This window comes from Daphnia pulicaria, chromosome 1 (assembly GCF_021234035.1).
Source record: "Daphnia pulicaria isolate SC F1-1A chromosome 1, SC_F0-13Bv2, whole genome shotgun sequence".
NCBI lineage: Eukaryota > Metazoa > Arthropoda > Branchiopoda > Diplostraca > Daphniidae > Daphnia > Daphnia pulicaria.
Window position 1 is genome coordinate 22,586,358 of NC_060913.1, and position 141,525 is coordinate 22,727,882.

At 46.4% G+C, this 141,525-nt stretch overlaps 1 long non-coding RNA gene and 38 other non-coding genes across 39 annotated transcripts; 19 read left to right on the forward strand and 20 right to left on the reverse strand.

Annotated features, from left to right (window-relative positions):
* Positions 1–32,418: 32,418 nt before the first annotated feature.
* On the reverse strand, positions 32,419–32,500 carry Trnal-uag. Its single transcript has one exon. It is a non-coding gene; the product is annotated as a tRNA-Leu (tRNA).
* Positions 32,501–34,328: 1,828 nt separating this feature from the next.
* Positions 34,329–34,410, reverse strand: Trnal-uag. Its single transcript has one exon. It is a non-coding gene; the product is annotated as a tRNA-Leu (tRNA).
* A 300-nt stretch (positions 34,411–34,710) lies between these two features.
* On the reverse strand, positions 34,711–34,792 carry Trnal-uag. The gene has a single exon. It is a non-coding gene; the product is annotated as a tRNA-Leu (tRNA).
* A 1,828-nt stretch (positions 34,793–36,620) lies between these two features.
* Trnal-uag lies at positions 36,621–36,702 on the reverse strand. Its single transcript has one exon. It is a non-coding gene; the product is annotated as a tRNA-Leu (tRNA).
* Positions 36,703–38,391: 1,689 nt separating this feature from the next.
* Trnai-uau lies at positions 38,392–38,465 on the reverse strand. The gene has a single exon. It is a non-coding gene; the product is annotated as a tRNA-Ile (tRNA).
* Positions 38,466–38,528: 63 nt separating this feature from the next.
* On the reverse strand, positions 38,529–38,610 carry Trnal-uag. The gene has a single exon. It is a non-coding gene; the product is annotated as a tRNA-Leu (tRNA).
* Positions 38,611–39,291: 681 nt separating this feature from the next.
* Positions 39,292–39,373, reverse strand: Trnal-uag. Its single transcript has one exon. It is a non-coding gene; the product is annotated as a tRNA-Leu (tRNA).
* Positions 39,374–39,673: 300 nt separating this feature from the next.
* Positions 39,674–39,755, reverse strand: Trnal-uag. The gene has a single exon. It is a non-coding gene; the product is annotated as a tRNA-Leu (tRNA).
* Positions 39,756–47,086: 7,331 nt separating this feature from the next.
* On the reverse strand, positions 47,087–47,168 carry Trnal-uag. Its single transcript has one exon. It is a non-coding gene; the product is annotated as a tRNA-Leu (tRNA).
* A 663-nt stretch (positions 47,169–47,831) lies between these two features.
* Positions 47,832–47,913, reverse strand: Trnal-uag. The gene has a single exon. It is a non-coding gene; the product is annotated as a tRNA-Leu (tRNA).
* A 920-nt stretch (positions 47,914–48,833) lies between these two features.
* Trnal-aag lies at positions 48,834–48,915 on the reverse strand. Its single transcript has one exon. It is a non-coding gene; the product is annotated as a tRNA-Leu (tRNA).
* Positions 48,916–49,596: 681 nt separating this feature from the next.
* Trnal-uag lies at positions 49,597–49,678 on the reverse strand. The gene has a single exon. It is a non-coding gene; the product is annotated as a tRNA-Leu (tRNA).
* A 3,190-nt stretch (positions 49,679–52,868) lies between these two features.
* LOC124338636 lies at positions 52,869–53,267 on the reverse strand. The gene is made up of 3 exons (XR_006917917.1): positions 53,219–53,267; positions 53,087–53,156; positions 52,869–53,026 (listed from the first exon to the last, which is right to left on the reverse strand). It is a non-coding gene; the product is annotated as an uncharacterized LOC124338636 (long non-coding RNA).
* Positions 53,268–54,595: 1,328 nt separating this feature from the next.
* Positions 54,596–54,677, reverse strand: Trnal-aag. Its single transcript has one exon. It is a non-coding gene; the product is annotated as a tRNA-Leu (tRNA).
* A 684-nt stretch (positions 54,678–55,361) lies between these two features.
* On the reverse strand, positions 55,362–55,443 carry Trnal-uag. The gene has a single exon. It is a non-coding gene; the product is annotated as a tRNA-Leu (tRNA).
* Positions 55,444–56,507: 1,064 nt separating this feature from the next.
* Positions 56,508–56,589, reverse strand: Trnal-uag. The gene has a single exon. It is a non-coding gene; the product is annotated as a tRNA-Leu (tRNA).
* A 1,030-nt stretch (positions 56,590–57,619) lies between these two features.
* Trnal-aag lies at positions 57,620–57,701 on the reverse strand. The gene has a single exon. It is a non-coding gene; the product is annotated as a tRNA-Leu (tRNA).
* Positions 57,702–58,383: 682 nt separating this feature from the next.
* Positions 58,384–58,465, reverse strand: Trnal-uag. Its single transcript has one exon. It is a non-coding gene; the product is annotated as a tRNA-Leu (tRNA).
* A 1,030-nt stretch (positions 58,466–59,495) lies between these two features.
* Positions 59,496–59,577, reverse strand: Trnal-aag. Its single transcript has one exon. It is a non-coding gene; the product is annotated as a tRNA-Leu (tRNA).
* A 1,448-nt stretch (positions 59,578–61,025) lies between these two features.
* Positions 61,026–61,107, reverse strand: Trnal-uag. The gene has a single exon. It is a non-coding gene; the product is annotated as a tRNA-Leu (tRNA).
* A 2,533-nt stretch (positions 61,108–63,640) lies between these two features.
* On the forward strand, positions 63,641–63,712 carry Trnaa-ugc. The gene has a single exon. It is a non-coding gene; the product is annotated as a tRNA-Ala (tRNA).
* Positions 63,713–65,351: 1,639 nt separating this feature from the next.
* Positions 65,352–65,423, forward strand: Trnaa-ugc. The gene has a single exon. It is a non-coding gene; the product is annotated as a tRNA-Ala (tRNA).
* Positions 65,424–65,816: 393 nt separating this feature from the next.
* Positions 65,817–65,959, forward strand: Trnal-uaa. Its single transcript has 2 exons — positions 65,817–65,853; positions 65,915–65,959. It is a non-coding gene; the product is annotated as a tRNA-Leu (tRNA).
* Positions 65,960–66,209: 250 nt separating this feature from the next.
* On the forward strand, positions 66,210–66,281 carry Trnaa-ugc. Its single transcript has one exon. It is a non-coding gene; the product is annotated as a tRNA-Ala (tRNA).
* A 395-nt stretch (positions 66,282–66,676) lies between these two features.
* On the forward strand, positions 66,677–66,819 carry Trnal-uaa. Its single transcript has 2 exons — positions 66,677–66,713; positions 66,775–66,819. It is a non-coding gene; the product is annotated as a tRNA-Leu (tRNA).
* A 715-nt stretch (positions 66,820–67,534) lies between these two features.
* Positions 67,535–67,677, forward strand: Trnal-uaa. The gene is made up of 2 exons: positions 67,535–67,571; positions 67,633–67,677. It is a non-coding gene; the product is annotated as a tRNA-Leu (tRNA).
* Positions 67,678–67,927: 250 nt separating this feature from the next.
* On the forward strand, positions 67,928–67,999 carry Trnaa-ugc. Its single transcript has one exon. It is a non-coding gene; the product is annotated as a tRNA-Ala (tRNA).
* A 394-nt stretch (positions 68,000–68,393) lies between these two features.
* Positions 68,394–68,536, forward strand: Trnal-uaa. Its single transcript has 2 exons — positions 68,394–68,430; positions 68,492–68,536. It is a non-coding gene; the product is annotated as a tRNA-Leu (tRNA).
* A 250-nt stretch (positions 68,537–68,786) lies between these two features.
* Trnaa-cgc lies at positions 68,787–68,858 on the forward strand. Its single transcript has one exon. It is a non-coding gene; the product is annotated as a tRNA-Ala (tRNA).
* Positions 68,859–69,251: 393 nt separating this feature from the next.
* On the forward strand, positions 69,252–69,394 carry Trnal-uaa. The gene is made up of 2 exons: positions 69,252–69,288; positions 69,350–69,394. It is a non-coding gene; the product is annotated as a tRNA-Leu (tRNA).
* A 250-nt stretch (positions 69,395–69,644) lies between these two features.
* On the forward strand, positions 69,645–69,716 carry Trnaa-ugc. Its single transcript has one exon. It is a non-coding gene; the product is annotated as a tRNA-Ala (tRNA).
* Positions 69,717–82,991: 13,275 nt separating this feature from the next.
* On the forward strand, positions 82,992–83,134 carry Trnal-uaa. The gene is made up of 2 exons: positions 82,992–83,028; positions 83,090–83,134. It is a non-coding gene; the product is annotated as a tRNA-Leu (tRNA).
* A 250-nt stretch (positions 83,135–83,384) lies between these two features.
* Trnaa-ugc lies at positions 83,385–83,456 on the forward strand. Its single transcript has one exon. It is a non-coding gene; the product is annotated as a tRNA-Ala (tRNA).
* A 392-nt stretch (positions 83,457–83,848) lies between these two features.
* On the forward strand, positions 83,849–83,991 carry Trnal-uaa. The gene is made up of 2 exons: positions 83,849–83,885; positions 83,947–83,991. It is a non-coding gene; the product is annotated as a tRNA-Leu (tRNA).
* Positions 83,992–84,241: 250 nt separating this feature from the next.
* On the forward strand, positions 84,242–84,313 carry Trnaa-ugc. The gene has a single exon. It is a non-coding gene; the product is annotated as a tRNA-Ala (tRNA).
* A 393-nt stretch (positions 84,314–84,706) lies between these two features.
* On the forward strand, positions 84,707–84,849 carry Trnal-uaa. The gene is made up of 2 exons: positions 84,707–84,743; positions 84,805–84,849. It is a non-coding gene; the product is annotated as a tRNA-Leu (tRNA).
* A 250-nt stretch (positions 84,850–85,099) lies between these two features.
* Positions 85,100–85,171, forward strand: Trnaa-ugc. The gene has a single exon. It is a non-coding gene; the product is annotated as a tRNA-Ala (tRNA).
* Positions 85,172–85,564: 393 nt separating this feature from the next.
* Trnal-uaa lies at positions 85,565–85,707 on the forward strand. The gene is made up of 2 exons: positions 85,565–85,601; positions 85,663–85,707. It is a non-coding gene; the product is annotated as a tRNA-Leu (tRNA).
* A 250-nt stretch (positions 85,708–85,957) lies between these two features.
* On the forward strand, positions 85,958–86,029 carry Trnaa-ugc. Its single transcript has one exon. It is a non-coding gene; the product is annotated as a tRNA-Ala (tRNA).
* Positions 86,030–141,525: the final 55,496 nt, after the last annotated feature.

Consider the following 141,525-nt stretch of genomic DNA (forward strand, 5'->3'; position numbering starts at 1 on the left):
AGAACAGCTCAGAACTTGAAGTTATAATATTTTTTTCACTTGTTAAAATCATTTTTTAATTACAGGATGTGTTAATCAATGCCCAATACACCATTTCAAGTCTATTTAATCAATAAATTTATAGAGCAAATCATGAACAAAAAGTTTGAGAAAAACGCACATCACAGCACTTGAATTTATAAAAATTATTCAAGTTATTAGAGTTCTATTGTCGGGTAGTAGATTTCTATTGTCAAGCACTTGAGTTCTGCATAGCAGAGCACGCCAGAGCACGACAGAGCACGCCAGTGCTCGCAAGAGCATGTCAATGCACGCCAGAGCAAGCCAGTGCACGCACGAGCAGGTCAATGCACGCCAGAGCACGCAAGTGCACGCCAGAGCACGCCAGAGCACGCCAGAGCACGCAAGTGCACGCCAGTGCACGCCAGTGCACGCCAGTGCACGCCAGTGCACGCCAGTGCACGCCAGTGCACGCCAGTGCACGCCAGTGCACGCCAGTGCACGCCAGTGCACGCCAGAGCACGCCAGAGCACGCCAGAGCACGCCAGAGCACGCCAGAGCACGCCAGAGCACGCCAGAGCACGCCAGTGCACGCACGAGTACGTCAATGCACGCCAGAGCACGCCAGAGCACGCCAGAGCACGCCAGTGCACGCCAGAGCACGCCAATTCACACCAGAGCACGTCAATGCACGCCAGAGCACGCCAGTGCACGCCAGAGCACGCCAATTCACACCAGAGCATGCCAGAGCACGCCAGTGCACGCCAGAGAACGTCAATGCACGCCAGATTACGCCAGAGCACGCCAGTGCACGCCAGAGCACGCCAATTCACACCAGAACACGCCAGAGCACGCCAGTGCACGCCAGAGCACGTCAATGCACGCCAGAGCACGCCAGTGCACGCCAGAGCACGCCAGAGCACGCCAGAGCACGCCAGTGCACGCCAGAGCACGGTAGAGCACAGCAGAGCTCAGCTCTTGAAGTTGCTATAATATTTTTTGTCACTTGTTAAAACCATTCTTTAATTACAGTATGTGTAAATCAATGTCCAATACACCATTTCAAGTCTATTTATTCAATAAATTTATAGAAAAAATCATGAACAAAAAGTTTGAGAAAAACGCACAGCACAGCACTTGAATTTTTAAAAATTATTCAAGTTATTTGAGTTCTATTGTCGGGAAGTGGATTTCTATTGTCAAGCACTTGAGTTCTGCATAGCAGAGCACGCCAGAGCACGACAGAGCACGCCAGAGCACGCCAGAGCACGCCAGAGCACGCCAGTGCACGCACGAGTACGTCAATGCACGCCAGAGCACGCCAGAGCACGCCAGAGCACGCGAGTGCAAGCCAGAGCACGCCAATTCACACCAGAGCACGTCAATGCACGCCAGAGCACGCCAGTGCACGCCAGAGCACGCCAATTCACACCAGAGCATGCCAGAGCACGCCAGTGCACGCCAGAGAACGTCAATGCACGCCAGAGCACGCCAGAGCACGCCAGTGCACGCCAGAGCACGCCAATTCACACCAGAACACGCCAGAGCACGCCAGTGCACGCCAGAGCACGTCAATGCACGCCAGAGCACGCCAGTGCACGCCAGAGCACGCCAGAGCACGCCAGAGCACGCCAGTGCACGCCAGAGCACGGTAGAGCACAGCAGAGCTCAGCTCTTGAAGTTGCTATAATATTTTTTTCACTTGTTAAAACCATTCTTTAATTACAGTATGTGTAAATCAATGTCCAATACACCATTTCAAGTCTATTTATTCAATAAATTTATAGAAAAAATCATGAACAAAAAGTTTGAGAAAAACGCACAGCACAGCACTTGAATTTTTAAAAATTATTCAAGTTATTTGAGTTCTATTGTCGGGAAGTGGATTTCTATTGTCAAGCACTTGAGTTCTGCATAGCAGAGCACGCCAGAGCACGACAGAGCACGCCAGTGCACGCAAGAGCACGCCAGTGCACGCCAGAGCACGCCAGTGCACGCCAGAGCACGCCAGAGCACGCCAGTGCACGCCAGTGCACGCCAGTGCACGCCAGAGCAATTCAATGCACGCCAGAGCACGCCAGTGCACACCAGAGCACGCCAGTGCACGCCAGAGCACGTCAATGCACGCCAGAGCACGACAGTGCACGCAAGAGCACGCTAGTGCACGCCAGAGCACGTCAATGCACGCCAATTCACACCAGAGCACGCAAGTGCACGCCAGAGCACGCCAGTGCACGCCAGAGCAATTCAATGCACGCCAGAGCACGCCAATTTACACCAGAGCACGCCAATTTACACCAGAGCACGCCAGTGCACGCCAGAGCACGCCAGTGCACGCCAGAGCACGCCAGTGCACGCCAGAGCACTCCAGTGCACGCCAAAGCAAGTCAATGCACGCCAGGGCACGCCAGAGCACGTCAATGCACGCCAGAGCACGCCAATTCACACCAGAGCACGCCAGAGCAATTCAATGCACGCAAGAGCACGTCAATGCACGCCAGAGCACGCCAGTGCACGCCAGAGCACTCCAGTGCACGCCAAAGCACGCCAGTGAACGCCAGGGCACGCCAGTGCACGCCAGTGCACGCCAAAGCAATTCAATGCACGCCAGAGCACGCCAGTGCACGCCAGAGCACGCCAGTGCACGCCAGTGCACGCCAAAGCACGTCAATGCACGCCAGAGCACGCCAGTGCACGCCAGAGCACGCCAGAGCACGCCATTGCACGCCAGAGCACGCCAGTGCACGCCAGTGCACGCCAGAGCACACCAGTGCACGCCAGAGCACGCCAGTGCACGCCAGAGCACGCCAGTGCACGCCAGAGCAATTCAATGAACGCAAGAGCACGCCAATTCACACCAGAGCAATTCAATGCACGCCAGAGAACGCCAGAGAACGCCAGTGCACGCCAGTGCACGCCAGAGCAATTCAATGCACGCCAGAGCACGCCAATTCACACCAGAGCACGCCAGTGCACGCCAGAGCACGCCAATTCACACCAGAGCACGCCAGTGCACGCCAGAGCACGCCAATTCACACCAGAGCACGCCAGTGCACGCAAGAGCACTTTAATGCACGCCAGAGCACGCCAGTGCACGCCAGTGCACGCCAGAGCACGGTAGAGCACAGCAGAGCTCAGCTCTTGAAGTTGCTATAATATTTTTTTCACTTGTTAAAACCATTCTTTAATTACAGTATGTGTAAATCAATGTCCAATACACCATTTCAAGTCTATTTAATCAATAAATTTATAGAAAAAATCATGAACAAAATTTTGAGAAAAACGCACATCACAGCACTTGAATTTTTAAAAATTATTCAAGTTATTTGAGTTCTATTGTCGGGTAGTGGATTTCTATTGTCAAGCACTTGAGTTCTGCATAGCAGAGCACGCCAGAGCACGCCAGTGCACGCAAGAGCACGTCAATGCACGCCAGAGCACGCCAGTGCACGCCAGAGCACGCAAGTGCACGCCAGAGAACGCCAGTGCACGCCATTGCACGCAAGAGCACGCCAGTGCACTCCAGTGCACGCCAAAGCACGCCAGTGAACGCCAGAGCACGCCAGTGCACGCCAAAGCAATTCAATGCACGCCAGAGCACGCCAGTGCACGCCAGAGCACGCCAGTGCACGCCAGTGCACGCCAAAGCACGTCAATGCACGCCAGAGCACGCCAATGCACGCCAGAGCACGCAAGAGCACGCCATTGCACGCCAGAGCACGCCAGTGCACGCCAGTGCACGCCAGAGCACGCCAGTGCACGCCAGAGCACGCCAGTGCACGCCAGAGCAATTCAATGCACGCAAGAGCACGCCAATTCACACCAGAGCACGCCAGAGCACGCCAGAGAACGCCAGAGAACGCCAGTGCACGCCAGTGCACGCCAGAGCAATTCAATGCACGCCAGAGCACGCCAATTCACACCAGAGCACGCCAGTGCACGCCAGAGCACGCCAATTCACACCAGAGCACGCCAGTGCACGCCAGAGCACGCCAATTCACACCAGAGCACGCCAGTGCACGCAAGAGCACGTCAATGCACGCCAGAGCACGCCAGTGCACGCCAGAGCACGCCAGAGCACGGTAGAGCACAGCAGAGCTCAGCTCTTGAAGTTGCTATAATATTTTTTTCACTTGTTAAAACCATTCTTTAATTACTTTATGTGTAAATCAATGTCCAATACACCATTTCAAGTCTATTTAATCAATAAATTTATAGAAAAAATCATGAACAAAAAGTTTGAGAAAAACGCACATCACAGCACTTGAATTTTTAAAAATTATTCAAGTTATTTGAGTTCTATTGTCGGGTAGTGGATTTCTATTGTCAAGCACTTGAGTTCTGCATAGCAGAGCACGCCAGAGCACGCCAGTGCACGCAAGAGCACGTCAATGCACGCCAGAGCACGCCAGTGCACGCCAGATCACGCAAGTGCACGCCAGAGAACGCCAGTGCACGCCAAAGCACGCCAGTGCACGCAGAGAGCACGTCAATGCACGCCAGAGAACGCAAGTGCACGCCAGAGCACGCCAGTGCACGCCAGAGCACGCCAGTGCACGCCAGAGCACGCCAGTGCACGCCAGAGCACGCCAATTCACACCAGAGCACGTCAATGCACGCCAGAGCACGCCAGTGCACGCCAGTGCACACCAATTCACACCAGAACACACCAGAGCACGCCAGTGCACGCCAGAGCACGTCAATATACGCCAGAGCACGCCAGTGCACGCCAGAGCACGCCAGTGCACGCCAGAGCACGCCAGTGCACGCCAGAGCACGCCAGTGCACGCCAGTGCACGCCAGAGCAATTCAATGCACGCCAGAGCACGCCAGTGCACGCCAGTGCACGCTAGAGCACGCCAGTTCACACCAGTGCACGCCAGTGCACGCCACAGCACGCCAGTGCACGCAAAAGCACGTCAATGCAAGCCAGAGCACAACATTGCACGCCAGAGTACTCCAGTGCACGCCAGAGCAAGTCAATGCACGCCAGTGCACGCCAGAGCACGTCAATGCACGCCAGTGTACGCCAGAGCACGCCAATTCACACCAAAGCACGCCAGTGCACGCTAGAGCACGCCAGTTCACACCAGTGCACGCCAGTGCACGCCACAGCACGCCAGTGCACGCAAAAGCACGTCAATGCAAGCCAGAGCACGCCAGTGCACGCCAGAGCACGCCAGTGCACGCCAGAGCACGCCAGTGCACGCCAGAGCACGCCAGTGCACGCCAGAGCACGCCAATTTACACCAGAGCACGCCAGTGCACGCCAGAGCACGCCAATTCACACCAGAGCACGCCAGTGCACGCCAGAGCACGCCAGTGCACGCCAGAGCACGTCAATGCACGCCAGAGCACGCCAGTGCACGCCAGAGCACTCCAGTGCACGCCAAAGCACGCCAGTGAACGCCAGAGCACGCCAGTGCACGCCAGTGCACGCCAGTGCACGCCAGTGCACGCCAGTGCACGCCAGTGCACGCCAGAGCAATTCAATGCACGCCAGAGCACGCCAGAGCACGCCAGAGCACGCCAGTGCACGTCAGAGCACGGTAGAGCACAGCAGAGAACAGCTCAGAACTTGAAGTTGCTATAATATTTTTTCACTTGTTAAAATCATTTTTTAATTACAGGATGTGTTAATCAATGCCCAATACACCATTTCAAGTCTATTTAATCAATAAATTTATAGAGCAAATCATGAACAAAAAGTTTGAGAAAAACGCACATCACAGCACTTGAATTTATAAAAATTATTCAAGTTATTTGAGTTCTATTGTCGGGTAGTAGATTTCTATTGTCAAGCACTTGAGTTCTGCATAGCAGAGCACGCCAGAGCACGACAGAGCACGCCAGTGCACGCAAGAGCACGTCAATGCACGCCAGAGCAAGCCAGTGCACGCACGAGCAGGTCAATGCACGCCAGAGCAAGCAAGTGCACGCCAGAGCACGCAAGTGCACGCCAGAGAACGCCAGTGCACGCCAAAGCACGCCAGTGCACGCAGGAGCACGTCAATGCACGCCAGAGAACACAAGTGCACGCCAGAGCACGCCAGAGCACGCCAGAGCACGCCAGAGCACGCCAATTCAAACCAGAGCACGTCAATGCACGCCAGAGCACGCCAATTCACACCAGAACACGCCAGAGCACGCCAGTGCACGCCAGAGCACGTCAATGCACGCCATAGCACGCCAGTGCAAGCCAGAGCACGCCAGTGCACGCCAGAGCACGCCAGTGCACGCCAGAGCACGCCAGTGCACGCAGGAGCACGCCAGTGCACGCCAGAGAAATTCAATGCACGCAAGAGCACGCCAATTTACACCAGAGCACGCCAGTGCACGCCAGAGCACGCCAATTCACACCAGAGCACGCCAGTGCACGCCAGAGTACGCCAGTGCACGCAAGAGCACGTCAATTCACGCCAGAGCACGCCAGTGCATGCCAGAGCACTCCAGTGCACGCCAAACCACGCCAGTGCGCGCTCCGCGCACTCCAGTGCACGCCAGAGCAACTCAATATACGCCAGTGCACGCCAGAGCACGTCAATGCACGCCAGTGTACGCCAGAGCACGCCAATTCAAACCAGAGCACGTCAATGCACGCCAGAGCACGCCAGTGCAAGCCACAGCACGCCAGTGCACGCAAGAGCACGTCAATGCAAGCCAGAGCACGCCAGTGCACGCTAGAGCACTCCAGTGCACGCCAGAGCAACTCAATATACGCCAGTGCACGCCAGAGCACGCCAGAGCACGCCAGAGCACGCCAATTCAAACCAGAGCACGTCAATGCACGCCAGAGCACGCCAGTGCAAGCCAGAGCACGCCAATTCACACCAGAACACGCCAGAGCACGCCAGTGCACGCCAGAGCACGTCAATGCACGCCATAGCACGCCAGTGCAAGCCAGAGCACGCCAGTGCACGCCAGAGCACGCCAGTGCACGCCAGAGCACGCCAGTGCACGCAGGAGCACGCCAGTGCACGCCAGAGCAATTCAATGCACGCCAGAGCACGCCAATTTACACCAGAGCACGCCAGTGCACGCCAGAGGACGCCAATTCACACCAGAGCACGCCAGTGCACGCCAGAGTACGCCAGTGCACGCAAGAGCACGTCAATGCACGCCAGAGCACGCCAGTGCATGCCAGAGCACTCCAGTGCACGCCAAACCACGCCAGTGCACGCCAGTGTACGCCAATTCACACCAAAGCACGCCAGTGCACGCCAGAGCACGCCAGTGCACGCCAGAGCACGCCAGTGCACGCCAGAGCACGCCAGTGCACGCCAGAGCACGTCAATGCACGCCAGAGCACGCCAGTGCACGCCAGAGCACTCCAGTGCACGCCAAAGCACGCCAGTGAACGCCAGAGCACGCCAGTGCACGCCAGTGCACGCCACAGCAATTCAATGCACGCCAAAGAACGCCAGAGCACGCCAGAGCACGCCAGTGCACGCCAGAGCACGCCAGTGCACGCCAGAGCAATTCAATGCACGCCAGAGCACGCCAATCCACACCAAAGCACGCCAGTGCACGCCAGAGCACGCCAGTTCACACCAGTGCACGCTAGTGCACGCCACAGCACGCCAGTGCACGCAAGAGCACGTCAATGCAAGCCAGAGCACGCCAGTGCACGCTAGAGCACTCCAGTGCACGCCAGAGCAACTCAATATACGCCAGTGCACGCCAGAGCACGTCAATGCACGCCAGTGTACGCCAGAGCACGGCAATTCACACCAGAGCACGCCAGTGCACGCCATAGCACGCCAGAGCAATTCAATGCACGCCAGAGCACGCCAATTTACACCAGAGCACGCCAGTGCACGCCAGAGCACGCCAATTCACACCAGAGCACGCCAGTGCACGCCAGAGCACGCCAGTGCACGCAAGAGCACGTCAATGCACGCCAGTGTACGCCAGAGCACGCCAATTCACACCAGAGCACGCCAGTGTACGCCAGAGCACGCCAGTGCACGCCAGAGCAATTCAATGCACGCCAGAGCACGCCAATTTACACCAGAGCACGCCAGTGCACGCCAGAGCACGCCAATTCACACCAGAGCACGCCAGTGCACGCCAGAGCACGCCAGTGCACGCAAGAGCACGTCAATGCACGCCAGAGCACGCCAGTGCACGCCAGAGCACTCCAGTGCACGCCAAAGCACGCCAGTGAACGCCAGAGCACGCCAGTGCACGTCAGAGCAATTCAATGCACGCCAGAGCACGATAGTGCACGCCAGAGCACGCCAGTGCACGCCAGAGCACGCCAGTGCACGCCAGAGCACGTCAATGCACGCCAGAGCACGCCAGTGCACGCCAGAGCACGTCAATGCACGCCAGAGCACGCCAGTGCACGCCAGAGCACGTCAATGCACGCCAGAGCACGCCAGTGCACGCCAGAGCACGTCAATGCACGCCAGAGCACGCCAGTGAACGCCAGAGCACCTCAGTGCACGCCAAAGCACGCCAGTGAACGCCAGAGCACGCCAGTGCACGCCAGAGCAATTCAATGCACGCCAGAGCACGCCAGTGCACGCCAGAGCACGCCAGTGCACGCCAGAGCACGTCCATGCACGCCAGAGCACGTCAATGCACGCCAGTGTACGCCAATTCACACCAGAGCACGCCAGTGCACGCCAGAGCACGCCAGTGCACGCCAGAGCACGCCAGTGCACGCCAGAGCAATTCAATGCACGCCAGAGCACGCCAATTTACACCAGAGCACGCCAGTGCACGCCAGAGCACGCCAATTCACACCAGAGCACGCCAGTGCACGCCAGAGTACGCCAGTGCACGCAAGAGCACGTCAATGCACGCCAGAGCACGCCAGTGCATGCCAGAGCACTCCAGTGCACGCCAAACCACGCCAGTGCACGCCAGTGTACGCCAATTCACACCAAAGCACGCCAGTGCACGCCAGAGCACGCCAGTGTACGCCAGAGCACGCCAATTCACACCAGAGCACGCCAGTGCACGCCAAAGCACGCCAGTGCACGCAAGAGCACGTCAATGCACGCCAGAGCACGCCAGTGCACGCCAGAGCACTCCAGTGCACGCCAAAGCACGCCAGTGAACGCCAGAGCACGCCAGTGCACGCCAGAGCAATTCAATGCACGCCAGAGAACGCCAGAGCACGCCAGAGCACGCCAGTGCACGCCAGAGCACGCCAGTGCACGCCAGAGCAATTCAATGCACGCCAGAGCACGCCAATTCACACCAAAGCACGCCAGTGCACGCCAGAGCACGCCAGTTCACACCCGTGCACGCTAGTGCACGCCACAGCACGCCATTGCACGCAAGAGCACGTCAATGCAAGCCAGAGCACGCCAGTGCACGCTAGAGCACTCCAGTGCACGCCAGAGCAACTCAATATACGCCAGTGCACGCCAGAGCACGTCAATGCACGCCAGTGTACGCCAGAGCACGGCAATTCACACCAGAGCACGCCAGTGCACGCCAGAGCACGCCAGTGCACGCCAGAGCAATTCAATGCACGCCAGAGCACGCCAATTTACACCAGAGCACGCCAGTGCACGCCAGAGCACGCTAATTCACACCAGAGCACGCCAGTGCACGCCAGAGCACGCCAGTGCACGCAAGAGCACGTCAATGCACGCCAGTGTACGCCAGAGCACGCCAATTCACACCAGAGCACGCCAGTGCACGCCAGAGCACGCCAGTGCACGCCAGAGCAATTCAATGCACGCCAGTGTACGCCAGAGCACGCCAATTCACACCAGAGCACGCCAGTGCACGCCAGAGCACGCCAGTGCACGCCAGAGCAATTCAATGCACGCCAGAGCACGCCAATTCACACCAGAGCACGCCAGTGCACGCCAGAGCACGCCAGTGCACGCAAGAGCACGTCAATGCACGCCAGAGCACGCCAGAGCAATTCAATGCACGCCAGAGCACGCCAGTGCACGCCAGAGCACGCCAGTGCACGCCAGAGCACGTCAATGCACGCCAGAGCACGCCAGTGCACGCCAGAGCACCTCAGTGCACGCCAAAGCACGCCAGTGAACGCCAGAGCACGCCAGTGCACGCCAGTGCACGCCAGAGCAATTCAATGCACGCCAGAGCACGCCAGTGCACGCCAGAGCACGCCAGTGCACGCCAGAGCACGTCAATGCACGCCAGAGCACGCCAGTGCACGCCAGAGCACGCCAGAGCACGCCAGAGCACGCCAGTGCACGCACGAGTACGTCAATGCACGCCAGTGCACGCCAGAGCACGCCAGAGCACGCCAGAGCACGCCAGAGCACGCCAGTGCACGCCAGAGCACGCCAGAGCACGCCAGAGCACGCCAGTGCACGCCAGAGCACGCCAATTCACACCAGAGCACGTCAATGCACGCCAGAGCACGCCAGTGCACGCCAGAGCACGCCAATTCACACCAGAGCACGCCAGAGCACGCCAGTGCACGCCAGAGAACGTCAATGCACGCCAGAGCACGCCAGTGCACGCCAGAGCACGCCAATTCACACCAGAACACGCCAGAGCACGCCAGTGCACGCCAGAGCACGTCAATGCACGCCAGAGCACGCCAGTGCACGCCAGAGCACGTCAGAGCACGCCAGAGCACGCCAGTGCACGCCAGAGCACGGTAGAGCACAGCAGAGCTCAGCTCTTGAAGTTGCTATAATATTTTTTTTACTTGTTAAAACCATTCTTTAATTACAGTATGTGTAAATCAATGTCCAATACACCATTTCAAGTCTATTTATTCAATAAATTTATAGAAAAAATCATGAACAAAAAGTTTGAGAAAAACGTACATCACAGCACTTGAATTTTTAAAAATTATTCAAGTTATTTGAGTTCTATTGTCGGGTAGTGGATTTCTATTGTCAAGCACTTGAGTTCTGAATAGCAGAGCACGCCAGAGCACGACAGAGCACGCCAGTGCACGCAAGAGCACGTCAATGCACGCCAGAGCACGCCAGTGCACGCAAGAGCACGCAAGTGCACGCCAGAGAACGCCAGTTCACGCCAAAGCACGCCAGTGCACGCAGGAGCACGTCAATGCACGCCAGAGAACGCAAGTGCACGCCAGAGCACGCCAGTTCACGCCAGAGCACGCCAGTGCACGCCAGAGCACGCCAGTGCACGCCAGTGCACGCCAGTGCACGCCAGAGCACGCCAATTCAAACCAGAGCACGTCAATGCACGCCAGAGCACGCCAGTGCACGCCAGAGCACGCCAATTCACACCAGAACACGCCAGAGCACGCCAGTGCACGCCAGAGCACGTCAATGCACGCCATAGCACGCCAGTGCAAGCCAGAGCACGCAAGAGCACGCCAGTGCACGCCAGTGCACGCCAGTGCACGCCAGTGCACGCCAGAGCAATTCAATGCACGCCAGAGCACGCTAATTTACACCACAGCACGCCAGTGCACGCCAGAGCACGTCAATGCACGCCATAGCACGCCATAGCACGCCAGTGCACGCAAGAGCACGCCAGTGCACGCCAGTGCACGCCAGTGCACGCCAGAGCAATTCAATGCACGCCAGAGCACGCCAATTTACACCACAGCACGCCAGAGCACGCCAGTGCACGCAAGAGCACGTCAATGCACGCCAGAGCACGCCAGTGCATGCCAGAGCACTCCAGTGCACGCCAAAGCACGCCAGTGCACGCCAGTGTACGCCAATTCACACCAGAGCACGCCAGTGCACGCCAGAGCACGCCAGTGTACGCCAGAGCACGCCAATTCACACCAGAGCACGCCAGTGCACGCCAGAGCACGCCAGTGCACGCCAGAGCAATTCAATGCACGCCAGAGCACGCCAATTTACACCAGAGCACGCCAGCGCACGCCAGAGCACGCCAATTCACACCAGAGCACGCCAGTGCACGCCAGAGCACACCAGTGCACGCAAGAGCACGTCAATGCACGCCAGAGCACGCCAGTGCACGCCAAAGCACGCCAGTGAACGCCAGAGCACGCCAGTGCACGCCAGTGCACGCCAGAGCAATTCAATGCACGCCAGAGCACGCCAGTGCACGCCAGAGCACGCCAGTGCACGCCAGAGCACGCCAGTGCACGCCAGAGCAATTCAATGCACGCCAGAGCACGCCAATTCCCACCAAAGCACGCCAGTGCACGCCAGAGCACGCCAGTTCACACCAGTGCACGCTAGTGCACGCCACAGCACGCCAGTGCACGCAAGAGCACGTCAATGCAAGCCAGAGCACGCCAGTGCACGCCAGAGCACTCCAGTGCAAGCCAGAGCAAGTCAATGCACGCCAGTGCACGCCAGAGCACGTCAATGCACGCCAGTGTACGCCAGAGCACGCCAGTGCACGCCAGTGCACGCCAGAGCAATTCAATGCACGCCAGAGCACGCCAGTGCACGTCAGAGCACGCCAGTGCACGCCAGAGGACGCCAGTGCACGCCAGAGGACGCCAGTGCACGCCAGAGCACGCCAGTGCACGCCAGTGCACGCCAGTGCACGCCAGTGAACGCAAGAGCACGCCAGTGCACGCCAGTGCACGCCAGAGCAATTCCATGCACGCCAGAGCACGCCAGTGCACGCCAGAGCACGCCAGTGCACGCCAGAGCACGCCAGTGCACGCCAGAGCACGCCAGTGCACGCCAGAGTACGCCAGTGCACGCCAGAGCACGCCAGTGCACGCCAGTGCACGCCAGAGCACGCCAGTGCACGCCAGAGCAATTCAATGCACGCCAGAGCACGCCAATTCCCACCAAAGCACGCCAGTGCACGCCAGAGCACGCCAGTTCACACCAGTGCACGCTAGTGCACGCAACAGCACGCCAGTGCACTCAAGAGCACGTCAATGCAAGCCAGAGCACGCCAGTGCACGCCAGAGCACTCCAGTTCACGCCAGACCAAGTCAATGCACGCCAGTGCACGCCAGAGCACGTCAATGCACGCCAGAGCACGCCAGTGCACGCCAGAGCACGTCAATGCACGCCAGTGTACGCCAGAGCACGCCAGTGCACGCCAGTGCACGCAAGAGCACGTCAATGTTAGCCAGAGCACGCCAGTGCACGCCAGAGCACTCCAGTGCACGCCAGAGCAAGTCAATGCACGCCAGAGCACGCCAGAGCACGTCAATGCAAGCCAGTGTACGCCAGAGCACGCCAATTCACACCAGAGCACGCCAGTGCACGCCAGAGCACGCCAGTGCACGCCAGAGCAATTCAATGCACGCCAGAGCACGCCAATTTACACCAGAGCACGCCAGTGCACGCCAGAGCACGCCAATTCACACCAGAGCACGCCAGTGCACGCCAGAGCACGCCAGTGCACGCAAGAGCACGTCAATGCACGCCAGTGTACGCCAGAGCACGCCAATTCACACCAGAGCACGCCAGTGCACGCCAGAGCACGCCAGTGCACGCCAGAGCAATTCAATGCACGCCAGAGCACGCCAATTTACACCAGAGCACGCCAGTGCACGCCAGAGCACGCCAATTCACACCAGAGCACGCCAATGCACGCCAGAGCACGCCAGTGCACGCAAGAGCACGTCAATGCACGCCAGAGCACGCCAGTGCACGCCAGAGCACGTCAATGCACGCCAGAGCACGCCAGAGCACGCAAGTGCACGCCAAAGCACGCCAGAGCACGCCAGAGCACGCCAGAGCACGCCAGTGTACGCCAATTCACACCAGTGCACGCCAGAGCACGTCAATGCACGCCAGAGCAAGCCAGAGCACGCCAGAGCACGGTAGAGCACGTCAATGCACGCCAGAGCACGCCAAAGCACGCCAGTGCACGCCAGTGCACGCCAGTGCACGCCAGAGCACGTCAATGCACGCCAGAGCAAGCCAGAGCACGCCAGAGCACGCCAGAGCACGCCAGTGCACGCCAGAGCACGGTAGAGCACAGCAGAGAACAGCTCAGCACTTGAAGTTGCTATAATATTTTTTTCACTTGTTAAAATCATTTTTTAATTATAGGATGTGTAAATCAATGTCCAATACACCATTTCAAGTCTATTTAATCAATAAATTTAAAAAGAAAATCATGAACAAAAAGTTTGAGAAACATGCACATCACAGCACTTGAATTTTTAAAAATTATTCAAGTTATTTGAGTTCTATTGTCGGGTAGTGGATTTCTATTCTCAAGCACTTGAGTTCTGCATAGCAGAGCACGCCAGAGCACGACAGAGCACGCAAGTGCACGCAAGAGCACGTCAATGCACGCCAATTCACGCCAGTGCACGCCAGAGCACGCCAGTTCACGCACGAGCACGTCAATGCACGCTAGAGCACGCAAGTGCACGCCAGAGCACGCCAGTGCACGCCAGTGCTCGCCAGTGCACGCCAGAGCACGCCAATTCACACCAGAGCACGTCAATGCACGCCAGAGCACGCCAGTGCACGCCAGAGCACGCCAATTCACACCAGAACACGCCAGAGCACGCCAGTGCACGCCAGAGCACGTCAATGCACGCCAGAGCACGCCAGTGCACGCCAGAGCACGCCAGTGCACGCCAGTGCAATTCAATGCACGCCAGAGCACGCCAATTCACACCAAAGCACGCCAGTGCACGCCAGTGCACGCCAGTTCACACCAGTGCACGCCAGTGCACGCCACAGCACGCCAGTGCACGCAAGAGCACGTCAATGCAAGCCAGAGCACGCCAGTGCACGCCAGAGCACCCCAGTGCACGCCAGAGCACGCCAGTGCACGCCAGAGCACGCCAATTCACACCAGAGCACGCCAGAGCACGCCAGAGAACGCCACAGAACGCCAGTGCCGGCCAGTGCACGCCAGAGCAATTCAATGCACGCCAGAGCACTCCAATTCACACCAGAGCACGCCAGTGCACGCCAGAGCACGCCAATTCACACCAGAGCACGCCAGTGCACGCAAGAGCACGTCAATGCACGCCAGAGCACGCCGGTGCACGCCAGAGCACGCAAGTGCACGCCAAAGCACGCCAGTGCACGCCAGAGCACGCCAGTGCATGCCAGTGTACGCCAATTCACACCAGAGCACGCCAGTGCACGCCAGAGCAAGTCAATGCACGCCAGAGCACGCCAGAGCACGCAAGTGCACGCCAGAGCACGCAAGTGCACGCCAGTGCACGCCAGAGCACGTCAATGCACGCCAGAGCAAGCCAGAGCACGCCAGAGCACGCCAGTGCACGCCAGTGCACGCCAGAGCACGGTAGAGCACGGTAGAGCACAGCAGAGAACAGCTCAGCACTTGAAGTTGCTATAATATTTTTTTCACTTGTTAAAATCATTTTTTAATTACAGGATGTGTAATTAAATGTCCAATACACCATTTCAAGTCTATTTAATCAATAAATTTAAAGAGAAAATCATGAACAAAAAGTTTGAGAAAAAGGCACATCACAGCACTTGAATTTTTAAAAATTATTCAAGTTATTTGAGTTCTATTGTCGGGTAGTGGATTTCTATTGTCAAGCACTTGAGTTCTGCATAGCAGAGCACGCCAGAGAACGACAGAGCACACCAGTGCACGAAAGAGCACGTCAATGCACGCCAGAGCACGCCAGTGCACGCCAGTGCACGCCAGTGCACGCCAGAGCACGCCAGTGCACGCCAGAGCACGCCAGTGCACGCCAGAGCACGCCAGTGCACGCCAGAGCACGCCAGTGCACGCCAGAGCAAGTTGTATGCCGCTTCATCCGCTGCCGCTGCCGCCGCTCCTGATGCTGCAGCTGCCTCGATCTGCTCGTTTTCTGAAAGTGTTGGTTGTTCGTCTACTTCCATTTTGATTTCTTCTGCTTGTGCTTGTTTGAGTGCCAGATTGGTACTGAAAGTTCTTCTGAATTTTGTAGGCCTTCGTTCTCCTTTATATACCCGTTTCTTTGTTGATATGATATTGTATCCGTGAACATCTGTTAGGCCTACTAATATTACTTGAGTGTAATATTGGATTGCTGAGGTTGATTTTTCTGACTTTGCATGTATTTCAATGAAGAGATTTATACTTTGTTTCTTCTCAAGTATTTTCCTGGGTATTGTGTACATGTTGCGTGAATTTTGTATGCACTGTATAACGTGTGATTTATGGCTGACCATCTGTTAGGTGGCAGTTTTCCCCTTGAGCTTGAAGAAATATTACTGTTTACTGGTATAGGAGGGTGGGAGGAGCTGTAGTCCTCCGTTAGATGGCCACACCCATCGGAAAAAGGGGCTGGCCTCCGCGACCCTAGTTCTGCATAATTTGAGGATCCTCCTCTTTCGCGATGGCCGCCCTGCCTTTTCTATTGGCTAAGGCTGGTAAATAGTCGTCGATATTTTGTTATTGGTTGAAATCTTTTCCCATGCTATTTTCTTCTCTCTTCCGTTGTTTGACACGTGAATTTATGCTTGTTTTCCCCGAAATTAAACTCCTTCCACTGCTCTATTAGTCTGCAGCTGTAGAGCAAATTCTGTTAGCTCTTTTTGATGCTTTATTTGTTTCAGCCTGAAATAACATAGTGCTAGGCAGGCAAATGTGACTATGGGTAGGATAACTGTGGCTGAAATCAAGCTTGTTTTCAAAGAAGTGTTCCAGTTACTTAGGCTCCAAAATCGAGACTCAGCGTGTTTGTTTAGCGTGAGCTCTGAAACTGAGTCGCCCCCTTCTTCATGTATTCTTGTTATGAGCTCGTTCAATACATTTTGCTGCTCAAATTCACTTGTTTCGTAGGCCTTATGTTGAAGAAACTGATATTCCAACTCGTTATCGTCAATATTTGGGAACTTTTCTTGTAAATTTATAGTCGCCAGATGGTAAGTTGGGTGCACAAGTGTAAAGTTTTCTGTTGTTTCATTCCATGAATATGACTGACCATTAAGATTTATTATTTGATCTTTCCAAAAACATTCTTGAAATGGGTGGAGAGAACAGCCGTCCCGGCTGATAGTATAAGAGTCGAACCGAGGCTCATAACCGCATTTCGTTTTCTCTCCCTGAACTGTAACGTTCATTTCTTTACACTGCTGCACAATCAGATGCACTCCATTGGGCTTCAATCGACTGCATCGAGGTAAGTTATTAGCTATAGCCGCTTGTATCCCATTATTTTCTGCTAGCAATTGTGTAGTGTATTTCCTGTGTTGTAGATTTCCGCAGTAGATTTCTTTTATTTCACTGAGTAAGGCATTTTCTCTTTCAAGATTTTTATCCTCTATATATTTAAGATGCTGGGCCAATAGTGGGCCGATTTCTTCTCTTAAGCCAATCATTTGGCTTCTGTCTGGCTCAAACATCCATTACTGATTTGTTTTTGAGTCAGAGCAGTTGACTTCTTCTACCCTAAGGTCTTTATAAGCTTCTAGGCAGTGCATTCCATTTGTTATTTGCTTTGTTTTGGGGTTCCAAATCAGTGGGATGGGCCATGGTTTGTAGTATGGGTATCTTTCCATGATACATTGCTTGCTGGTATGTTGTAATTTATAGTCAATGAATCCCATGCAAGAAGATGGATCTTTGAATGATAGTATTACCATCGTTTGAGAAAGTTTGTACCATTGCTCTTCAACAGGCTGGCACTGAACTAATTTGAGTGTTTTATAGCTCAAACACATTCCGTGTTGACGATTGAACAAGAGCATAGCTTGTTGGTCAGCTATTTTGGGTAGCTCAATGTATGCATTTCTCAAATTTGATAGTTTGAAAAACGTGTGATTGCAAAAATCATACGGTCTTTCTTCATAGTGAAATTCCAGTTGATTTAGTTCGTCTATCATTTTGAATGATCCGTCATCTTGTTTCGTTTTTACTCCAGCTGCACTGATCACTTTCTTTAATTTGCATTTTTCGTCTTTTTGTAGGATTGGGTCCTCCCACGTGATGGTTACGTCGCGTGTTATCACTGTTGTCACTTCCGTTTTGTTCGTTAACACACCAAATGGGGACATCACTGGGCAGGTAAGGCAATCTCTATGCAAAATAACTTTCTTTGTCGCACAGTTCTTTTTCGTTTCTGTAATCTTCTGCATCCAAGTGCCTTTTTCTTTAGGATTCCCTCTATATTCGTATGAATTCTTACTGACTTCTTTCATTTTGTTGCCGTCGCACATGTGACTGTTGACGAGTTGCTTGCATTCTTCTTTCGTAGTTACCGTTGTGCTTATTGAGTCGATGGTATCGAATGCTCCAAAGAAATATCCCGTAGTTGTTCTTTCTTTTCGCCAGGTCATACACAGATCTGCATTCCATATTGTGTGAGGTTCCTCCGTTACATAGAAATTATAGGCTTCCAACACCGATTGGTTTGAAGCTATAGCTTTGTCGCAGTATGAGGGTAGTTCAATGTCCATTAATCCGATCACTTCTGCGCGTCCGCAGTCGCATACGGTAATGTTGTTTCCCCATGTCGCTTGAAAACTTGCTCCAATGATGAGTAGCTCGAAAATCATCTGTAATTGAAGGTGATGCAGATTTGTAGCGTCTAGTTGCACACTTGGCCAAATACGAAAAGACAGAGAGGAAGAGGTGTGATAAAATATTTTAATACGCATCTTATCACAATACACCTTACTCATCTGCTCTTCTAGTTTTTTCCAGTATGAATGACGAAATCTTTGTATTTCCTTGGAAAAGTAACTTTTCTCGTAAGTATTCTTCTTTATGTTTCGACCTTAGTGATGGCATTTGTCACAGCTGTTGTTGAGGCTGTGACTTTTGCCTTTGCTTTGGTCGTAACTGTACGATCTTCCTGATTAATTTCTTTTTGTGCTCGACTCGTTGCTTGTGTTTGTAATCTTTCCGGTGCCGCGATATTTGCGCCAGCATTAGTCACAGCTTTAGTTAAGTCTGTGGCTTTTGCCGTTGCTGATGTCGCGGCCTTCTGTCGTACGTCTTTACTCGTTCTATCAATCGCTGGAATATTGACGGCCGATGATTGAGTTTGTGCTTCTGTCACAGTAGTTGTTGCATCTGTGACAGTTTCATCTACTCGTTTTTCGGTCGCCGTAAAATCTTCTGGATTGGGTTGACTGTTGGTGACTGTGACTAGAGCATCTGATTCTGCTGCTCTAGTTGTTGAAGTTGTTGCAGCGTCATTTGCTTTTGTCACGGCCGCTGTTTGTTCTGCTAGATTTGTGGTCCTTGATTGTTTTTCACTATTACACTTTTTCATTCTATCAACATGTGTGACGTATTCTTTTCCTTTTGGAGTCAGTAATTTATAATTTACGCCCGATTTCTGTTCCAGTACTGTGTATGGTCCTTTTCATCTCATATTGAATTTTCCTGGAATATCGTCATCTACTTTTATCAGTACTTTTTCGCCTTTCTTGTATGTTTTTGATGGATTGACTTTGTTGTCATAGTATACTTTTTGTATTTCTTGTGCTTCCATGATGCGATCTCTTGCGGTTTCTTTTGCTAGGTGCCACATTTTCGCGAAAATCATATTTCGATCCGTTATTAATTCGTTCCTTACTGGTGGTTGAACATCTCCTGGTTCCATTGCGTCTCGCCCAAACATTAAGTAATGCGGTGTGTATCCCGTACTGGCGTGTACCGACGTATTGTATGCAAACGTTGTGATAAGTAGTCGTCCCACTTGTTTGTACTAGTTGATAGATAGCTGGCCATCATGTCTACCAAGGTACGATTAAATCGTTCGACCAGCCCATCACAGCAAGGTCTGTACGCCGTCGTTTTCTTCCGTTTCACGCCTAGTTGGCTGTAGAAATCGTCCATAGTTTTTGATAAGAAGTTTTTCCTTGATCCGTTAATACTTCTTCTGGAACTCCATGCGTTAGGATAATTTTCTCTCTGAATGCGTTGTGTACGCTATCCGCCGTCTGGTCCTTCATGGGTGCAGCTATCATGTACCTGGTTGAGTACTCGCCCATGACGAGTATGTACGTATTTCCATCTTCTGTTACATCTAATAGACCTACAATGTCCATTGCCATTAGCTGCCAAGGCTTGTCCGGCGGTGTGATGGGTACTAGTGGTGCTTTAGTAGACCTTAAAGCCTTGCGTTTTTCACATATAGCACATTGTTTTACGTATGCTTTAATGTCTTTGACCATTCCAGGCCAGTAGTATCGGCAACGTATTCTGCCTACCGTTTTCTTTGTTCCCAAATGTCCCGCCGGTATCTGAATAGAATTTTCTCTCTTAAATATTCTGGGGCTAGGATTTTTCCGTAACTGGTTGCCAATAACCCATTATATTCAGCACTGTAAATTCCTCGTCTTCTGAATCAGACTCTTCTGCGGGTAGAGGCAGTGACCAGTTGTAATTCCGTGGGTTGAGGGTATTTCTTTTGCTTGACTTCCTTTGTCTTTCTTGAATTTTTCTCACTTCCTCCTTTACTGCAGTTTTCTTTAATTGCTTTACATATTTCTCCCGGGCTGTCTTCCAGTAAGAATCTTTTCCTTAGTTGTTAGGTCCTCCAAGATGAGACAGATTGGCGCCGTTGTCACATCTGAAGGTAGATATTTTCTTGCTGGAACTGGTATTCGACTCAAGAAGTCTGCGTTTCCGTTTGACTTGCCGGGTCGATACTTAACTTCCATGTTATACAACTGTGTTTGCAGGACCCACCTTGTCACCTTTGCTGTTTCAATTCCTAAAAGTTTCTTTAATAGGTCTACTAGCGCTTTGTGATCCGTATATACCGTAAACTTTGGACCGTATAGATATGGATGGAAGATTTTCAGAGCGTAAATAATGGCGTAAAGTTCTTTTTCCAAAGTACACCAGATAGTCTGAGCTTTTGCTAGGTGCTTTGATCCATACGCGATTACTACCTCTCTTCTTTTTCCTTTCACCCATTGCGTTTGCCCCAAGACTACTTCAACGCCATAACCAGATGCGTCAGTTTGCACTATGAACTCTTCTGTAAAGTCTGGGTGTGCTATGATGGATGCTGTAGTCAACTTAATTTTTAATGTTTGGAAAGCTGCTTCCTGTTCTGGACCCCAAATGAATTCAACTTCATTTTTGGTTAGTTCCGTAAGTGGATGAGCGATTGCGGCAAAATTTTCTATGTACTTTCTGTAATACCCAAAGAAACCGTTGATGCTTTTTACTTCCTTCTTATCTTCCGGTCTTGGATAGTTCGTTACTACTTCGATTTTCTTTGGATCTGTAGCAGAGCCTTCCTCTGACATTATGTGTCCGAGATACAATACACTCAATTGGAAGAAACAGCATTTTATTAGCTTTAATTTCATCCCTGATTTTCGAATGAGTGCAAATGTCTCGTCAATATGCCTGAGTTGGTCTTCTTCTGTTTTCGAAAATATGATCACGTCGTCTATGTATACCAATACAAATTTTCCAATCACTTTCCTTAGGATGTTAGTCATGATTCGTTGGAAAGATGGAGGTGCATTAGTTAATCCAAACGCCATTCGTTTGAATTGATAATGACCATTATGTGTTGTAAATGCCGTTTTGTGTCTGTCTTTCTTCCTTATTGGTATTTGCCAATATCCGCGGATGAAGTCGAGAGTTGAGAAGTATTTTGCTCCTCTCAAATAATCTTTTATCGCTTCGATACTAGGAATTGGGAATTTATCTTTTATTGTGATATCGTTCAAGAATCTGAAGTCTATGCAGAATCGTATCGTTCCATCTTTCTTCTTCACTAATAAAATTGCTGAACTGTACGGACTCGTACTTTCTTCGATTACGTCGTTTTCCAACATCATTTCTATATGATCGTCAATTACTGGTAACATAACTCGTGGCTGACGCCTTGGTGGCATAAAAATTGGTGGTCCACCTCTCTCTATGCAGTGCTCTACTCAAATTGCTTTGCCAAAATCTGCGTCTGAAGTGGCGAATATGTTTTTATTTCCTTCCAAAACTTTTCGTAGATCCTCTGCTCGTATTTCCGTCTTCTTGATTACTTTCTTGATTTCTTCTTCGACCTTCTGATGTATTATGGCACATACTTGACACGGTTGTAATTCTGATATGTTGGCTATTAGGTGATATTGTCTACCGTCATTCTTGTAAGAAATTCGCCTACTAGCAGTGTTCAATCTAAATTCGAGATTTGTTATAAAATCCATTCCTAAAATGCAGCTAACTGCTAAGTTAGGTACTACATGGAAGCTATTTTTAACTAGATTGTCGTCCACGGAGTGTAATTTTGCTTTCAGCTCTACTGTTTTTAATTTTGCCATAGGATCTCCACATGCTGTTATTAAGTTGAGGTTGTCTATTGTTTGCTCTTTCTTTGCTGATGACGGTATTTGTTTTTCGAATTCCGCTGAAATTACGCTTGTAGTTGATCCCGTGTCGATCAATGCTGCTACCCGTTTGGTACCTACTGTGACTTCTATAGTAAATGGTTTGTATTGTACTTTACACGGCGGCGGCATACATGTTTTTGTTGATGTATGTCCGTATGCGATTATTTCCGTGCGTTTCTGTATCTGTTGAACGTGTTCCTCGAATGTTCTCTTAGGGTTTGGGTTTCCCTTGCACTTTCGGTACGCCATCTTTGGTATTTTCGGCATGCTCTTTTGATATGGCCTCTATTTTTACAAAAGTAACATGTTCTGTCGTCCCTTTCAGCTGAGAGATTTTTTCGTTTCTTGGATTATCCCAAGCGTTCGAGTCACTATTTTGTTGATTATTTCTTTGTGTCTGGGTTCCTTGGTTTCTTTGTTGGCGATCCTCTCCAGTTGTAATCTCGTTGCTGCGATTGTCCCTGCGAATATGCGCGAGTGCGACCGTTTGTTTCTTCAATGTTTGGTCCGTCTCTATTTCTGGGACTATAACTTCTGTTCCTTTCTGCAAAACACACTTGTTTTTGTTCTTCTTGCTTCTGCTCGGCTATGTGTGCTACGGTTCCTGCTCCTGTCACTGCGGACCCTGCAGACAAATTGATGTTAGCTATTGCTTTCATTATTTGCTGCAGTTCCGACTGTTGCTCCTTCTTTTCTTGTTCAACTTTCTTGTGTGACTCAGCTTCTTCTGTGAGTCGACGCAGGTCTACTATTTGCTCACATTCTTGTGCTTTATTAACTACTTCGTCATAGGTGTCTGTTGCTTTCAATTAAACTATTCCATAGACTTGTCCTTATAGTCAAGCGCATGCCTTTCAACAAAGCTTCCTTCTTTAGAGCATTTCTCAGTTGAATGACCTCTGGGTCCTGGCTTGCTGCGGCGTTTCTACCGTAAGCCGATTTGTATAGTTCGTCGATACGATTTTTGTATTCTCGAATGCGCTCGTTGAATTTGTGTTCTATCTTGCTTAGCTGTGCCTTTCTCATATCCTGAATGGTTGCGTCATTAAATCCAGCTTCCATAGCTGTTGTCCATACATTTAGGTTTGCTTTATTATTTTGACCCAGCGATATGACGCTGCAGCTCTTATAAGCTTCGATTGAAACAATTTCAATTTCTGATCATCTGTACAACCAGCTTCTGTTCCTACTCGGTTAGCTTTCTTCAACCATTCTTCAAATGTAGTATTATCATCAAGGTCACCGCTGAATTCGGGAATATCTTTTCTGTAATCTACTGCCGCAAGATTTAGCATTCCAGCTGTTATAGCTGCTGAAAAAGTGCGAAAATCTGCCGGATCAATTCCTCCTGGCCCTGGCTGTGGTCCTAGAGGTCCTGGTGGTCCTTGGTTGCCTAGTGGTCCTTGCTGACCATCTTGCCCTGGAACACCTGGTGGTCCTGGTTGTCCATCTTGCCCCGGTTGGCCATTTTGCCCCGGTTGGCCATCCTGCCCCGGTTGGCCCGGTGGTCCTTGTTGGCCAGGTGGTCCTTGTTGACCTGTTGGGCCTTGTTGGCCTGGTGGGCCTTGTTGGCCAGGTGGTCCTTGTTGACCCAGTGGTCCTAGGGGTATCGCCCTACCTCCATCCATTTTTTCGTCTGTTTCTGTCTGTTTCAATGGGTCTTCTTTCTCGACGTTTTTCAGTTTTTTGTCGAATACACTGTCTGGGATTGCACTTTTGTCAAATGTATCAAAGAACTCCTTATCGGTTGCAATTAACTCGCTTTCTAGATTTGCGATTTTAGCTAGTCTCCTATCAGTTCGTTGTTTTTTACTTATTTTTTCGATTTTTTGTTTTATTTCCAAGGTTTTTGTGCTCAATTGTTTTAGTCGATTTTTTATTGCGGTTGTTCTTTGGGATCTTCGAACCCTACCGCCTGATGATTCTTCTACGCTCTCTTGTGTTGAAGGAGATGGTTCAGATTTTGTATTTACCTCCAATTTTGATGGATATTTGTCGGTCATGTAGGTCTTTGAAGCTCTTGTCTCCGTGCTTAGTTTCCCACGTTGTTAGAGTCCACGGCTGATATCCGTCGTCTTGAAGAGTCCACGGTTGATATCCGTCGTCTTGAAGAGTCCACGGTTGATATCCGTCGTCTTGAAGAGTCACTTTGATGGCTCCTTCCAGAATTCTCGATGGCTCCGCTTCTGGTATGGGTAGATCAACAGAGTGCCTTTGTTACTCTGTTGACGGAGAATTCGTTTGAAAGAGTCCCTTCGACAACTCTTTCTCGTAATTCTCGTTTGCATCTCGTACTATGGCCGTGTTGATCAACAGAGTGCCTTTGCTACTCTGTTGACGGAGAATTCGTTTGAAAGAGTCCCTTCGACAACTCTTTCTCGTAATTCTCGTTTGCATCTCGTACTATGGCCGTGTTGATCAACAGAGTGCCTTTGTTACTCTGTTGACGGAGAATTTTGTAAGAAAGAGTCACTTCGACAGCTCTTTCTGAAAATTCTCGTTTGCCTCTGGTCTGCGGACGTGGTCTGCGTGCGAGGTAATGTGTAGATGCGTGTGTAGAAACACTTCAATACTTTCGCCCAAATTTCAGAGTTCAAACACTTTCTCAAATGGCAGAGTTCATAAACTCACTCAAATGGTAGAGTTCATAAATCCACGCAAATGGCGTTGATTTATGGAAGTCCAAAAACTCGATCAAATGGCAAAGTTCGAAATGGCACGTTCACCAATTGTAAGGGTCGTTCGAGACCTTACTTTTACTTATACTAAATAACACACAAGTGATCATCAGAGGATGACGCTTATGTATTACACTTTAACACTACACATACAGTACAAGCATACAGTTCACAAGAGACCACAAGAGATAGTTAAGGCTTATATTACAAGAGGCGAGTCCGGAGCAGACTGCCTTCTGGAGGTAAACACGGGGCCTTTTATACTGCCCAAGACGCGGGAGTCATCGTGAGTAATCGTCTGGGTATTTAGGTCACGCCGGTGTCGCCGTTGAACTGCACACGGTGGTGGACGGAGTTACTGGTAAAGGTCGTGAGTGCATCCGCACTTGAGCTGCACGCGTGCACCCGCACTTGAACTGCGCGCGTCCCTGGTGCGCGTGCGCGTGCAATGCGTATGAGCGCGGGTTGCGCATGCGCGCGCAACTGTAGATGCGCCGGTATACTTGGCTGGCTGCTTGTACGCTCCCGTGGCTGGTTCCGGACACCGTACATGACAGATACATATAGTTCAGCCGATCCTTACAGAACGGCGCTCTAACCAACTGAGCTAACAGGCCTCACATCGATAGTCGGCCAAGAAGATTGAAAATCGTTAATACACTATCAAATGTAGAGATTATGACAGTGAAGGGATTCGAATCCTTGCCTACAAAGAGACTGGTGCCTAACACCATCCCCATAGACCACTCGGCCACACTATCATTGTTGGTGTTGTGCCCTAAGTATTCGACATACCAGATTCATCATGAGACTCTTCTAGTTGGGATTTCGTGTTTCGTTTTTTTAAATGTTGGTTACGAAATCCTGTACAACTAAATCTTGTTCCTCCATCTGTTGCACTCATCGAATTTTCCTCCATTACACTGGCCAGTAAGAGGATCGAACTTATGACATCCTCGTAATTAGCACGGCGCTCTAACCAACTGAGCTAACAGGCCTCACATCGATAGTCGGCCAAGAAGATTAAAAATCGTTAATACACTATCAAATGTAGAGATTATGACAGTGAAGGGATTCGAATCCTTGCCTCCGAAGAGACTGGTGCCTAAAACCAGCGCCATAGACCACTCGGCCACACTATCATTGTTGGAATTGTGCCCTAAGGTTTCCACATAGCAGATTCTTCATGGGACTCTTCTAGTTGGGAATTCGTGTTTCGTTTTTTTAAATGAAGGTTACGAAATCCTGTACAACTTAAACTTGTTCCTCCATCTGTTGCACTCAACGACTTTTCCTCCATTACACTGACCCGTAAGATGATCGAACTCATGACCTCCGCGTTATTAGCACGGCGCCCTAACCAACTGATCTAACAGGTCTCACATCGGTACCCGGCCAAAAACGATTAAAAATCATTAATCCTTTATTAAATGTAGAGATTATGACAGCGAAGGGATTCGAACCCATGCCTCCGAAGAGACTGGTTCCAAAAACCTTCGCCATAGACCACTCGGCCACACTTTCATAGGTGGTTTTGTGTCCTAAGATTTCGACATAGCAGATTCTTCATGGGACTCTTCTAGTTGGGACTTCGTGTTTCGTTTTTTTTTAAATGTTGGTAACGAAATCCTGTACAACTTAAAATTGTTCCTCTATCTGTTGCACTCAACGACTTTTCCTCCAATACACTGGCCAGTAAGAGGTTCGAACTTAAGACCTCCGCGTTATAAGCACGGCGCTATAACCAACTGAGCTAACAGACCTCACATTGATACTCGGCCAAGAAGATTAAAAATCGTTAATACACTATCAAATGTAGAGATTATGACAGTGAAGGGATTCGAACCCTTGCCTCCGAAGAGACTGGTGCCTAAAACCAGCGACATAGACCACTCGGCCACACTATAATTGTTGGTTTTGTGCCCTTAGGTATTGAAATGGCAGATTCTTCATGGGACTCTTCTAGTTGGGAATTCGTGTTTCGTTTTTTTTTTAAATATTGGTTACGAAATCCTGTACGACTTAAACTTGTTCCTCTATCTGTTGCACTCAACGACTTTTCCTCCATTACACTGGCCCGGTAGGGGATCAAACTCATAGACTCCGCGTTATTAGCACGGCGCTCTAACCAATTGAGCTAACAGGCCTCACATCGATACTCAGCCAAAAACGATTAAAAATCATTAATCCTTTATTAAATGTAGAGATTATGCCAGCGAAGGGATTCGAACCCTTGCCTCCGAAGAGACTGGTGCCTAAAACTTTCGCCATAGACCACTCGGCCACACTATTATTGGTGGTTTTGTGCCCTAAGGTTTCGACATAGCAGATTCTTCATGGGACTCTTCTAGTTGGGAGTTCGTGTTTCGTTTTTTTTTAAATATTGGTTACGAAATCCTGTACAACTGAAACTTGTTTCTCTATCTGTTGCACTCAACGAATTTTCCTCCATTACACTGGCCCGTAAGAGGATCGAACTCATGACCTCCGTGTTATTAGCACGGCGCTCTAACCAACTGAGCTAACAGGCCTCATATCGATACTCGGCCAAGAACGATAAAAAATTATTAATACTTAATCAAGTGTAGAGATTATGACATTGAAGGGATTCGAACCCTTGCCTACGAAGAGACTGGTGCCTTTGACCAGCGCCATAGACCACTCGGAAACTTTATCATTATTGGTATTGTTCCCTAAGGTTTTTACACAGCAGATTCTTCATGGGACTCTTCTAGATGGGAATTCGTGTTTCTTTTTTTTAAATGTTGGTTACGAAATCCTGTACAACTGAAACTTGTTCCTCTATCTGTTGCACTCAACGACTTTTCCTCCATTGCACCGGTCAGTAATAGGATCGAACTCATGACCTCCTCGTTATTAGCTCGGCGCTCTAATCAACTGAGCTAACAGGCCTCATATCGATATTTGGCCAGGAACGATAAAAAATCGTTAATACACAATCAAATGTAGAGATTATGACATTGAAGGGATTCGAACCCTTGCCTCCGACGAGACTGTTGCCTTAAACCAGCACCATAGACCACTCAACCACACTATCATTATTGGTGTCGTGCCCTAAGGTTTTTACATAGCAGATTCTTCATGGGACTCTTCTAGATGGGATTTCGTGTTTCTTTATTTTAAATGTTGAATACGAAATCCTGTACAACTAAAACTTGTTCCTCTATCTGTTGCACTCAACGAATTTTCCTCCATTGTACTGGCCCGTAAGAGGATCGAACTCATGACCTCCGCGTTATTAGCACGGCGCTCTAACCAACTGAGCTAACAGGACTCGTATCGATATTTGGCCAAGAACGATAAAAAATCGTTAATACACAATAAAATGTAGAGATTATGACAGTGAAGGGATTCGAACCCTTGCCTCCGAAGAGACTGGTGCCTAAAACGAGCGCCATAGACCACTCGTCCAGACTATCCTGTTTTATATTGTGTCCTAAGGTTTTTGCATAGCAGATTCTTCATGGGACTCTTCTAGATGGGAATTCGTGTTTCTTTTTTTTAAATGTTGGTTATGAAATCCTGTACAACTAAAACTTGTTCCTCTTTCTGTTGCAATTAACGACTTTTCCTCCATTGCACTGGCCCGTAAGAGGATCGAACTCATGACCTCCGCGTTATTAGCACGGCGCTCTAACCAACTGAGCTAACAGCCCTCATATCGATACTCGGCCAAGAACGATAAAAAATCGTTAATACACAATCAAATGTAGAGATTATGACAGTGAAGGGATTCGAACCCTTGCCTCCGAAAAGACTGATGCCTAAAACCGGCGCCATAGACCTCTCGGCCACACTATCATTATTGGTATCGTGCCCTAAGGATTTTACATAGCAGATTCTTCATGGGACTCTTCTATATGGGATTTCGTGTTTCTTTATTGTAAATCTTGGTTACAAAATCCTGTACAACTTAAACTTGTTCCTGTATCTGTTGCACTCAACGAAAATTCCTCCATTACACTGGCACGTAAGATGATCGAATTCATGACCTCCGCGTTATTAGCTCGCGCTCTAACCAACTGAGCTAACAGGCCTCATATCCATACTCGGCCAAGAACGATAACAAATCGTTAATACACAATCAAATGTAGAGATTATGACAGTGAAGGGATTGGAATCCTTGCCTCAGAAGAGACTGGTGCCTTTAACCAGCGCCATAGACCACTCGGCCACACTATCATTATTGGTACTGTTCCCTAAGGTTTTTACACAGCAGATTCTTCATGGGACTCTTCTATATGGGATTTCGTGTTTCTTTATTTTAAATGTTGGTTAAGAAATCCTGTACAACTGAAACTTGTTCCTCTATCTGTTGCACTCGACGACTTTTCCTCCATTGCACTGGCCCGTAAGAGGATCGAACTCATGACATCCGCGATATTAGCACCGCGCTCTAACCAACTGAGCTAACAGGCCTCATATCAATATTTTGCCAAGAACGATAAAAAATCGTTAATACACAATCAAATGTAGATATTATGACAGTGAAGGGATTCGAACCCTTGCCTCCGAAGAGACTGGTGCCTAAAACCAGCGCCATAGACCACTCGGCCACACTATAATTATTGGTATCGTGCCCTAAGGTTTTTAAATGGCAGATTCGTGAAGTGAAAGACAGGAGAAACAACGACGTACTAAGAGTTTGATATCATGCTGAAGCCGGCTGGAACTAAACCGCTTGGCGGCGCTGAGTGGTGGTAGGGCAGTTTTACTTTTTGTTTTTACAACATTAGTAGAAGTTAGCTACTGTAGCAAAGTTTTATTGAATTTTCAACATAGCTTAAGTTAATTTATTTTATGAAGAAGTGAATTTATGTTCTCGAAATGACTATTTGAATCTTTTTTTCCCTTCCCAGTTCCCACTGCTTTGCAAAACTGCCCTACCACCGCAAAGCGCCGCCAAGCGGTTTAGTTCCAGCCAGGCTTCAGCATGATATCAGATTTTGGTCTGTTAGCCTATTCCGTTGTTTCTCCTGTCATTCTTCTTCATGGCAGATTCTTCATGGGACTCTTCTATATGGGATTTCGTGTTTCTTTATATTAAATGTTGGTTACGATATCTTATACAACTTCAACTTGTTTCTCTATCTGTTGCACTCCACGAAAATTCCTCCATTACACTGGCCTGTAAGAGGATCGAACTCATGACCTCCCCGTTATTAGCACGGCGCTCTAACCAACTGAGCTAACAGGCCTCACATCGATAATCGGCCAAGAACGATAACAAATCGTTAATACACAATCAAATGTGGAGATTATGACAGTGAAGGGATGGGAATCCTTGCCTCAGAAGAAACTGGTGCCTTTAACCAGCGCCATAGACCACTCGGCCACACTATCATTATTGGTATTGTTCCCTAAGGTATTTACACAGCAGATTCTTCAAGGGACTCTTCTAGATGGGAATTCATGTTTCTTTTTTTTAAATGTTGGTTACGAAATCCTGTACAACTGAAACTTGTTCCTCTATCTGTTGCACTCAACGACTTTTCCTCCATTGCACTGGCCCGTAAGAGGATCCAACTCATGACCTCCGCGTTATTAGCACGCCGCTCTAACCAACTGAGCTAAAAGGCCTCACATCGATACTCGGCCAAGAACGATAAAAAATCGTTAATACACAATCAAATGTAGAGATTATGACAGTGAAGGGATTCGAACCCTTGCCTCCGAAGTGACTGGTGCCTAAAACCGGCGCCATAGACCACTCAACCACACTATCATTATTGATGTCGTGCCCTAAGGTTTTTACATAGCAGATTCTTCATGGGACTCTTCTAGATGGGATTTCGTGTTTCTTTATTTTAAATGTTGAATAAGAAATTCTGTACAACTGAAACTTGTTCCTCTATCTGTTGCACTCAACGAATTTTCCTCCATTGCACTGGCCCGTAAGAGGATCGAACTCATGACCTCCGCGTTATTAGCACGGCGCTCTAACCAACTGAGCTAACAGGACTCGTATCGATATTTGGCCAAGAACGATATAAGATCGTTAATACACAATCAAATGTAGAGATAATGACAGTGAAGGGATTCGAACCCTTGCCTCCGAAGAGACTGGTGCCTTAAACCAGCGCCATAGACACCTCGGCCACACTATCATTGTTGTTATTGTGCCCTAAGGTTTTTACATAGCAGATTCTTCAAGGGACTCTTCTAGATGGGAATTCGTGTTTTTTTTTTTTAAATGTTGGTTACGAAATCCTGTACAACTGAAACTTGTTCCTCTATCTGTTGCACTCAACGACTTTTCCTCCATTGCACTGGCCCGTAAGAGGATCCAACTCATGACCTCCGCGTTATTAGCACGCCGCTCTAACCAACTGAGCTAAAAGGTCTCACATCGATACTCGGCCAAGAACGATAAAAAATCGTTAATACACAATCAAATGTAGAGATTATGACAGTGAAGGGATTCTAACCCTTGCCTCCGAAGTGACTGGTGCCTAAAACCGGCGCCATAGACCACTCAACCACACTATCATTATTGATGTCGTGACCTAAGGTTTTTACATAGCAGATTCTTCATGGGACTCTTCTAGATGGGATTTCGTGTTTCTTTATTTTAAATGTTGAATAAGAAATTCTGTACAACTGAAACTTGTTCCTCTATCTGTTGCACTCAACGAATTTTCCTCCATTGCATTGGCCCGTAAGAGGATCGAACTCATGACCTCCGCGTTATTAGCACGGCGCTCTAACCAACTGAGCTAACAGGACTCGTATTGATATTTGGCCAAGAACGATAAAAGATCGTTAATACACAATCAAATGTAGAGATTATGACAGTGAAGGGATTCGAACCCTTGCCTCCGAAGAGACTGGTGCCTTAAACCAGCGCCATAGACACCTCGGCCACACTATCATTGTTGTTATTGTGCCCTAAGGTTTTTACATAGCAGATTCTTCATGGGACTCTTCTAGATGGGAATTCGTGTTTCTTTTTTTTAAATGTTGGTTACGAAATCCTTTAAAACTTAAACTTGTTCCTCTATCTGTTGCACTCAACGACTTTTCCTCCATCGCACTGGCCCGTAAGAGGATCGTACTCATGACCTCCGCGTTATTAGCACGACGCTCTAACCAACTGAGCTAACAGGCCTCAGATCGATACTCGGCCAAGAACGATAACAAATCGTTAATACACAATCAAATGTAGAGATTTTAACAGTGAAGGGATTGGAACCCTTGCCTCCGAAGAGACTGCTGCCTAAAACCAGCGCCATAGACCACTCGGCCACACTATCATTATTGGTATTGTTCCCTAAGGTTTTTACACAGCAGATTCTTCATGGGACTCTTCTAGATGGGAATTCGTGTTTCTTTTTTTTAAATGTTGGTTACGAAATCCTGTACAACTGAAACTTGTTCCTCTATCTGTTGCACTCAAAGACTTTTCCTCCATTGCACTGGCCCGTAAGAGGATCCAACTCATGACCTCCGCGTTATTAGCACGGCGCTCTAACCAACTGAGCTAACAGGCCTCATATCGATGTTTGGCCAAGAACGATAAAAAATCGTTAATACACAATCAAAAGTAGAGATTATGACAGTGAAGGGATTCGAACCCTTGCCTCCGAAGACACTGGTGCCTAAAACCAGCGCCATAGACCACTCGGCCACACTATCATATTTTTTATTGTGTCCTAAGGTTTTTACATAGCAGATTCTTCATGGGACTCTTCTAGATGGGAATTCGTGTTTCTTTTTTTTAAATGTTGGTTACGAAATCCTTTACAACTTAAACTTGTTCCTCTATCTGTTGCACTCAACGACTTTTCCTCCATTGCACTGGCCCGTAAGAGGATGGAACTCATGACCTCCGCGTTATTAGCACGGCGCTCTAACCAACTGAGCTAACAGGCATCGTATCGACACTCGGCCAAGAACGATACAAAATCGTTAATACACAATCAAATGTAGAGATTATGACAGTGAAGGGATTGGAACCCTTGCCTCAGAAGAGACTGGTGCCTTTAACCATCGCCATAGACCACTCGGCCACACTATCATGGTTGTTGTTGCGCCCTAAGGTTTTTACACAGCAGATTCTTAATGGGATTCTCCTAGATGGGAATTCGTGTTTCTTTTTTTTAAATGTTGGTTACGAAATCCTGTACAACTTAAACTTGTTCCTCTATCTGTTGCACTCAACGACTTTTCCTCCATTGCACTGGCCCGTAAGAGGATCCAACTCATGACCTCCGCGTTATTAGCACGGCGCTCTAACCAATTGAGCTAACAGGCCTCACATCGATATTTGGCCAAGAACGATAAAAAATCGTTAATACACAATCAAATGTACAGATTATGACAGTGAAGGAATTCGAACCCTTGCCTTCGAATAGACTGGTGTCTAACACCAGCGCCATAGACCACTCGGCCACACTATCATTATTGGTATCGTGCCCTAAGGTTTTTAAATAGCAGATTCTTCATGGGACTCTTCTATTTGGGATTTCGTGTTTCTTTATTTTAAATCTTGGTTACGAAATTCTGTACAACTTAAACTTGTTCCTCTATCTCTTGCACTCAACGAAAATTCCTCCATTACACTGGCCCGTAAGAGGATCGAACTCATGACCTCCGCGTTATTAGCACGGCGCTCTAACCAACTGAGCTAACAGGCCTCATATCGATACTCGGCCAAGAACGATAAAAAATCGTTAATACATAATCAAACGTAGAGATTATGACAGTGAAGGGATTAGAACCCTTGCCTCCGAAGAGACTGGTGCTTAAACCAGTGCCATAGACCACTCGGCCACACTATCATTATTGGTATCGTGCCCTAAGGTTTTTACACAGCAGATTCTTCATCAGACTCTTCTAGATGGGAATTCGTGTTTCTTTTTTTAAAATGTTGGTTACGAAATCCTGTACAACTGAAACTTGTTCCTCTATCTGTTGCACTCAACGAATTTTCCTCCATTGCACTGGCCCGTAAGAGGATCCAATTCATGAACTCCACGTTATTAGCAAGGCGTTCTAACCAACTGAGGTAATAGGCCTCATATCGATATTTGGCTTAGAACGATAAAAAATCGTTAATACACAATCAAATGTAGAGATTATGACAGAGAAGGGATTGGAACCCTTGCCTCAGAAGAGACTGGTGCCTTAAACCAGCGCCATAGACCACTCGGCCACACTATCATGGTTGTTGTTGCACCCTAAGGTTTTTACACAGCAGATTCTTCATGGGATTCTTCTAGATGGGAATTCGTGTTTCTTTTTTTTTAAATGTTGGTTACGAAATCCTGTACAACTGAAACTTTTTCCTCTATCTGTTGCACTCAACGACTTTTCCTCCATTGCACTGGCCCGTAAGAGGATCGAACTCATGACCTCCACGTTATTAGCACGGCGCTCTAACTAACTGAGCTAACAGGCCTCATATCGATATTTGGGCAAGAACGATAAAAAATCGTTAATACATAATCAAATGTAGAGATTATGACAGTGAAGGGATTCGAACCCTTGCCTCCGAAGAGACTGGTGCCTAAAACCAGCGCCATAGACCACTCGGCCACACTATCATTGTTGTTATTGTACCCTAAGGTTTTTACACAGCAGATTCTTCATGGGACTCTTCTAGATGGGAATTCGTGTTTCTTTTTTTTAAATGTTGGTTACGAAATCCTGTACAACTGAAACTTGTTCCTCTATCTGTTGCACTCAAAGACTTTTCCTCCATTGCACTGGCCCGTAAGAGGATCCAACTCATGACCTCCGCGTTATTAGCACGGCGCTCTAACCAACTGAGCTAACAGGCCTCATATCGATGTTTGGCCAAGAACGATAAAAAATCGTTAATACACAATCAAAAGTAGAGATTATGACAGTGAAGGGATTCGAACCCTTGCCTCCGAAGACACTGGTGCCTAAAACCAGCGCCATAGACCACTCGGCCACACTATCATATTTTTTATTGTGTCCTAAGGTTTTTACATAGCAGATTCTTCATGGGACTCTTCTAGATGGGAATTCGTGTTTCTTTTTTTTAAATGTTGGTTACGAAATCCTTTACAACTTAAACTTGTTCCTCTATCTGTTGCACTCAACGACTTTTCCTCCATTGCACTGGCCCGTAAGAGGATGGAACTCATGACCTCCGCGTTATTAGCACGGCGCTCTAACCAACTGAGCTAACAGGCATCGTATCGACACTCGGCCAAGAACGATACAAAATCGTTAATACACAATCAAATGTAGAGATTATGACAGTGAAGGGATTGGAACCCTTGCCTCAGAAGAGACTGGTGCCTTTAACCATCGCCATAGACCACTCGGCCACACTATCATGGTTGTTGTTGCGCCCTAAGGTTTTTACACAGCAGATTCTTAATGGGATTCTCCTAGATGGGAATTCGTGTTTCTTTTTTTTAAATGTTGGTTACGAAATCCTGTACAACTTAAACTTGTTCCTCTATCTGTTGCACTCAACGACTTTTCCTCCATTGCACTGGCCCGTAAGAGGATCCAACTCATGACCTCCGCGTTATTAGCACGGCGCTCTAACCAATTGAGCTAACAGGCCTCACATCGATATTTGGCCAAGAACGATAAAAAATCGTTAATACACAATCAAATGTACAGATTATGACAGTGAAGGAATTCGAACCCTTGCCTTCGAATAGACTGGTGTCTAACACCAGCGCCATAGACCACTCGGCCACACTATCATTATTGGTATCGTGCCCTAAGGTTTTTAAATAGCAGATTCTTCATGGGACTCTTCTATTTGGGATTTCGTGTTTCTTTATTTTAAATCTTGGTTACGAAATTCTGTACAACTTAAACTTGTTCCTCTATCTCTTGCACTCAACGAAAATTCCTCCATTACACTGGCCCGTAAGAGGATCGAACTCATGACCTCCGCGTTATTAGCACGGCGCTCTAACCAACTGAGCTAACAGGCCTCATATCGATACTCGGCCAAGAACGATAAAAAATCGTTAATACATAATCAAACGTAGAGATTATGACAGTGAAGGGATTAGAACCCTTGCCTCCGAAGAGACTGGTGCTTAAACCAGTGCCATAGACCACTCGGCCACACTATCATTATTGGTATCGTGCCCTAAGGTTTTTACACAGCAGATTCTTCATCAGACTCTTCTAGATGGGAATTCGTGTTTCTTTTTTTAAAATGTTGGTTACGAAATCCTGTACAACTGAAACTTGTTCCTCTATCTGTTGCACTCAACGAATTTTCCTCCATTGCACTGGCCCGTAAGAGGATCCAATTCATGAACTCCACGTTATTAGCAAGGCGTTCTAACCAACTGAGGTAATAGGCCTCATATCGATATTTGGCTTAGAACGATAAAAAATCGTTAATACACAATCAAATGTAGAGATTATGACAGAGAAGGGATTGGAACCCTTGCCTCAGAAGAGACTGGTGCCTTAAACCAGCGCCATAGACCACTCGGCCACACTATCATGGTTGTTGTTGCACCCTAAGGTTTTTACACAGCAGATTCTTCATGGGATTCTTCTAGATGGGAATTCGTGTTTCTTTTTTTTTAAATGTTGGTTACGAAATCCTGTACAACTGAAACTTTTTCCTCTATCTGTTGCACTCAACGACTTTTCCTCCATTGCACTGGCCCGTAAGAGGATCGAACTCATGACCTCCACGTTATTAGCACGGCGCTCTAACTAACTGAGCTAACAGGCCTCATATCGATATTTGGGCAAGAACGATAAAAAATCGTTAATACATAATCAAATGTAGAGATTATGACAGTGAAGGGATTCGAACCCTTGCCTCCGAAGAGACTGGTGCCTAAAACCAGCGCCATAGACCACTCGGCCACACTATCATTGTTGTTATTGTACCCTAAGGTTTTTACATAGCAGATTCTTCATGGGACTCTTCTAGATGAGAATTCGTGTTTCTTTTTTTTAAATGTTGGTTACGAAATCCTTTACAACTTAAACTTGTTCCTCTATCTGTTGCACTCAACGACTTTTCCTCCATTGCACTGGCCCGTAAGAGGATCCAACTCATGACCTCCGCGTTATTAGCACGGCGCTCTAACCAATTGAGCTAACAGGCCTCACATCGATATTTGGCCAAGAACGATAAAAAATCGTTAATACACAATCAAATGTATAGATTATGACAGTGAAGGGATTCGAACCCTTGCCTTCGAATAGACTGGTGTTTAAAACCAGCGCCATAGACCACTCGGCCACACTATCATTATGGGTATCGTGCCCTAAGGTTTTTAAATAGCAGATTCTTCATGGGACTCTTCTATTTGGGATTTCGTGTTTCTTTATTTTAAATCTTGGTTACGAAATCCTGTACAACTTAAACTTGTTCCTCTAACTCTTGCACTCAACGATTTTTCCTCCATTACACTGGCCCGTAAGAGGATCGAACTCATGACCTCCGCGTTATTAGCACGGCGCTCTAACCAACTGAGCTAACAGGCCTCATATCGATACTAGGCCAAGAACGATAAAAAATCGTTAATATATAATCAAACGTAGAGATTATGACAGTGAAGGGATTCGAACCCTTGCCTACGAAGAGACTGATGCCTATAACCAGCGCAATATACCTTTCGGCCACACTATCATTATTGGTATCCTGCCCTAAGGTTTTTATATAGCAGATTCTTCCTGGGACTCTTCTATATGGGATTTGGTGTTTCTTTATTTTAAATTTTGGTTACGAAATCCTGTACAACTTAAACTTGTTCCTCTATCTGTTGCACTCAAGGAAAAATCCTCCATTACACTGGCCCGTAAGAGAATCGAACTCATGACCTCCGCATTATTAGCACGGCACACTAACCAACTGAGCTAACATGCCTCATATCGACAATCGGCCAAGAACGATAAAAAATCGTTAATATATAATCAAACGTAGAGATTATGGCAGTGAAGGGATTAGAACCCTTGCCTCCGAAGAGACTGGTGCCTAAACCAGCGCCATAGACCACTCGGCCACACTATCATTATTGGTATCGTGCCCTAAGGTTTTTACACAGCAGATTCTTCATCAGACTCGTCTAGATGGGAATTCGTGTTTCTTTTTTTTAAATGTTGGTTACGAAATCCTGTACAACTAAAACTTGTTCCTTTATCTGTTGCACTCAACGAATTTTCCTCCATTGCACTGGCCCGTAAGAGGATCCAATTCATGAACTCCACGTTATTAGCAAGGCGCTCTAACCAGCTGAGCTAACAGGCCTCATATCGATATTTGGCTAAGAACGATAAAAAATCGTTAATACACAATCAAATGTAGAGATTATGACAGTGAAGGGATTCGAACCCTTGCCTCCAAAGAGACTGGTGCCTAAAACCAGCGCCATAGACCACTCGGCCACAAAATCATTGTTGTTATTGTGCCCTAAGGTTTTTATATAGCAGATTCTTCATGGGACTCTTCTAGATGGGAATTCGTGTTTTTTTTTTTAAATGTTGGTTACGAAATCCTTTACAACTTAAACTTGTTCCTCTATCTGTTGCACTCAACGACTTTTCCTCCATTGCACTGGCCCGTAAGAGGATCCAACTCATGACCTCCACGTTATAAGCACGGCGCTCTAACCAACTGAGCTAACAGGCCTCACATTGATAATTGGCCAAGAACGATAAAAAATCGTTAATACACAATCAAATGTAGAGATTATGACAGTGAAGGGATTCGAACCCTTGCCTTCGAATAGACTGGTGCCTAAAACCAGCGCCATAGACCACTCGGCCACACTATCATTTTTGGTATCGTGCCCTAAGATTTTTAAATAGCAGATTCTTCATGGGACTCTTCTATTTGAGATTTCGTGTTTCTTTATTTTAAATCTTTGTTACGAAATCCTGTACAACTTAAACTTGTTCCTCTATCTCTTGCACTCAACGAAATTTCCTCCATTGCACTGGCCCGTAAGAGGATCCAACTCATGACCTCCGCGTTATTAGCACGGCGCTCTAACCAACTGAGCTAACAGGCCTCATATCGATACACGGCCAAGAACGATAAAAAATCGTTAATACATAAACAAACGTAGAGATTATGACAGTGAAGGGATTAGAACCCTTGCCTCCGAAGAGACTGGTGCCTAAACCAGTGCCATAGACCACTCGGCCACACTATCATTATTGGTATCGTGCCCTAAGGTTTTTACACAGCAGATTCTTCATCAGACTCTTCTAGATGGGAATTCGTGTTTCTTTTTTTAAAATGTTGGTAACGAAATCCTGTACAACTGAAACTTGTTCCTCTATCTGTTGAACTCAACGAATTTTCCTCCATTGCACTGGCCCGTAAGAGGATCCAATTCATGAACTCCACGTTATTAGCAATGCCCTCTAACAAACTGAGCTAACAGGCCTCATATCGATATTTGGGCAAGAACGATAAAAAATCGTTAATACACAATCAAATGTAGAGATTATGACAGTGAAGGGATTCGAACCCTTGCCTCCGAAGAGACTGGTGCCTAAAACCAGCGCCATAGACCACTCGGCCACACTATCATTGTTGTTATTGTACCCTAAGGTTTTTACATAGCAGATTCTTCATGGGACTCTTCTAGATGAGAATTCGTGTTTCTTTTTTTTAAATGTTGGTTACGAAATCCTTTACAACTTAAACTTGTTCCTCTATCTGTTGCACTCAACGACTTTTCCTCCATTGCACTGGCCCGTAAGAGGATCCAACTCATGACCTCCGCGTTATTAGCACGGCGCTCTAACCAATTGAGCTAACAGGCCTCACATCGATATTTGGCCAAGAACGATAAAACATCGTTAATACACAATCAAATGTATAGATTATGACAGTGAAGGGATTCGAACCCTTGCCTTCGAATAGACTGGTGTCTAAAACCAGCGCCATACACCACTCGGCCACACTATCATTATTGGTATCGTGCCCTAAGGTTTTTAAATAGCAGATTCTTCATGGGACTCTTCTATTTGGGATTTCGTGTTTCTTTATTTTAAATCTTTGTTACGAAATCCTGTACAACTTAAACTTGTTCCTCTATCTCTTGCACTCAACGAAATTTCCTCCATTGCACTGGCCCGTAAGAGGATCCAACTTATGACCTCCGCGTTATTAGCACGGCGCTCTAACCAACTGAGCTAACAGGCCTCATATCGATACACGGCCAAGAACGATAAAAAATCGTTAATACATAAACAAACGTAGAGATTATGACAGTGAAGGGATTAGAACCCTTGCCTCCGAAGAGACTGGTGCCTAAACCAGTGCCATAGACCACTCGGCCACACTATCATTATTGGTATCGTGCCCTAAGGTTTTTACACAGCAGATTCTTCATCAGACTCGTCTAGATGGGAATTCGTGTTTCTTTTTTTTAAATGTTGGTTACGAAATCCTGTACAACTAAAACTTGTTCCTTTATCTGTTGCACTCAACGAATTTTCCTCCATTGCACTGGCCCGTAAGAGGATCCAATTCATGAACTCCACGTTATTAGCAAGGCGCTCTAACCAACTGAGCTAACAAGTCTCATATCGATATTTGGCTAAGAACGATAAAAAATCGTTAATACACAATCAAATGTAGAGATTATGGCAGTGAAGGGATTCGAACCCTTGCCTTCGAAAAGACTGGTGCCTAAAACCAGCGCCATAGACCACTCGGCCACACTATCATTATTGGTATAGTGCCCCAAGGTTTTTACACAGCAGATTCTTCATCAGACTCTTCTAGATGGGAATTTGTGTTTCTTTTTTTTAAATGTTGGTTACGAAATCCTGTACAACTGAAACTTGTTCCTCTATCTGTTGCACTCAACGAATTTTCCTCCATTGCACTGGCCCGTAAGAGGATCCAATTCATGAACTCCACGTTATTAGCAAGGCGCTCTAACCAACTGAGCTAACAGGCCTCATATCGATATTTGGCTAGGAACGATAAAAAATCGTTAATACACAATCAAATGTAGAGATTATGAAAGTGAAGGGATTCGAACCCTTGCCTTCGAAGAGACTGGTGCCTAAAACCAGCGCCATAGACTATCATGTTTATTATTGTGCCCTTAGGTTTTTAAATAGCAGATTCTTCATGGGACTCTTCTATTTGGGATTTCGTGTTTCTTTTTTTTAAACGTTGGTTACGAAATCCTGTACAACTGAAACTTGTTCCTCTATCTGTTGCACTCAACGAATTTTCCTCCATTGCACTGGCCCGTAAGAGGATCCAATTCATGAACTCCACGTTATTAGCAAGGCGCTCTAACCAACTGAGCTAACAGGCCTCATATCGATATTTGGCTAAGAACGATAAAAAATCGTTAATACACAATCAAATGTAGAGATTATGACAATGAAGGGATTCGAACCCTTGCACACTATCATTATTGGTATCGTGCCCTAAGGTTTTTACATAGAAGATTCTTCATGGGACTCTTCTATTTGGGATTTCGTTTTTCTTTATTTTTAATGTTGGTTTCGAAATCCTGTACAAATTAAGCTTGTTCCTCTATCTGTTGCACTCAACAACTTTTCCTCCATTGCACTGACCCGTAAGAGGATCGAACTTATGACCTCCGCGTTATTATCACGGCGATCTAACCAACTGAGCTAACAGGCCTCACATCGATACTCGGCCAAGAACGATAACAAATCGTTAATACACAATCAAATGTAGAGATTATGACAGTGAAGGGATTCGAACCCTTGCACACTATCATTATTGGTATCGTGCCCTAAGGTTTTTACATAGCAGATTCTTCATGGGACTCTTCTATATGGGATTTCGTGTTTCTTTTTTTTAAATGTTGGTTACGAAATCCTGTACAACTGAAACTTGTTCCTCAATCTGTTGCACTCAACGACTTTTCCTCCATTCCACTGGCCCGTAAGAGGATCGAATTCATGACCTCCGCGTTATTAGCACGGCGCTCTAACCAACTGAGCTAACAGGCCTCATATCGATACTCGGCCAAGAACGATAAAAAATCGTTAATACACAATCAAATGTAGAGATTATGACAATGAAGGGATTGGAACCCTTGCCTCCGAAGAGACTGGTGCCTAAAACCAGCGCCATGGACCACTCGGCGACACTATCATTATTGGTATCGTGCCCTAAGGTTTTTACATAGTAGATTCTTCATTCGACTCTTCTATATGGGATTTCGTGTTTCTTTATTTTAAATGTTGGTTACGAAATCCTGTACAACTGAAACTTGTTCCTCAATCTGTTGCACTCTGTTGTAATAATAAACTCTACAATTAGACACAAGAACACTTCTGCAAAAATTTATTAACTTATAAACACGTACCTTCACAAAGCACAGAAATAAGATTGTTCAACTTAAAGATATGCACATCTGTGGTGTGAGCTTGGCGCATGGATCAGCCGGAACGGACAAAGTGGAACAGTTGCTCATGTTGAATCTCTCGAGTACGGTCTTGACGTAGTCTGGCTGTGAGAGATGAATTGTGCGTTGGATTCGGTTGCGGTTGATATCGATTCCGATGAATCGATCGGGTGGAATGGAACGAACGTCAAATTCCTTTCCAAGGAATTCCATCATCTCATTGAGGACTGCCTTGGTGCTGCTGAGAATGAATCCGTCGTCGACGTAAAGGATGAAAATAGTGATTTCTTCATCCGCCTCCCCTTTACGAAGATGACGATAATACACGCATGGGTCAGCTATGCTTCTTGTGAGTCCAAAAAGGATGAGGAATTCGTTGAATTTGATGTTCCATACTCTGAAAGCCTGTTTTAGACCATACAGGCTTTTGATGAGACGGCAGACTTCTCCTTCTCTTCCTGGAACGATGAAGCCCTCGGGTTGTTTCATGTAGATTTCCTCGTCTAGGGTGCCGTAAAGGAAGGCAGTCTTGACGTCCAGTTGGACCATTTCTAAGTCCCTTGTAGCAGCAATGGCCATGATCACGCGAAGAGAATAGTGTTTGGCTACTGGAGCGTAGGTCTCGGTGTAATCTAGCCCTGGGATTTGCGAATATCCTTTGATGACAAAGCGGGCCTTGTATCTTGCGGGCGTGCTTTTGAATCCGGGTTTGAACTTCATCACCCATTTTCCTTCAATTGCTTTGCGGTCTGGTGGTAGCTGACATAAATTCCATGTATTATTTTGGATGAGTGACTCATACTCTTCAATAATCGCTGGAATCCAGAGTTCTGAATCGGCGCAGGAGATGGCCTCGAGATAACTGCTAGGCTCTATTGGTCGAGACTTTGTGCTTGAATTGGACGTTGTTGAAGGCAAGCCAAAGATAATTGCTAAAAAAAAATAAAGTTATAACTGATGTCTGTTTGTTTGTTTTGTCGGTGTGCTTGTTTATACCTTGTTTGGCTATTGATTGCCTATACTGGAGGTATCGCTCAGAAAATTTGGGACGGCGAGCCGATTGACGGGTTCTCTCGTTGTTAACCTGACGGTCAACGCGAGAACTTGTGTTGATTGCGTTAGGAGATGTGTCCTGGACGATTTCTTCATCTATAGCTTCATTGTTGATTTTCGCGCCATCTTGTATTCTATCATCAAGTGGCCTTGAAATTTCTTGAGGAATATTGATGTCGGTGGGAGCTTCGTCAAGGTCTAATTCTTGAAAGACGGGCTCATCTGTTTGTGGCTCCTTCTAAAAAAGAAAGAAATCTTTTTTCGTTCAGTTTTTGTTTCAGAGTGAAGAAAGAGTACTCACCGATTGCTTCTTCATGTCATTGTAGAACATAGTTTCGTCCACCTTAACATCTTTGCTAATGAGAATCTTCTTGGTGGAAGGAATGTAGACTCGAAAAGCGTTTTGAGTGTTACAGCGCCCAACGAAGACTCCTTCTTGGCTACGGGCTTCCAGTTTTGATGATACTGATGGATCTCTTATGAACGCTCGTGAACCGAAGATTCGGATTTTTGACAAATCAGGTTTCTTGCCATACCAGTAGTTGTAGGGAGTGAGCTCACCAGTTCTGGAAAGAACTCTGTTTCGGATGTAGGTGGCGTAAGAGACGGCTTCTGCCCAAAGAGATGAGGGTAGTCCACTGGAAAGTAACATACATCGGACGATGTCCAGCAGGGTCCTGTTGGTACGTTCGGCTGTGCCATTTTGTTCAGGTGTATACGGGGCGCTTGTCTCATGTCGAATCCCCTTTTCTTTGAACCAATCGTCGTTCTCGCTGTTTACGTATTCTCCTCGCCCATTATCTGTCCTCAGAGTGAGCATGTAATTTCCAGTTTCGTTGAGCAGCGTCGCATGGTAGAGTCGGATTAGTGAGGGTACTTCAGATTTTCTTTTCATGAAGTAGACCGTAAGATGACCACTAAAATCGTCTTTAAAAGTGACGTAATAGGTAGTTCCTCCAAGACTCGGGGACGCGATGGGGCCCCAGACATCCGAATGAGTCAGTTCACCTATCCTGCCAGCTCTGTGTCGGCCTTCTTTGAGCGAGACTCTTGTAAACTTTCCTATCTCGCAGCCAGAGCAGAGTGATGCTGGAATTTCACAGTCACCATCGATGTTAAGACCAACGGCCAGATCTTGTCGCAGCATCTTCAGGAGCATTTGATAGCCAAGGTGGCCGAGGCGCTTGTGCCATGTGATGAGTGATGCTCGGATATCGGCACCATGTGCGCTATAGAGGGAGAGTTCAGCGCTTCTTCGTACATCTTTTTGAGTCGTCTGGATATCAGGTTCGAGATCAAGATGGTAAAGGGTGTCATCTTTTCTTTCTCCGGTGAGAACAATATCTTCTCCTCTCATGAACGATACCTTAAATGAGAGATTTAAGTGAGCATATACGTTATAAGTGTATGTATGTATTTTCACAGTACCTTGTTTTTCTCAAAGTGCGCTACTAATCCGTTGGCAGTAGCGGCTCCGATGGAAAATAGATTCACGCCAAGGCCTGGTATGTAGAGTACCTCCATCAGTGTGTTTGAGGTTTTTATTTGATTCATCATAATTGTGACGTTAATGCTGCCTGTGCCCCTTACGTCCAGCTTGCTGTTTCCTATTCCTGAATAAGGAAAGAGGATTTCAGTAAAGTTGTAAAATTTGTTTATAAAAAGAAAGAATTGTTACCTGACACAGACCAGCTACCAATTTCGATTGGTTTGAAATCTGAAAAGAAGCTTCTCTGGTCGGACATATGTTTCGTGGCACCTGAATCAGCAAAGAAAGCAAATATGCTTCTTGGATCAGGTTTGGATAACGAAAACAGTCCAGTCGAGTGTTTGCCTTTACCCCCGACGTCTGGGTAGTCATGCTTTGAGTAGCAATCTTTCTCTTGGTGGCCCGGTTTCGTGCAATATTCGCATTTTGGGCGTGAGTCTTGATCAGCTCTGTAATGTTGTCTCGATCGCTTGTCTACAAATCCTCCTCGAACTCCAAAGTGTTTCTTTCCTCTTCCACGAACACCAGGATATCCACCGCGACCATGGGTGTAACCGCCATTTGCTCCTTCATTCGCGACAAAAGCTCCTTCAGTCACGTTGCCGATCTTTTGATAGGACTTCACGACATTTTCTTCGGTAAGAAGTCGCTGATGGAGATGATCTAGAGTGCGGTCTGCGGCTGGAACGCTTGCCCATACAGATCTCACGATGCGAAAGGTTTCTGGAAGAGTGGCTAAGGCGTTTGACACCAGTTGGATGTTGCTGAGTGGTTGTTCCCGCTCTCTGAGCTTGTCGGCCACGTTTGAGAGCTTTTGGATGTGAGTCCTCATGTCGTCGCCTTGAAAGGGTTGAAGATTGAATGTATAATTAGCTTTGAGGAATTTAGTTTGTAGTAGACTATACAAGATTATACCAGTCGTGTAGTTGAAGTCGTAATAGTTCTGCCAGAGTAGGTGCAGATGCTCTTCTGTCTGCAGTTGATACTGTTGGTTCAGCCTTGTCCACATTTGAGTTGCGTTCACGCATATATACAGGTTTTCCTTCATTTCCTTAGTTATAGTTGCCATGATGCAGTTTCGAGCTAAGACGTCCTTTCGTGTCCATTGCCGTATGGCTGCTTCATTCAAAAGTAGATTTTCTTCATTGCGTTCCTGTTAGGAGGAAAAGAAATTATGAAGTTGTTAAGATTGTCACATGTTATCGCATGACATCGTCCTAGGACGAAATAAATCAATAATTATTGCAGCATGAATGACTATCAGCGTTAGGGCTGATTTGAGCTAGTAACTAGCAAGGTGAGAAATGCCCTTTAAAATAAGAGTCTTACTTGACGTAGGAGACAAAAGAAAGTATTACAAAAAAAAGGAATTTGGAAACATTCACAGATGGCACTTAGACCATGATCATTTGGTGTGACTTGGTTTAGATGGGTCTGTGAATGTGGAAATCAAAATTTACATATAACAAAAAGAGGAGAATTGCAAGATTGATGACTACGATAAAGTTTAAAGAATTTAGACTGAAGTTATATGGAATGGAATGTGGCATTTCACACTTGTATGTGCCATAGGGCAAGCATCATCAGTAACCATAGGGCATTTGACGCTTAACATGTGCCATAGGGCAAACTTTTCAACACGTTCTGTAACCAGAGACTAGTTGAGTGATAAATTAAAAGTTTGTTACCTCCTCTGGACATAACTCTGTTCCCAACACAACACGATCAATCTCCATTGCCTGGAAGCATAAGTGTATCTCATAGTTCCATTCTCTATGATTCGTGCCATCAAATTTTGGCACGTGAGAAACTGCTCTCAAAGAATTAAAGTCTTGTGCAACGTGTTCGGCCATTGTAGTTAAAAGCTACGTTAATCTGGGCCCATAACCTGTTGTAATAATAAACTCTACAATTAGACACAAGAACACTTCTTCAATAATTTATTAACTTATAAACACGTACCTTCACAAAGCACAGAAATAAGATTGTTCAACTTAAAGATATCAAATATAACCTGGTTACAAGTCGGACAACTATCTCCTGTCAGGTGTCACAAAGAAGAAGAAGGCAAGCTAGAGTTCTAGCAGACGAAGTGAGAGAGACATCTGGTGATGAAGGGAGTGGGTTTCAGCAACTCAAATCTGGTTTGGCAACGCGCATTTGGGTTGTAGAGAGAATAAACACAACACACTCAACGACTTTTCCTCCATTCCACTGGCCCGTAAGAGAATCGAATTCATGACCTCCGCGTTATTAGCACGGCGCTCTAACGAACTGAGCTAACAGGCCTCATATCGATATTTGGCCAAGAACGATAAAAAATCGTTAATACACTATCAAATGTAGAGATTATGACAGTGAAGGGATTCGAACCCTTGCCTCCGAAGACACTGGTTCCTAAATCCAGCGCCATAGACCACTCGGCCACACTATCATGTTTGTTATTGTGCCCTAAGGTTTTTACATAGCAGATTCTTCATGGGACTCTTCTAGATAGGAATTCGTGTTTCTTTTTTTTAAATGTTGGTTACGAAATCCTTTACAACTTAAACTTGTTCCTCTATCTGTTGCACTCTACGAATTTTCCTCCATTGCACTGGCCCGTAAGAGGATCGAACTCATGACCTCCGCGTTATTAGCACGGCGCTCTAACCAACTGAGCTAACAGGCCAAGAACGATAAAAAATCGTTAATAAACAATCAAACGTAGAGATTATGACAGTGAAGGGATTCGAACCCTTGCCTCCGAAGAGACTGGGGCCTAAAACCAGCGCCATAGACCACTCGGCCACACTATCATGTATGTTATAGTGCTCTAAGGTTTTTACATAGCAGATTCTTCATGGGACTCTTATTGATGCAAATTCGTGTTTCTTTTTTTTAATGTTGACTATGACATCCTTAACAACTTAAACTTGTTCCTCTATCTGTTGTACTCAACGACGTTTCCTCCATTGCAGTGCCCCGTAAGAGGATCGAACTCATCGCCTCCGCGTCATTAGCACGGCGCTCTAACCAACTGAGCTAACAGGCCTCACATCAATACTCGGCCAAGAACGATAAAAAATCGTTAATACACAATCAAATGTAGAGATTATGACAGTGAAGGGATTCGAACCCTTCCCTCCGAAGAGACTGGTGCCTAAAACCAGCGCCATAGACCACTCGGCCACACTATCATGTATGTTATAGTGCTCTAAGGTTTTTACATAGCAGATTCTTCATGGGACTCTTCTTGATGCAAATTCGTGTTTCTTTTTTTTAATGTTGACTACGACATCCTTAACAACTTAAACTTGTTCCTCTATCTGTTGCAGTCAACGACTTTTCCTCTATTGCACTGGCCCGTAAGAGGATCGAACTCATGACCTCCGCGTTATTAGCACGGCGCTCTAACCAACTGAGCTAAAAGGCCTCACATCCATACTCGGACAAGAACGATACAAAATCGTTAATACACAATCAAATGTAGTGATTATGACAGTGAAGGGATTCGAACCCTTGTCTCTGAAGAGACTGGTGCCAAAAAACCAGCGCCATAGACCACTGGGCCACACTATCATTAGTGTTATCGTGCCCTAAGGTTTTTACATAGCAGATTCTTCATGGGACTCTTCTATATGGGATTTCGTGTTTCTTTATTTTAAATGTTGGTAACGAAATCCTGTACAACTGAAACTTGTTCCTCTATCTGTTGCACTCAACGACTTTTCCTCTATTGCACTGGCCCGTAAGAGGATCGAACTCATGACCTCCGCGTTATTAGCACGGCGCTCTAACCAACTGAGCTAACAAGCCTCATATCGATACTCGGCCAAGAACGATGAAAAATCGTTAATACACAATCAAATGTAGAGATTATGACAGTGAAGGGATTCGAACCCTTGCCTAAAAAGAGACTGGTGCCTAAAACCAGAGCCATTGTATTGTTGTTGCTCTCAACGAAAATTCCTCCATTGCACTGGCCCGTAAGAGGATCGAACTCATGACCTCCGCTTCATTAGCACGGCGCTCTAACCAACTGAGCTAATAGGCTTCATGTCGATACTCGGCCAAGAACGATAAAAAATCGTTAATACACAATCAAATGTAGAGATTATGACAGTGAAGGGATTCGAACCCTTGCCTCCGAAGAGACTGGTGCCTTAAACCAGGGCCATAGACCACTCGGCCACACTATCATTATTGAAATCGTGTCCTAAGGTTTTAATCTATAGCAGATTCTTCATGGGACTCTTCTATATGGGATTTCGTGTTTCTTTATTTTAAATGTTGGTTACGAAATCCTGTACAAATGAAACTTGTTCCTCTATCTGTTGAACTCAACAACTTTTCCTCCATTACACTGGCCCGTAAGAGGATCGAACTTATGACCTCCGCGTTATTACCACGGCGATCTAACCAACTGAGCTAACAGGCCTCACATCGATCCTCGGCCAAGAACGATAAAAAATCGTTAATACACAATCAAATGTAGAGATTATGACAGTGAAGGGATTCGAACCCTTGCCTCCGAAGAGACTGGTGCCTATAACCAGCGCCAAAGACCACTCGGCCACACTATCATGGTTGTTATTGTGCCCTAAGGTTTTTACATAGCAGATTCTTCATGGGACTCTTCTAGATGGGAATTCGTGTTTTTTTTTTAAAGTTGGTTACGAAATCCTTTACAACTTGAAGTTATTCCTCTTTATGTTGCACTCAACGACTTTTCCTCCATTTCACTGGCCCGTAAGAGGATCGAACTCATGACCTCCGCGTTATTAGCACGGCGCTCTAACCAACTGAGCTAACAGGCCTCATATCGACATTTGTCCAAGAACGATAAAAAATCGTTAATACACAATCAAATGTATAGATTATGACAGTGAAGGGATTCGAACCCTTGCCTCCGAAGAGACTGGTGCCTAAAACCAGCGCCATAGACCACTCGGCCACACTATCATTATTGGAATCGTGCCCTAATGTTTTTACATAGCAGATTCTTCATTGGACTCTTCTATATGGGATTTCGTGTTTCTTTATTTTATATATTGGTTACGAAATCCTGTACAAATGAAACTTGTTCCTCTATCTGTGCACTCAACGAAAATTCCTCCATTACACTGGCCCGTAAGAGGATCGAACTCATGACCTCCGCGTTATTAGCACGGCGCTCTAACCAACTGAGCTAATAGGCTTCATATCGACACTCGGCCAGGAACGATAACAAATCGTTAATACACAATCAAATGTAGAGATTATGACAATGAAGGGATTGGATCCCTTGCCTCAGAAGAGACTGGTGCCTTAAACCAGCGCCATATACCACTCGGCCATACTATCATTATTGGAATCATGCCCTAAGGTTTTTACATAGCAGATTCTTCATGGGACTCTTCTATATGGGATTTCGTGTTTCTTTATTTTAAATATTGGTTACGAAATCCTGTACAACTTAAACTTGTTCCTCTATCAGTTGCACTCAACGAAAATTCCTCCTTTACACTGGCCCGTAAGAGGATCGAACTCATGACCTCCGCGTTATTAGCACGGCGCTTTAACCAACTGAGCTAACAGGCTTCATATCTGTTTCCACTTAATGAAAACCTGAAGCTGGCTCGTAAGAACAAAATCCAACCAAGTCTTGTTTTGCAGGCGATTGGCTCATAATCGTGTCCTTCTCTGGTCTCGCGCGGCAACAAAAGATGCAGATAGTCTATACCTACGAGAAGATCCACCTTTCCTCCCACTACTCCGACCGGGAGGTCGCGGAGATGCGGCCAATTCTGTTTTTTCTTACTCCAGTCCGTGATCGGAGTTGGGCTGGCGACCATCTTCATTGTTGAACCTTCCATCTTAAAGATTTCGCCAGATTCGGCGCGTAACTGGAACTGGACTCGTTCGGACTGGTATCGGTCGATGACTCCGCCGACACCATCCACCTTCAACACCTGCGGCAGTCCTTGCAGCTTTAAACGGGTCGCGAAGGCCGTCCTAATCAAGGTGGTGTCACTACCTTCATCGGCGATAATATTGGCGAGCACCCAGTTACCATCCGCAGATTGCACGCTGAGTTTCAGCATCCCCAATGTCACTCTCTGATGGCCAATAATCCGAGCGATTGAAGGACGGGCTTCTTTCTCTGCCGGCATCGCGCCTTCGGACATCTCCACGGATGAATAATGCGTATTGGATCGACGTGGGAAGTTTCCTCTTGATGTTACTGGACTGTCTGCATCAACTTGATCCGCTGCTATGCTGTAGGCGTTCAGATAATCCGATGCTCGATCACAAATCCAAGTGCCGAAATCGTTGAGGCTGCGAAATTCCAAACGGCCACGTCGTCCTGCATTCCAATCGAGTCGATCTTGCGGATTGAGCCTGAAGCATACTTTCTCGATGATATCGGCTGATGACGCTTCTCCAATCCTGCTGAGGTCGAAGAGATGAGTCCGTACTCTTTTGGCAAAACGTTTGAACACTCTCGGTTCATTCTTGAACTCTAGTCGCTCAATGGCTTGGATGTGGGCAGCCCGCATAACGTCTCGTCTTCCAAACGTCTCCTTCAGCCGTACCAGCGCCTGCTTGTAGGCCGATTCGCCGCCACCTAGGCCGTAGACAACATCCAAACATTCGCCCTTGAGGTAATGTTTCAGCAGCGCCAATTTTTCTCAAGGGATTTTCGGCGTGTCATGTACTAACGCGCGAAAAAGGTCAATCCAGCCAAACCACTCGATGGCCTTTCCAGTATAAACGTCCAATTCTGCAGAGATGGCGGAACGGGAAGAGAACTTGCTATGGACCGGAAGTAAACGTCCATTGTTGTAGAGATCGATCCAGTCGTCCGGGGCGTCTTGCTTGTCGTTCAGGTTTCGCTGCTTGTTCAGCCATTCTTCTGCTGCTGGAGACCGTTTCTCTAGCTGTTGACTAACGGACGAGTAGTGATCTTGATCTGGTTGACGGATATCCAACTGATTGAGAGCCGCTTGAGCAGCTTCGGCTTCTTCCCAAAGGGCTTGGGCTCGCATTCTAATTTCTTCACATTTCCTTTCGGCTGCAGCGACCTCTTCCTTGTGAGCTTGCTCACGCTGGGTGGCTTCTTGTTGCGCTTGGTTGCGCCGGTCGGCTTCCGACGGTGTTATGGGAATAAGGGGCGGATTTGGGACGGGTAGACCGTCGTGCAGGTTTACTACCGATGCCTCTTCTCCTTCACATCTTGTCAGATAAGCCCGGGCCGCCGCAATGGCCTCGTCGCATTTGTCCACGTAGGTGAGATTTGTGCCATCTTGACGCTCAGCTTCGTCTTCATCCTCTTCAACTGCTGTCATTTCAGTCTGTAGGACTGAAGTTCGGAGAATTAGATCATCGAGATGCACTATCAGTGCTTTCGCGTTTCTCCGTGAACGTGATGAGTTGACTATTGCTGTTAAGCTGGTGGTGGCCCTCGTGACTTGCTGCCGTAGTGCTGTCCTCTTCTTCTTCAACGCGATGAAAGCTGCATCGTCCATAGTAGATGACGTCGATGGACGAGGTTTGGTGGAAGAAGAATCTCAACCTTGAGATGGCTGGCGGCTGGCCAATGGTCCCCCCAACGGAAGATAAGTAGCTCGAAAGGCCGTGATCAATTCGAAGGAAGATGACAATCAACCGGATTCAGGCTCGATAACGAGTGATGAAGTGTGGTACAGCACGAGATCGAAGAATAGGCTTGCCTAAAGCGAAGCTGAAGAAGAGAAGAGTCTCAATGTCTAGACGGCTGGCTTAGGGTGTGTAAAGTGAGAAGAATCTCGACGGCTAAACCACCTCGTCGAGGAGAAGAATCTTGAATCAGCTGTGACCGACCAGAAATTCGGAATGAAGCTGAAGATGAGAAGAGTCTCGACGAATTGAAGGCAGGTTTAGGGCTCGGAAAGAGCAACCAACGTTAAACCGCCTGGATAGTGAGAAGGATCTCGATGAAACAAGTAGGATGCAAGAAGAATCTTGCTTGACGTGGAGATAACTCCGGTTCGAAGGACCAAATGTTTCCACTTAATGAAAACCTGAAGCTGGCTCGTAAGAGCAAAATCTCTTGTATTGTGTTCGACTTGACTTATGCTCATATAAATGAACACAGGGTACTTATGATAATGGAAGTGGTGGTGATAACGATGATAATTGTGGTAGTGATTGTGGTTCCTAAGAAGGGATAAACAAGGTTAGGGACATAATGAGAGAAAGCGAGTAAAATTTAGCTACCTGTGGAGACAGGCTACACACAAAGTGAGAATCACTCGTATACACAGAGTCGACAACCAGGGCTGAATGGGCCTGGGAGGGAACATAGATTATAATTAAGGTGATTGACATGAATTCATTAATAACACATACCAATTAGTGTCCTATGACACACAAATGTTGGATATATCGTCACACACTTGAGATAACTCGAGTGACGTCTCTGAAGAAACATAGGACACAGAATTAGTAGGGAAAACAAACATAAATTCATGACCGAAATACCTCAGAATAAGAAGAGCGACACACACACACGCGGGTCCTTAAACCAAGTAAATTATCTTTGGGCAATCACGGATAAATCAGTTTAACACGAGAGAGAAAGAGTGAAAGCCAAGAATTCAACGTGCTTTACAGACGACATTAACTGACATTTAAGAGGGGGAAAAGGAGGGAGGGAAAACGTTGCCAAGTTTAAGACGGGATGCGCTTTCGCCGATCCAATATCGATACTCGGCCAAGAACGATAAAAAATCGTTAATACACAATCAAATGTAGAGATTATGACAGTGAAGGGATTCGAACCCTTGCCTCCGAAGAGACTGGTGCCTTAAAACAGCGCCATAGACCACTTGGCCACACTATCAAAGTTGTTATTGTGCCCTAAGGTTTTTACATAGCAGATTCTTCATGGGACTCTTCTAGATGGGAATTCGTGTTTCTTTTTTTAAAAGTTGGTTACGAAATCCTTTACAACTTGAAGTTGTTCCTCTATATGTTGCACTCAACGACTTTTCCTCCATTGCACTGGCCCGTAAGAGGATCGAACTCATGACCTCCGCGTCATTAGCACGGCGCTCTAACCAACTGAGCTAACAGGCCTCACATTGATACTCGGCCAAGAACGATAACAAATCGTTAATACACAATCAAATGTAGAGATTATGACACTGAAGGGATTCGAACCCTTGCACACTATCATTATTGGTATCGTGCCCTAAGGTTTTTACATAGCAGATTCTTCATGGGACTCTTCTATATGGGATTACGTGTTTCTTTATTTTAAATGTTGGTTACGAAATCCTGTACAAATTAAACCTGTTCCTCTATCTGTTGCACTCAACGAAAATTCCTCCATTGCACTAGCCCGTAAGAGGATCGTACTCATGACCTCCGCTTTATTAGCACGGCGCTCTAACCAACTGAGCTAACAGGCCTCATATCGATACTCGGCCAAGAACGATAACAAATCGTTAATACACAATCAAATGTAGATATTATGACAATGAAGGGATTGGAACTCTTGCCTCAGAAGAGACTGGTGCCTTAAACCAGCGCCATAGACCACTCGGCCACACTATCATTAATGGTATTATGCCCTAAGGTTTTTACACAGCAGATTCTTCATGGGACTCTTCTAGATGGGATTTCGTGTTTTTTTATTTGAAATGTTGGTTACGAAATCCTTTACAACTTAAACTTGTTCCTCTATCTGTTGCACTCAACGAAAATTCCTCCATTACACTGGCCCGTAAGAGGATCGAACTCTTGACCTCCGCTTTATTAGCACGGCGCTCTAACCAACTGAGCTAACAGGCCTCACATCGATACTCGGCCAAGAACGATAACAAATCGTTAATACACAATCAAATGTAGATATTATGACAGTGAAGGGATTCGAACCCTTGCCTCAGAAGAGACTGGTGCCTTTAACCAGCGCCATAGACCACTCGGCCACACTGTCATGATTGTTATTGTGCCCTAAGGTTTTTACATAGCAGATTCTTCATGGGACTCTTCTAGATGGGAATTCGTGTTTCTTTTTTTTTAAATGTTGGTTACGAAATCCTTTACAACTTAAACTTGTTCCTCTATCTGTTGCACTCAACGACTTTTTCTCCATAGCACTGGACCGTGAGAGGATCGAACTCATGACCTCCGCGTTATTAGCACGGCGCACTAACCAACTGAGCTAACAGGCCTCACATCGATACTCGGCCAAGAACGATAAAAAATCGTTAATACACAATCAAATGTAGAGATTATGACAGTGACGGGATTCGAACCCTTGCCTCCGAAGAGACTGTTGCCTAAAACTAGCGCCATAGACCACTCGGCCACACTATCATTATTGGTATCGTGCCCTAAGGTTTTTACATAGCAGATTCTTCATGGGACTCTTCTATATGGGAATTCGTGTTTCTTTTTTTTTAAATGTTGGTTACGAAATCCTTTACAACTTAAACTTGTTCCTCTATCTGTTGCACTCAACGACTTTTTCTCCATAGCACTGGCCCTTAAGAGGATCGAACTCATGACCTCCGCGTTATTAGCACGGCGCTCTAACCAACTGAGCTAACAGGCCTCACATCAATACTCGGCCAAGAACGATAAAAAATCGTTAATACACAATAAAATGTAGAGATTATGACAGTGAAGGGATTTGAACCCTTGCCTCCGAAGAGACTGGTGCCTAAAACCAGCGCCATAGACCACTCGGCCACACTATCATTATTGGTATCGTGCCCTAAGGTTTTTAAATAGCAGATTCTTCATGGGACTCTTCTATTTGGGATTTCGTGTTTCTTTATTTTAAATGTTGGTTTCGAAATCCTGTACAACTTAAACTTGTTCCTCTATCTGTTGCACTCAACGACTTTTCCTATATTGCACTGGCCCGTAAGTGGATCGAACTAATGACCTCCGCGTTATTAGCACGGCGCTCTAACCAACTGAGCTAACAGGCCTCATATCGATAATCGGCCAAGAACGATAAAAAATCGTTAATACACAATCAAACGTAGAGATTATGACAGTGAAGGGATTCGAACCCTTGCCTCTGAAGAGACTGGTGCCTAAAACCAGCGCCATAGACCACTCGGCCACACAAATATGTTTCTTATAGTGCCCTAAGGTTTTTACATAGCAGATTCTTCATGGGACTCTTCCAGATGCGAATTCGTGTTTCTTTTTTTTAAATGTCGATTACGACTTCCTTAACAACTTAAACTTGTTCCACTAACTGTTGTACTCAACGACGTTTCCTCCGTTGCACTGGCCCGTAAGAGGATCGAACTCATGACCTCCGCGTTATTAGCACGGCGCTCTAGCCAACTGAGCTAACAGGCCTTACATCAATACTCGTCCAAGAACGATACAAAATCGTTAATACACAATCAAATGTAGAGATTATGACAGTGAAGGGATTCGAACCCTTGCCTCCGAAGAGACTGGTGCCTAAAACCAGCGTCAAAGACCACTCGGCCACACTATCATTATTGGTATCGTGCCCTAAGGTTTTTACATAGCAGATTCTTCATGGGACTCTTCTATATGGGATTTCGTGTTTCTTTATTTTAAATATTGGTTACGAAATCCTGTACAACTTAAACTTGTTCCTCTATCTGTTGCAATCAACGAAAATTCCTCCATTACACTGGCCCGTAAGAGGATCGAACTCATGACCTCCGCGTTATTAGCACGGCGCTCTAACCAACTGAGCTAACAGGCCTCACATCGATACTCGGCCAAGAACGCTAAAAAATCGTTAATACACAATCAAATGTAGAGATTATGACAGTGAAGGGATTCGAACCCTTGCCTCCGAAGAGACTGGTGCCTAAAACCAGCGCCATGGACCACTCGGCCACACTATCATTATTGGTATCGTGCCCTAAGGTTTTTATATAGCAGACGAGTAACCTGAGGCCCGTTTGAACCCGGGGAACTTTTTTTCTAGCGTAATGTTGGACTCTTTGGCAATTCGCTTTTCTGTAGCTTAATCATCTGCCCGTAATAGATTTTATCGTGGGAAATCTGCCCAGTGACTACCTTACTTGAAGATTTCGTCATCACGGAGATGCTATAGACATCTTGCGGTGATGCTGGTTGTTGCGTCATCAAAGATTGCGTCATCACGGCGACGACATCTGGTGGTGATTTGTTTGGGCATGTTTGGGCAGGATAAGCTCCTCCCCCTTGAGACATGAATAAGCTCCTCCCCCAAAATGTTCGTGACATTATCCGTGACATTGTGCGTGACATGTATAAACTCCTCCCCCAAAAGCTTGTTCTTTTATTATATTTAGAATAGATTTTTCCCATAAAGTTCAATGATTGAAATTAAAAATAACCACCGTTTAGTTTAATAACCGCAAACTTAAATTAAATTCTGGTTGTTGCGTCATGGTTGGGGCATGGTTGCGTCACGGCGATGCTATAGACATCTGGTGGTGATTTGATCATGAATAAGCTCCTCCCCCAAAATCGACTGACCAATCACAGCGCGTGACAGACACAGGCTCCTCCCCCAAAAGCTTACATGTTTGGACATGTTCCATTTTGGGGGAGGAGCCTGTGTTGACTTATTGTTGACACATGAATAAGCCACTCCCACAAAAGCTTGTTCTTTTGTTATATATGGATTCTTCATGGGACTCTTCTATATGGGATTTCGTGTTTCTTTATTTTAAATGTTGGTTACGAAATCCTGTACAACTTAAACTTGTTCCTCTATCTGTTACACTCAACGACTTTTCCTCCATTGCACTGGCCCGTAAGAGGATCGAACTCATGACCTCCGCGTTATTAGCACGGCGCTTTCACCAACTGAGCTAACAGGCCTCATATCGATATTTGGCCAAGAACGATAAAAAATCGTTAATACACAATCAAATGTAGAGATAATGACAGTGAAGGGATTCGAACCCTTGCCTCCGAAGAGACTGGTGCCTTAAACCAGCGCCATAGACCACTCGGCCACACTATCATGGTTGTTATTGTGCCCTAAGGTGTTTAGATAGCAGATTCTTCATGGGACTCTTCTAGATGGGAATTCGTGTTTCTTTTTTTTTAAATGTTGGTTACGAAATCCTTTACAACTTAAACTTGTTCCTCTATCTGTTGCACTCAACGACTTTTTCTCCATAGCACTGGACCGTGAGAGGATCGAACTCATGACCTCCGCGTTATTAGCACGGCGCACTAACCAACTGAGCTAACAGGCCTCACATCGATACTCGGCCAAGAACGATAAAAAATCGTTAATACACAATCAAATGTAGAGATTATGACAGTGACGGGATTCGAACCCTTGCCTCCGAAGAGACTGTTGCCTAAAACTAGCGCCATAGACCACTCGGCCACACTATCATTATTGGTATCGTGCCCTAAGGTTTTTACATAGCAGATTCTTCATGGGACTCTTCTATATGGGAATTCGTGTTTCTTTTTTTAAAATGTTGGTTACGAAATCCTTTACAAATTAAACTTTTTCCTCTATCTGTTGCACTCAACGACTTTTCCTCCATTGTACTGGACCGTAAGAGAATCGCACTCATGACCTCACGTTATTAGCACGGCGCTCTAACCAACTGAGCTAACAGGCCTCACATCGATACTCGGCCAAGAACGCTAAAAAATCGTTAATACACAATCAAATGTAGAGATTATGACAGTGAAGGGATTCGAACCCTTGCCTCCGAAGAGACTGGTGCCTAAAACCAGCGCCATGGACCACTCGGCCACACTATCATTATTGGTATCGTGCCCTAAGGTTTTTATATAGCAGACGAGTAACCTGAGGCCCGTTTGAACCCGGGGAACTTTTTTTCTAGCGTAATGTTGGACTCTTTGGCAATTCGCTTTTCTGTAGCTTAATCATCTGCCCGTAATAGATTTTATCGTGGGAAATCTGCCCAGTGACTACCTTACTTGAAGATTTCGTCATCACGGAGATGCTATAGACATCTTGCGGTGATGCTGGTTGTTGCGTCATCAAAGATTGCGTCATCACGGCGACGACATCTGGTGGTGATTTGTTTGGGCATGTTTGGGCAGGATAAGCTCCTCCCCCTTGAGACATGAATAAGCTCCTCCCCCAAAATGTTCGTGACATTATCCGTGACATTGTGCGTGACATGTATAAACTCCTCCCCCAAAAGCTTGTTCTTTTATTATATTTAGAATAGATTTTTCCCATAAAGTTCAATGATTGAAATTAAAAATAACCACCGTTTAGTTTAATAACCGCAAACTTAAATTAAATTCTGGTTGTTGCGTCATGGTTGGGGCATGGTTGCGTCACGGCGATGCTATAGACATCTGGTGGTGATTTGATCATGAATAAGCTCCTCCCCCAAAATCGACTGACCAATCACAGCGCGTGACAGACACAGGCTCCTCCCCCAAAAGCTTACATGTTTGGACATGTTCCATTTTGGGGGAGGAGCCTGTGTTGACTTATTGTTGACACATGAATAAGCCACTCCCACAAAAGCTTGTTCTTTTGTTATATATGGATTCTTCATGGGACTCTTCTATATGGGATTTCGTGTTTCTTTATTTTAAATGTTGGTTACGAAATCCTGTACAACTTAAACTTGTTCCTCTATCTGTTACACTCAACGACTTTTCCTCCATTGCACTGGCCCGTAAGAGGATCGAACTCATGACCTCCGCGTTATTAGCACGGCGCTTTCACCAACTGAGCTAACAGGCCTCATATCGATATTTGGCCAAGAACGATAAAAAATCGTTAATACACAATCAAATGTAGAGATAATGACAGTGAAGGGATTCGAACCCTTGCCTCCGAAGAGACTGGTGCCTTAAACCAGCGCCATAGACCACTCGGCCACACTATCATGGTTGTTATTGTGCCCTAAGGTGTTTAGATAGCAGATTCTTCATGGGACTCTTCTAGATGGGAATTCGTGTTTCTTTTTTTTTAAATGTTGGTTACGAAATCCTTTACAACTTAAACTTGTTCCTCTATCTGTTGCACTCAACGACTTTTTCTCCATAGCACTGGACCGTGAGAGGATCGAACTCATGACCTCCGCGTTATTAGCACGGCGCACTAACCAACTGAGCTAACAGGCCTCACATCGATACTCGGCCAAGAACGATAAAAAATCGTTAATACACAATCAAATGTAGAGATTATGACAGTGACGGGATTCGAACCCTTGCCTCCGAAGAGACTGTTGCCTAAAACTAGCGCCATAGACCACTCGGCCACACTATCATTATTGGTATCGTGCCCTAAGGTTTTTACATAGCAGATTCTTCATGGGACTCTTCTATATGGGAATTCGTGTTTCTTTTTTTAAAATGTTGGTTACGAAATCCTTTACAAATTAAACTTTTTCCTCTATCTGTTGCACTCAACGACTTTTCCTCCATTGTACTGGACCGTAAGAGAATCGCACTCATGACCTCACGTTATTAGCACGGCGCTCTAACCAACTGAGCTAACAGGCCTCATATCGATACTCGGCCAAGAAAGATAACAAATCGTTAATACACAATCAAATGTAGAGATTATGACAGTGAAGGGATTGGAACGCTTGCCTCCGAAGAGACTGGTGCCTTAAACCAGCGCCATAGACCACTCGGCCACACTATCATTATTGGTATTGTTCCCTAAGGTTTTTACACAGCAGATTCTTCATGGGACTCTTCTAGATGGGATTTCGTGTTTCTTTATTTTAAATGTTGGTTACGAAATCCTGTACAACTTAAACTTGTTCCTCAATCTATTGCACTCAACGAAAATTCCTCCATTACACTGGCCCGTGAGAGGATCGAACTCATGACCTCCGCTTTATTAGCACGGCGCTCTAACCAACTGAGCTAACTGGCCTCATATCGATACTCGGCCAAGAACGATAACTAATCGTTAATACACAATCAAATGTAGAGATTATGATAGTGAAGGGATTGGAACCATTGCCTCCGAAGAGACTGGTGCCTATAACCAGCGCCATAGACCACTCGGCCACACTGTCATGATTGTTATTGTGCCCTAAGGTTTTTACATAGCAGATTCTTCATGGGACTCTTCTAGATGGGAATTCGTGTTTCTTTTTTTTTTTAATGTTGGTTACGAAATCCTTTACATGTTAAACTTGTTCCTCTATCTGTTGCACTCAACGACTTTTTCTCCATAGCACTGGCCCTTAAGAGGATCGAACTCATGACCTCCGCGTTATTAGCACGGCGCTCTAACCAACTGAGCTAACAGGCCTCACATCGATACTCGGCCAAGAACGATAAAAAATCGTTAATACACAATCAAATGTAGAGATTATGACAGTGAAGGGATTCGAACCCTTGCCTCCGAAGAGACTGGTGCCTAAAACCAGCGCCATGGACCACTCGGCCACACTATCATTATTGGTATCGTGCCCTAAGGTTTTTATATAGCAGACGAGTAACCTGAGGCCCGTTTGAACCCGGGGAACTTTTTTTCTAGCGTAATGTTGGACTCTTTGGCAATTCGCTTTTCTGTAGCTTAATCATCTGCCCGTAATAGATTTTATCGTGGGAAATCTGCCCAGTGACTACCTTACTTGAAGATTTCGTCATCACGGAGATGCTATAGACATCTTGCGGTGATGCTGGTTGTTGCGTCATCAAAGATTGCGTCATCACGGCGACGACATCTGGTGGTGATTTGTTTGGGCATGTTTGGGCAGGATAAGCTCCTCCCCCTTGAGACATGAATAAGCTCCTCCCCCAAAATGTTCGTGACATTATCCGTGACATTGTGCGTGACATGTATAAACTCCTCCCCCAAAAGCTTGTTCTTTTATTATATTTAGAATAGATTTTTCCCATAAAGTTCAATGATTGAAATTAAAAATAACCACCGTTTAGTTTAATAACCGCAAACTTAAATTAAATTCTGGTTGTTGCGTCATGGTTGGGGCATGGTTGCGTCACGGCGATGCTATAGACATCTGGTGGTGATTTGATCATGAATAAGCTCCTCCCCCAAAATCGACTGACCAATCACAGCGCGTGACAGACACAGGCTCCTCCCCCAAAAGCTTACATGTTTGGACATGTTCCATTTTGGGGGAGGAGCCTGTGTTGACTTATTGTTGACACATGAATAAGCCACTCCCACAAAAGCTTGTTCTTTTATTATATATGGATTCTTCATGGGACTCTTCTATATGGGATTTCGTGTTTCTTTATTTTAAATGTTGGTTACGAAATCCTGTACAACTTAAACTTGTTCCTCTATCTCTTACACTCAATGACCCTTTTCGTACTGCCTTCGGCTGAATACAATCCTCTTTCGCCCTTAGGGCCTTAAGGGGAAATACGAAAAGGGTGATTTTGGTGAGCGTCGTCTACAAATTGATCAGAAATTAAGCACCGCCCATCAAAAATGGCTGAGACCCCGTTTTGAAATGGGAGGCGCTTATTCGAACTTTGAACTAGAAAAACACACACTTCTATTGATTTAAAAAAAAAATAAAAAATACCATGAGAATCAGCGTGAAAAACTGATTCTCATGAAGTATTTTTAAAACAAATCGAAATTTCATGCTACGACCCTATTTCCATTAATTTTTGATATTTTGCCCTGTCATAGTTACAATTGTGTGCTCTTCTCAATACACCTAGTTTACGCCACATTGCAATATAAGTAGCCATTGCGATAACAATGTACAGATGGCCGAGTGGTTAAGGCGCCAGACTTAAGATTCTAATTCAAATTCAAATAATAGATTAATAGGTAATCTTGTGATATCCGTTACTTGGCATTCTGGTCTTCGAAGAAGGCGTGGGTTCGAACCCCACTCTTGACAAAACCTTACTTTCAAGTTTTATTCTTTTTTTACTTTAAATCTTCTTCTCCATTGAAAACAAATACGTGTCGCAATCGTTAACAGTCACTCAAAGCAAACGGACATAAGTTAAGGGGTTGTAACTCAGAGGTAGAGTGCTCGCTTCGCATGTGAAAAGACCAGAGTTCAATCCTCCGAAACTCCAATGTAGTGCAAATAATCGAGAGGTAAAAAGCAAGTATCAGGAACATACTGGTAGTCTCGTTTCACAAGGGTTTATAACTCAGTAGTAGAGTTTTCGCTTTGCATGCGAAAAGCCCGGAGTTCAATATTCCGCAACTCCTTACCATAATCGCTTTGATTTTGAAAAAAAGATCATTGTCATGTCTGCCAACGGAATGAAACTACATTCCACATTCTTACGAATATCTCGTGAAAAGTGTAAATACCCAGTGATCAAACCAGTACTTGCAAAACGATAGGGCATAATCTTTCTTATCCTTCTTTTTCTTCTACTGGTAGAAACCGGCTTTTGTCGTCACAGCGGTATTTTCTGACGGCCATTCGGTTGTGGCACTGTCGATTAAACCTGCCATGATCCTCGAAAATTGAACAGAAAAGCATACAATTGTCATTAATTATTGATATTTTGCCCTGTCATAGTTACAATTGTGTGCTCTTCTCAATACACCTAGTTTACGACACATTGCAATATAAGTAGCCATTGCGATAACAATGTCAAGATGTCCGAGTGGTTAAGGCGCCAGACTTTACATTCAAATTCAAATAATAGATTAATAGGTAATCTTGTGATATCCGTTACTTGGCATTCTGGTTTCGAAGAAGGCGTGGGTTCGAACCCCATTCTTGACAAAACCTTCCTTTCAAGTTTTATTCTTTTTTACTTTAAATCTTGTTCTCCATTGAAAACACATACGTGTCGCAATAGTTAACAGTCACTCAAAGCAAACGGACATTAGTTAAGGGGTTGTAACTCAGAGGTAGAGTGCTCGCTTCGCATGTGAAAAGACCAGAGTTCAATCCTCTAAAACTCCAATGTAGTGCAAATAATCGAGAGGTAAAAAGCAAGTATCAGGAACATACTGATAGACTCGATTGTCAAGGGGTTGTAACTCAGTGGTAGAGTGTTCGCTTTGCATGCGAAAAGGCCGGTGTTCAATCCTCCGCAACTCCATACTATGATCGCTTTCATTTTGAAAAAAAAAACATTGTCATGTCTGCCAACAGAATGAAACTACATTCCACATTCTTTCGAATATCTCGTGAAAAGTGTAAATACCCAGTGATCAAACCAGTACTTGCAAAACGATAGGGCATAATCTTTCTTATCCTTCTTTTTCTTCTACTGGTAGAAACCGGCTTTTGTCGTCACAGCGGTATTTTCTGACGGCCATTCGGTTGTGGCACTGTCGATTAAACCTGCCATGATCCTCGAAAATTGAACAGAAAAGCATACAATTGTCATTAATTATTGATATTTTGCCCTGTCATAGTTACAATTGTGTGCTCTTCTCAATACACCTAGTTTACGACACATTGCAATATAAGTAGCCATTGCGATAACAATGTCAAGATGTCCGAGTGGTTAAGGCGCCAGACTTTACATTCAAATTCAAATAATAGATTAATAGGTAATCTTGTGATATCCGTTACTTGGCATTCTGGTTTCGAAGAAGGCGTGGGTTCGAACCCCATTCTTGACAAAACCTTCCTTTCAAGTTTTATTCTTTTTTACTTTAAATCTTCTTCTCCATTGAAAACACATACGTGTCGCAATCGTTAACAGTCACTCAAAGCAAACGGACATTAGTTAAGGGGTTGTAACTCAGAGGTAGAGTGTTCGCTTCGCATGTGAAAAGACCAGAGTTCAATCCTCTAAAACTCCAATGTAGTGCAAATAATCGAGAGGGAAAAAGCAAGTATCAGGAACATACTGGTAGTTTCGTTTCTTAAGGAGTTGTAACTCAGTGGTAGAGTGTTCGCTTTGCATGCGAAAATCCCGGAGGTCAATCCTCCGCAACTCCTTACTATAATCGCTTTCATTTAGAAAAAAAAGATCATTGTCATGTCTGCCAACAGAATGAAACTACATTCCACATTCTTACGAATATCCCGTGAAAAGTGTAAATACCCAGTGATCAAACCAGTACTTGCAAAACGATAGGGCATAATCTTTCTTATCCTTCTTTTTCTTCTACTGGTAGAAACCGGCTTTTGTCGTCCCAGCGGTATTTTCTGACGGCCATTCGGTTGTGGCACTGTCGATTAAACCTGCCATGATCCTCGAAAATTGAACAGAAAAGCATACAATTGCCATTAATTATTGATATTTTGCCCTGTCATAGTTACAATTGTGTGCTCTTCTCAATACACCTAGTTTACGCCACATTGCAATATAAGTAGCCATTGCGATAACAATGTACAAATGGCCGAGTGGTTAAGGCGCCAGACTTAAGATTCTAGTTCAAATTCAAATAATAGATTAATAGGTAATCTTGTGATATCCGTTACTTGGCATTCTGGTCTTCGAAGAAGGCGTGGGTTCGAACCCCACTCTTGACAAAACCTTACTTTCAAGTTTTATTCTTTTTTTACTTTAAATCTTCTTCTCCATTGAAAACACATACGTGTCGCAATAGTTAACAGTCACTCAAAGCAAACGGACATAAGTTAAGGGGTTGTAACTCAGAGGTAGAGTGCTCGCTTCGCATGTGAAAAGACCAGAGTTCAATCTTCCGAAACTCCAATGTAGTGCAAATAATCGAGAGGTAAAAAGCAAGTATCAGGAACATACTGGTAAGGTTTATTTTCAAGGGGTTGTAACTCAGTGGTAGAGTGTTCGCTTTGCATGCGAAAAGCCCGGAGTTCAGTCCTCCGCAACTCCATACTATAATCGCTTTCAATTTGAAAAAAAGATCATTGTCATGTCTGCCAACAGAATGAAACTATATTCCACATTCTTTCGAATATCTCGTGAAAAGTGTAAATACCCAGTGATCAAACCAGTACTTGCAAAACGATAGGGCATAATCTTTCTTATCCTTCTTTTTCTTCTACTGGTAGAAACCGGCTTTTGTCGTCCCAGCGGTATTTTCTGACGGCCATTCGGTTGTGGCACTGTCGATTAAACCTGCCATGATCCTCGAACATTGAATAGAAAAGCATACAATTGCCATTAATTATTGATATTTTGCCCTGTCATAGTTACAATTGTGTGCTCTTCTCAATACACCTAGTTTACGCCACATTGCAATATAAGTAGCCATTGCGATAACAATGTCAAGATGGCCGAGTGGTTAAGGCGCCAGACTTAAGATTCTAATTCAAATTCAAATAATAGAATAATGGGTAATCTTGTGATATCCGTTACTTGGCATTCTGGTCTTCGAAGAAGGCGTGGGTTCGAACCCCACTCTTGACAAAACCTTCCTTTAAAGTTTTATTCTTTTTTACTTTAAATCTTCTTCTCCATTGAAAACAAATACGTGTCGCAATAGTTAACAGTCACTCAAAGCAAACGGACATAAGTTAAGGGGTTGTAACTCAGAGGTAGAGTGCTCGCTTCGCATGTGAAAAGACCAGACTTCAATCCTCCAAAACTCCAATGTAGTGCAAATAATCGAGAGGTAAAAAGCAAGTATCAGGAACATACTGATAGTCTCTATTCTTAAGTGGTTGTAACTCAGTGGTAGAGTGTTCGCTTTGCATGCGAAAAGCCGGGAGTTCAATCCTCCGCAACTCCATACTATAATCGCTTTCATTTTAAAAAAAAAAGATCATTGTCACGTCTGCCAACAGAATGAAACTACATTCCACATTCTTACGAATATCTCGTGAAAAGTGTAAATACCCAGTGATCAAACCAGTACTTGCAAAACGATAGGGCATAATCTTTCTTATCCTTCTTTTTCTTCTACTGGTAGAAACCGGCTTTTGTCGTCCCAGCGGTATTTTCTGACGGCCATTCGGTTGTGGCACTGTCGATTAAACCTGCCATGATCCTCGAAAATTGAACAGAAAAGCATACAATTGCCATTAATTATTGATATTTTGCCCTGTCATAGTTACAATTGTGTGCTCTTCTCAATACACCTAGTTTACGCCACATTGCAATATAAGTAGCCATTGCGATAACAATGTCAAGATGGCCGAGTGGTTAAGGCGCCAGACTTAAGATTCTAATTCAAATTCAAATAATAGATTAATAGGTAATCTTGTGATTTCCGTTACTTGGCATTCTGGTCTTCGAAGAAGGCGTGGGTTCGAACCCCACTCTTGACAAAACCTTCCTTTAAAGTTTTATTCTTTTTTACTTTAAATCTTCTTCTCCATTGAAAACACATACGTGTCGCAATAGTTAACAGTCACTCAAAGCAAACGGACATAAGTTAAGGGGTTGTAACTCAGAGGTAGAGTGCTCGCTTCGCATGTGAAAAGACCAGAGTTCAATCCTCTAAAACTCCAATGTAGTGCAAATAATCGAGAGGTAAAAAGCAAGTATCAAGAACATACTGGTAAGGTCTATTTTCAAGGGGATGTAACTCAGTGGTAGAGTGTTCGCTTTCCATGCGAAAAGCCCGGAGTTCAGTCCTCCGCAACTCCATACTATAATCGCTTTCAATTTGAAAAAAAATTCATTGTCATGTCTGCCAACAGAATGAAACTACATTCCACATTCTTATGAATATCTCGTGAAAAGTGTAAATACCCAGTGATCAAACCAGTACTTGCAAAACGATAGGGCATAATGTTTCTTATCCTTCTTTTTCTTCTACTGGTAGAAACCGGCTTTTGTCGTCCCAGCGGTATTTTCTGACGGCCATTCGGTTGTGGCACTGTCGATTAAACCTGCCATGATCCTCGAAAATTGAACAGAAAAGCATACAATTGCCATTAATTATTGATATTTTGCCCTGTCATAGTTACAATTGTGTGCTCTTCTCAATACACCTAGTTTTCGCCACATTGTAATATAAGTAGCCATTGCGATAACAATGTCAAGATGGCCGAGTGGTTAAGGCGCCAGACTTAAGATTCTAATTCAAATTCAAATAATAGATTAATAGGTAATCTTGTGATATCCGTTACTTGGCATTCTGGTCTTCGAAGAAGGCGTGGGTTCGAACCCCACTCTTGACAAAACCTTCCTTTCAAGTTTTATTCTTTTTTACTTTAAATCTTCTTCTCCATTGGAAACACATACGTGTCGCAATAGTTAACAGTCACTCAAAGCAAACGGACATAAGTTAAGGGGTTGTAACTCAGAGTTAGAGTGCTTGCTTCGCATGTGAAAAGACCAGAGTTCAATCCTCCAATACTCCAATGTAGTGCAAATAATCGAGAGGTAAAAAGCAAGTATTAGGAACATACTAATAGTTTCTATTCTTAAGGGGTTGTAACTCAGTGGTAGAGTGTTCGCTTTGCATGCGAAAAGCCCGGAGTTCAATCCTCCGCAACTCCATACTATAATCGCTTTCATTTTGAAAAAAAAGATCATTGTCATGTCTGCTAACAGAATGAAACTACATTCCACATTCTTACGAATATCTCGTGAAAAGTGTAAATACCCAGTGATCAAACCAGTACTTGCAAAACGCTAGGGCATAATCTTTCTTATCCTTCTTTTTCTTCTACTGAAAGAAACCGGCTTTTGTCGTCCCAGCGGTATTTTCTGACGGTCATTCGGTTGTGGCACTGTCGATTAAACCTGCCATGATCCTCGAAAATTGAACAGAAAAGCATACAATTGCCATTAATTATTGATATTTTGCCCTGTCATAGTTACAATTGTGTGCTCTTCTCAATACACCTAGTTTTCGCCACATTGCAATATAAGTAGCCATTGCGATAACAATGTCAAGATGGCCGAGTGGTTAAGGCGCCAGACTTAAGATTCTAATTCAAATTCAAATAATAGATTAATAGATAATCTTGTGATATCCGTTACTTGGCATTCTTGTCTTCGAAGAAGGCGTGGGTTCGAACCCCACTCTTGACAAAACCTTCCTTTTAAGTTTTATTCTTTTTTACTTTAAATCTTCTTCTCCATTGGAAACACATACGTGTCGCAATAGTTAACAGTCACTCAAAGCAAACGGACATAAGTTAAGGGGTTGTAACTTAGAGTTAGAGTGCTTGCTTCGCATGTGAAAAGACCAGAGTTCAATCCTCCAATACTCCAATGTAGTGCAAATAATCGAGAGGTAAAAAGCAAGTATTAGGAACATACTAATAGTTTCTATTCTTAAGGGGTTGTAACTCAGTGGTAGAGTGTTCGCTTCGCATGCGAAAAGCCCGGAGTTCAATCCTCCGCAACTCCATACTATAATCGCTTTCATTTTGAAAAAAAGATCATTGTCATGTCTGCTAACAGAATGAAACTACATTCCACATTCTTACGAATATCTCGTGAAAAGTGTAAATACCCAGTGATCAAACCAGTACTTGCAAAACGATAGGGCATAATCTTTCTTATCCTTCTTTTTCTTCTACTGAAAGAAACCGGCTTTTGTCGTCCCAGCGGTATTTTCTGACGGCCATTCGGTTGTGGCACTGTCGATTAAACCTGCCATGATCCTCGAAAATTGAACAGAAAAGCATACAATTGCCATTAATTATTGATATTTTGCCCTGTCATAGTTACAATTGTGTGCTCTTCTCAATACACCTAGTTTTCGCCACATTGCAATATAAGTAGCCATTGCGATAACAATGTCAAGATGGCCGAGTGGTTAAGGCGCCAGACTTAAGATTCTAATTCAAATTCAAATAATAGATTAATAGGTAATCTTGTGATATCCGTTACTTGGCATTCTGGTCTTCGAAGAAGGCGTGGGTTCGAACCCCACTCTTGACAAAACCTTCCTTTCAAGTTTTATTCTTTTTTACTTTAAATCTTCTTCTCCATTGGAAACACATACGTGTCGCAATAGTTAACAGTCACTCAAAGCAAACGGACATAAGTTAAGGGGTTGTAACTCAGAGTTAGAGTGCTTGCTTCGCATGTGAAAAGACCAGAGTTCAATCCTCCAATACTCCAATGTAGTGCAAATAATCGAGAGGTAAAAAGCAAGTATTAGGAACATACTAATAGTCTCTATTCTTAAGGGGTTGTAACTCAGTGGTAGAGTGTTCGCTTTGCATGCGAAAAGCCCGGAGTTCAATCCTCCGCAACTCCATACTATAATCGCTTTCATTTTGAAAAAAAAAGATCATTGTCATGTCTGCTAACAGAATGAAACTACATTCCACATTCTTACGAATATCTCGTGAAAAGTGTAAATACCCAGTGATCAAACCAGTACTTGCAAAACGATAGGGCATAATCTTTCTTATCCTTCTTTTTCTTCTACTGGTAGAAACGGGATTTTGTCGTCCCAGCGGTATTTTCTGACGGCCATTCGGTTTTGGCACTGTCGATTAAACCTGCCATGATCCTCGAAAATTGAACAAAAAAGCATACAATTGCCATAATTATTGATATTATGCCCTGTCATAGTTACAATTGTGTGCCTTCTCAATACACCTAGTTTACGCCACATTGCAGTATAAGTAGCCATTGCGTTAACAATGTCAAGATGGCCGAGTGGTTAAGGCGCCAGACTTAAGATTCTAATTCAAATTCAAATAATAGATCAATAGGTAATCTTGTGACATCCGTTACTTGGCATTCTGGTCTTCGAAAAAAGCGTGGGTTCGAACCCCACTCTTGAAAAAATCTTCCTTTCAAGTTATATTCTTTTTTACTTTAAATCTTCTTCTCCATTGAAAACAAATACGTGTCGCAATCTTTTACAGTCACTAAAGCAAACGGGCATAAGTTAAGGGGTTGTAACTCAAAGGTAGATTGCTCGCTTTAAATGTGAGAAGACCAGAGTTCAATCCTCCGCAACTCCATACTATAATCGCTTTCATTTTGAAAAAAAGATCATTGTCATGTCTGCCAACAGAATGAAACTACATTCCACATTCTTACGAATATCTCGTGAAAAGTGTAAATACCCAGTTGTAAAGGTCGACACAACGGAATCATTGTGTCGCCAATACGAAGAACTTAAATACTCTGAGGCGACTTTACTCACAATGTCAAAGTGAAGTGTCTAAGACCGACGGGAATAATTAAGGCTAAACAATGTATTGATAACGGACAGATCATACAATAAAGTGAACTAATAATATTAAATAGTGAGACGATAAATAGGTGAGACAATACTGCTTGTATGGAGAAAATGTGGTAGCGGGCTGAGCGGTTAGGCTTGTCGCGAAACGGCAAGTTTCGAGGTACAGTTGGAAAATGGCACTTAGCTTAAATAACAGGCACTGAGCACAAGGGAAAAATATAACTAATACAATACCAAAAAGGAGAGTGCGACTGGAACACAATGGTAGTGTGAATGCCGTGGGAGAATGCAGTACAGAATTACATTTACATACAGTTTTTATACTAATTCTGGCTGCACGGTTAGCATAGGCCTAGAGAGGAAGTATAGGGAGCAGACATGTTTAGGCCTAGAGAGGATAGTATAGGGAAACGTGAGCAGACACGTTAAAACATGGTCAGAGCGGAGACGGACGAAAAGGGAGTTTGTTATTGAAAAGCGTTGAAGGAAAAAGGAAAATATATTTATATAGTGTCATAAAAGATAAAAGTACGCCTAAAGTTAATATAGCGAAAAAGGAAAGGGGATAGTAAAAAGGGAAAGGGATGGGGCGAGATGGGGCGAGTTGGCGGCAGATTCAAATGGTAGCAGCCTCCTCTGGTATGAGATGGAGAATAGCGGAAGCGACATCTAGTAGTCGACGTTAGAGATTGTCTTGTAGAAAGGGAAAGTAACAAGGGAAAGGGGTTGGGCAGTTGGCGGCAAAGATGGGGCGAGTTGGCGGCAGATTCAAATGGTAGCAGCCTCCTCTGGTATGAGATGAAGTATAGTGGAAGCGACATCTAGTAGTCGACGTTAGAGATTGTTTTGTAGAAAGGGAAAGTAACAAGGGAAAGGGGTGGGGCAGTTGGCGGCAAAGATGGGGCGAGTTGGCGGCAGATTCAAATGGTAGCAGCCTCCTCTGGTATGAGATGAAGTATAGCGGAAGCGACATCTAGTAGTCGACGTTAGAGATTGTTTTGTAGAAAGGGAAAGTAACAGAAAAACGGGAGTTGACCGAGCGTTCTGTTACATCGCTCCCGGCCCTATGAGATTACGTCACGGAATCTAAACAGCAGACGGATCGTATTCGGAATGATTCTGATCATCATCCAAATAGTAAGATCCTTTGAAGTGGTCAAATTTTTCTTTTAAATATTGCAGCAGTCTCGAGGGTCCGCAACAATTTGTAGCGATGCAAATGGGCACGCCAAAAATAAGGGCACAAATCAGAGTGACGATAAGAAGGAAGAAACGGAAGTTCCCAAAAGCTGTGTTGGTTTTTTCAATCGCCGTAACAATGATGTTGGATGCTCCAATGGTAGTCTCTTGTGTAGATCCTTTTGCAGAATGTTCATTGATTGAGGCCGTCAGGTCGGCTATAATATCCATTGGGCTGGTCTGTGAGTCAGCATGCGCAGGATTTGAACGTTGATGATATTCGAAGAAAGTAACATCAGTATAGCGAAAAGCGTCTGCCAAATCACGTTGAGGAACGACGAGAGAAGTCTCAACAGGCTCCCAAGTATTATTGCGGAAGGTGTGGAGACGATCGTTAAAATTCACTGTCCCGCTAGTCCAATAGCAAGGAGTGAAATTTGTCAATTTCCATCCGGTTCGGCTGATAGTAAAATTTTTTGAAACGAGGCTGCGCGCCACAAATAGTGATTTCAGTAGTAAAGTTGACAGGAATGGGTGTGCACTGAATAGCTGACACATCCGGTGCTGTTGGAACTACTTGCGCATGTTTGATGTGACGTTGTTCTTCGGATGATGCGAATTAAATCGTTTTCTTTGATGAACAGTTAATAATGATGAGGAGCAACATGATTTGGGATTAATGGAATACGCGTTTAACATATGCAGCGTAGTTGTAAGTAAAAGAATTTTAAGTATAGGAATAAGTAATAATAAATAAGTAAGTTAAAAATAGCAAGAGGAAGGGAAAAAAGAGAGGCGGCGAAAAAGAGAGAGGCGACAAAAAGGGACATATTTTATCATAGGAAAGAGTGGAAGGTATAATTGACACTATATTGAGAACCCATGGCTGTTTCCTTTCCCCCAAAAATGTTTTACCAAAATACGGAGGATAAAAATAGAGAAGGTAGAAAGGCAAGTGTTAAAAAAGATTTTCCCGAACTTATCGGTGGATGGGAGGGCGAAGGAAGTAAACAATATAACGATGGGACATATGGAATTTAGTAGCTTTTCAGCTTTCGACGAGTGGAGGAGTGTGTCGAGAGATGTGGAAAAAGGTGCATGCATATATATATATCCGCCCAAATGATTACAAAGAGAAAAAAATGTTTCGAGTTCATTCACGTTATTTGTGTGAAAATGATATTTGATTATATGTGATTGCATGAAGGGTGTTTTTTTTGTTTTGATTTGTTTCGTTTGTTGTTGAAATACATTGTTATACATTTGATTGTAAAATTTGATTTGATTTGATTGATTTGATTGGCAAGTATGCATTAATTTTTTTATTGTTGTTTGCTTTTTTTTTTTTTTTATTTTGATTATTCTTTTTACTTAAATCATATTTTTTTTCTACTATTTTTTTGTTTTTGTTTTTTTTGTTATGTTTTTTTTTTTTTTTTTTTTTTATTTATTTATTTTTCAAAAGAGAATTAACGAAGTTAGAAGGGAGAGTATTTCTTAAAGCGGAAGACCCTAGCTCTATTTCATTATAAGTTTCATTTCCGGGTCACTTGTCGATTGGGGGAAAAAAATAAAATGTTGAACTGGCACAATGCTCACGGTGGCTGTTTCAGAATACACCGTTTTTTCTTATTACTCAAAGTTAACGGCGGGAGTATATAGTCACAGCTGGCACAATTGTCTTCAAGAAAAACACATTTTTATTTTTCTGCACATTGATTTCCGTCGGGTAGTATTTGCGCGCACTATACGATTTCGACATTTGATTCCGCCTTTCATGAGTGCCTGTAGAATTTTTTCTTATCGTTTCCGAATTTTTGTTTTGTTTTGTGCACGTATATATTTTTCAAAATTCTCGTTTCACTTTTATTATTTTTTTTTGTTGGGGTAGGCTAAAGACATCTGGTCTCGCACTGAATGTAAATTGCTTGATTGTGTTTTTTTTTCGCTTCATACTTTCAAAAGTATGCATATTGATTTTATTTTTTTTGTGGAGGAAATATACTGAACTTTTCTTTCTAATAAACTTTTTTTTTCTCTAAACTTCCGCAATTAAACGCGATTTCGGCTTGATAGCCGACCTCGGTCGTAAACGCGGACGTTCAATGGGGTTTGGAATATTTTCGTTATTGTTAATAATTGTGACGATGGGAGATAAGGGACGGGGGTGAGGTATGTTTACGGGTGGGTTATCAAATTCTATTTCGTCGTGATTGAAAAGAGGAATATCTACATCGTCGTTTAGCTCGACTGAAATATCATTACTAGGTATATTAATTTCAGGGGGATTGAAATCAAGAGCAGGTTCAGTCTCTACTGGATCAACAGAGTTATTTTCCTCAATACTTTCAATATCAGATTCATCATGGGAATCCCAATCAGTCTGAGTGGCTATTTGTTTACGAAAACGTTCTCTCGGTTCGACTGTTGACTCCATGTCAGGCATGGGTTCATCAGTCCATAACATCGTTTCGAACAAAGGTTTAAGTCTATTGCTATGCACAAGTTTAATTTGAAATGAACTATCAGCTATTTCGACTGTATGATTATTATTTACTTTGATAACTCTGTAAGGGCCCTTAAACTTGGAAGTAAATTTTTTATTATCGCCTTTTGTTACTTCCCTTATATCTAGTAAAACTCTATCGCCCGGTTTGTAATTATGAAGTAAAGCCCGCTTATTGTACTGCTCTCTTTGTCGTTCCCGCGCTTTTACATTATATTCATGCGCCCTTTGAAAACTATAGCGGAGTCTTTCCAAAAGGGAATCGACGTAATTAGAGGAGGGGACCGGGTCTGGGACCGCCCCTAAAATTTTATTAATGGGGAAGTTGACATCGCGGCCAAAACACATGTAATACGGGCTCTCATTTGTAGAAGAATGTATTGATGATCGGTATGCAAAGCATACTTCACCCAACACATCCTCCCAATTTTCATGCTGCCCGTCAACTAATTCTTTTCGTAACATTGTCGTCATAGTACGATTAAAACGCTCGGTTTCCCCATTACTAGCTGGGTTATAAGATGTAGTAAAACGTTGTTCAATATTTAACTTTTGACAAAAATATTTCATTAATTTAGAAGTGAAATTTGGGCCTCGATCGGATACAAGTGCCAGAGGCGGTCCGTGCATTAAAACAATATTTTTATATATACATTCCGCCGTTGTGCGAGCCGTTTGATCAGGCAAGGCGACTGCCGTCACGAATTTAGTAAAATAATCAGTCATTACACATATACAGTTATTGCCGTTTGGCGAGATGGGGGAAATTGGGCCTAAAAAGTCTATACCAATTATCTGAAATGGAGCTTTAGCTAGCTCATGAGGAAAAAGATAAGCTCGCAGCTTAGATTTAGAGTTGGCTATACACGTTTCGCAAGTTCTACAATATTCTTTTATATCAGGCAAAATTGTCGGCCAATAATAACTAGTTTTAATTTTTAAATAAGTGCGTAAAAATGCTAGATGACCTCCTGAAAGTGGGCTATCATGCATTTCTTTTAAAATAGTAGGCCTAAGAATGAGGGGAAGAACGACCTGTTGGCAAGGAATATTTCGCCTACTTTTTTCCGTCGGCTCATCGATCCGATAGAGTATGCGATTCTTTTCAAAATATAGCTCAATTTCTTTCGCCCATATAGGCCGTTTCTTGTCGTCTTTTTCTGAGAGAAATCCATTCTCAAGATAATTATTTATTGCTTGACAAAGAGGGTCAGCTGCTTGGCTAGCCCAAATATCAATTTCTGAATTTTCTATTCGAACATGAGAAACGCGAAGGCGTGAAAGGCAATCCGCATTTTGGTGAATACGGCCAGGCCTATACTTTATTTTGTAATTAGTGCCCGCAAGCAAAATAGCCCATCTTCCCAATCTCCCATTATTGTCTTTTTGATTTTCTAGCCACTGCAAGGGTCGATGGTCACTAATGACGGTAAAAGGTTTGTCAAGCAGGTAGTGACGAAAATGTTTAATAGAAAATACGACGGCTAAAGCTTCTTTTTCTACTGTAGCATATTTTTTCTCCGACGGCTTTAGTTGTCTACTAGCGTAAGCGATCGGTTTCTCAACACCATCTTGTACTTGTGAAAGAACTGAGCCGATTCCATAATCGCATGCATCAGTAAATAATAAAAATTCAAGGTTGAAATCAGGATATGCCAAAACGGGAGGCGTGACGAGACAAGTACGCAGCGTGTCAAACGCCTTTTAGTCAATATCCTCCCAAATAAAAGAATTTTTTAACGCATCTTTATGTGTTTTTGCCGTTAAAGGTTGCGCTATTGTGCCAAAATTTGGAATAAAGCGCCTATAATAACCAGCAAGCCCTAAAAACGATCGTACTTCGTCGGCTGATACCGGCGTTTTATAATTAGCTATCTTTTCTATTTTTTCTGGGTCTGGGCCTATTCCATCTCGTGAAATAATGTGACCCAAATATTTAACAGATTTTTTTATAAATTGACATTTCTTTAATTTTAATTTTAATCCCGCATTTTGTATTAATGTAAAAACTTCTCTAATATCTTCAATATGGCTTTCGAACGTATCGGAATAAATAATGACGTCATCCAAATAGACTAAAGCTTTAACTCCCGAGACGTCTCTCAGAATATAATTCATTACTCTTTGAAAGGTGGCTGGCGCATTACAAAGCCCGAAAGGCATTCTAATAAATTCATAAAGGTTGTTTTCTACGATAAAAGCAGTTTTTTCTTTCGACGGGTCATCTAACTCAATCTGCCAATACCCTGAGGCAAGGTCAAGTGTAGTGAATATTTTTTTCCCATAAAGTCTATCCAACGTACTGTCGATGCGCGGAAGAGGAAAAGAATCTTTTTTTGTTAAGCTATTTAATTTACGATAATCTATGCAAAATCTAAGTTCTCCACTTTTCTTTTCAACTAAAATAACTGGCGCCGCCCACGGAGAGGTGGAGTGTTGAATAACATTCGTAGCCATCATTTCTTTAATTTGTCTCTCTAGCTCCTCCTTCTGTTTCCTCCCCGTCCGATAGGGACGAAGTCGAATAGGCCCTTTCCCTTGGGTGTCAATTGAATGTTTTATCAACCCAGTACTACCAAGTTCAGAATTTTCCGTCGCAAAAAGTTTCGGAAAATCGCGCAATAATTCAGCAATAGATTCTTTGAATTCAGCATCTACATCTGGATCAGTCTTTGATTCTTTAATTTTAATATCATTCTCTTGCTCGGCATCAGCTGATTGCCAGCTGGTGGAGACTTTCCCCACCATTAGACAAGAGAACTCAATAGTTCCAAGAATAAATTTCCTTGGCAATAGAATCGATTGATTATTTTTATTTTCCAGCTCTATGAGGTATTTCCCGTCTATACTAACATTATTAACGAAACTTTGGATACAAATTCCCTCCGGCAACTGTGCATTCGGAGAGAATAAAAAGATTGAGAGGGGAGCTATCACATCGGATTGCCCTTGAATCTCAGCCTCCACCACCTGAGAGGTGAGGGGGGCTATCCTAACATTTCCGACCGAGGTCATTAATGTCTCGGATATTTCTTTTTCAACAGATACACACGCCCCTTGATTAACAATCAAATGATCCTCTGATTTATCGCGGGCTAAAAATATTGTCTTTGAGCGGCCATCGAACACAAATTCGTGATTAATGGCGGCATCTTGACCGATTACACATAACTCAGAAATACCGTTCGTGACGATAAATTCCTGATTTAATACATGATTACCATATACGATTGGTAAAGTAATAACCCCTTTTGTTAATAAGGGCTTATTATTGATATCGAACAAATCGACATCAGATTCGGAGCAAATTAATTGTTGGGGCGACATCGCACCTGATTCAGAGCAATTAATTTGGTCCGAAACAATTTTATTGAATACATTTATATGGAGCAGACTTCTTGCTGCGCCCGTGTCAAACAAGGCTTTAAACGGATAATTAAAAATTTTCATAGAAATACGGGGTGCTGAATTTTTGCTGAAAGCGGTAACTTGTGCCATTAGTCTAGGTTTTTGGGGAAATTGTGGCCTAATTTCGACTGCCCTATTACAGTCGGCCCTTACGCGTTTCCCTGAGTCTGTAAAAACCCAGGCGGCGCCGGTCGAATAATATTTGGTCTATTCGGACATCCATTAGCCCTGTGGCCAGTATTCTTACAATAAAAGCAAACGTTTGCATCCAAGGCCTGCCGTTGATTACGGTAGCATGTTTCTATGTTATGATTTGTCAACCCGCAGTTTGTACATTTCATTCCACTTTGCTGTGGGCGAATTGGTTGCTGAAACGTTGGTTGGGGGGGCTGAAAAGGACGGGGCGGTTGCTGAAACCGTTGATTCGTTTGCTGGGTTGGCTGCTGAATTGCCTGAGGGAAAGTGCGGAGAGGCTGCGGAAATTGCGGAACGGGGGGTTGGAGGGAAAAGTCTAACGGTGGAAAATTTGGATTTGGATAATGGGAAGGCTGACTGTCAAAAAGATATGTTTCCCTCCCGACGGGTTGTTGAAATCTAGTGTTTGGCCGTTGCTTATTAAAATTATTTCTGGGAGCGGAGGTTTGATGATTTTGCTGATTAGATTGCCCAACGCTATTCTGATTAAGAGAAATATTTGTTTCCATGTTTGCTTGCATTAGGCCTCGAAGGTCAATGATCGATTCAGTTAATCGGTCCAATCGATTATCAAAATTTGAATTTTGGACCGAATTATTATATAAATTTGCCTCCGCAGGCTTATTTCCCATTTTAAGACTGGTTGCAATGGCACAAATTGTTTCGTTTTGTCTTTCTATTGCCTGAACTATGAGAGAATCTTTCTGATCGTTAGCTGCTACTGCATTGACAAATACTTTTTGGTCTTTGCTGTGCTGGTCTAACTGTACTCTTTTCGCATATTTCTGAGTTACTGCTACAAGTTCCTCAAAAGAAGAGACTTTTTTGTAGCGTACAATATGTTGTAGCTCATGCTCTAGGCCTTGCAAAAATTTCTGACGGAGAAAACGTAGCTGAGTCGCTTTTTCTTCCGCTGACTCAAGTTTGTTTGAAGGATAAGCGCGCTGATATATTGTTTTTAAACGAAACGCGTAGTTTAAAATATTTTCTTTAGGCTTTCTTTGTATTTCATCGAATTTAGTCTGATAATAGTCGGAATTTTCGTCGCCATGAAAGTTTTCTTGGAAATAGGATTTTATACTACTATATTCCTGGGTGCCACTTTCCATTATATTCTGTAATAGGTCGTATGCTTCTCCTGACATTTTAGTCGATAGCATATTGACTATATCTGCGTTATTCCAATTTGACATTGCGACTACGTTGTCAAATAATTTAATCCAGCGATCAAAACGAACAGCTGGACTTCCAGTATAATTTTGAATCTGATTCAACATGGTCATAGCTCCTCTTCCTTTATGAGTATCCGAAAAATTTTGGCTTGGTCTATTGGGACTACTAGCTTTTTTGGGAGAAGGGCTTCTTATTGAAGAAGAATTATTATTGCCTTTTGGTTTGAGGCTTTTAATAGTGTCACGAGATGGCTGATATTCAACGAAGAAGGTTGATTCGTCGGTATCTGATGATTGTGTGTCAGACTCCCTTGGTCTATAATCATTACTTCCTCTACCTGCCCATCCGCTGGGATTTCTTTCGTCGCTTCTTTTTTCATAGTCTCCTTCCCTTCTACCCCTACGGGGAGGTTCATCGACTGTTCGATGTTGCTCGAAAAAGCTGGGTTTTGGGCGAGTGGAATCGGCAGCCATTTCCTCTGAGATATATTTCCCTTTATTGATTCTTTCTTTCCCCCCGTAACTTGTATTTTTGATACTAGTTTTACTGGGCTCTGTAGGTCTATTTGATTGCTCGGTGTTGCAATTTCTCTCAACAAAGTCTCTATCTGTATTTGGATTTCTGCTTTCTGTTCGTGCAGCAAACGAGTCGGATCTGCCGATATTGCTGCAGAAATTAAATACTTTCTCCGATACTGTATCTTCGTCTGGGGATTTTTGATTAACTTCGTTTGTCGCGCAAGCGCCTGATAGATAATTGGGAGTGTCGATGTCGGAAGAATGCACCCCTGATCTTGGGTAACTAGGCTGAAAAGGCGCAATAAATTCACTCCCAGAAACGACGGGAAAATACGGCAATCGCTCAGATTTATTGTGCTGATTGTCGGTTTGTAACGAAAAATTAATTTTTCTTTCGCTGCGTGGTGGTGACAACTCAATATCGACGATAGCTGTTTGAGTGGGTGGTAAAGAGAGAAAATTCCCTGCTGTTTCGGGACCCAAACACGACTGATCGTTTCTAATTTGGTATTGAATATCCCCACTTCCTGTAGGAATTCCCAAGTCGCGTTGATGAATTCGATTATCGTTATTAGTTCGGTCACTGCACAATTCGCATATACAGCTAAAAGGGCTGTCGTTTCTAACGCTCGAGTCCAAATCCCCGTCGGTTTGTCGTTTAAACGGATTAATCTCGGAAGGATTTGGAAAACCGAAAGAGGAAGAGGGAAATGGGAAAATCGGTCGAATCGATTCCTGATAGCTGTTTTGAAAAATTCCCGAAGAAGGGAAATATCTGTTACTACTGGCCCCTTCTTCAAGATAACCGTAATTGACTTTATTATCTCTGAGCTCGTCGTGTAATTTGGGCGGGGCTTTTTCAGTTCGTTCGTCACCAAATACTCGTATTTGCTGCGAATTGATTGTATTTCGGCCGTCTTCGTTTCCATGGGAAATGGTTTGTTTATTGGGAAATTCGATAATATCCTCAACTGATTCTTCCTCTCCCCCTACAGCGATACTATGCTTTCCCAGTTCACTTATAACGTTATCGAAATGAATATACGGTGTGTAAGTTATCGGGTTATGAATGGCCTCGATAGTCGAATTACTAAACGCTACCGGCGTAGGCAAAACTGTGGGGGGAAGATTGCGTATTAATCCACCAATACGATTAAGAATGTCAAAAAGAGTATCTTCTTCTTCAACAGCTGATTGACAATCGATGCCGTTGGCAGTCGTGATTAAATTGTGATTAGTTACTGAAATCTCCGCGTTATTTTGAATAAAAATTGTCTTATTTTCAGTATTTTTAACAGGCAAATTTGAAATTTCGTTTACAGTTAGATCTTCTGGTATTTCAATAATAGTATCGGTTGTGCCAGAAGATTTTTTAATTATACTAGTTTGCCCCACACTAGTACGGTTAGACTGAACGGTCCCTGGTGATTCAATTACTGAAGGAACAGAAATAATCGGCTCAATTTCTTTTGGAGAAATGGAACGGTCAAACGCAAGCTTTTTAATCGGAGAAATAGTCGATTCAACTTTAGATTTTTTCGGCGACGGGGAAAAAAAACTAACGAATTTTTCCGCAAAAGATTTTGAAATTCCCTTATTTACGTTTCGTTTAAACAAATATTCAGGATCGGGAATACTTTTTAGTTGGACATAATTCTTATTTGATCGAGTAGGTCTATTTATAACACGAGTGTCTATTGTTTGGCGCTTCTGAGCGGTAGATGCGAGCGGAGTGGAAGTAATTGGGACAGAAAGAGGAAGTTTAGTTGGAAGAATCGGTACAGTTTTATCGGTAGAAATATCGTTTAAATCTTCCAAGTTTTTACGAAAAATACTTTTAGTCTTAGGCCTAGCACCGTACGATGACATTGTAAGTGAGTTCGAAAATCGCTGCCACCAGATGTAAAGGTCGACACAACGGAATCATTGTGTCGCCAATACGAAGAACTTAAATACTATGAGGCGACTTTACTCACAATGTCAAAGTGAAGTGTCTAAGACCGACGGGAATAATTAAGGCTAAACAATGTATTGATAACGGACAGATCATACAATAAAGTGAACTAATAATATTAAATAGTGAGACGATAAATAGGTGAGACAATACTACTTGTATGGAGAAAATGTGGTAGCGGGCTGAGCGGTTAGGCTTGTCGCGAAACGGCAAGTTTCGAGGTACAGTTGGAAAATGGCACTTAGCTTAAATAACAGGCACTGAGCACAAGGGAAAAATATAACTAATACAATACCAAAAAGGAGAGTGCGACTGGAACACAATGGTAGTGTGAATGCCGTGGGAGAATGCAGTACAGAATTACATTTACATACAGTTTTTATACTAATTCTGGCTGCACGGTTAGCATAGGCCTAGAGAGGAAGTATAGGGAGCAGACATGTTTAGGCCTAGAGAGGATAGTATAGGGAAACGGGAGCAGACACGTTAAGACATGGCAAGAGCGGAGACGGACGAAAAGGGAGTTTGTTATTGAAAAGCGTTGAAGGAAAAAGGAAAATATATTTATATAGTGTCATAAAAGATAAAAGTACGCCTAAAGTTAATATAGCGAAAAAGGAAAGGGGATAGTAAAAAGGGAAAGGGATGGGGCGAGATGGGGCGAGTTGGCGGCAGATTCAAATGGTAGCAGCCTCCTCTGGTATGAGATGGAGAATAGCGGAAGCGACATCTAGTAGTCGACGTTAGAGATTGTCTTGTAGAAAGGGAAAGTAACAAGGGAAAGGGGTGGGGCAGTTGGCGGCAAAGATGGGGCGAGTTGGCGGCAGATTCAAATGGTAGCAGCCTCCTCTGGTATGAGATGAAGTATAGCGGAAGCGACATCTAGTAGTCGACGTTAGAGATTGTTTTGTAGAAAGGGAAAGTAACAAGGGAAAGGGGTGGGGCAGTTGGCGGCAAAGATGGGGCGAGTTGGTGGCAGATTCAAATGGTAGCAGCCTCCTCTGGTATGAGATGAAGTATAGCGGAAGCGACATCTAGTAGTCGACGTTAGAGATTGTTTTGTAGAAAGGGAAAGTAACAGAAAAACGGGAGTTGACCGAGCGTTCTGTTACACAGTGATCAAACCAGTACTTGCAAAACGATAGGGCATAATCTCTCTTATCCTTCTTTTTCTTCTACTGGTAGAAACCGGCTTTTGTCGTCCCAGCGGTATTTTCTGACGGCCATTCGGTTGTGGCACTGTCGATTAAACCTGCCATGATCCTCGAAAATTGAACAGAAAAGCATACAATTGCCATTAATTATTGATATTTTGCCCTGTTATAGTTACAATTGTGTGCTCTTCTCAATACACCTAGTTTACGCCACATTGCAATATAAGTAGCCATTGCGATAACAATGTCAAGATGGCCGAGTGGTTAAGGCGCCAGACTTAAGATTATAATTCAAATTCAAATAATAGATCAATAGGTAATCTTGTGATATCCGTTACTTGGTATTCTGGTCTTCGAAGAAGGCGTGGGTTCGAACCCCACTCTTGACAAAACTTTCCTTTCAAATTTTATTCTTTTTTACTTTAAATCTTCTTCTCAATTGAAAACACATACGTGTCGCAATCGTTAACAGTCACTCAAAGCAAACGGACATAAGTTAAGGGGTTGTAACTCAGAGTTAGAGTGCTTGCTTCGCATGTGAAAAGACCAGAGTTCAATCCTCCAATACTCCAATGTAGTGCAAATAATCGAGAGGTAAAAAGCAAGTATCAGGAACATACTAATAGTCTCTATTCTTAAGGGGTTGTAACTCAGTGGTAGAGTGTTCGCTTTGCTTGCGAGAAGCCCGGAGTTCAATCCTCCGCAACTCCATACTATAATCGCTTTCATTTTGAAAAAAAGATCATTGTCATGTATGCTAACAGAATGAAACTACATTCCACATTCTTACGAATATCTCGTGAAAAGTGTAAATACCCAGTGATCAAACCAGTACTTGCAAAACGATAGGGCATAATCTATCTTATCCTTCTTTTTCTTCTACTGGTAGAAACCGGATTTTGTCGTCCCAGCGGTATTTTCTGACGGCCATTCGGTTTTGGCACTGTCGATTAAACCTGCCATGATCCTCGAAAATTGAACAAAAAACCATACAATTGCCATAATTAATGATATTTTGCCCTGTCATAGTTACAATTGTGTGCTCTTCTCAATACACCTAGTTTACGCCACATTGCAGTATAAGTAGCCATTGCGTTAACAATGTCAAGATGGCCGAGTGGTTAAGGCGCCAGACTTAAGATTCTAATTCAAATTCAAATAATAGATTAATAGGTAATCTTGTGACATCCGTTACTTGGCATTCTGGTCTTCGAAGAAGGCGTGGGTTCGAATCCCACTCTTGACAAAACCTTCCTTTAAAGTTTTATTCTTTTTTACTTTAAATCTTCTTCTCCATTGAAAACACATACGTGTCGCAATCGTTAACAGTCACTCAAAGCAAACGGACATAAGTTAAGGGGTTGTAACTCAGAGTTAGAGTGCTTGCTTCGCATGTGAAAAGACCAGAGTTCAATCCTCCAATACTCCAATGTAGTGCAAATAATCGAGAGGTAAAAAGCAAGTATCAGGAACATACTAATAGTCTCTATTCTTAAGGGGTTGTAACTCAGTGGTAGAGTGTTCGCTTTGCATGCGAGAAGCCCGGAGTTCAATCCTCCGCAACTCCATACTATAATCGCTTTCATTTTGAAAAAAAGATCATTGTCATGTATGCTAACAGAATGAAACTACATTCCACATTCTTACGAATATCTCGTGAAAAGTGTAAATACCCAGTGATCAAACCAGTACTTGCAAAACGATAGGGCATAATCTTTCTTATCCTTCTTTTTCTTCTACTGGTAGAAACCGGATTTTGTCGTCCCAGCGGTATTTTCTGACGGCCATTCGGTTTTGGCACTGTCGATTAAACCTGCCATGATCCTCGAAAATTGAACAGAAAAGCATACAATTGCCATTAATTATTGATATTTTGCCCTGTCATAGTTACAATTGTGTGCTCTTCTCAATACACCTAGTTTACGCCACATTGCAATATAAGTAGCCATTGCGATAACAATGTCAAGATGGCCGAGTGGTTAAGGCGCCAGACTTAAGATTCTAATTCAAATTCAAATAATAGATTAATAGGTAATCTTGTGATATCCGTTACTTGGCATTCTGGTCTTCGAAGAAGGCGTGGGTTCGAACCCTACTCTTGACAAAACCTTCCTTTAAAGTTTTATTCTTTTTTACTTTAAATCTTCTTCTCCATTGAAAACACATACGTGTCGCAATAGTTAACAGTCACTCAAAGCAAACGGGCATAAGTTATGGGGTTGTAACTCAGAGGTAGAGTGCTTGCTTCGCATGTGAAAAGACCAGAGTTCAATCCTCCAATACTCCAATGTAGTGCAAATAATCGAGAGGTAAAAAGCAAGTATCAGGAACATACTAATAGGCTCTATTCTTGAGGGGTTGTAACTCAGTGGTAGAGTGTTCGCTTTGCATGCGAAAAGCCCGGAGTTCAATCCTCCGCAACTCCATACTATAATCGCTTTCATTTTGAAAAAAAGATCATTGTCATGTCTGCCAACAGAATGGAAGTACATTCCACATTCTTACGAATATCTCGTGAAAAGTGTAAATACCCAGTGATCAAACCAGTACTTGCAAAACGATAGGGCATAATCTTTCTTATCCTTCTTTTTCTTCTACTGGTAGAAACCGGCTTTTGTCGTCCCAGCGGTATTTTCTGACGGCCATTCTTTTGTGGCACTGTCGATTAAACCTGCCATGATCCTCGAAAATTGAAGAGAAAAGCATACAATTGCCATTAATTATTGATATTTTGCCCTGTCATAGTTACAATTGTGTGCTCTTCTCAATACACCTAGTTTACGCCACATTGCAATATAAGTAGCCATTGCGATAACAATGTCAAGATGGCCGAGTGGTTAAGGCGCCAGACTTAAGATTCTAATTCAAATTCAAATAATAGATTAATATGTAATCTTGTGATATCCGTTACTTGGCATTCTGGTCTTCGAAGAAGGCGTGGGTTCGAACCCCACTCTTGACAAAACCTTCCTTTCAAGTTTTATTCTTTTTTACTTTAAATCTTCTTCTCCATTGGAAACACATACGTGTCGCAATAGTTAACAGTCACTCAAAGCAAACGGACATAAGTTAAGGGGTTGTAACTCAGAGTTAGAGTGCTTGCTTCGCATGTGAAAAGACCAGAGTTCAATCCTCCAAAACTCCAATGTAGTGCAAATAATCGAGAGGTAAAAAGCAAGTATCAGGAACATACTAATAGTCTCTATTCTTAAGGGGTTGTAACTCAGTGGTAGAGTGTTCGCTTTGCATGCGAAAAGCCCGGAGTTCAATCCTCCGCAACTCCATACTATAATCGCTTTCATTTTGAAAAAAAGATCATTGTCATGTCTGCCAACAGAATGAAACTACATTTCACATTCTTACGAATATCTCGTGAAAAGTGTAAATACCCAGTGATCAAACCAGTACTTGCAAAACGATAGGGCATAATCTTTCTTATCCTTCTTTTTCTTCTACTGGTAGAAACCGGCTTTTGTCGTCCCAGCGGTATTTTCTGACGGCCATTCGGTTGCGGCACTGTCGATTAAACCTGCCATGATCCTCGAAAATTGAATAGAAAAGCATACAATTGCCAATTTAACCTAACCATTCTTGTTGAATGCGATGAAAAATGAAGAAAATAAAGGAAATAATGCAAGTTTTGAATTTTTCTTGTTAAATGCGATGAAAAATGAAGAAAATGCAAGGAAATAATGCAATTTTTTGAATTTTTCTTGTTGAATGCGATAAAAAATGGAGAAAATAAACTAAATAATGCAATTTGTTTCTTGTTGAATTGGATGAAAAATGAAGCAAATAAAGGAAATAATGCAATTTTTGGAATGTTTCTTGTTGAATGCGATGAAAAATGAAGAAAATAATGCAATTTTTTGAATGTTTCTTTTTGAATGCGATGAAAAATGAAGAAAATAAAGGAAATAATGCAATTTTTGAATGTTTCTTGTTGAATGCGATGAAAAATGAAGAAAATAAAGGAAATAATGCAATTTTTTGAATGTTTCTTGATGAATGTGATGAAAAATGAAGAAAAAATGCAATTTTTTGAATGTTTCTTGTTGAATGCGATGAAAAATGAAGAAAATAATGCAATTTTTTGAATGTTTCTTGTTGAATGCGATGAAAAATGAAGAAAATAAGGGAAATAATGCAATTTTTTGAATATTCCTTGTTTAATGATGAAAAATGAAGAAAAAATGCAATTTTTTGAATGTTTCTTGTTGAATGCGATGAAAAATGAAGAAAATAATGCAATTTTTTGAATGTTTCTTGTTGAATGCGATGAAAAATGAAGAAAATAAGGGAAATAATGCAATTTTTTGAATATTCCTTGTTTAATGATGAAAAATGAAGAAAAAATGCAATTTTTTGAATTTTTCTTGTTGAATGCGATGAAAAATGAAGAAAATAAAGGAAATAATGCAATTTTTTGAATGTTTCTTGTTGAATGCGATGAAAAATGAAGAAAATAAAGGAAATAATGCAATTTTTGAATGTTTGTTGTTGAATGTGTCGAAAAATGAAGAAAATAAAGGAAATAATGCAATTTTTTGAATGTTTCTTGTTGAATGTGATGAAAAATGAAGAAAAAATGCAATTCTTTAAATGTTTCTTGTTGAATGCGATGAAAAAAGAAGAAAATAAAGGAAATAATGCAATTTTTGAATGTTTGTTGTTGAATGTGTCGAAAAATGAAGAAAATAAAGGAAATAATGCAATTTTTTGAATGTTTCTTGTTGAATGCGATGAAAAATGAAGAAAATAAGGGAAATAATGCAATTTTTTGAATGTTTCTTGTTGAATGCGATGAAAAATGAAGAAAATGAAGCAATTAATGCAATTTTTTGAATGTTTCTTGTTAAATGCGATGAAAAAAGAAAAAAATAAAGGAAATAATGCAATTTTTTTAATGTTTCTTGTTGAATGCGATAAAAAATGAAGAAAATAATGCAATTTTTTGAATGTTTCTTGTTGAATGCAATGAAAAATGATAAAAAAAGGAAATAATGCAATGTTTTGAATGTTTCTTGTTGAATGCGATGAAAAATGAAGAAAATAAAGGAAATAATGCAATTATTTGATTGTTTCTTGTTGAATGCAATGAAAAATGAAGAAAATAAAGGAAATAATGCAATATTTTGAATTTTCCTTGTTTAATGCGATGAAAAATGAAGAAAAAATGCAATTGTTTGAATGTTTCTTGTTGAATTCGATGAAAAATGAAGAAAATGAAGCAATTAATGCAATTTTTTGAATGTTTCTTGTTGAATGCGATGAAAAATGAAGAAAATAATGCAATTTTTTGAATGTTTCTTGTTGAATGCAATGAAAAATGATAAAATAAAGGAAATAATGCAATTTTTTGAATATTCCTTGTTAAATGCGATGAAAAAAGTAGAAAATAAAGGAAATAATGCAATTTTTTGAATTTTCCTTGTTTAATGCGATGAAAAATGAAGAAAAAATGCAATTGTTTGAATGTTTCTTGTTGAATTCGATGAAAAATGAAGAAAATGAAACAATTAATGCAATTTTTTGAATGTTTCTTGTTGAATGCGATGAAAAATGAAGAAAATAATGCAATTTTTTGAATGTTTCTTGTTGAATGCAATGAAAAATGATAAAATAAAGGAAATAATGCAATTTTTTGAATATTCCTTGTTTAATGCGATGAAAAAAGTAGAAAATAAAGGAAATAATGCAATTTTTTGAATGTTTCTTGTTTAATGCGATGAAAAATGAAGAAAATAATGCAATTTTTTGAATGTTTCTTGTTGAATGCGATGAAAAATGAAGAAAATAAAGGAAATAATGCAATTTTTTGAATGTTTCTTGTTGAATGCGATGAAAAATGAAGAAAATAAAGGAAATAATGCAATTTTTTGAATGTTTCTTGTTGAATGTGAAGAAAAATGAAGAAAAAATGCAATTTTTTGAATGTTTCTTGTTGAATGCGATGAAAAATGAAGAAAATAATGCAATTTTTTGAATGTTTCTTGTTGAATGCGATGAAAAATGAAGAAAATAAGGGAAATAATGCAATTTTTTGAATATTCCTTGTTTAATGATGAAAAATGAAGAAAAAATGCAATTGTTTGAATGTTTTGAATTCGATGAAAAATGAAGAAAATGAAGCAATTAATGCAATTTTTTGAATGTTTCTTGTTGAATGCGATGAAAAATGAAGAAAATAATGCAATTTTTTGAATGTTTCTTGTTGAATGCAATGAAAAATGATAAAATAAAGGAAATAATGCAATTTTTTGAATATTCCTTGTTTAATGCGATGAAAAAAGTAGAAAATAAAGGAAATAATGCAATTTTTTGAATGTTTCTTGTTGAATGCAATGAAAAATGATAAAATAAAGGAAATAATGCAATTTTTTGAATATTCCTTGTTTAATGCGATGAAAAATGAAGAAAATAAAGGAAATAATGCAATTTTTGAATGTTTCTTGTTGAATGTGTCGAAAAATGAAGAAAATAAAGGAAATAATGCAATTTTTTGAATGTTTTTGTTGAATGTGATGAAAAATGAAGAAAAAATGCAATTTTTTAAATTTTTCTTGTTGAATGCGATGAAAAAAGAAGAAAATAAAGGAAATAATGCAATTTTTTGAATGTTTCTTGTTGAATGCGATGAAAAATGAAGAAAATAAGGGAAATAATGCAATTTTTTGAATGTTTCTTGTTGAATGTTTTGAAGAAAATAAAGGAAATAATGCAATTTTTTGAATGTTTCTTGTTGAATGTGATGAAAAATGAAGAAAAAATGCAATTTTTTGAATTTTTCTTGTTGAATGCGATGAAAAAAGAAGAAAATAAAGGAAATAATGCAATTTTTTGAATATTCCTTGTTTAATGATGAAAAATGAAGAAAAAATGCAATTGTTTGAATGTTTTGAATTCGATGAAAAATGAAGAAAATGAAGCAATTAATGCAATTTTTTGAATGTTTCTTGTTGAATGCGATGAAAAATGAAGAAAATATTGCAATTTTTTGAATGTTTCTTGTTGAATGCAATGAAAAATGATAAAATAAAGGAAATAATGCAATTTTTTGAATATTCCTTGTTTAATGCGATGAAAAATGAAGAAAATAAAGGAAATAATGCAATTTTTGAATGTTTCTTGTTGAATGTGTCGAAAAATGAAGAAAATAAAGGAAATAATGCAATTTTTTGAATGTTTTTGTTGAATGTGATGAAAAATGAAGAAAAAATGCAATTTTTTGAATTTTTCTTGTTGAATGCGATGAAAAAAGAAGAAAATAAAGGAAATAATGCAATTTTTTGAATGTTTCTTGTTGAATGCGATGAAAAATGAAGAAAATAAGGGAAATAATGCAATTTTTTGAATGTTTCTTGTTGAATGCGATGAAAAATGAAGAAAATGAAGCAATTAATGCAATTTTTTGAATGTTTCTTGTTAAATGCGATGAAAAAAGAAAAAAATAAAGGAAATAATGCAATTTTTTTAATGTTTCTTGTTGAATGCGATAAAAAATGAAGAAAATAATGCAATTTTTTGAATGTTTCTTGTTGAATGCAATGAAAAATGATAAAAAAAGGAAATAATGCAATGTTTTGAATGTTTCTTGTTGAATGCGATGAAAAATGAAGAAAATAAAGGAAATAATGCAAATATTTGAATGTTTCTTGTTGAATGCAATGAAAAATGAAGAAAATAAAGGAAATAATGCAATATTTTTAATTTTCCTTGTTTAATGCGATGAAAAATGAAGAAAAAATGCAATTGTTTGAATGTTTCTTGTTGAATTCGATGAAAAATGAAGAAAATGAAGCAATTAATGCAATTTTTTGAATGTTTCTTGTTGAATGCGATGAAAAATGAAGAAAATAATGCAATTTTTTGAATGTTTCTTGTTGAATGCAATGAAAAATGATAAAATAAAGGAAATAATGCAATTTTTTGAATATTCCTTGTTTAATGCGATGAAAAAAGTAGAAAATAAAGGAAATAATGCAATTTTTTTAATGTTTCTTGTTTAATGCGATGAAAAATGAAGAAAATAATGTAGTTTTTTTAATGTTACTTATTGAATGCGATGAAAAATGAAGAAAATAAAGGAAATAATGCAATTTTTTGAATTTTTCTTGTTGAATTCGATGAAAAATGAAGAAAATGAAGCAATTAATGCAATTTTTTGAATGTTTCTTGTTGAATGCTATGAAAAAAGAAGAAAATAAAGGAAATAATGCAATTTTTTGAATGTTTCTTGTTGAATTCGATGAAAAATGAAGAAAATGAAGCAATTAATGCAATTTTTTGAATGTTTCTTGTTAAATGCGATGAAAAAAGAAAAAAATAAAGGAAATAATGCAATTTTTTGAATGTTTCTTGTTGAATGCGATGAAAAATGAAGAAAATAATGCAATTTTTTGAATGTTTCTTGTTGAATGCAATGAAAAATGATAAAAAAAGGAAATAATGCAATGTTTTGAATGTTTCTTGTTGAATGCGATGAAAAATGAAGAAAATAAAGGAAATAATGCAATTTTTTGAATTTTCCTTGTTTTTTTTGCGATGAAAAATGAAGAAAAAATGCAATTGTTTGAATGTTTCTTGTTGAATTCGATGAAAAATGAAGAAAATGAAGCAATTAATGCAATTTTTTGAATGTTTCTTGTTGAATGCGATGAAAAATGAAGAAAATAATGCAATTTTTTGAATGTTTCTTGTTGAATGCAATGAAAAATGATAAAATAAAGGAAATAATGCAATTTTTTGAATATTCCTTGTTAAATGCGATGAAAAAAGAAGAAAATAAAGGAAATAATGCAATTTTTTGAATTTTCCTTGTTTAATGCGATGAAAAATGAAGAAAAAATGCAATTGTTTGAATGTTTCTTGTTGAATTCGATGAAAAATGAAGAAAATGAAACAATTAATGCAATTGTTTGAATGTTTCTTGTTGAATGCGATGAAAAATGAAGAAAATAAGGGAAATAATGCAATTTTTTGAATGTTTCTTGTTGAATGCGATGAAAAATAAAGAAAATAAAGGAAATAATGCAATAATTTGAATGTTTCTTGTTGAATGCAATGAAAAATGAAGAAAATAAAGGAAATAATGCAATTTTTTGAATTTTCCTTGTTCATTGCGATGAAAAATGAAGAAAAAATGCAATTGTTTGAATGTTTCTTCTTGAATTCGATGAAAAATGAAGAAAATGAAGCAATTAATGCAATTTTTTGAAAGTTTCTTGTTGAATGCGATGGAAAATGAAGAAAATAAAGGAAATAATGCAATTTTTTGAATGTTTCTTGTTGAATTCGATGAAAAATGAAGAAAATGAAGCAATTAATGCAATTTTTTGAATGTTTCTTGTTAAATGCGATGAAAAGAGAAAAAAATAAAGGAAATAATGCAATTTTTTGAATGTTTCTTGTTGAATAAGATGAAAAATGAAGAAAATAATGCAATTTTTTGAATGTTTCTTGTTGAATGCAATGAAAAATGATAAAAAAAGGAAATAATGCAATGTTTTGAATGTTTCTTGTTGAATGCGATGAAAAATGAAGAAAATAAAGGAAATAATGCAATTTTTTGAATGCTTCTTGTTTAATGCAATGAAAAATGAAGAAAATAAAGGAAATAATGCAATTTTTTGAATATTCCTTGTTTAATGCGATGAAAAATGAAGAAAAAATGCAATTGTTTGAATGTTTCTTGTTGAATTCGATGAAAAATGAAGAAAATGAAGCAATTAATGCAATTTTTTGAATGTTTCTTGTTGAATGCTATGAAAAAAGAAGAAAATAAAGGAAATAATGCAATTTTTTGAATGTTTCTTGTTGAATTCGATGAAAAATGAAGAAAATGAAGCAATAAATGCAATTTTTTGAAAGTTTCTTGTTGAATGCGATGGAAAATGAAGAAAATAAAGGAAATAATGCAATTTTTTGAATGTTTCTTGTTGAATGCGATGAAAAATGAAGAAAATTAAGGAAATAATGCAATTTTTGAATGTTTCTTGTTAAAAGTGTCGAAAAATGAAGAAAATAAAGGAAATAATGCAATTTTTTGAATGTTTTTGTTGAATGTGATGAAAAATGACGAAAAAATGCAATTTTTTGAATTTTTCTTGTTGAATGCGATGAAAAATGAAGAAAATAAAGGAAATAATGCAATTTTTTGAATGTTTCTTGTTGAATTCGATGAAAAATGAAGAAAATGAAGCAATTAATGCAATTTTTGAATGTTTCTTGTTGAATGTGTCGAAAAATGAAGAAAATAAAGGAAATAATGCAATTTTTTGAATGTTTTTGTTGAATGTGATGAAAAATGAAGAAAAAAATGCAATTTTTTGAATTTTTCTTGTTGAATGCGATGAAAAATGAAGAAAATAAAGGAAATAATGCAATTTTTTGAATGTTTCTTGTTGAATTCGATGAAAAATGAAGAAAATGAAGCAATTAATGCAATTTTTTGAAAGTTTCTTGTTGAATGCGATGGAAAATGAAGAAAATAAAGGAAATAATGCAATGTTTTGAATGTTTCTTGTTGAATGCGATGAAAAATGAAGAAAATTAAGGAAATAATGCAATTTTTGAATGTTTCTTGTTGAATGTGTCGAAAAATGAAGAAAATAAAGGAAATAATGCAATTTTTTGAATGTTTTTGTTGAATGTGATGAAAAATGAAGAAAAAATGCAATTTTTTGAATTTTTCTTGTTGAATGCGATGAAAAATGAAGAAAATAAAGGAAATAATGCAATTTTTTGAATGTTTCTTGTTGAATGCGATGAAAAATGAAGAAAATAAGGGAAATAATGCAATTTTTTGAATGTTTCTTGTTGAATGCGATGAAAAATGAAGAAAATAAAGGAAATAATGCAATTTTTGAATGTTTCTTGTTGAATGCGATGAAAAATGAAGAAAATAAAGGAAATAATGCAATTTTTGAATGTTTCTTGTTGAATGCGATGAAAAATGAAGAAAATAAGGGAAATAATGCAATTTTTTGAATATTCCTTGTTTAATGCGATGAAAAATGAAGAAAAAATGCAATTGTTTGAATGTTTCTTGTTGAATTCGATGAAAAATGAAGAAAATAAAGGAAATAATGCAATTTTTGAATGTTTCTTGTTGAATGCGATGAAAAATGAAGAAAATAAAGGAAATAATGCAATGTTTTGAATGTTTCTTGTTGAATGTGATGAAAAATGAAGAAAATAAAGGAAATAATGCAATTTTTGAATGTTTCTTGTTGAATGCGATGAAAAATGAAGAAAATAAAGGAAATAATGCAATTTTTGAATGTTTCTTGTTGAATGCGATGAAAAATGAAGAAAATAATGCAATGTTTTGAATGTTTCTTGTTGAATGTGATGAAAAATGAAGAAAATAAAGGAAATAATGCAATTTTTTGAATTTTTCTTGTTGAATTCGATGAAAAATGAAGAAAATGAAGCAATTAATGCAATTTTTTGAATGTTTCTTGTTGAATGCGATGAAAAATGAAGAAAATAATGCAGTTTTTTTAATGTTTCTTGTTGAATGCGATGAAAATGAAGAAAATAAAGGAAATAATGCAATTTTTTGAATGTTTTTGTTGAATGTGATGAAAAATGAAGAAAAAATGCAATTTTTTGAATTTTTCTTGTTGAATGCGATGAAAAATGAAGAAAATAAAGGAAATAATGCAATTTTTTGAATGTTTCTTGTTGAATGCGATGAAAAATGAAGAAAATAAGGGAAATAATGCAATTTTTTGAATGTTTCTTGTTGAATGCGATGAAAAATGAAGAAAATAAAGGAAATAATGCAATTTTTGAATGTTTCTTGTTGAATGCGATGAAAAATGAAGAAAATAAAGGAAATAATGCAATGTTTTGAATGTTTCTTGTTGAATGTGATGAAAAATGAAGAAAATAAAGGAAATAATGCAATTTTTTGAATTTTTCTTGTTGAATTCGATGAAAAATGAAGAAAATAATGCAATTTTTTGAATGTTTCTTGTTGAATGCGATGAAAAATGAAGAAAATACGGGAAATAATGCAATTTTTTGAATGTTTCTTGTTGAATGTGATGAAAAATGAAGAAAATAAAGGAAATAATGCAATTTTTTGAATTTTTCTTGTTGAATTCGATGAAAAATGAAGAAAATAATGCAATTTTTTGAATGTTTCTTGTTGAATGCAATGAAAAATGATAAAATAAAGGAAATAATGCAATTTTTTGAATATTCCTTGTTTAATGCGATGAAAAAAGTAGAAAATAAAGGAAATAATGCAATTTTTTTAATGTTTCTTGTTTAATGCGATGAAAAATGAAGAAAATAATGCAGTTTTTTGAATGTTTCTTGTTGAATGCGATGAAAAATGAAGAAAATAAAGGAAATAATGCAATTTTTTGAATGTTTCTTGTTGAATGCGATGAAAAATGAAGAAAATAATGCAATTTTTTGAATGTTTCTTGTTGAATGCGATGAAAAATGAAGAAAATGAAGCAATTAATGCAATTTTTTGAATGTTTCTTGTTAAATGCGATGAAAAAAGAAGAAAATAAAGGAAATAATGCAATTTTTGAATGTTTCTTGTTGAATGCGATGAAAAATGAAGAAAATAAGGGAAATAATGCAATTTTTTGAATATTCCTTGTTTAATGCGATGAAAAATGAAGAAAAAATGCAATTGTTTGAATGTTTCTTGTTGAATTCGATGAAAAATGAAGAAAATGAAGCAATTAATGCAATTTTTTGAATGTTTCTTGTTGAATGCGATGAAAAATGAAGAAAATAATGCAATTTTTTGAATGTTTCTTGTTGAATGCAATGAAAAATGATAAAATAAAGGAAATAATGCAATTTTTTGAATATTCCTTGTTTAATGCGATGAAAAAAGTAGAAAATAAAGGAAATAATGCAATTTTTTGAATGTTTCTTGTTTAATGCGATGAAAAATGAAGAAAATAATGCAATTTTTTGAATGTTTCTTGTTGAATGCGATGAAAAATGAAGAAAATAAAGGAAATAATGCAATTTTTTGAATGTTTCTTGTTGAATGCGATGAAAAATGAAGAAAATAAAGGAAATAATGCAATTTTTGAATGTTTCTTGTTGAATGTGTCGAAAAATGAAGAAAATAAAGGAAATAATGCAATTTTTTGAATGTTTCTTGTTGAATGTGATGAAAAATGAAGAAAAAATGCAATTTTTTGAATGTTTCTTGTTGAATGCGATGAAAAATGAAGAAAATAATGCAATTTTTTGAATGTTTCTTGTTGAATGCGATGAAAAATGAAGAAAATAAGGGAAATAATGCAATTTTTTGAATGTTTCTTGTTGAATGCGATGAAAAATGAAGAAAATAAAGGAAATAATGCAATTTTTGAATGTTTCTTGTTGAATGCGATGAAAAATGAAGAAAATAATGCAATGTTTTGAATGTTTCTTGTTGAATGTGATGAAAAATGAAGAAAATAAACGAAATAATGCAATTTTTTGAATTTTTCTTGTTGAATTCGATGAAAAATGAAGAAAATGAAGCAATTAATGCAATTTTTTGAATGTTTCTTGTTGAATGCTATGAAAAAAGAAGAAAATAAAGGAAATAATGCAATTTTTTGAATGTTTCTTGTTGAATTCGATGAAAAATGAAGAAAATGAAGCAATTAATGCAATTTTTTGAATGTTTCTTGTTAAATGCAATGAAAAAAGAAAAACATAAAGGAAATAATGCAATTTTTGAATGTTTCTTGTTGAATGCGATGAAAAATGAAGAAAATAATGCAATTTTTTGAATTTTTCTTGTTGAATGCGATGAAAAATGAAGAAAATAAAGGAAATAATGCAATTTTTTGAATGTTTCTTGTTGAATGCGATGAAAAATGAAGAAAATAAGGGAAATAATGCAATTTTTTGAATGTTTCTTGTTGAATGCGATGAAAAATGAAGAAAATAAAGGAAATAATGCAATTTTTGAATGTTTCTTGTTGAATGCGATGAAAAATGAAGAAAATAAAGGAAATAATGCAATGTTTTGAATGTTTCTTGTTGAATGTGATGAAAAATGAAGAAAATAAAGGAAATAATGCAATTTTTTGAATTTTTCTTGTTGAATTCGATGAAAAATGAAGAAAATAATGCAATTTTTTGAATGTTTCTTGTTGAATGCGATGAAAAATGAAGAAAATACGGGAAATAATGCAATTTTTTGAATGTTTCTTGTTGAATGTGATGAAAAATGAAGAAAATAAAGGAAATAATGCAATTTTTTGAATTTTTCTTGTTGAATTCGATGAAAAATGAAGAAAATAATGCAATTTTTTGAATGTTTCTTGTTGAATGCAATGAAAAATGATAAAATAAAGGAAATAATGCAATTTTTTGAATATTCCTTGTTTAATGCGATGAAAAAAGTAGAAAATAAAGGAAATAATGCAATTTTTTTAATGTTTCTTGTTTAATGCGATGAAAAATGAAGAAAATAATGCAGTTTTTTGAATGTTTCTTGTTGAATGCGATGAAAAATGAAGAAAATAAAGGAAATAATGCAATTTTTTGAATGTTTCTTGTTGAATGCGATGAAAAATGAAGAAAATAATGCAATTTTTTGAATGTTTCTTGTTGAATGCGATGAAAAATGAAGAAAATGAAGCAATTAATGCAATTTTTTGAATGTTTCTTGTTAAATGCGATGAAAAAAGAAGAAAATAAAGGAAATAATGCAATTTTTGAATGTTTCTTGTTGAATGCGATGAAAAATGAAGAAAATAAGGGAAATAATGCAATTTTTTGAATATTCCTTGTTTAATGCGATGAAAAATGAAGAAAAAATGCAATTGTTTGAATGTTTCTTGTTGAATTCGATGAAAAATGAAGAAAATGAAGCAATTAATGCAATTTTTTGAATGTTTCTTGTTGAATGCGATGAAAAATGAAGAAAATAATGCAATTTTTTGAATGTTTCTTGTTGAATGCAATGAAAAATGATAAAATAAAGGAAATAATGCAATTTTTTGAATATTCCTTGTTTAATGCGATGAAAAAAGTAGAAAATAAAGGAAATAATGCAATTTTTTGAATGTTTCTTGTTTAATGCGATGAAAAATGAAGAAAATAATGCAATTTTTTGAATGTTTCTTGTTGAATGCGATGAAAAATGAAGAAAATAAAGGAAATAATGCAATTTTTTGAATGTTTCTTGTTGAATGCGATGAAAAATGAAGAAAATAAAGGAAATAATGCAATTTTTGAATGTTTCTTGTTGAATGTGTCGAAAAATGAAGAAAATAAAGGAAATAATGCAATTTTTTGAATGTTTCTTGTTGAATGTGATGAAAAATGAAGAAAAAATGCAATTTTTTGAATGTTTCTTGTTGAATGCGATGAAAAATGAAGAAAATAATGCAATTTTTTGAATGTTTCTTGTTGAATGCGATGAAAAATGAAGAAAATAAGGGAAATAATGCAATTTTTTGAATGTTTCTTGTTGAATGCGATGAAAAATGAAGAAAATAAAGGAAATAATGCAATTTTTGAATGTTTCTTGTTGAATGCGATGAAAAATGAAGAAAATAATGCAATGTTTTGAATGTTTCTTGTTGAATGTGATGAAAAATGAAGAAAATAAACGAAATAATGCAATTTTTTGAATTTTTCTTGTTGAATTCGATGAAAAATGAAGAAAATGAAGCAATTAATGCAATTTTTTGAATGTTTCTTGTTGAATGCTATGAAAAAAGAAGAAAATAAAGGAAATAATGCAATTTTTTGAATGTTTCTTGTTGAATTCGATGAAAAATGAAGAAAATGAAGCAATTAATGCAATTTTTTGAATGTTTCTTGTTAAATGCAATGAAAAAAGAAAAACATAAAGGAAATAATGCAATTTTTGAATGTTTCTTGTTGAATGCGATGAAAAATGAAGAAAATAATGCAATTTTTTTAATGTTTCTTGTTGAATGCAATGAAAAATGATAAAAAAAGGAAATAATGCAATGTTTTGAATGTTTCTTATTGAATGCCATGAAAAATGAAGAAAATAAAGGAAATAATGCAATTATTTGAATGTTTCTTGTTGAATGCAATGAAAAATGAAGAAAATAAAGGAAATAATGCAATTTTTTGAATGTTTCTTGTTGAATGTGATGAAAAATGAAGAAAATAAAGGAAATAATGCAATTTTTTGAATGTTTCTTGTTGAATGCCATGAAAAATGAAGAAAATAAAAGAAATAATGCAATTTTTTTAATGTTTCTTGTTGAATGCGATGAAAAATGAAGAAAATAAAGGAAATAATGCAATTTTTGGAATGTTTAAATTTTTACTTTACGTTCACTGGTGTGCACTGGCGTGCTCTGGCGTGCACTGGCGTGCTCTGGTGTGAATTGGCGTGCTCTGGCGTGCACTTGCGTGCTCTGGTGTAAATTGGCGTGCTCTGGCGTGAATTGATGTACTCAGGTGTGAATTTGCGTGCTCTGGCGTGCACTGGAGTGCTCTGGCGTGCACTGGCGTGCTTTGGCGTGCACTGGCGTGCTCTGGTGTGAATTGGCGTGCACTGGCGTGCTCTGGCGTGCACTGGTGTACTCTGGCGTGCACTGGTGTGCTCTGGCGTGCACTAGCGTTCTCTGGTGTGCACTGGCGTGCTCTAGCGTGCTCTGGCTTGCTCTGGCGTGCTCTGGCGTGCATTGACGTGCTCTGACGTGCACTGGCGTGCTCTGGTGTGAATTGGCGTGCTCTGGCGTGCTCTGGCGTGTACTGGCGTGCACTGGCGTGCACTGGCGTGCGCTGGTGTGAATTGGCGTGCTCTGGCGTGCACTTGCGTGCTCTGGTGTAAATTGGCGTGCTCTGGCGTGCATTGATGTACTCAGGTGTGAATTTGCGTGCTCTGGCGTGCACTGGCGTGCTCTGGCGTGCACTGGCGAGCTCTGGCGTGCACTGGCGTGCTCTGGTGTGAATTGGCGTGCTCTGGCGTGCACTGGCGTGCTCTGGCGTGCACTGGCGTGCTCTGGCGTGCTCTGTCGTGCTCTGGCGTGCTCTGCTATGCAGAACTCAAGTGCTTGACAATAGAAATCCACTACCCGACAATAAAACTCAAATAACTTGAATAATTTTTAAAAATTCAAGTGCTGTGATGTGCGTTTTTCTAAAACTTTTTGTTCATGATTTGCTTTATAAATTTATTGATTCAATAGACTTGAAATGGTGTATTGGACATTGATTTACACATCCTGTAATTAAAAAATGGTTTTAACAAGTAAAAAAAATATTATAGCAACTTCAAGTGCTGAGCTGTTCTCTGCTGTTTTCTACCGTGCTCTGGCGTGCACTTGCGTGCTCTGGCGTGCTCTGGCGTGCTCTGGCGTGCTCTGGCTTATTCTGGCGTGCTCTGGCTTATTCTGGCGTCCACTGGAGTGCTCTGGCGTGCACTGGCGTGCTCTGGCGTGCACTGGCGTGCTCTGGCGTGCACTGGCGTGCTCTGGCGTGCACTGGCGTGCTCTGGCGTGCACTGGCGTGCTCTGGTCTGCACTGGCGTGCACTGGCGTCCTGTGGCGTGCACTAGCGTGCTCTGGCGTGCACTGGCGTGCTCTGGCGTGCTCTGGTGTTCTCTGGCGTGCACTGGCGTGCACTGGCGTGCTTTGGCTTGCTCTGGCGTGCACTTGCGTGCACTGGCGTGCTCTGGCGTGCACTGGCGTGCTCTGGTGTGAATTGGCGTGCACTGGCGTGCACTGGCGTGCTGTGGTCTGCTCTGTCGTTCTCTGGCGTGCTCTGCTATGCAGAACTCAAGTGCTTGACAATAGAAATCCACTACCCGACAATAGAACTCAAATAACTTGAATAATTTTTAAAAATTCAAGTGCTGTGATGTGCGTTTTTCTAAAACTTTTTGTTCATGATTTGCTTTATAAATTGATTGATTCAATAGACTTGAAATGGTGTATTGGACATTGATTTACACATCCTGTAATTAAAAAATGGTTTTAACAAGTAAAAAAAATATTATAGCAACTTCAAGTGCTGAGCTGTTCTCTGCTGTGCTCTACCGTGCTCTGGCGTGCACTTGCGTGCTCTGGCGTGCTCTGGCGTGCTCTGGCTTATTCTGGCATCCACTGGAGTGCTCTGGCGTGCACTGGCGTGCTCTGGTATGAATTGGCGTACTCTGGCGTGCACTGGCATGCTTTGGCGTGCACTGGCGTGCACTGGCGTGCTCTGGCGTGCACTGGCGTGCTTTGGCGTGCACTGGCGTGCTCTGGTGTGAATTGGCGTGCTCTGGCGTTCTCTGGCGTGTATTGGCGTGCTCTGGCGTACACTGGCGTGCTCTGGCGTACGCTGGCGTGCTCTGGCGTGCACTGGCGTGCTCTTGCGTGCGCTGGCGTGCTCTTGCGTGCATTGACGTGCTCTGGTGTGCACTGGCGTGCTCTGGCGTGCACTGGCGTGCTCTGGCGTGCACTGGCTTGCTCTGGCGTGCATTGACGTGCTCTGGAGTGCACTGGCGTGCACTGTCGTGCTCTGGCATGCACTGGTGTGCTCTGGTGTGAATTGGCGTGCATTGACGTGCTCTGGTGTGCTCTGGCGTGCACTGGCGTGCTTTGGTGTGCACTGGCGTGCTCTGGCGTGCTCTGGCGTGCACTGGCGTGCTCTGGCATGCATTGACGTGCTCTGACGTGCACTGGCGTGCTCTGGTGTGAATTGGCGTGCTCTGGCGTGCACTGGCGTGCTCTGGCGTGCACTGGCGTGCTCTGGCGTGCACTGGCGTGCTCTGGCGTGCACTGGCGTGCTCTGGTGTGAATTGGCGTGCCCTGGCGTGCACTAGCGTGCACTGGCGTGCTCTGGCGTGCACTGGCGTGCTCTGGTGTGAATTGGCGTACTGTGGCGTGCACTAGCGTGCTCTGGCGTGCACTGGCGTGCTCTGGCTTGCATTGAGGTTCTCTGGCGTGCACTGGCGTGCTCTGGTGTGAATTGGCGTACTGTGGCGTGCACTAGCGTGCTCTGGCGTGCACTGGCGTGCTCTGGCTTGCATTGACTTGCTCTGGCGTGCACTGGCGTGCTCTTATGTGAATTGGTTTTGCTTTGGCGTGCTCTGGCGTGCACTGGCTTACTCTGTCGTGCACTGGCGTGCTCTGGTGTGAATTGGCGTGCTCTGGCGTGCACTGGCGTGCACTGGTGTGCACTGGCGTGCTCTGGCGTGCACTGGCGTGCTCTGGCGTGCACTGGCGTGCTCTGGCGTGCACTGGCGTGCTCTGGCGTGCACTGGCGTGCTCTGGCGTGCACTGGCGTGCTCTGGCGTGCACTGGCGTGCTCTGGTGTGAATTGGCGTGCTCTGGCGTGCACTGGCGTGCTCTGGCGTGCACTGGCGTGCTCTGGCGTGCACTGGCGTGCTCTGGCGTGCACTGGCGTGCTCTGGCGTGCACTGGCGTGCTCTGGCGTGCTCTGTCGTGCTCTGGCGTGCTCTGCTATGCAGAACTCAAGTGCTTGACAATAGAAATCCACTACCCGACAATATAACTCAAATAACTTGAATAATTTTTAAAAATTCAAGTGCTGTGATGTGCGTTTTTCTAAAACTTTTTGTTCATGATTTTCTTTATAAATTTATTGATTCAATAGACTTGAAATGGTGTATTGGACATTGATTTACACATCCTGTAATTAAAAAATGGTTTTAACAAGTAAAAAAAATATTATAGCAACTTCAAGTGCTGAGCTGTTCTCTGCTGTTTTCTACCGTGCTCTGGCGTGCACTTGCGTGCTCTGGCGTGCTCTGGCGTGCTCTGGCGTGCTCTGGCTTATTCTGGCGTGCTCTGGCTTATTCTGGCGTCCACTGGAGTGCTCTGGCGTGCACTGGCGTGCTCTGGCGTGCACTGGCGTGCTCTGGCGTGCACTGGCTTGCTCTGGCGTGCACTGGCGTGCTCTGGCGTGCACTGGCGTGCTCTGGTCTGCACTGGCGTGCACTGGCGTCCTGTGGCGTGCACTAGCGTGCTCTGGCGTGCACTGGCGTGCTCTGGCGTGCTCTGGTGTTCTCTGGCGTGCACTGGCGTGCACTGGCGTGCTTTGGCTTGCTCTGGCGTGCACTTGCGTGCATTGGCGTGCTCTGGCGTGCACTGGCGTGCTCTGGTGTGAATTGGCGTGCACTGGCGTGCACTGGCGTGCTGTGGTCTGCTCTGTCGTTCTCTGGCGTGCTCTGCTATGCAGAACTCAAGTGCTTGACAATAGAAATCCACTACCCGACAATAGAACTCAAATAACTTGAATAATTTTTAAAAATTCAAGTGCTGTGATGTGCGTTTTTCTAAAACTTTTTGTTCATGATTTGCTTTATAAATTGATTGATTCAATAGACTTGAAATGGTGTATTGGACATTGATTTACACATCCTGTAATTAAAAAATGGTTTTAACAAGTAAAAAAAATATTATAGCAACTTCAAGTGCTGAGCTGTTCTCTGCTGTGCTCTACCGTGCTCTGGCGTGCACTTGCGTGCTCTGGCGTGCTCTGGCGTGCTCTGGCTTATTCTGGCGTCCACTGGAGTGCTCTGGCGTGCACTGGCGTGCTCTGGTGTGAATTGGCGTACTCTGGCGTGCACTGGCATGCTTTGGCGTGCACTGGCGTGCTCTGGCGTGCACTGGCGTGCTTTGGCGTGCACTGGCGTGCTCTGGTGTGAATTGGCGTGCTCTGGCGTTCTCTGGCGTGTATTGGCGTGCTCTGGCGTGCGCTGGCGTGTGCTGGCGTGCTCTGGCGTGCACTGGCGTGCTCTTGCGTGCGCTGGCGTGCTCTTGCGTGCGCTGGCGTGCTCTTGCGTGCATTGACGTGCTCTGGCGTGCACTGATGTGCTCTGGTGTGAATTGGCGTGCTCTGGCGTGCACTGGCGTGCTCTGGTGTGCACTGGCGTGCTCTGGCGTGCACTGGCGTGCTCTGGCGTGCACTGGCTTGCTCTGGCGTGCATTGACGTGCTCTGGAGTGCACTGGCGTGCACTGTCGTGCTCTGGCATGCACTGGTGTGCTCTGGTGTGAATTGGAGTGCATTGACGTGCTCTGGTGTGCTCTGGCGTGCACTGGCGTGCTTTGGTGTGCACTGGCGTGCTCTGGCGTGCTCTGGCGTGCACTGGCATGCTCTGGCATGCATTGACGTGCTCTGACGTGCACTGGCGTGCTCTGGTGTGAATTGGCGTGCTCTGGCGTGCACTGGCGTGCACTGGCGTGCACTGGCGTGCTCTGGCGTGCACTGGCGTGCTCTGGCGTGCACTGGCGTGCTCTGGTGTGAATTGGCGTGCCCTGGCGTGCACTAGCGTGCACTGGCGTGCTCTGGCGTGCACTGGCGTGCTCTGGTGTGAATTGGCGTACTGTGGCGTGCACTAGCGTGCTCTGGCGTGCACTGGCGTGCTCTGATTTGCATTGACGTTCTCTGGCGTGCACTGGCGTGCTCTGGTGTGAATTGGCGTACTGTGGCGTGCACTAGCGTGCTCTGGCGTGCACTGGCGTGCTCTGGCTTGCATTGACGTGCTCTGGCGTGCACTGGCGTGCTCTTATGTGAATTGGTTTTGCTTTGGCGTGCTCTGGCGTGCACTGGCGTACTCTGTCGTGCACTGGCGTGCTCTGGTGTGAATTGGCGTGCTCTGGCGTGCACTGGCGTGCTCTGGCGTGCACTGGCGTGCTCTGGCGTGCACTGGCGTGCTCTGGCGTGCACTGGCGTGCTCTGGCGTGCACTGGCGTGCTCTGGCGTGCACTGGCGTGATCTGGTGTGAATTGGCGTGCTCTGGCGTGCACTGGCGTGCTCTTGCGTGCACTGGCGTGCTCTGGCGTGCACTGGCGTGCTCTGGCGTGCACTGGCGTGCTCTGGCGTGCTCTGTCGTGCTCTGGCGTGCTCTGCTATGCAGAACTCAAGTGCTTGACAATAGAAATCCACTACCCGACAATATAACTCAAATAACTTGAATAATTTTTAAAAATTCAAGTGCTGTGATGTGCGTTTTTCTAAAACTTTTTGTTCATGATTTTCTTTATAAATTTATTGATTCAATAGACTTGAAATGGTGTATTGGACATTGATTTACACATCCTGTAATTAAAAAATGGTTTTAACAAGTAAAAAAAATATTATAGCAACTTCAAGCTGTTCTCTGCTGTTTTCTACCGTGCTCTGGCGTGCACTTGCGTGCTCTGGCGTGCTCTGGCGTGCTCTGGCGTGCTCTGGCTTATTCTGGCGTCCACTAGCGTGCTCTGGCGTGCACTGGCGTGCTCTGGCGTTCACTGGCGTGCTCTGGCGTGCACTGGTGTGCTCTGGTGTTCTCTGGCGTGCACTGGCGTGCACTGGCGTGCACTGGCGTGCTTTGGCTTGCTCTGGCGTGCACTTGCGTGCACTGGCGTGCTCTGGCGTGCACTGGCGTGCTCTGGTGTGAATTGGCGTGCACTGGCGTGCACTGGCGTGCTGTGGTCTGCTTTGTCGTTCTCTGGCGTGCTCTGCTATGCAGAACTCAAGTGCTTGACAATAGAAATCCACTACCCGACAATAGAACTCAAATAACTTGAATAATTTTTAAAAATTCAAGTGCTGTGATGTGCGTTTTTCTAAAACTTTTTGTTCATGATTTGCTTTATAAATTGATTGATTCAATAGACTTGAAATGGTGTATTGGACATTGATTTACACATCCTGTAATGAAAAAATGGTTTTAACAAGTAAAAAAAATATTATAGCAACTTCAAGTGCTGAGCTGCTCTCTGCTGTGCTCTACCGTGCTCTGGCGTGCACTGGCGTGCTCTGGCGTGCTCTGGCTTGCTCTGGCGTGCTCTGGCTTATTCTGGCGTGCACTGGAGTGCTCTGGCGTGCACTGGCGTGTTCTGGCGTGCACTGGCGTGCTCTGGTGTGAATTGGCGTGCTCTGGCGTGCACTGGCAAGCTTTGGCGTGCACTGGCGTGCTCTGGCGTGCACTGGCGTGCTCTGGTGTAAATTGGCGTGCTCTGGCGTTATCTGGCGTGTACTGGCGTGCTCTGGCGTGCGCTGTTGTGCTCTGGCGTGCACTGGCGTGCTCTTGCGTGCGCTGGCGTGCTCTTGCGTGCATTGACGTGCTCTGGCGTGCACTGATGTGCTCTGGTGTGAATTGGCGTGCTCTGGCGTGCACTGGCGTGCTCTGGCGTGCACTGGCGTGCTCTGGCGTGCACTGGCGTGCTCTGGCGTGCACTGGCTTGCTCTGGCGTGCATTGAAGTGCTCTGGCGTGCAGTTATGTGCTCTGGTGTGAATTGGCGTGCTCTGGCGTGCACTGGCGTGCTCTGGTGTGCACTGGCGTGCTCTGGCGTTTACTGGCGTGCACTGGCTTGCTCTGGCGTGCTCTGGCGTCACTGGCGTGCTTTGGCGTGCACTGTCGTGCTCTGGTGTGAATTGGCGTGCACTGGCGTGCACTGGCGTGCTCTGGCGTGCTCTGTCGTGCTCTGGCGTGTACTGGCGTGCACTGTCGTGCTCTGGTGTGAATTGGCGTGCTCTGGCGTGCACTGGCGTGCTCTTATGTGAATTGGTTTTGCTCTGGCGTGCTCTGGCGTGCACTGGCGTGCTCTGGCTTGCATTGACGTGCACTTGCGTGCTCTGGCGTGCACTGGTGTGCTCTGGTGTGAATTGGCGTGCTCTGGCGTGCTCTGGCGTGCTCTGGCTTGCTCTGGCGTGCATTGACGTGCACTGGCGTGCTCTGGCGTGCACTGGCGTGCTTTGGCGTGTATTGACGTGCTCTGGCGTGCACTGGCGTGCTCTGGCGTGCACTGGCGTGCTCTGGCGTGCACTGGCGTGCTCTGGCGTGCAATGACGTGCTCTTGCGTGCACTGGCGTGCTCTGGTGTGAATTGGCGTGCTCTTGCGTGCACTGGCGTGCTCTGGTGTGAATTGGCGTGCTCTGGCGTGCTCTGTCGTGCTCTGGCGTGTACTGGTGTGCACTGGCGTGCTCCGGTGTGAATTGGCGTGCTCTGGCGTGGACTGGCATGCTCTGGTATGAATTGGCGTGCTCTGGCGTGGACTGGCGTGCTCTTGCGTGCACTGGCGTGCTCTGGCGTGCATTGACGTGCTCTGGCGTGCACTGGCGTGCTCTGGCGTGCACTGGCTTGCTCTGGCGTGCATTGACGTGCTCTGACGTGCACTGGCGTGCTCTGGTGTGAATTGGCGTGCACTGGCGTGCACTGGCGTGCTCTGGTGTGAATTGGCGTGCTCTGGCGTGCTCTGGTTTGAATTGGCGTACTCTGGCGTGAACTGGCGTGCTCTGGCGTGCACTGGCGTGCTTTGGCGTGCATTGACGTGCTCTGGCGTGCACTGGCGTGCTCTGGCGTGCACTAGCGTGCTCTGGCGTTCACTGGCGTGCTCTGGCTTGCTCTGGCGTGTACTGGCGTGCACTGGCGTGTACTGGCGTGCACTGGCGTGCTCTGGTGTGAATTGGCGTGCTCTTGCGTTCACTGGCGTCCTCTGGTTTGAATTGGCGTGCTCTGGCGTGCTCTGTCGTGCTCTGGCGTGTACTGGCGTGCACTGGCGTGCTCCGGTGTGAATTGGCGTGCTCTGGCGTGCACTGGCGTGCTCTGGTGTGAATTGGCGTGCACTGGCGTGCTCTGGCTTGCACTGGCGTTCTCTTGCGTGCACTGGCGTGCTCTGGCGTGCACTGGCGTGCTCTGGCGTGCATTGACGTGCTCTGACGTGCACTGGCGTGCTCTGGTGTGAATTGGCGTGCACTGGCGTGCTCTGGCGTGCACTGGCGTTCTCTTGCGTGCACTGGCGTGCTCTGGTGTGCATTGACGTGCTCTGGCGTGCACTGGCGTGCTCTGGCGTGCACTGGCGTGCTCTGACGTGCACTGGCGTGCTCTGGCGTGCACTGGCGTGCTCTGGCTTGCTCTGGCGTATACTGGCGTGCACTGGCGTGCTCTGGTGTGAATTGGCGTGCTCTTGCGTGCACCGGCGTCCTCTGGTGTGAATTGGCGTGCTCTGGCGTGCCCTGTCGTGCTCTGGCGTGTTCTGGCGTGCACTGGCGTGCTCCGGTGTGAATTGGCGTGCTCTGGCGTGCACTGGCGTGCTCTGGTGTGAATTGGCGTGCACTGGCGTGCTCTGGCGTGCACTGGTGTGCTCTGGTGTGAATTGGCGTGCTCTGGCGTGCTCTGGCGTGCTCTGGCTTGCTCTGGCGTGCATTGACGTGCACTGGCGTGCTCTGGCGTGCACTGGCGTGCTTTGGCGTGCATTGACGTGCTCTGGCGTGCACTGGCGTGCTCTGGCGTGCACTGGCGTGCTCTGGCGTGCACTGGCGTGCTCTGGCGTGCAATGACGTGCTCTTGCGTGCACTGGCGTGCTCTGGTGTGAATTGGCGTGCTCTTGCGTGCACTGGCGTGCTCTGGTGTGAATTGGCGTGCTCTGGCGTGCTCTGTCGTGCTCTGGCGTGTACTGGTGTGCACTGGCGTGCTCCGGTGTGAATTGGCGTGCTCTGGCGTGGACTGGCATGCTCTGGTATGAATTGGCGTGCTCTGGCGTGGACTGGCGTGCTCTTGCGTGCACTGGCGTGCTCTGGCGTGCATTGACGTGCTCTGGCGTGCACTGGCGTGCTCTGGCGTGCACTGGCTTGCTCTGGCGTGCATTGACGTGCTCTGACGTGCACTGGCGTGCTCTGGTGTGAATTGGCGTGCACTGGCGTGCACTGGCGTGCTCTGGTGTGAATTGGCGTGCTCTGGCGTGCTCTGGTTTGAATTGGCGTACTCTGGCGTGAACTGGCGTGCTCTGGCGTGCACTGGCGTGCTTTGGCGTGCATTGACGTGCTCTGGCGTGCACTGGCGTGCTCTGGCGTGCACTAGCGTGCTCTGGCGTTCACTGGCGTGCTCTGGCTTGCTCTGGCGTGTACTGGCGTGCACTGGCGTGTACTGGCGTGCACTGGCGTGCTCTGGTGTGAATTGGCGTGCTCTTGCGTTCACTGGCGTCCTCTGGTTTGAATTGGCGTGCTCTGGCGTGCTCTGTCGTGCTCTGGCGTGTACTGGCGTGCACTGGCGTGCTCCGGTGTGAATTGGCGTGCTCTGGCGTGCACTGGCGTGCTCTGGTGTGAATTGGCGTGCACTGGCGTGCTCTGGCTTGCACTGGCGTTCTCTTGCGTGCACTGGCGTGCTCTGGCGTGCACTGGCGTGCTCTGGCGTGCATTGACGTGCTCTGACGTGCACTGGCGTGCTCTGGTGTGAATTGGCGTGCACTGGCGTGCTCTGGCGTGCACTGGCGTTCTCTTGCGTGCACTGGCGTGCTCTGGTGTGCATTGACGTGCTCTGGCGTGCACTGGCGTGCTCTGGCGTGCACTGGCGTGCTCTGACGTGCACTGGCGTGCTCTGGCGTGCACTGGCGTGCTCTGGCTTGCTCTGGCGTATACTGGCGTGCACTGGCGTGCTCTGGTGTGAATTGGCGTGCTCTTGCGTGCACCGGCGTCCTCTGGTGTGAATTGGCGTGCTCTGGCGTGCCCTGTCGTGCTCTGGCGTGTTCTGGCGTGCACTGGCGTGCTCCGGTGTGAATTGGCGTGCTCTGGCGTGCACTGGCGTGCTCTGGTGTGAATTGGCGTGCACTGGCGTGCTCTGGCGTGCACTGGCGTGCTCTGGCGTGCACTGGCGTGCTCTGGCGTGCACTGGCGTGCTCTGGCGTGCACTGGCGTGCTCTGGCGTGCACTGGCGTGCTCTGGTGTGAATTGGCATGCTCTGGCGTGCACTGGTGTGCTCTGGTGTGAATTGGCGTGCTCTGAAGTGCACTGGCGTGCTCTGGCGTGCTCTGGCGTGCTCTGGCGTGCACTGGTGTGCTCTGGCGTGCTCTGTCGTGCTCTGGCGTGCTCTGCTATGCAGAACTCAAGTGCTTGACAATAGAAATCCACTACCCGACAATAGAACTCAAATAACTTGAATAATTTTTAAAAATTCAAGTGCTGTGATGTGCGTTTTTCTAAAACTTTTTGTTCATGATTTGCTCTATAAATTTATTGATTCAATAGACTTGAAATGGTGTATTGGACATTGATTTACACATCCTGTAATTAAAAAATGGTTTTAACAAGTGAAAAAATATTATAGCAACTTCAAGTGCTGAGCTGTTCTCTGCTGTGCTCTACCGTGCACTGGCGTGCACTGGCGTGCTCTGGCGTGCTCTGGCTTGCTCTGGCGTGCATTAACGTGCAATTGCGTGCTCTGGCGTGCACTGGTGTGCTCTGGCGTGCACCGGCGTGCTCTGACGTGCTCTTGCGTGCATTGACGTGCTCTGACGTGCACTGGCGTGCTCTGGTGTGAATTGGCGTGCACTGGCGTGCACTGGCGTGCTCTGGCGTGCACTGGCGTGCTCTGGCGTGCACTGTCGTGCTCTGGCGTGCACTGGCGTGCACTGGTGTGCTCTGGCGTGCACTGGCGTGCTCTGGCGTGCACTGGCGTGCTTTGGCGTGCACTAAATTGCTCTGGTGTGAATTGGCGTGCACTGGCGTGCACTGGCGTGCTCTGGCGTGCTCTGGCGTGCTCTGTTGTGCACTGGCGTGTTCTGGTTTTAATTGGCGTGATCTGGCGTGCTCTGGTTTGAATTGGCGTACTCTGGCGTGCACTGGCGTGCTCTGGCGTGCACTGGCGTGCTTTGGCGTGCATTGACGTGCTCTGGCGTGCACTGGCGTGCTCTTGCGTGCACTGGCGTGCTCTGGCGTGCACTGGCGTGCTCTGGCGTGCACTGGCGTGCTCTGGCGTGCTCTGGCGTGCACTGGCGTGCTCTTGCGTGCATTGACGTGCTCTGGCGAGCACTGGCGTGCTCTGGTGTGAATTGGCGTGCTCTGGCGTGCTCTGGCGTGCTCTGGCTTGCTCTGGCGTGCTCTGGTGTGAATTGGCGTGCTCTGGAGTGAATTGGCGTGCTCTGGTGTGAATTGGCGTGCTCTGGCGTGCTCTGTCGTGCTCTGGCGTGTACTGGCGTGCACTGGCGTGCTCCGGTGTGAATTGGCGTGCTCTGGCGTGCACTGGCGTGCTCTGGTGTGAATTGGCGTGCACTGGCGTGCTCTGGCGTGCACCGGCGTGCTCTGGCGTGCACTGGCGTGCTCTGGCGTGCATTGACGTGCTCTGGCGTGCACTGGCGTGCTCTGGCATGCATTGACGTGCTCTGGCGTGCACTGGCGTGCTCTGGTGTGAATTGGTTTGCTCTGGCGTGCTCTGGTGTGAATTGGTTTGCTCTGGCGTGCTCTGGCGTGCTCTGGCGTGCACTGGCGTGCTCTGGCGTTTACTGGCGTGCTCTGGCGTGCACTGGTGTGCTCTGGCGTGCACTGGCTTGCTCTGGCGTGCTCTGGCGTGCATTGACGTGCTCTGGCGTGCACTTGCGTGCTCTGGCTTGCTCTGGAATGTACTGGCGTGCACTGGCGTGCTCTGGCGTGCATTGACGTGCTCTGACGTGCACTGGCGTGCTCTGGTGTGAATTGGCGTGCTCTGGCGTGCACTGGCGTGCTCTGGTGTGAATTGGCGTGCACTGGCGTGCTCTGGCGTGCACTGGCGTGCTCTGGCGTGCACTGGCGTGCTCTGGCGTGCACTGGTGTGCTCTGGCGTGCACTGGCTTGCTCTGGCGTGCTCTGGCGTGCATTGACGTGCTCTGGCGTGCACTTGCGTGCTCTGGCTTGCTCTGGAATGTACTGGCGTGCACTGGCGTGCTCTGGCGTGCATTGACGTGCTCTGACGTGCACTGGCGTGCTCTGGTGTGAATTGGCGTGCTCTGGCGTGCTCTGGCGTGCTCTGGCGTGCACTGGCGTGCTCTGGCGTGCACAGGCGTGCTCTGGCGTGCACTGCCGTGCTCTGGTGGGAATTGGCGTGCACTGGCGTGCACTGGCGTGCACTGGTGTGCTCTGGCGTGCACTGGCGTGCACTGGCGTGCACTGGCGTGCTCTGGTGTGAATTGGCGTGCTCTGGCGTGCTCTGGTTTGAATTGGCGTACTCTGGCGTGCACTGGCGTGCTCTGGCGTGCACTGGGGTGCTTTGGCGTGCATTGACGTGCTCTGGCGTGCACTGGCGTGCTCTGGCGTGCACTGGCGTGCTCTGGCGTTCACTGGCGTGCTCTGGCTTGCTCTGGCGTGTACTGGCGTGAACTGGCGTGCTCTGGTGTGAATTAGCGTGCTCTTGCGTGCACTGGCGTCCTCTGGTGTGAATTGGCGTGCTCTGGCGTGCTCTGTCGTGCTCTGGCGTGTACTGGCGTGCACTGGCGTGCTCCGGTGTGAATTGGCGTGCTCTGGCGTGCACTGGCGTGCTCTGGTGTGAATTGGCGTGCTCTTGCGTGCACTGGCGTCCTCTGGTGTGAATTGGCGTGCTCTGGCGTGCTCTGTCGTGCTCTGGCGTGTACTGGCGTGCACTGGCGTGCTCCGGTGTGAATTGGCGTGCTCTGGCGTGCACTGGTGTGCTCTGGTGTGAATTGGCGTGCACTGGCGTGCTCTGGCGTGCACTGGCGTTCTCTTGCGTGCACTGGCGTGCTCTGGCGTGCACTGGCGTGCTCTGGCGTGCATTGACGTGCTCTGACGTGCACTGGCGTGCTCTGGTGTGAATTGGCGTGCACTGGCGTGCTCTGGCGTGCACTGGCGTTCTCTTGCGTGCACTGGCGTGCTCTGGCGTGCATTGACGTGCTCTGGCGTGCACTGGCGTGCTCTGGCGTGCACTGGCGTGCTCTGACGTGCACTGGCGTGCTCTGGCGTGCACTGGCGTGCTCTGGCTTGCTCTGGTGTATACTGGCGTGCACTGGCGTGCTCTGGTGTGAATTGGCGTGCTCTTGCGTGCACTGGCGTCCTCTGGTGTGAATTGGCGTGCTCTGGCGTGCCCTGTCGTGCTCTGGCGTGTTCTGGCGTGCACTGGCGTGCTCCGGTGTGAATTGGCGTGCTCTGGCGTGCACTGGCGTGCTCTGGTGTGAATTGGCGTGCACTGGCGTGCTCTGGCGTGCACTGGCGTGCTCTGGCGTGCACTGGCGTGCTCTGGCGTGCACTGGCGTGCTCTGGCGTGCACTGGCGTGCTCTGGCGTGCACTGGCGTGCTCTGGCGTGCACTGGCGTGCTCTGGCGTGCACTGGCGTGCTCTGGTGTGAATTGGCATGCTCTGGCGTGCACTGGTGTGCTCTGGTGTGAATTGGCGTGCTCTGGCGTGCACTGGCGTGCTCTGGCGTGCTCTGGCGTGCTCTGGCGTGCACTGGTGTGCTCTGGCGTGCTCTGTCGTGCTCTGGCGTGCTCTGCTATGCAGAACTCAAGTGCTTGACAATAGAAATCCACTACCCGACAATAGAACTCAAATAACTTGAATAATTTTTAAAAATTCAAGTGCTGTGATGTGCGTTTTTCTAAAACTTTTTGTTCATGATTTGCTCTATAAATTTATTGATTCAATAGACTTGAAATGGTGTATTGGACATTGATTTACACATCCTGTAATTAAAAAATGGTTTTAACAAGTGAAAAAATATTATAGCAACTTCAAGTGCTGAGCTGTTCTCTGCTGTGCTCTACCGTGCACTGGCGTGCACTGGCGTGCTCTGGCGTGCTCTGGCTTGCTCTGGCGTGCATTGACGTGCAATTGCGTGCTCTGGCGTGCACTGGTGTGCTCTGGCGTGCACCGGCGTGCTCTGACGTGCTCTTGCGTGCATTGACGTGCTCTGACGTGCACTGGCGTGCTCTGGTGTGAATTGGCGTGCACTGGCGTGCACTGGCGTGCTCTGGCGTGCACTGGCGTGCACTGGTGTGCTCTGGCGTGCACTGGCGTGCTCTGGCGTGCACTGGCGTGCTTTGGCGTGCACTAAATTGCTCTGGTGTGAATTGGCGTGCACTGGCGTGCACTGGCGTGCTCTGGCGTGCTCTGGCGTGCTCTGTTGTGCACTGGCGTGTTCTGGTTTTAATTGGCGTGATCTGGCGTGCTCTGGTAAGAATTGGCGTACTCTGGCGTGCACTGGCGTGCTCTGGCGTGCACTGGCGTGCTTTGGCGTGCATTGACGTGCTCTGGCGTGCTCTTGCGTGCATTGACGTGCTCTGGCGAGCACTGGCGTGCTCTGGTGTGAATTGGCGTGCTCTGGCGTGCTCTGGCGTGCTCTGGCTTGCTCTGGCGTGCTCTGGTGTGAATTGGCGTGCTCTGGAGTGAATTGGCGTGCTCTGGTGTGAATTGGCGTGCTCTGGCGTGCTCTGTCGTGCTCTGGCGTGTACTGGCGTGCACTGGCGTGCTCCGGTGTGAATTGGCGTGCTCTGGCGTGCACTGGCGTGCTCTGGTGTGAATTGGCGTGCACTGGCGTGCTCTGGCGTGCACCGGCGTGCTCTGGCGTGCACTGGCGTGCTCTGGCGTGCATTGACGTGCTCTGGCGTGCACTGGCGTGCTCTGGCATGCATTGACGTGCTCTGGCGTGCACTGGCGTGCTCTGGTGTGAATTGGTTTGCTCTGGCGTGCTCTGGTGTGAATTGGTTTGCTCTGGCGTGCTCTGGCGTGCTCTGGCGTGCACTGGCGTGCTCTGGCGTTTACTGGCGTGCTCTGGCGTGCACTGGTGTGCTCTGGCGTGCACTGGCTTGCTCTGGCGTGCTCTGGCGTGCATTGACGTGCTCTGGCGTGCACTTGCGTGCTCTGGCTTGCTCTGGAATGTACTGGCGTGCACTGGCGTGCTCTGGCGTGCATTGACGTGCTCTGACGTGCACTGGCGTGCTCTGGTGTGAATTGGCGTGCTCTGGCGTGCTCTGGCGTGCTCTGGCGTGCACTGGCGTGCTCTGGCGTGCACAGGCGTGCTCTGGCGTGCACTGCCGTGCTCTGGTGGGAATTGGCGTGCACTGGCGTGCACTGGCGTGCACTGGTGTGCTCTGGCGTGCACTGGCGTGCTCTGGCGTGCTCTTGCGTGCATTGACGTGCTCTGACGTGCACTGGCGTGCTCTGGTGTGAATTGGCGTGCACTGGCGTGCACTGGCGTGCTTTGGCGTGCACTGGCATGCTCTGGTGTGAATTGGCGTGCACTGGCGTGCACTGGCGTGCTCTTGCGTGCACTGGCGTGCTCTGGCGTGCATTGACGTGCTCTGGCGTGCACTGGCGTGCTCTGGTGTGAATTGGCGTGCTCTGGCGTGCTCTAGCGTGCTCTGGCTTGCTCTGGCGTGCATTGACGTGCACTGGCGTGCTCTGGCGTGCACTGGTGTGCTCTGGCGTGCACTGGCGTAAGCTGGTGTGCACTGGTGTGCTCTGGCGTGCTCTGGCGTGCACTGGCGTGCTCTGGCGTGCATTGACCTGCTCTGACGTGCACTGGTGTCCTCTGGTGTGAATTGGCGTGCTCTGGCGTGCACTGGCGTGCTCTGGCGTGCACTGGCGTGCTCTGGCGTGCACTGGCGTGCTCTGGCGTGCACTGGCGTGCTCTGGCGTGCACTGGCGTGCTCTGGCGTGCACTGGCGTGCTCTGGCGTGCACTGGCGTGCACTGGCGTGCTCTGGCGTGCTCTGGCGTGCACTGGCGTGCTTTTGCGTGCACTGTCGTGCTCTGGTGTGAATTGGCGTGCTTTTGCGTGCACTGTCGTGCTCTGGTGTGAATTGGCGTGCTCTGGCGTGCACTGGCGTGCTCTGGCGTGCTCTGTCGTGCACTGGCGTGTACTGGCGTGCTCTGGTGTGAATTGGCGTGCACTGGCATGCACTGGCGTGCTCTGGTGTGAATTGGCGTGCTCTGGCGTGCTCTATCGTGCTCTGGCGTGTACTGGCGTGCACTGGCGTGCTCTGGTGTGAATTGGCGTGCTCTGATTTGAATTGGCGTACTCTGGCGTGCACTGGCGTGCTCTGGCGTGAATTGGCGTGCTCTGGCGTGCATTGACCTGCTCTGACGTGCACTGGTGTGCTCTGGTGTGAATTGGCGTGCTCTGGCGTGCACTTGCGTGCTCTGGCGTGCACTGGCGTGCTCTGGCGTGCTCTGGCGTGCACTGGCGTGCTTTTGCGTGCACTGTCGTGCTCTGGTGTGAATTGGCGTGCTCTGGCGTGCACTGGCGTGCTCTGGCGTGCTCTGTCGTGCTCTGGCGTGTACTGGCGTGCACTGGCGTGCTCTGGTGTTAATTGGCGTGCTCTGGCGTACTCTATCGTGCTCTGGCGTGTACTGGCGTGCACTGGCGTGCTCTGGTGTGAATTGGCGTGCTCAGGTTTGAATTGGCGTACTCTGGCGTGCACTGGCGTGCACTGGCGTGCTCTGGCGTGCATTGACGTGCTCTGGCGTGCACTGGCGTGCTCTGGCGTTCATTGACGTGCTCTGGCGTGCACTGGCGTGCTCTTGCGTGCAGTGGCGTGCTCTGGCGTGCATTGTAATGTACGTATTTATATGTACGTATTTATATGGCGTGGCGTGCTCTGGCGTGCATTGACGTGCTCTGGCGTGCACTGGCGTGCTCTGGTGTGAATTGGCGTGCTCTGGCGTGCTCTGGCGTGGACTGGCGTGCTCTGGAGTGCACTTGCGTGCTCTGGCGTGCACTGGCATGCTTTGGCGTGCACTGTCGTGCTCTTGTATGAATTGGCGTGCTCTGGCGTGCACTGGCGTGCTTTGGCGTGCTCTGTCCTGCTCTGGCGTGTACTGGCGTGCACTGGCGTGCTCTGGTGTGAATTGGCGCGCTCTGGCGTGCACTGGCGTGCTCTGGCGTGCACTGGCGTGCTCTGGCGTGCACTGGCGTGCTCTGGCGTGCACTGGCGTGCTCTGGTGTGAATTGGCGTGCTCTGGCGTGCTCTGGCGTGCTCTGGCGTGCACTGGCGTGCTCTGGCGTGCACTGGTGTGCTCTGGCGTGCTCTGTCGTGCTCTGGCGTGCTCTGCTATGCAGAACTCAAGTGCTTGACAATAGAACTCATATAACTCGAATAATTTTTAAAAATTCAAGTGCTGTGATGTGCGTTTTTCTAAAACTTTTTGTTCATGATTTGCTCTATAAATTTATTGATTCAATAGACTTGAAATGGTGTATTGGACATTGATTTACACATCCTGTAATTAAAAAATGGTTTTAACAAGTGAAAAAAATATTATAGCAACTACAAGTGCTGAGCTGTTCTCTGCTGTGCTCTACCGTGCTCTGGCGTGCACTGGCGTGCTCTGGCGTGCTCTGGCTTGCTCTGGCGTGCATTGACGTGCACTTGCGTGCTCTGGCGTGCACTGGGGTGCTCTGGCGTGCACTGGCGTGCTCTGGCGTGCATTGACGTGCTCTGACGTGCACTGGCGTGCTCTGGTGTGAATTGGCGTGCTCTGGCGTGCACTGGCGTGCTCTGGCGTGCACTGGCGTGCTCTGGCGTGCTCTGGCGTGCACTGGCGTGCTCTGGCCTGCACTTGCGTACTCTGGCGTGCACTGGCGTGCTCTGGCGTGCACTGGCGTACTCTGGCGTGCACTGGCGTGCTCTGGCGTGCTCTGGCGTGCACTGGCGCGCTTTGGCGTGCACTGGCTTGCTCTGGTGTGAATTGGCGTGCACTGGCGTGCACTGGCGTGCACTGGCGTGCACTGGCGTGCTCTGGCGTGCTCTGTCGTGCTCTGTCGTGCTCTGTCGTGCACTGTCGTGCACTGGCGTGCCCTGGTGTGAATTGGCGTGCTCTGGCGTGCTCTGGTTTCAATTGGCGTACTCTGGCGTGCACTGGCGTGCTCTGGCGTGCACTGGCGTGCTCTGGTGTGAATTGGCGTGCTCTGGCGTGCATTGGCGAGCTCTGGCGTGCACTGGCATGCTCTGGCGTGCATTGACGTGCTCTGTCGTGCACTGGCGTGCACTGGCGTGCTCTGGCGTGCACTTGCGTGCTCTGGCGTGCTCTGGCGTGCTCTGGCGTGCATGGACGTGCTCTGGTGTGAATTGGCGTGCTCTGGCGTGCACTGGCTTTCTCTGGCGTGCACTAACGTGCTCTGGCGTGCTATGTCGTGCTCTGGCGTGCTCTGCTATGCAGAACTCAAGTGCTTGACAATAGAAATCCACTACCCGACAATTGAACTCAAATAACTTGAATAATTTTTAAAAATTCAAGTGCTGTGATGTGCGTTTTTCTAAAACTTTTTGTTCATGATTAGCTCTATAAATTTATTGATTCAATAGACTTGAAATGGTGTATTGGACATTGATTTACACATCCTGTAATTAAAAAAAGGGTTTTAACAAGTGAAAAAAATATTATAGCAACTTCAAGTGCTGAGCTGTTCTCTGCTGTGCTCTACCGTGCTCTGGCGTGCACTGGCGTGCTCTGGCGTGCTCTGGCGTGCTCTGGCGTATACTGGCGTGCTCTGGTGTGAATTGGCGTGCTCTGGCGTGCACTGGCGTGCTTTGGCTTGCACTTGCGTGCTCTGGCGTGCACTGGCGTGCTCTGGCGTGCATTGACGTGCTCTTGCGTGCACTGGCGTGCTCTGGCGTGCTCTGGTGTGAATTGGCGTGCTCTGGCTTGCACTGGCGTGCACTGGTGTGAATTGGCGTGCTCTGGCGTGCATTGAATTGCTCTGGCGTGCACTGGCGTGCTCTGGCATGCACTGGCGTGCTCTGGGTTGCTCTGGCGTGCTCTGGCGTGCACTGGCGTGCTCTGGCGTGCACTGGCGTGCTCTGGCGTGCACTGGCGTTCTCTGGCGAGCATTGGCGTGCTCTGGCGTGCTCTGGCTTGCACTGGCCTGCTCTATCGTGCTCTGGCGTGCACTGGCGTGCTCTGGCGTGCTCTGGCGTGCTCTGGCGTGCTCTGGCTTGCTCTGGCGTGCTCTGGCGTGCTCTGGCTTGCTCTGGCGTGCATTGACGTGCTCAGGCGTGCTCTGGCGTATACTGGCGTGCTCTTGAATTGGCGTGCACTGGCGTGCACTGGCGTGCTCTGGCGTGCACTGGCGTGCTTTGGCGTTCACTGGCGTGCTCTGGCGTGCATTGACGTGCTCTTACGTGCACTGGCGTGCTCTGGCGTGCTCTGGTGTGAATTGGCGTGCTCTGGCGTGCACTGGCGTGCTCTGGTGTCAATTGGCGTGCCCTGGGGTGCATTGAATTGCTCTGGCGTGCACTGGCGTGCTCTGGCGTGCACTTGCGTGCTCTGGCGTGCACTGGCGTGCTCTGGCGGGCACTGGCTTGCTCTGACGTGCACTGACGTGCTCTGGTGTGAATTGGCGTGCTCTGGCGTGCACTGGCGTGCACTGGCGTGCTCTGGCGTGCTCTGGCGTGCACTGGCGTGCTTTTGCGTGCACTGTCGTGCTCTGGTGTGAATTGGCGTGCTTTTGTGTGCACTGTCGTGCTCTGGTGTGAATTGGCGTGCTCTGGCGTGCACTGGCGTGCTCTGGCGTGCTCTGTCGTGCTCTGGCGTGTACTGGCGTGCTCTGGTGTGAATTGGCGTGCACTGGCATGCACTGGCGTGCTCTGGTGTGAATTGGCGTGCTCTGGCGTGTACTGGCGTGCACTGGCGTGCTCTGGTGTGAATTGGCGTGCTCTGATTTGAATTGGCGTACTCTGGCGTGCACTGGCGTGCTCTGGCGTGAATTGGCGTGCTCTGGCGTGCATTGACCTGCTCTGACGTGCACTGGTGTGCTCTGGTGTGAATTGGCGTGCTCTGGCGTGCACTGGCGTGCTCTGGCGTGCACTGGCGTGCTCTGGCGTGCTCTGGCGTGCACTGGCGTGCTTTTGCGTGCACTGTCGTGCTCTGGTGTGAATTGGCGTGCTCTGGCGTGCACTGGCGTGCTCTGGCGTGCTCTGTCGTGCTCTGGCGTGTACTGGCGTGCACTGGCGTGCTCTGGTGTTAATTGGCGTGCTCTGGCGTACTCTATCGTGCTCTGGCGTGTACTGGCGTGCACTGGCGTGCTCTGGTGTGAATTGGCGTGCTCAGGTTTGAATTGGCGTACTCTGGCGTGCACTGGCGTGCACTGGCGTGCTCTGGCGTGCATTGACGTGCTCTGGCGTGCACTGGCGTGCTCTGGCGTTCATTGACGTGCTCTGGCGTGCACTGGCGTGCTCTTGCGTGCAGTGGCGTGCTCTGGCGTGCATTGTAATGTACGTATTTATATGTACGTATTTATATGGCGTGGCGTGCTCTGGCGTGCATTGACGTGCTCTGGCGTGCACTGGCGTGCTCTGGTGTGAATTGGCGTGCTCTGGCGTGCTCTGGCGTGGACTGGCGTGCTCTGGAGTGCACTTGCGTGCTCTGGCGTGCACTGGCATGCTTTGGCGTGCACTGTCGTGCTCTTGTATGAATTGGCGTGCTCTGGCGTGCACTGGCGTGCTTTGGCGTGCTCTGTCCTGCTCTGGCGTGTACTGGCGTGCACTGGCGTGCTCTGGTGTGAATTGGCGCGCTCTGGCGTGCACTGGCGTGCTCTGGCGTGCACTGGCGTGCTCTGGCGTGCACTGGCGTGCTCTGGCGTGCTCTGGCGTGCTCTGGCGTGCACTGGCGTGCTCTGGCGTGCACTGGCGTGCTCTGGTGTGAATTGGCGTGCTCTGGCGTGCTCTGGCGTGCTCTGGCGTGCACTGGCGTGCTCTGGCGTGCACTGGCGCGCTTTGGCGTGCACTGGCTTGCTCTGGTGTGAATTGGCGTGCACTGGCGTGCACTGGCGTGCTCTGGCGTGCTCTGTCGTGCTCTGTCGTGCTCTGTCGTGCACTGTCGTGCACTGGCGTGCCCTGGTGTGAATTGGCGTGCTCTGGCGTGCTCTGGTTTCAATTGGCGTACTCTGGCGTGCACTGGCGTGCTCTGGCGTGCACTGGCGTGCTCTGGTGTGAATTGGCGTGCTCTGGCGTGCATTGGCGAGCTCTGGCGTGCACTGGCGTGCTCTGGCGTGCATTGACGTGCTCTGTCGTGCACTGGCGTGCACTGGCGTGCTCTGGCGTGCACTGGCGTGCTCTGGCGTGCTCTGGCGTGCTCTGGCGTGCATGGACGTGCTCTGGTGTGAATTGGCGTGCTCTGGCGTGCACTGGCTTTCTCTGGCGTGCACTAACGTGCTCTGGCGTGCTCTGTCGTGCTCTGGCGTGCTCTGCTGTGCAGAACTCAAGTGCTTGACAATAGAAATCCACTACCCGACAATTGAACTCAAATAACTTGAATAATTTTTAAAAATTCAAGTGCTGTGATGTGCGTTTTTCTAAAACTTTTTGTTCATGATTAGCTCTATAAATTTATTGATTCAATAGACTTGAAATGGTGTATTGGACATTGATTTACACATCCTGTAATTAAAAAAAGGGTTTTAACAAGTGAAAAAAATATTATAGCAACTTCAAGTGCTGAGCTGTTCTCTGCTGTGCTCTACCGTGCTCTGGCGTGCACTGGCGTGCTCTGGCGTGCTCTGGCGTGCTCTGGCGTATACTGGCGTGCTCTGGTGTGAATTGGCGTGCTCTGGCGTGCACTGGCGTGCTTTGGCTTGCACTTGCGTGCTCTGGCGTGCACTGGCGTGCTCTGGCGTGCATTGACGTGCTCTTGCGTGCACTGGCGTGCTCTGGCGTGCTCTGGTGTGAATTGGCGTGCTCCGGCTTGCACTGGCGTGCACTGGTGTGAATTGGCGTGCTCTGGCGTGCATTGAATTGCTCTGGCGTGCACTGGCGTGCTCTGGCATGCACTGGCGTGCTCTGGGTTGCTCTGGCGTGCTCTGGCGTGCACTGGCGTGCTCTGGCGTGCACTGGCGTGCTCTGGCGTGCACTGGCGTTCTCTGGCGAGCATTGGCGTGCTCTGGCGTGCTCTGGCTTGCACTGGCCTGCTCTATCGTGCTCTGGCGTGCACTGGCGTGCTCTGGCGTGCTCTGGCGTGCTCTGGCGTGCTCTGGCTTGCTCTGGCGTGCTCTGGCGTGCTCTGGCTTGCTCTGGCGTGCATTGACGTGCTCTGGCGTGCTCTGGCGTATACTGGCGTGCTCTGGTGTGAATTGGCGTGCACTGGCGTGCACTGGCGTGCTCTGGCGTGCACTTGCGTCCTCTGGCGTGCATTTGCGTGCTCTGGCGTGCACTGGCTTGCTCTGGCGTGCATTGACGTGCTCTTGCGTGCACTGGCGTGCTCTGGTGTGCTCTGGTGTGAATTGGCGTGCTCTGGCGTGCACTGGCGTGCACTGGTGTGAATTGGCGTGCTCTGGCGTGCATTGAATTGCTCTGGCGTGCACTGGCGTGCTCTGGCGTGCACTGGCGTGCTCTGGCGGGCACTGGCGTGCTCTGGCGTGCACTGGCGTGCTTTGGCGTGCAGTGGCGTGCTCTGGCCTGCACTGGCGTGCTCTGGCGTGCTCTGGCTTGCTCTGGCGTGCATTGAAGTGCTCTGGCGTGCACTGGCGTGCACTGGCGTGCTCTGGCGTGCACTGGCGTGCTCTGGGGTGCTCTGGGGTGCACTGGCGTGCACTGGCGTGCTCTGGCGTGCACTGGCGTGCTCTGGCGTGCACTGGCGTGCTCTGGTGTGCACTGGCGTGCTCTGGCGTGCACTGGCGTGCTCTGGCGTGCAATGGCGTTCTCTGGCGTGCATTGGCGTGCTCTGGCGTGCTCTGGCGTGCACTGGCCTGCTCTGGTGTGAATTGGCGTGCTCTGGCGTGCACTGGCGTTCTCTGGCGTGCATTGGCGTGCTCTGGCGTGCACTGGTGTGCTCTTGTGTGAATTAGTGTGCGCTGGCGTGCACTGGCGTGCTCTGTCGTGCATTGAAGTGCTCTGGTGTGAATTGGCGTGCTCTGGCGTGCATTGCCGTGCTCTGGCGTAAACTGGCATGCTCTACCGTGCTCTGGCGTGCACTGGCGTGCTCTGGCGTGCTTTTGCGTGCTCTGGCGTGCTCTGGCTTGCTCTGGCATGCATTGACGTGCTCTGGCGTACACTGGCGTAAACTGGCGTGCTCTGGTGTGAATTGGCGTGCACTGGCGTGCTCTGGCGTGCACTGGCGTGCTCTGGGGTGCTCTGGGGTGCTCTGGCGTGCACTGGCGTGCTTTGGCGTGCACTGGCGTGCTCTGGCGTGCACTGGCGTGCTCTGGCGTGCACTGGCGTGCTCTGGTGTGCACTGGCGTGCTCTGGCGTGCACTGGGGTGCTCTGGCGTGCACTGGCGTGCTCTGGCGTGCACTGGCGTGCTCTGGTGTGCACTGGCGTGCTCTGGCGTGCACTGGCGTGCCCTGGCGTGCACTGGCGTTCTCTGGCGTGCATTGGCGTGCTATGGCGTGCTCTAGCGTGCACTGGCCTGCTCTGGTGTGAATTGGCGTGCTCTGGCGTGCACTGGCGTTCTCTGGCGTGCATTGGCGTGCTCTGGCGTGCACTTGCGTGCACTGGTGTGCTCTTGTGTGAATTAGTGTGCGCTGGCGTGCACTGGCGTGCTCTGTCGTGCATTGAAGTGCTCTGGTGTGAATTGGCGTGCTCTGGCGTGCATTGCCGTGCTCTGGCGTAAACTGGCATGCTCTACCGTGCTCTGGCGTGCATTGGCGTGCTCTGGCGTGCTTTTGCGTGCTCTGGCGTGCTCTGGCTTGCTCTGGCGTGCATTGACGTGCTCTGGCGTACACTGGCGTAAACTGGCGTGCTCTGGTGTGAATTGGCGTGCACTGGCGTGCTCTGGCGTGCACTGGCGTGCTTTGGCGTGCACTGGCGTGCTCTGGCGTGCATTGACGTGCTCTTGCGTGCACTGGCGTGCTCTGGCGTGCTCTGGTGTGAATTGGCGTGCTCTGGCGTGCACTGGCGTGCTCTGGTGTCAATTGGCGTGCTCTGGGGTGCATTGAATTGCTCTGGCGTGCACTGGCGTGCTCTAGCGTGCACTGGCGTGCTCTTGCTTGCACTGGCGTGCTCTGGCGTGCACTGGCGTTCTCTGGCGTGCACTGGCGTGCTCTGGTGTGAATTGGCGTGCTCTGGTGTGAATTGGCGTGCTCTGGTGTGAATTGGCGTGCTCTGGCGTGCACTGGCGTGCTCTGGTGTGAATTGGCGTGCTCTGGCGTGCTCTGGCGTGCACTGGCGTGCTCTGGCGTGCTCTGCTATGCAGAACTCAAGTGCTTGACAATAGAAATCCACTACCCGACAATAGAACTCAAATAACTTGAATAATTTTTAAAAATTCAATTGATGTGATGTGCGTTTTTCTAAAACTTTTTCTTCATGATTAGCTCTATAAATTTATTGATTCAATAGACTTTAAATGGTGTATAGGACATTGATTTACACATCCTGTAATTAAAAAATGGTTTTAACAATTGAAAAAAATATTTTAGCAACTTCAAGTGCTGAGCTGTTCTCTGCTGTGCTCTACCGTATTCTGGCGTGCACTGGCGTGCTCTGGCGTGCTCTGGCTTGCTCTGGCGTGCTCTGGCTTGCTCTGGCGTGCATTGACGTGCTCTGACGTGCTCTGGCGTGCACTGGCGTGCTCTGGTGTCAATTGGCGTGCACTGGCGTGCACTGGCGTGCTTTGGCGTGCACTGGCGTGCTCTAACGTGCATTGACGTGCTCTTGCGTGCACTGGCGTGCTCTGGCGTGCTCTGGTGTGAATTGGCGTGCTCTGGCGTGCACTGGCGTGCTCTGGTGTACATTGGCGTGCTCTGGCGTTCATTGAATTGCTCTGTCGTGCACTGGCGTGCTCTGGCGTGCACTGGCGTGCTCTGACGGGCACTGGCTTGCTCTGGCGTGCACTGGCGTGCTCTGGTGTGAATTGGCGTGCTCTGGCGTGCACTGGCGAGCTCTGTCGTGCACTGGCGTGCTCTGGCGTGCATTGACGTGCTCTGTCGTGCACTGGCGTGCACTGGCGTGCTCTGGCGTGCACTGGCGTGCTCTGGCGTGCACTGGCGTGCTCTGGCGTGCATGGACGTGCTCTGGTGTGAATTGGCGTGCTCTGGCGTGCACTGGCGTTCTCTGGCGTGCACTAACGTGCTCTGGCGTGCTCTGTCGTGCTCTGGCGTGCTCTGCTATGCAGAACTCAAGTGCTTGACAATAGAAATCCACTACCCGACAATAGAACTCAAATAACTTGAATAATTTTTAAAAATTCAATTGATGTGATGTGCTTTTTTCTAAAACTTTTTGTTCATGATTAGCTCTATAAATTTATTGATTCAATAGACTTTAAATGGTGTATAGGACATTGATTTACACATCCTGTAATTAAAAAATGGTTTTAACAATTGAAAAAAATATTATAGCAACTTCAAGTGCTGAGCTGTTCTCTGCTGTGCTCTACCGTATTCTGGCGTGCACTGGCGTGCTCTGGCGTGCTCTGGCTTGCTCTGGCGTGCTCTGGCTTGCTCTGGCGTGCATTGACGTGCTCTGACGTGCTCTGGCGTGCACTGGCGTGCTCTGGTGTCAATTGGCGTGCACTGGCGTGCACTGGCGTGCTTTGGCGTGCACTGGCGTGCTCTAACGTGCATTGAAGTGCTCTTGCGTGCACTGGCGTGCTCTGGCGTGCTCTGGTGTGAATTGGCGTGCTCTGGCGTGCACTGGTGTGCTCTGGTGTAAATTGGCGTGCTCTGGCGTTCATTGAATTGCTCTGGCGTGCACTGGCGTGCTCTGGCGTGCACTGGCGTGCTCTGACGGGCACTGGCTTGCTCTGGCGTGCACTGGCGTGCTCTGGTGTGAATTGGCGTGCTCTGGCGTGCACTGGCGAGCTCTGTCGTGCACTGGCGTGCTCTGGCGTGCATTGACGTTTTCTGTCGTGCACTGGCGTGCACTGGCGTGCTCTGGCGTGCACTGGCGTGCTCTGGCGTGCACTGGCGTGCTCTGGCGTGCATTGGCGTGCTCTGGCGTGCATGGACGTGCTCTGGTGTGAATTGGCGTGCTCTGGCGTGCACTGGCGTTCTCTGGCGTGCACTTACGTGCTCTGGCGTGCTCTGTCGTGCTCTGGCGTGCTCTGCTATGCAGAACTTAAGTGCTTGACAATAGAAATCCACTACCCGACAATAGAACTCAAATAACTTGAATTAATTTTTAAAAATTCAAGTGCTGTGATGTGGGTTTTTCTCAAACTTTTTGTTCATGATTAGCTCTATAAATTTATTGATTCAATAGACTTGAAATGGTGTATTGGACATTAATTTACACATCCTGTAATTAAAAAATGGTTTTAACAAGTGAAAAAAATATTATAGCAACTTCAAGTGCTGAGCTGTTCTCAGCTGTGCTCTACCGTGCTCTGGCGTGCAATGGCGTGCTCTGGCGTGCTCTGGCGTGCTCTGGCTTGCTCTGGCGTGCATTGACGTGCTCTGGCGTGCTCTGACGTATACTGGCGTGCTCTGGTGTGAATTGGCGTGCACTGGCGTGCACTGGCGTGCTCTGGCGTGCACTTGCGTGCTCTGGCGTGCACTTGCGTGCTCTGGCGTGCCCTGGCTTGCTCTGGCGTGCATTGACGTGCTCTTGCGTGCACTGGCGTGATCTGGCGTGCTCTGGTGTGAATTGGCGTGCTCTGGCGTGCACTGGCGTGCACTGGTGTGAATTGGCGTGCTCTGGCGTGCATTGAATTGCTCTGGCGTGCACTGGCGTGCACTGGCGTGCTCTGGCGTGCTCTGGGGTGCTCTGGCGTGCTCTGGCGTGCACTGGCGTGCTCTGGCGTGCACTGGCGCGCTCTGGCGTGCACTGGCGTGCTCTGGCGTGCTCTGGCGTGCTCTGGCGTGCACTGGCGTTCTCTGGAGTGCATTGGCGTGCTCTGGCTTGCTCTGGCGTGCACTGGCCTGCTCTGGTGTGAATTGGCGTGCTCTGGCGTGAATTGGCGTGCTCTGGCGTGCACTGGCGTGCTCTAGCGTGCACTGGCTTGCTCTGGCGTGCATTGACGTGCTCTGGCGTGCACTGGCATGCACTGAAGTGCTCTTGTGTGAATTAGTGTGCTCTGGCGTGCACTGGCGTTCTCTGGCGCGCATTGACGTGCTCTGGTGTGAATTGGCGTGCTCTGGCGTGCATTGCCGTGCTCTGGCGTGCACTGGCATGCTCTACCGTACTCTGGCGTGCACTGGCGTGCTCTGGCGTGCTCTGGCGTGCTCTGGCGTGCTCTGGCTTGCTCTGGCGTGCATTGACGTGCTCTGGCGTGCTTTGGCGTATACTGGCGTGCTCTGGTGTGAATTGGCGTGCAATGGCGTGCACTGGCGTGCTCTGGCGTGAACTGGCGTGCTTTTACGTGCACTGGCGTGCTCTGGCGTGCATTGACGTGTTTTTGCGTGCACTGGCGTGCTCTGGCGTGCTCTGGTGTGAATTGGCGTGCTCTGGCGTGCACTGGCGTGCTCTGGGGTGCATTGAATTGCTCTGGCGTGCACTGGCGGGCTCTGGCGTGCACTGGCGTGCTCTGGCGTGCACTGGCGTGCTCTGGCGTGCACTGGCGTGCTCTGGCGTGCACTGGCGTGCTCTGGCGTGCACTGGCGTGCTCTGGCGTGCACTGGCGTGCTCTGGCGTGCACTGGCGTGCTCTGGCGTGCACTGGCGTGCTCTGGCGTGCACTGGCGTGCTCTGGCGTGCACTGGCGTGCTCTGGCGTGCACTGGCGTGCTCTGGCGTGCACTGGCGTGCACTGGCGTGCTCTGGCGTGCACTGGCGTGCTCTAGCGTGCACTGGCTTGCTCTGGCGTGCACTGGCGTGCTCTGGTGTGAATTAGCGTGCTCTGGCGTGCACTGGCGTGCTCTGGTGTGAATTGGCGTGCTCTGGCGTGCTCTGGCGTGCACTGGCGTGCTCTGGCGTGCACTGGCGTGCTCTAGCGTGCACTGGCTTGCTCTGGCGTGCACTGGCGTGCTCTGGTGTGAATTGGCGTGCTCTGGCGTGCACTGGCGTGCTCTGGTGTGAATTGGCGTGCTCTGGCGTGCTCTGGCGTGCACTGGCGTGCTCTGCCGTGCTCTGTCGAGCTCTGGCGTGCTCTGCTATGCAGAACTCAAGTGCTTGACAATAAAAATCCACTACCCGACAATAGAACTCAAATAACTTGAATAATTTTTAAAAATTCAAGTGATGTGATGTGCGTTTTTCTCAAACTTTTTGTTCATGATTAGCTCTATAAATTTATTGATTCAATAGACTTTAAATGGTGTATAGGACATTGATTTACACATCCTGTAATTAAAAAATGGTTTTAACAATTGAAAAAAATATTATAGCAACTTCAAGTGCTGAGCTGTTCTCTGCTGTGCTCTACCGTATTCTGGCGTGCACTGGTGTGCTCTGGCGTGCTCTGGCGTGCACTGGCGTGCATTGACGTATTCTGGCGTGCTCTGGCGTGCACTGGCGTGCTCTGGTGTGAATTGGCGTGCACTGGCGTGCACTGGCGTGCTCTGGCTTGCACTGGCGTGCTTTAGCGTGCACTTTCGTGCTCTGGCGTGCACTGGCGTGCTCTGGCGTGCATTGACGTGCTCTTGCGTGCACTGGCGTGCTCTGGCGAGCTCTGGTGTGAATTGGTGTGCACGGGCGTGCACTGGCGTGCTCTGGTGTGAATTGGCGTGCTCTGGCGTGCACTGGCGAGCTCTGTCGTGCTCTGGCTTGCTCTGGCGTGCATTGAAGTGCTCTGGCGTGCACTGGCGTGCACTGGCGTGCTCTGGCGTGCACTGGCGTGCTCTGGGGTGCTCTGGGGTGCTCTGGCGTGCACTGGCGTGCTCTGGCGTGCACTGGCGTGCTCTGGCGTGCACTGGCGTGCTCTGGCGTGCACTGGCGTGCTCTGGCGTGCTCTGGCGTGCTCTGGCGTGCACTGGCGTGCTCTGGCGTGCACTGGCGTTCTCTGGCGTGCATTGGCGTGCTCTGGCTTGCTCTGGCGTGCACTGGCCTGCTCTGGTGTGAATTGGCGTGCTCTGGCGTGAATTGGCGTGCTCTGGCGTGCACTGGCGTGCTCTAGCGTGCACTGGCTTGCTCTGGCGTGCATTGACGTGCTCAGGCGTGCACTGGCATGCACTGAAGTGCTCTTGTGTGAATTAGTGTGCTCTGGCGTGCACTGGCGTTCTCTGGCGCGCATTGACGTGCTCTGGTGTGAATTGGCGTGCTCTGGCGTGCATTGCCGTGCTCTGGCGTGCACTGGCATGCTCTACCGTGCTCTGGCGTGCACTGGCGTGCTCTGGCGTGCTCTGGCGTAATCTGGCGTGCTCTGGCTTGCTCTGGCGTGCATTGACGTGCTCTGGCGTGCTTTGGCGTATACTGGCGTGCTCTGGTGTGAATTGGCGTGCAATGGCGTGCACTGGCGTGCTCTGGCATGAACTGGCGTGCTTTGGCCTGCACTGGCGTGCTCTGGCGTGCATTGACGTGTTTTTGCGTGCACTGGCGTGCTCTGGTGTGAATTGGCGTGCTCTGGCGTGCTCTGGCTTGCTCTAGCGTGCATTGACGTGCTCTGGCGTGCACTGGCGGGTTCTGGCGTGCACTGGCGTGCTCTGGCGTGCACTGGCGTGCTCTGGCGTGCACTGGCGTGCTCTGGCGTGCACTGGCGTGCTCTGGCGTGCACTGGCGTGCTCTGGCGTGCACTGGCGTGCTCTTGCGTGCACTGGCGTGCTCTAGCGTGCACTGGCTTTCTCTGGCGTGCACTGGCGTGCTCTGGTGTGAATTGGCGTGCTCTGGCGTGCACTGGCGTGCTCTGGTGTGAATTGGCGTGCTCTGGCGTGCTCTGGCGTGCACTGGCGTGCTCTGGCGTGCACTGGCGTGCTCTGGCGTGCACTGGCGTGCTCTAGCGTGCACTGGCTTGCTCTGGCGTGCACTGGCGTGCTCTGGTGTGAATTGGCGTGCTCTGGCGTGCACTGGGGTGCTCTGGTGTGAATTGGCGTGCTCTGGCGTGCTCTGGCGTGCACTGGCGTGCTCTGGCGTGCACTGGCGTGCTATAGCGTGCACTGGCTTGCTCTGGCGTGCACTGGCGTGCTCTGGTGTGAATTGGCGTGCTCTGGCGTGCACTGGTGTGCTCTGGTGTGAATTGGCGTGCACTGACGTGCACTGGCGTGCTCTGGCTTGCACTGGCGTGCTTTAGCGTGCACTTTCGTGCTCTGGCGTGCACTGGCGTGCTCTTGCGTGCACTGGCGTGCTCTGGCGTGCTCTGGTGTGAATTGGTGTGCACGGGCGTGCACGGGCGTGCTCTGGTGTGAATTGGCGTGCTCTGGCGTGCACTGGCGAGCTCTGGCGTGCACTGGCGTGCTCTGGTGTGAATTGGCGTGCTCTGGCGTGCACTGGGGTGCTCTGGTGTGAATTGGCGTGCTCTGGCGTGCTCTGGCGTGCACTGGCGTGCTCTGGCGTGCACTGGCGTGCTCTGGCGTGCACTGGCGTGCTCTGGCGTGCACTGGCGTGCTCTAGCGTGCACTGGCTTGCTCTGGCGTGCACTGGCGTGCTCTGGTGTGAATTGGCGTGCTCTGGCGTGCACTGGTGTGCTCTGGTGTGAATTGGCGTGCACTGACGTGCACTGGCGTGCTCTGGCTTGCACTGGCGTGCTTTAGCGTGCACTTTTGTGCTCTGGCGTGCACTGGCGTGCTCTTGCGTGCACTGGCGTGCTCTGGCGTGCTCTGGTGTGAATTGGTGTGCACGGGCGTGCACGGGCGTGCTCTGGTGTGAATTGGCGTGCTCTGGCGTGCACTGGCGAGCTCTGTCGTGCACTTGCGTGCTCTGGCGTGCATTGACGTGCTCTTGCGTGCACTGGCGTGCTCTGGCGTGCTCTGGTGTGAATTGGCGTGCTCTGGCGTGCACTGGCGTGCTCTGGTGTGAATTGGCGTGCTCTGGCGTGCACTGGCGAGCTCTGTCATGCACTGGCGTGCTCTGACGTGCACTGGCGTGCTCTGGCGTGCATTTACGTGCTCTTGCGTGCACTGGCGTGCTCTGGCGTGCTCTGATGTGAATTGGCGTGCTCTGGCGTGCACTGGCGTGCTCTGGTGTGAATTGGCGTGCTCTGGCGTGCACTGGCGAGCTCTGTCGTGCACTGGCGTGCTCTGGCGTGCATTGACGTGCTCTGGCGTGCACTGGCGTGCACTGGCGTGCTCTGGCGTGCACTGGCGTGCTCTGGCGTGCATTGACGTGCTCTTGCGTGCACTGGCGTGCTCTGGCGTGCTCTGGTGTGAATTGGCGTGCTCTGGCGTGCTCTGGTGTAAATTGGCGTGCTCTGGCGTTCATTGAATTGCTCTGGCGTGCACTGGCATCCTCTGGTGTGCACTGGCATGCTCTGACGGGCACTGGCGTGCTCTGGCTTGCACTGGCTTGCTCTGGCGTGCACTGGCGTGCTCTGGTGTGAATTGGCGTGCTCTGGCGTGCACTGGCGAGCTCTGTCGTGCACTGGCGTGCTCTGGCGTGCATTGACCTGCTCTGTCGTGCACCGGCGTGCACTGGCGTGCCCTGGCGTGCACTGGCGTGCTCTGGCGTGCACTGGCGTGCTCTGGCGTGCATGGACGTGCTCTGGTGTGAATTGGCGTGCTCTGGCGTGCACTAACGTGCTCTGGCGTGCTCTGTCGTGCTCTGGCGTGCTCTTCTATGCAGAACTCAAGTGCTTGACAATAGAAATCCACTACCCGACAATAGAACTCAAATAACTTGAATAATTTTTAAAACTTCAAGTGCTGTGATGTGCGTTTTTCTAAAACTTTTTGTTCATGATTTGCTCTATAAATTTATTGATTCAATAAACTTGAAATGGTGTACTGGACATTGATTTACACATCCTGTAATTAAAAAATGGTTTTAACAAGTGAAAAAAATATTATAGCAACTTCAAGTGCTGAGCTGTTCTCTAATGTGTTCTACCGTGCTCTGGCGTACAATGGCGTGCTCTGGCTTGCTCTGGCGTGCATTGACATAATCTTGCGTGCACTGGCGTGCACTGGCGTTCTCTGGCGTGCACTGGCGTGCTTTTGCGTGCAGTTGCGTGCTCTGGGGTGCACTGGCGTGCTCTGGCGTGCATTGACGTGCCCTTGCGTGCACTGGCGTGCTCTGGCGTGCTCTGGCGTGCTCTGGCGTGCACTGGCCAGCTCTTGCGTGCACTGGCGTGCTCTGGTGTGAATTGGCGTGCTCTGGCGTGCACTGGCGTGCTTTGGCGTGCTCTGTCATGCTCTGGCGTGCTCTTCTATGCAGAACTCAAGTGCTTGACAATAGAAATCCACTACCCAACAATAGAACTCAAATAACTTGATGATTTTTAAAAATTCAAGTGCTGTGATGTGCGTTTTTCTAAAACTTTTTGTTCATGATTTGCTCTATAAATTTATTGATTAAATAGACTTGAAATGGTGTATTGGACATTGATTTACACATCCTGTAATTAAAAAATGGTTTTAACAAGTGAAAAAAATAGTGAAGTGTCTAAGACCGACGGGAATAATTAAGGCTAAACAATGTATTGATAACGGACAGATCATACAATAAGGTGAACTAATAATATTAAAAAATGAGACGATAAATAAGTGAGACAATACTACTTGTATGGAGAAAATGTGGTAGCGGGCTGAGCGGTTAGGCTTGTCGAGAAACGGCAAGTTTCGAGGTACAGTTGGAAAATGGCACTTAGCTTAAATAACAGGCACTGAGCACAAGGGAAAATATAACTAATACAATACCAAAAAGGAGAGTGCGACTGGAACACAATGGTAGTGTGAATGCCGTGGGAGAATGCAGTGCAGAATAACATTTACATACAGTTTGTATACTAATTCTGGCTGCACGGTTAGCATAGGCCTAGAGAGGAAGTATAGGGAGCAGACATGTTTAGGCCTAGAGAGGATAGTATAGGGAAACGTGAGCAGACACGTTAAAACATGGTCAGAGCGGAGACGGACGAAAAGGGAGTTTGTTATTGAAAAGCGTTGAAGGAAAAAGGAAAATATATTTATATAGTTTCATAAAAGATAAAAGTACGCCTAAAGTTAATATAGCAAAAAGGGAAAGGGGATAGTAAAAAGGGAAAGGGATGGTGCGAGTTGGCGGCAGAGATGGGGAGAGTTGGCGGCAGATGGGGCACGTTGGCGGCAGAGATGGGGCTAGTTGGCGGCAGATTCAAATGGTAGCAGCCTCCTCTGGTATGAGATGGAGTATAGCGGAAGCGACATCTAGTAGTCGACGTTAGAGATTGTCATGTAGAAAGGGAAAGTAACAGAAAAACGGGAGTCGACCGAGCGTTCTGTTACATCTCTCCCGGCCCTATGAGATTACGTCACGGAATCTAAACATCAGACGGATCGTATTCGGAATGATTCTGATCATCATCCAAATAGTAAGATCCTTTGAAGTGGTCAAATTTTTCTCTTAAATATTGCAGCAGTCTCAAAGCTCCGCAACAATTTGTAGCGATGCCAATGGCCACGCCGAAAATAAGGGCACAAATTAGAGTGACGATAAGAAGGAAGAGACGGAAATTCCCAAAAGCTGTGTTGGTTTTTTCAATCGCCGTAACAATGATGTTGGATGCACCAATGGTAGTATCTTGTGAAGGTCCTTTTGCAGAATGTTCGTTGATTGAGGCCGTCAGGTCGGCTATGATATCCATTGGGCTGGTCTGTGAGTCAGCATACGCAGGATTTGAACGTTGATGATATTCGAAGAAAGTAACATCAGTGTAGCGAAAAGCGTCTGCCAAATCACGTCGAGGAACGACGAGAGAAGTCTCAACAGGCTCCCAAGTATTATTGCGGAAGGCGTGGAGACGATCATTAAAATTCACTGTCCCGCTAGTTCAATAACAAGAAGTGAAATTTGTCAGTTCCCATCCGGTCCGGCTGACAGTGAAATTTTTTGAAGCGAGGCTGTGCGCCACAAATAGTGATTTCAGTAGTAAATTTGACAGGAATGGGTGTGCACTGAATAGCTGACACATCCGGTGCTGTTAGCACTACTTGCGCATGTTTGATGTGATGTTGTTCTTCGGATGATGCGAATTAAATCGTTGTCTTTGATGAACAGTTAATAATGATGAGGAGCAACATGATTTGGGATTAATGGAATACGCGTTTAACATATGCAGCGTAGTTGTAAGTAAAGGAATTTTAAGTATAGGAATAAGTAATAATAAATAAGTAAGTTAAAAATAGTAAGAGGAAGGGGGCGGGGAAGAGAGCCGTCAAAAGAACAAGGCGAAAAAAAAGGACATATTTTTATCATAGAAAAAAAAAGTGAAAGGTATAATTAACACTATATTGAGGACACCTGGCTGTTTCCTTTTCCCCAAAAATGTTTTACCAAAATACGGAAGAGAAAAATAGAGAAGGTAAAAAGGCAATTGTCTGGGGAGTTGGACATTTTTTCCGCGAACTTATCGGTGGATGATGGGAGGGTGAAGGAAGTAAACAATATACCGATGGGACATATGGATTTTAGTATCTTTTCGGCTTTCGACGAGTGGAGGAGTGTGTTGAGAGATGTGGAAAAAGGTGCACATAAATATATATCCACCCAAAAGATTACAAAGAGAAAAATGTTTCCAAGTTCATTGACGTGATTTGTGTGAAAGTGATATGTGAATATATGAGATTGCATGGATAGTAGGGTGTTTTTTTTATTGTTTTTTTTTTGTTTTGATTTGTTTCGTTTGGTCAGGTATCGCTATGCATTTGATTGTAAATGGCAAGTATGCATACATTTTTTGTTGTTGTTTGCTATTTTTTTAAATATATTTTGATTATTCTTTTTACTTTAATCATTTTTTTTTCTACTGTTTCTTTTTTTTTGTTTTCTTTTTTTTTATGATAAAATAATACCCTGATAAGCTACAAGTTAAATCTACACCAAATTGAATAATTTTTTACAAATTCAAATTTTGAAGCACTTAGCAACTGAGTTATAATTTACTGGCTTAGCACATAGCAAAAAAGTGCAAAACCCAGTAATGGATTGTTTCTTTTTGATTTTTTTTTTGAAATTCTGTTAGTTCTGGTATTTGTTAGTTCTAGTTTTTCTGTTTTTTAGAAGTTATTTTTTTTTGTTGAAATGGTTTTTGACTGATATTTTTTCTTATATATGGGCCGTGAATACACGACTACAGGAAAAGAGAAATTTTTTTTTCACTTCATACTTTCAAAAGTATGCATATTGATTCTATTTTTTTTTTGTGAAGAACTATACTGAACATATCTTTGTAATACATTTTTTTTTCTAAACTTCCGCAATTAAACGCGATTTCGGCTTGATAGCCGACCTCGGTCGTAAACGCGGACGTTCAATAGGGTTTGGAATATTTTCGTTATTGTTAATAATTGTGACGACGGGAGATAAGGGACGGGGGTGAGGTATGTTTACGGGTGGGTTATCAAATTCTATTTCGTCCTGATTGAAAAGAGGAATATCTACGTCGTCGTTTAGCTCGACTGAAATATCATTACTAGGTATATTAATTACAGGGGGATTGAAATCAAGAGCAGGTTCAGTCTCTACTGGATCAACAGAGTTATTTTCCTCAATACTTTCAATATCAGATTCATCATGGGAATCCCAATCAGTCTGAGTGGCTATTTGTTTACGAAAACGTTCTCTCGGTTCGACTGTTGACTCCATGTCAGGCATGGGTTCATCAGTCCATAACATCGTTTCGAACAAAGGTTTAAGTCTATTACTATGCACAAGTTTAATTTGAAATGAACTATCAGCTATTTCGACTGTATGATTATTATTTACTTTGATAACTCTGTACGGGCCCTTAAATTTGGAAGTAAATTTTTTATTATCGACTTTTTTTACTTCCCTTATATCTAGTAAAACTCTATCGCCCGGTTGTAATTATGAAGTAAAGCCCGCTTATTGTACTGCTCTCTTTGTCGTTCCCGCGCTTTTACATTATATTCATGCGCCCTTTGAAAACTATAGTGGAGTCTTTCCAAAAGGGAATCGAAGTAATTAGAGGAGGGGACTGGTTCTGGGACCACCCATAAAATTTTATTAATGGGAAAGTTGACATCGCGACCAAAACACATGTAATACGGGCTCTCATTTGTAGAAGAATGTATTGATGAACGGTATGCAAAGCATACTTCACCCAACACATCCTCCCAATTTTCATGCTGCCCGTAAACTAATTCTTTTCGTAACATTGTCGTCATAGTACGATTAAAACGCTCGGTTTCCCCATTACTAGCTGGGTTATAAGATGTAGTAAAACGTTGTTCAATATTTAACTTTAACGACAAAAGTATTTCATTAATTTAGTGGCGCCAGTGAACGCCAGAGCACGTCAATGCACGCCAGAGCACGCCAGTGCACGCCAGAGCACGCAAGTGCACGCCAATGCACGCCAGTGCACGCCAGTGCACACCAGAGCACGCCAGAGCACGCCAATTCACACCAGAGCACGCCAGTGCACGCCAGAGCACGCTAGTGCACGCCAGAGCACGCCAGTGCACGCCAGAGCACGCCAGTGCACGCCAGAGCACGCCAGTGCACGCCAGAGCACGCCAGTGCACGCCAGAGCACGCCAATTCACACCAGAGCACGCCAGAGCACGCCAGAGCACGCCAATTCACACCAGAGCACGCCAGTGCACGCCAGAGCACGCCAGTGCACGCCAGAGCATGCCAGTGCACGCCAAAGCAGGCCAGTGCACGCACGAGCACGTCAATGTTCGCCAGAGCATGCCAGTGCACGCCAGAGCACGCCAGAGCACGCCAGAGCACGCCAATTCACACCAGATCACGTCAATGCACGCCAGAGCACGCCAGTGCACGCCAGAGCACGCCAATTCACACCAGAGCACGCCAGAGCACGCCAGTGCACGCCAGAGCACGTCAATGCACGCCAGAGCACGCCAGTGCACGCCAGTGCACGAAAGAGCACGCCAATTCACACCAGAGCACGCCAGTGAACGCCAAAGCACGCCATTGCACGCCAGAGCACGCCAGTGCACGCAAGAGCACGCCAGTGCACGCCAGAGCACGCCAGAGCACGCCAGTTCACGCCAGTGCACGCCAGTGCACGCATGAGCACGCCAGAGCAATTCAATGCACGCCAGAGCACGCCAATTCACACCAGAGCACGCCAGTGCACGCCAGAGCACGCCAATTCACACCAGAGCACGCCAGTGCACGCCAGAGCACGCCAGTGCACGCTAGAGCACGCAAGTGCACGCCAAAGCAAACCAGTGCACGCCAGAGCACGCCAGTGCACGCCAGTGCACGCCAATTCACACCAGAGCACGCCAGTGCACGCCAGAGCACGCCAGTGCACGCTAGAGCAACTCAATGCACGCCAGTGCACGCCAGAGCAATTCAATGCACGCCAGAGCACGCCAGTGCACGCCAGAGCACGCCAGAGCACGCCAGTGCACGCCAGAGCACGTTAATGCAAGCCAGAGCAAGCCAGTGCACGCCAGTGCACGCCAGAGCACGCCAGTGCACGCCAGAGCACGCCAGTGCACGCCAGAGCACGCCAGTGCACGCCAGAGCACGCCAGTGCACGCCAGAGCACGCCAGTGCACGCCAGAGCACGGTAGAGCACAGCAGAGAACAGCTCAGCACTTGAAGTTGCTATAATACTTTTTTCACTTGTTTAAATCATTTTTTAATTACAGGATGTGTAAATCAATGTCCAATACACCATTTCAAGTCTATTTAATCAATAAATTTAAAGAGCAAATCATGAACAAAAAGTTTGAGAAAAACACACATCACAGCACTTGAATTTTTAAAAATTATTCAAGTTATTTGAATTCTATTGTCGGGTAGTGGATTTCTATTGTCAGGCACTTGAGTTCTGCATAGCAGAGCACGCAAGAGCACGACCGAGCACGCCAGTGCACGCAAGAGCACGTCAACGCACGCCAGAGCACGCCAGTGCACGCCAGAGAACGCCAATTCACACCAGAGCACGCCAGTGCACGCCAGAGGACGCCAGTGCGCGCCAGAGCACACCAGTGCACGCACGAGCACGTCAATGCACGCCAGAGCATGCCAGTGCACGCCAGAGCACGCCAGTGCACGCCAGTGCACGCCAATTCACACCAGAGCACGCCAAAGCACGCCAGTGCACGCCAGAGCAAGGCAATGCACGCCAGAGCACGAGAGTGCACGCCAGAGCACGCCAGTGCACGCCAGAGCACGCCAGTGCACGCCAGAGCACGCCAGTGCACGCCAGTGCACGCCAGAGCAATTCAATGCACGCCAGAGCACGCCAATTCACGCCAGTGCACGACAGAGCATGCCAATTCACACCAAAGCACGCCAGTGCACGCCAGAGCACGCCAGTGCACGCAAGAGCACGTCAATGCACGCCAGAGCACGCCAGTGCACGCCAGAGCACGCAAGTGCACGCCAAAGCAAACCAGTGCACGCCAGAGTACGCCAGTGCGCGCCAGTGCACGCCAATTCACACCAGAGTACGCCAGTGCACGCCAGAGCACGCCAGTGCACGCAATAGCACGCCAGTGCACGCTAGAGCAACTCAATACACGCCAGAGCACGCCAGTGCACGCCAGAGCACGCCAGTGCACGCCAGAGCAATTCAATGCACGCCAGAGCACGCCAGTGCACGCCAGAGCACGCAAGTGCACGCCAAAGCACGCCAGTGCACGCCAGAGCACGCCAGTGCACGCCAGTGCACGCCAATTAACACCAGAGCACGCCAGTGCATGCCAGAGCACTCCAGAGCACGCCAGTGCACGCCAGAGCAATTCAATGCACGCCAGAGCACGCCAGTGCATGCCAGAGCACGCCAGAGCACGCCAATTCACACCAGAGCACGCCAGTGCACGCCAGAGCACGCCAGTGCACGCCAGAGCACGCCAGTGCACGCAAGAGCACGCCAGTGCGCGCCAGAGCACACCAATGCACGCAAGAGCACGTCAATGCACGCCAGAGCATGCCAGTGCACGCCAGAGCACGCCAGTGCACGCAAGAGCACGCCAGTGCACGCAAGAGCACGCCAGTGCACGCAAGAGCACGCCAGTGCACGCCAAAGCACGCCAGTGCACGCCAGAGCACGCCAGTGCACGCCAGTGCACGCCAGAGCACGCCAGTGCACGCCAGAGAACGCCAGAGCACGCCAGTGCACGCCAGTGCACGCCAATTTGCACCAGAGCACGCCAGATCACGCCAGAGCACGCCAGAGCACGTCAATGCACGCCAGAGCACGCCAGTGCACGCCAGAGCACGCCAATTCACACCAGAGCACGCCAGTGCACACCAGAGCATGCCAGTGCACGCCAGAGCACGCCAGTGCACGCCAGAGCACGCCAGTGCACGCCAGAGCACAACAGTGCACGCCAGTGCACGCCAGAGCAATTCAATGCACGCCGTAGCACGCCAGTGCACGCCAGAGCACGCAAGTGCACGCCAAAGCACGCCAGTGCACGCCAGAGCAAGCCAGTGCACGCCAATTAACACGAGAGCACGCCAGTGCACGCCAGAGCACGCCAGAGCACGCCAGAGCACGCCAGTGCACGCCAGAGCACGTCAATGCACGCTAGAGCAAGCCAGAGCACGCCAGAGCACGCCAATTCACACCAGAGCACGCCAGTGCACGCAAAAGCACGTCTATGCACGCCAGAGCATGCCAGTGCACGCCAGAGCACGCCAGTGCACGCAAGTGCACGCCAATTCACACCAGAGCACGCCAGAGCACGCCAGTGCACGCCAGAGCACGCCAATTCACGCCAGAGCAAGCCAGAGTACGCCAGAGCACGCCAGAGCACGCCAGTGCACTTCAGAGCACGGTAGAGCACAGCAGAACACGCCAGTGCACGCCAGAGCACGCCAGTGCACGCCAGTGCACGCCAGAACACGCCAGTGCACGCCAGAGCACGCCAGTGCACGCCAGAGCACGCCAGTGCACGCCAGAGCACGCCAGTGCACGCCAGAGCACGCCAATTCACACCAGAGCACGCCAGTGCACGCCAGAGCACGCCAGTGCACGCCAGAGCACGCCAGAGCACGCCAGTGCACGCCAGAGCACACCAGTGCACGCCAAAGCACGCAAGTGCACGTCAATGCACGCCAGAGCAAGCCAGAGCACGCCAGAGCACGCCAGTGCACGCCAGAGCACGGTAGAGCACAGCAGAGAATAGCTCAGCACTTGAAGTTGCTATAATACTTTTTTCAATTGTTAAAATCATTTTTTAATTACAGGATGTGTAAATTAATGTCCAATACACCGTTTCAAGTCTATTTAATCAATAAATTTATAGAGCAAATCATGAACAAAAAGTTTGAGAAAAACGCACATCACAACACTTGAATTTTTAAAAATTATTCAAGTTATTTGAGTTCTATTGTCGGGTAGTGGATTTCTATTGTCAAGCACTTGAGTTCTGCATAGTAGAGCACGCAAGAGCACGACCGAGCACGCCAGTGCACGCAAGAGCACGTCATTGCACGCCAGAGCACGCCAGTGCACGCCAGAGCACGCCAATTCACACCAGAGCACGCCAGTGCACGCCAGAGCACGCCAGTGCACGCCAGAGCACGCCAGTGCACGCAAGAGCACGCCAGTGCGCGCCAGAGCACACCAATGCACGCAAGAGCACGTCAATGCACGCCAGAGCATGCCAGTGCACGCCAGAGTACGCCAGTGCACGCAAGAGCACGCCAGTGCACGCCAAAGCACGCCAGTGCACGCCAGAGCACGCCAGTGCACGCCAGTGCACGCCAGAGCACGCCAGTGCACGCCAGAGAACGCCAGAGCACGCCAGTGCACGCCAGTGCACGCCAATTTGCACCAGAGCACGCCAGATCACGCCAGAGCACGCCAGAGCACGTCAATGCACGCCAGAGCACGCCAGTGCACGCCAGAGCACGCCAATTCACACCAGAGCACGCCAGTGCACGCCAGAGCATGCCAGTGCACGCCAGAGCACGCCAGTGCACGCCAGAGCACGCCAGTGCACGCCAGAGCACAACAGTGCACGCCAGTGCACGCCAGAGCAATTCAATGCACGCCGTAGCACGCCAGTGCACGCCAGAGCACGCAAGTGCACGCCAAAGCACGCCAGTGCACGCCAGAGCAAGCCAGTGCACGCCAATTAACACGAGAGCACGCCAGAGCACGCCAGAGCACGCCAGTGCACGCCAGTGCACGCCAGTGCACGCCAGTGCACGCCAGAGCACGTCAATGCACGCTAGAGCAAGCCAGAGCACGCCAGAGCACGCCAATTCACACCAGAGCACGCCAGTGCACGCAAAAGCACGTCTATGCACGCCAGAGCATGCCAGTGCACGCCAGAGCACGCCAGTGCACGCAAGTGCACGCCAATTCACACCAGAGCACGCCAGTGCACGCCAGAGCACGCCAGAGCACGCCAGTGCACGCCAGAGCACGCCAATTCACGCCAGAGCAAGCCAGAGTACGCCAGAGCACGCCAGAGCACGCCAGTGCACTTCAGAGCACGGTAGAGCACAGCAGAACACGCCAGTGCACGCCAGAGCACGCCAGTGCACGCCAGTGCACGCCAGAGCACGCCAGTGCACGCCAGAGCACGCCAGTGCACGCCAGAGCACGCCAGTGCACGCCAGAGCACGCCAGTGCACGCCAGAGCACGCCAATTCACACCAGAGCACGCCAGTGCACGCCAGAGCACGCCAGTGCACGCCAGAGCACGCCAGAGCACGCCAGTGCACGCCAGAGCACACCAGTGCACGCCAAAGCACGCAAGTGCACGTCAATGCACGCCAGAGCAAGCCAGAGCACGCCAGAGCACGCCAGTGCACGCCAGAGCACGGTAGAGCACAGCAGAGAACAGCTCAGCACTTGAAGTTGCTATAATATTTTTTTCACTTGTTAAAACCATTTTTTAATTACAGGATGTGTAAATCAATGTCCAATACACCATTTCAAGTCTATTTAATCAATAAATTTATAGAGCAAATCATGAACAAAAAGTTTTAGAAAAAAGCACATCACAGCACTTGGATTTTTAAAAATTATTCAAGTTATTTGAGTTTTATTGTCGTTTAGTGGATTTCTATTGTCAAGCACTTGAGTTCTGCATAGCAGAGCACGCCAGAGCACGCCAGAGCACGCCAGAGCACGCCAGTGCACGCCAGAGCACGCCAGAGCACGCAATTTCACACCAGAGCATGCCAGTGCACGCCAGAGCACGTCAATGCACGCCAGAGCACGCCAGTGCACGCCAGAGCACGCCAGTGCACGCCAGTGCACGCCAGTGC